General features: G+C 54.3%; 6 protein-coding genes and 1 long non-coding RNA gene across 23 annotated transcripts; 2 read left to right on the top strand and 5 right to left on the bottom strand.

The window, feature by feature from the left end:
- Positions 1-83: 83 nt before the first annotated feature.
- LOC140897076 (uncharacterized) lies at positions 84-6,819 on the bottom strand. 2 transcript variants are annotated; one of them, XM_073309358.1, is made up of 6 exons: positions 6,653-6,819; positions 6,302-6,504; positions 3,977-4,112; positions 3,402-3,494; positions 2,265-2,329; positions 84-1,638 (listed from the first exon to the last, which is right to left on the bottom strand). In XM_073309358.1, the coding sequence occupies exons 3-6, from the start codon at positions 4,020-4,022 to the stop codon at positions 1,054-1,056; spliced, it is 789 nt and encodes a 262-aa protein (XP_073165459.1). In that variant the 5' UTR covers positions 4,023-4,112; positions 6,302-6,504; positions 6,653-6,819; the 3' UTR covers positions 84-1,053. The 2 variants fall into 2 exon arrangements, with proteins under 2 accessions (XP_073165459.1, XP_073165458.1); XM_073309357.1 differs by lacking the exons at positions 3,402-3,494; positions 3,977-4,112; positions 6,302-6,504; positions 6,653-6,819 and having other exon boundaries at positions 2,265-2,710.
- A 12,135-nt stretch (positions 6,820-18,954) lies between these two features.
- LOC140896642 (rano class II histocompatibility antigen, A beta chain-like) lies at positions 18,955-30,625 on the bottom strand. Of its 2 annotated transcripts, XM_073308578.1 has the most exons (5): positions 30,219-30,625; positions 22,400-22,666; positions 21,431-21,718; positions 20,876-20,980; positions 18,955-20,535 (listed from the first exon to the last, which is right to left on the bottom strand). In XM_073308578.1, exons 1-5 carry the CDS (start codon positions 30,286-30,288, stop codon positions 20,408-20,410), a joined length of 858 nt encoding a protein of 285 aa, XP_073164679.1. In that variant the 5' UTR covers positions 30,289-30,625; the 3' UTR covers positions 18,955-20,407. The 2 variants fall into 2 exon arrangements, with proteins under 2 accessions (XP_073164679.1, XP_073164680.1); XM_073308579.1 differs by lacking the exon at positions 20,876-20,980.
- LOC140896641 (uncharacterized) lies at positions 30,345-65,082 on the top strand. 3 transcript variants are annotated; one of them, XM_073308576.1, is made up of 10 exons: positions 30,370-30,742; positions 32,360-32,441; positions 32,843-32,989; positions 45,064-46,773; positions 52,308-52,607; positions 53,526-53,653; positions 54,553-54,835; positions 60,208-60,342; positions 60,606-63,551; positions 63,962-65,082. In XM_073308576.1, exon 10 carries the CDS (start codon positions 63,977-63,979, stop codon positions 65,006-65,008), a length of 1,032 nt encoding a protein of 343 aa, XP_073164677.1. In that variant the 5' UTR covers positions 30,370-30,742; positions 32,360-32,441; positions 32,843-32,989; positions 45,064-46,773; positions 52,308-52,607; positions 53,526-53,653; positions 54,553-54,835; positions 60,208-60,342; positions 60,606-63,551; positions 63,962-63,976; the 3' UTR covers positions 65,009-65,082. The 3 variants fall into 3 exon arrangements, 2 of the variants coding, with proteins under 2 accessions (XP_073164677.1, XP_073164678.1); XR_012154601.1 differs by lacking the exons at positions 60,208-60,342; positions 60,606-63,551; positions 63,962-65,082 and adding an exon at positions 56,913-57,912 and having other exon boundaries at positions 30,345-30,742; positions 54,553-55,660; XM_073308577.1 differs by lacking the exons at positions 30,370-30,742; positions 32,360-32,441; positions 32,843-32,989; ... (2 more) ...; positions 53,526-53,653; positions 54,553-54,835 and adding an exon at positions 58,089-58,551.
- On the bottom strand, positions 39,645-46,532 carry LOC140896643 (uncharacterized). The gene is made up of 3 exons (XR_012154602.1): positions 45,383-46,532; positions 43,327-43,524; positions 39,645-42,836 (listed from the first exon to the last, which is right to left on the bottom strand). It is a non-coding gene; the product is annotated as an uncharacterized lncRNA (long non-coding RNA).
- On the bottom strand, positions 61,668-94,232 carry KHNYN (KH and NYN domain containing). Of its 10 annotated transcripts, none has more exons than XM_073308568.1 (11): positions 94,206-94,232; positions 89,217-89,261; positions 88,346-88,606; positions 75,475-77,045; positions 74,039-74,169; positions 73,637-73,733; positions 72,913-73,020; positions 72,464-72,565; positions 70,434-72,196; positions 64,439-65,424; positions 61,668-61,787 (listed from the first exon to the last, which is right to left on the bottom strand). In XM_073308568.1, exons 1-9 carry the CDS (start codon positions 94,215-94,217, stop codon positions 71,875-71,877), a joined length of 2,649 nt encoding a protein of 882 aa, XP_073164669.1. In that variant the 5' UTR covers positions 94,218-94,232; the 3' UTR covers positions 61,668-61,787; positions 64,439-65,424; positions 70,434-71,874. The 10 variants fall into 10 exon arrangements, with proteins under 10 accessions (XP_073164669.1, XP_073164668.1, XP_073164676.1 ...); XM_073308567.1 differs by having other exon boundaries at positions 89,217-89,264; XM_073308575.1 differs by having other exon boundaries at positions 88,346-88,610; positions 94,206-94,224.
- A 10,627-nt stretch (positions 94,233-104,859) lies between these two features.
- LOC140896644 (ubiquitin carboxyl-terminal hydrolase CYLD-like) lies at positions 104,860-118,724 on the bottom strand. 4 transcript variants are annotated; one of them, XM_073308581.1, is made up of 16 exons: positions 118,650-118,724; positions 115,375-115,432; positions 114,330-114,762; positions 113,677-114,009; positions 113,465-113,570; positions 112,683-113,002; positions 112,280-112,448; positions 111,944-112,085; positions 111,378-111,500; positions 110,586-110,677; positions 110,285-110,348; positions 109,784-109,925; positions 109,563-109,671; positions 108,963-109,081; positions 108,557-108,773; positions 104,860-107,433 (listed from the first exon to the last, which is right to left on the bottom strand). In XM_073308581.1, the coding sequence occupies exons 2-16, from the start codon at positions 115,386-115,388 to the stop codon at positions 107,249-107,251; spliced, it is 2,568 nt and encodes an 855-aa protein (XP_073164682.1). In that variant the 5' UTR covers positions 115,389-115,432; positions 118,650-118,724; the 3' UTR covers positions 104,860-107,248. The 4 variants fall into 4 exon arrangements, with proteins under 4 accessions (XP_073164682.1, XP_073164683.1, XP_073164684.1 ...); XM_073308582.1 differs by lacking the exon at positions 118,650-118,724 and having other exon boundaries at positions 114,411-114,762; positions 115,375-115,741; XM_073308583.1 differs by lacking the exons at positions 113,677-114,009; positions 118,650-118,724 and having other exon boundaries at positions 115,375-115,741.
- A 497-nt stretch (positions 118,725-119,221) lies between these two features.
- Positions 119,222-130,169, top strand: NFATC4 (nuclear factor of activated T cells 4). Its single transcript, XM_073308585.1, has 10 exons — positions 119,222-119,489; positions 121,813-122,743; positions 123,656-123,818; positions 125,533-125,732; positions 126,495-126,667; positions 127,049-127,189; positions 127,468-127,523; positions 127,798-127,924; positions 128,255-128,800; positions 129,267-130,169. The coding sequence occupies exons 1-10, from the start codon at positions 119,393-119,395 to the stop codon at positions 129,332-129,334; spliced, it is 2,502 nt and encodes an 833-aa protein (XP_073164686.1). The 5' UTR covers positions 119,222-119,392; the 3' UTR covers positions 129,335-130,169.
- Positions 130,170-138,496: the final 8,327 nt, after the last annotated feature.

The raw sequence follows: 138,496 nt of genomic DNA on the forward strand, positions 1-138,496 counted from the left end.
TAGATTTGAGGGAAAATTGGATTATATATATATATATATATATATATATATATATATATATATATATCACAGCAAGTGTTAGTTTCTGTCAAAAACTGACATTTTTTGGTCAGAAAACCTGAAAATGCTTGGCTACAAGTAAAAAAAAATTCAGTTTTCAGCAAATTTGTGTTTGTTTTGGCAGCTTTTTGCCAATAACTTTTCAGTTTTTGGCATGTTTTTGCAAATGTTTTCAGTTGTCAGCGCTTTTCTGCCCAATTTTCTGGGGTTTCAGCAGGTTTTAGTCAATTTTTTGTTTTTCAATAGAAAGTCTAAATTTTCCACAAGAAAATCAAACACCATTTTCTGACCAGCTGTAATAATAATAATAGGAAGGAAAGGAAGTTTAATTAAACCATCTTCATTGCAAACAAGATTTGGGTACAGCTGGGAACAGGAGGAAAACCAGGAGGAGAAACAGTCGGGATGGGATGGGAGAAATTTTGAGCAGCTCAGGGAAAGATCTGAAGGAGCAATAACAGGACAAAGAAACTCACATGCACACAACCAGATTAGCATCATGGTGCTGCATTCTCCATCCTCATGAGCACTTAGGGGACTGGAGGCAGCGGGATGCGGTCGGGTGGGTTGTTTTCTTTGGTGAACTGGAGGTCCCTGCAGAACAGGACGGGCTTCTGACCTATGCTGAGGCGGTACTGCCAGATGTACAGGTTCTTTTGGGGCTCCAGGGTCACCTGGATTGACTCCTCTTCTTCTTGGGCTTCGTTCCAGTCCTCCTGCTCTGTGCAGACGCTTCTCCCACCGTACTCGGCCCTGAGGGAGAACTGGACCTGGGTGATGAGCTTAGTGAGCTCTCTGGCCCCAATAGACATCTCAGTGGAGATGCTCCAGTTGTGCTCAATGCTGGACATCTTCTGCTTGGCGTAGCCCACCTTGCGGGTGACCTTGTCGGACCAGATGATGGGGGAGTCGGAGTCATTGTGCAGGGTCTTGATGCATTCCCAGCCACCAGTTGAGTGCCCTTGGTGAGCGTCAAGCCCCCAGGGAAGAAGTTCAGCACTTTGGGTGGATGGAGTAGAAGGAGTCCAGCTTGTCAAATCTCATGTCTGGGTACAGGAAGAACTGAGCCCCCCGCTTCTCATCCATCTTGATCAGGGTTAGGAAATGATCGATCCCGAAGTAGTAGAGCCCCTTGCAGTATTCAGGGGGCAGGACAACATTATTTTCACCTTCAGCTATCCTCAAATTTTTCACGCTGTGGATTACACCCTGGTTTTGGAAAATGATGAAGAAGGTCCAACAAACCCTCCCGTAGTGGTCCCCACCGCGGCACCTGGGATGCAGCTCAAAGACCTGAGCTCCCTTATCTGTACTTAGGTCCTGCACCACCCGGTAGGAACTGCCTTTGATGATGTAGATATTGGGGTCCTGCCTGCTGCCCACATAGTGATCCCCACCCAGGCACGCAGGGTGTAGGCCCTGGATCTTGATGTTGTGCCCCTTCTCAAGGAACTCAGTCATCTGCAGGTAGCATCCCAGGTCAGAACGGACGATGCAGTCTCCACTGAGGTTGCGAAAGATGTCTGTGCCCGGGGAGTCCTTCCGAGGGACCAATGATCCAGTGACTGGCCTGGAGCCCTGGGGTGGGGACAAAGTGGAGGGAAGGGAAGGGTGCAGTTGGCAAAAGGATCAAGGCAGCTTGAGAAGACCATGTGCACATGGGGTTGGACTGGGAGACGTCAGGAGACTTCTCTGTTTCTATCAAGGGAAAAACTTTTCAGTGACACCAGGAATGAATCCCTCAGGGCAACAATGACCCCTCTTCTCTCACCCCAGTGGAGCTACGGCTGACATACACCAGCGGGAGTATGGCCCATTGACGCCAGTGACACTATGGCCCGTTAAAGCCAGCTGGAGATCTGGCTCAGTGACACCAATGGAGCTACTGCCAATATACGCCAGCTGGGGTCTGGTCCACCGCTTCCAGTGGAGCTGCAGCCCTTTGACCTTAGCTCATCTGATCTTTTGTGAATGTTTGATGCTTGAAGACCCCCCCCCACAACCCTGGTTCCAAGAGCAACCAGGCACCTGGGACAGGAATTGGGCAGCCCTGGAAGTATCTGCAGTGAAGTCTCCTAAATGTGCCCTGGGCCTGCAACACTATCTTTGGGGGGCGGCGGGGAATTTTCTTGAGAGAGGAAGGGGAGGGGAAAGCCCAGGGTCCTGCCTTGGGAGAATCCTGCTTCACCTGGGTTCCCACTTACCACCGTTGATCTATCTGACTGGGCCATGTCTCCTCTGTCGCACCCAGTAAGTACAAAGGGCTGCCCTGCGTGGAGATAAAGAGGTGAGGAAACAAGAACAAGATCCTGACATATAACAACTCTGTGCCCAGCCAGGAGTCCATGAACAGAGCTCAAAAGAAAACAGTGCACCAAAGTTCCCTCAATCTCAACCCACAGCCCCCTGCTATCCCAGTCCTTGGCTCCCCTCTCCCCGCCAGCTCTGCCGGTGCCCCTCAGTTCCAACCTGCAGCCCCCTGCTAGCCCAGAATTGGGCTCAGTGTTTTCCCTGGGAATTGAAATTAGAGGGGCTGTTGAATTTACAGTGGGCTGAGGGCCAAGGGATAAGATCATGGGGGTGAAGATGGGCTGTATAGCACCACAGTAAAAGCAAAACAAAAATATTTTTAAAGTGTATTTAATTTAAATTTACTTTTGAAAAATTAATTTTAATATAATTTTTTTTAAAGTACAGAAACTCTTTGAGACAGTGATGGTGCAAGATAACAACCTTGGCAAATAAGGTTTTCTAAATATCTTGTCCTTCTAGGAAACATATATTTATACGTTTCCTAGTCACAAATCAAGCATTCTGGAGCAAAGTCACTAAAACATACTAATCTAGCTGTTGAAAGAATGAGAAATTATATTAATTCCTTCTATATATGCATAAGCTTTCACAAAATTTCAATCAAAAAAGGAGTTAAGCTTCCTGTGACTGCCTGGTTGCTACAAGCAAGTTCCTTAAGTTTTCATTGGCAAGGTGATTTGGCGCTAACTCTTGTCACCACCTTTTAACCATCAAAAAACACAAATAAACACCAGCATTTGAATGTATGATGATTTTTATATACATTTTATACATATAATATATATACATTTATAGATATATGGTTCAATTTCAATTCGAATTTCCAACCAACAACTGAATGGATTTTTTTCCAGTTAGAACAATTAGTTGGAAAAGGACTAAATTGGCAACTCTGCATGTAACTAGCTGACCACTGGGGGAGAAGGAGCTCCCCCCTCCTCCCACAACTCTGCCAGTACCCCTCAATCCCAAACCGCAGCCTCTGCTTTCCCAACCCTGGGCTGGCTGGTCATGAGGAAGATACTCACAGGTAGGAGTTGTGTTTGCAGTCACTGTCCCTGTCCCTGTCGGGGAGTCTCCCTCTAGGGTGGATGGAGCTGGGGGTTTCTGTTGAGGATCCTCTGCAACATGAGATGCTCACAAAGAGACCAGGTTATATCAGGCAGAGCTGGGCATTCCCGCCCCCTTCCCCTGACCTTCCTCTCTGGGCGTCACCAACACACCCTTTTCTTCCCTGGGTTCCCGGAGTGCAATTCCCCCTCCCCCCAGCCTGCAGGGAGCTGACACCCAGACAGTCTCTCTGGGGCAGGGACACAGTGTTTAATGAGCCACCAGCACCCAGGCAGTCCTGGGCCAGAGAGGGACCCAGACAACATTACCACCTCCCCAGCTGTGGCTGAGTCCTGACCCCACCCTAGGATGGGAGATTTGGGGTCTTGCTATCAAACCCCCTGCCCCATGTGTCCTTTTCCTTCCCCACCTCATTTCTTCTCTAGTCTAAGGGTATGTCTGCACTGCATCATGTGCCAGGTCCATGTACCCTGCCTGCCAGACCATGCTTTCCAAACTTGCCTACAAGCCTCCACTCTGCACTGGTACCCACCCTGTATCTGAGGCAGTGTGTCCACGCTGGTGATGTGCTCACACATCTCTGATGCTGTGGCTTCTGGGGCACAGTGACAGTGTGCGGCAAATTCTCATGGAACTTGGACCCGAACAAGTTCATGAATTTCCCTTTCCTAAGGATGGAAATAAAATGAAATTCTCTGCTCAGCATTACCAGAGGAAACTCATTAATGGGGAAGAAATTAATCAAAACTGGTTACAATATTCAGTGTCGAAGGACTCTGTGTTTTGCTTTTGCTGCAAGTTGTTTAGAAATCAAGCAATTGGTACATCACTTACTGAAAATGGTTCAAAGGACTGGAAAAACATATTTTCAATTCTCTCTTCACATAAACAAAGTACAGAACATTTGGAATATTTTCAAAATTGGAAAGAACTTGAATTACAATTGAAAAGAGGAAAAACTATCGATGAAGAAAATTTACGAGTGATCAAGGAAAAAGAAGAATATTGGCAACAAATATTAGAGCTTCTGATTGCTTTACTGAGAGTTCTCAGTGGGCAAAATTTAGCATTCCACAGCCACAGCAGAAATGAAAAATGACATACTCCAGGTAATGGAAACTTTTTAAAATTCATTGAATACCTCACTTTGTTTGATCCAGTCATGGAGGAGCATCTACATAAAATAACTGATTGTGAAACACAGGTTCATTACTTAGGAAAAAATATGCAGAATGAAGTGATTCAAATCCTAGCAAATGCCATTAAAAAGAAAATTGTAGACGCTGCCCATTCTGCAAAATGCTTTTCAATAACACTGGGCTGTACAACAGGTGCGAGTCGCATTGAACAAAGGAAGATGATCATTCGTTTTGTGGATATGGAAAAGTCTGCAGATGAAGATAATGTAGAAGTGCTCATAAAAGAACATTTTTGGGGTTTTGTACCGCTGAAGGAGATGACTGGAGCATTTATGACTGAAACAATGTCATTATCTGTTGAAAACTTACGTGGCCAAGGCTATGATAATGGGAGTAATCTGAAGGGTAAAGACAATGGTGTGCAAAGGAGAATGACGGAAATCAATCCTAGGGCCTTTTTCATTCCTTGCAGTGCGCATTCTCTGAATTTGGTTGTCAATGATGCTGCATGATGCTGTTTGGAGGCAAGCAGTTTCTTTGACCCGGTGCAACATGTTTATGTCTTTTTCTCAGGCTCAACACGCCGTTGGGAGATTCTGTCTCACCATGTGAATCCTCTAACTGTAAAACCACTTAGTCAGACAAGATGGGAGAGTCGCATTGATGCTTTGAAGCCTCTTCTCTATGAACTTGGGAAACATTTATGATGCCCTAATTAAAATTTCTGATGTTACTACCTTTACTGGATCATCTGGCAATACAGCACATTCAGATGCAGAAGTTCTTGCAAATGGCCTTTCCAAGTTCAAATTTGTGACTTCACTCATTTTGTGATATAATATCCTTTTCGAGATTAACCTCACTAGTAAGCAGCTTCAGGAAAAGAACTTGAACATACATTCTGCTATTCAAAAACTGCAGCAAACTAAAAATATTCTGGAGGAATTCAGAAGAGATGAAGGGTTCAAAAGAACACTGGTAGATTGAGCTTGCTGAAGAAATAGACTTTCCAACAGAATTTGAACCAGAGCCAGTTCGCATTCGGCAAAAGAAACAGCAGGTTTTGTATGAAGGATGAGACACACCCATTCAGAACTCAAAACAAAGGTTCAAAGTGAATTTCTACTTCGCAGTCCTTGATACTGCTATTCACTCAGTTGACGAAAGATTTCAACAGATGCAGCAGCTAGAGTCAGTATTTGGCTTTCTATATGATATCCACAGCTTGCAAAAGGAAACAGCAAAACAGATAAGAAACTTGTGTATAAAACTGGAGTCAGCATTGACTCATGAAAATTCAAAAGACATTGATGCTACAGATTTGTGGAGTGAGCTTCAGGCTTTTTCAAGACGACTTAAGAAACCTTCCAGTCCTGAAGAAGTACTGAAGTTTGTTTGTGAAAATAAACTCACAGACAGTTTTCCAAACATTTTTATAGCTCTGTGCATACTTTTAACTTTGACAGTTTCCGTAGCCCATCCCATACCCAAAGACAGAACCCAGGAATCCAGGCTCCCAGCCCTCTCCCCCACCAAGCCTAACCACTATATATCAGGGAAGTCGCTCCCTTCTGGTGTCCCCTCCCCCAGCTCCCTCCTACCTCCTTTGAGCCACCCACCCATCCCTTTTCCAAGCCAAGCTGAGTGCTGGGGGGGGAGCTGGAATTCACCTCCCACACCAGGGCCTGGTACTTGGTCTCCACCCAGGAGTCACTGACCAGGCAGAGAGCGCTGCATGCTCTCCAGAACTGCTGGCTGTCCTGGTTGCCCAGGGTGTAGCCATTACGGGGAGCCAGCCTGCCGGTGTTGTTGTCATAGGTTGAGAGCACCAAGTCATTCACCCTCATCACATGCAGGTGCTTGGGCAGACCGGGGGCCTTCTGCGGGGAGATGAGCTGGAAATAGGAGGCCTGGTGAACCCCTGGAGGAAGAAGAGAGACCAGGATGGGAATGGGATCCAGGCATCTGGAACAGCGATCCGATGGGGCCCTGTAGCACTCGGCCTTGTGGGGGAAAGACTGGGATAGGGAATGGGACCCAGGCTGTCCAGGAGAACACAGGTCACTTACCAGCCAAGGGGACAGAGAAGAGATACAGGAGCCAGAAGGTTTAGCCCAAGGAGCCATCACCCTGGGTAGGACAGGATGGCAGCTCTACAGGGTGAGGCCTGGGGCCAAGACCCAGAGAGCTGGAGAGGGCTCGGCCACCCCTCCCTGTGCTGAGCTCTCTGTTGCTCTGACAGGAAACATGAGAGGGGAAACCCAGACTCCCAGTCTAAGCAAAATTCAATAAAGACAAATCACACGTACCTTCCCCGCCCTGCTCAGTGTGTCACAGGAAGCCTCGATCCCCACTGGCACAATAAATACTGAATAACTCCCGTAGCTTGTTCCCAGTCGTCTCTGTTATAATGTGTGTTTCCTTTATGGGGAGGGTTTGTGTTAGTGCAGCAGAATAGTCCTCAGCGGCTCCAAATAGCAGCTGTTACCTCTAAGGAAGGAGATTCTACCACCTCCCTAGGTAACGCATTCCAGTGTTTCACCACCCTCTTAGTGAAAAAGTTTTTCCTAATATCCAATCTAAACCTCCCCCACTGCAACTTGAGACCATTACTCCTCGTTCTGTCATCTGCTACCATTGAGAACAGTCTAGAGCCATCCTCTTTGGAACCCCCTTTCAGGTAGTTGAAAGCAGCTATCAAATCCCCCCTCATTCTTCTCTTCTGCAGGCTAAACAAGCCCAGCTCCCTCAGCCTCTCCTCATAAGTCATGTGTTCCAGACCCCTAATCATTTTTGTTGCCCTTCGCTGGACTCTCTCCAATTTATCCACATCCTTCTTGTAGTGTGGGGCCCAAAACTGGACACAGTACTCCAGATGAGGCCTCACCAATGTCGAATAGAGGGGAACGATCACGTCCCTCGATCTGCTCGCTATGCCCCTACTTATACATCCCAAAATGCCATTGGCCTTCTTGGCAACAAGGGCACACTGCTGACTCATATCCAGCTTCTCGTCCACTGTCACCCCTAGGTCCTTTTCCGCAGAACTGCTGCCTAGCCATTCGGTCCCTAGTCTGTAGCTGTGCATTGGGTTCTTCCGTCCTAAGTGCAGGACCCTGCACTTATCCTTATTGAACCTCATCAGATTTCATCAGATTTCTTTTGGCCCAATCCTCCAATTTGTCTAGGTCCTTCTGTATCCTATCCCTCCCCTCAATTCGCACATTGAGCCAGCTCTGCAGAACGACTACCAGAGGTGGACGTTGGAAGAGCCATGCTACAGCAATTTACAACTCTCTTAGGCTTATTCCCAGGGTTCGTTGTCATAATAAAATGAGGAGTCCTTGTGGCACCTTAAAGACTAACAAATTTATTGGAGCATAAGCTTTCGTGGGCTCTGACCCACTTCTTCAGATGTATGCAGTGAAAATTACAGTAGGCAGTCGTAATAGGGACTACAGATTTACCCCAATTGTGAGTTTAACTCCAAAATGTTAGTGAAAGTTCATAAGATGTCACAATAACATATAACAGGTGGTTTCTGTGCTTGGTAATAGTGTGGAAGGTGTAATGATAGGGTATTTTTAAGTAAAAACAAAAAAGGTAAAAGATGAAGCATTTTAAATTGTTGAAGATTAAGTGGCTAAAACAACTTTCATTGAAATAACATCTTGGGTAACCCCCTCTTCTTAATAGAATACCATTTTAATTCAGGGATGTGACAGCATTGACTGTGAATTTAATCTCAGATCAACAGAACCAACACCCGAATTTTTGTGATAATGTCCAAAAATTTTTGTTGTTCTTCTCTGCGTGTAGGACAGCACAGTTCTAGGGTCACAGGTTGGATCCTATGACGGGCCAAGTTGTGACAAGAGGCCATGTTGTCTTCACAAATGTTGGTGGTAAACCAGGTGGTCAGGATCTGTCACGGACTAAAAATGTCTGGGATTATTGACCATCCTTGGGTGTTGCAGCTGGTTCAGGAAAGCAAAAGTGATTTCAAAAGAACATCATTTTGTGGCTTCTTTTTAAAGGTGGCAACACGCTTGAGGAAGAATGGCATTAAGACTAATTTTTCTCTCCCAGTGAGCAAGCTTATTCACTGGTGCATACAATGTTCAGGCTTTGTGTAAATGCCCCGCTTTCACTGTGTAAACAGTAAAAGAAGGGGGAAATTTTTCCATCTTTGGCCATTCTGGGCTTATAGCCAAGGCAATTATAAGAGCTGGCTTGTCCTTAAACATCTTACAACTATAAAACAGCAGCTATCACTTTCACTTTAGCTACAAACGAAGTGAGTTCTAAGTTCAAAAGCTGTGTTAATATCTGAAAGGTTTTACTGTCATTTTTTTATGATATTGGTGTCACGGAGTCCCCGGGCAATGCTCTGGAACTGCTCCCTACAAAGCCAGTCAGGACTCTGGGGGAGCCTCCTCTCTCGGAGCAGCCTGTCTCCAGGGCAAGAAGCTCACACAGCTTCGGCCTTCCTGAGTCTAACCTCGGAGCATTCAGCCTCCCCTGCCCCACCGTGCACTTCCCACAGCCAGTCTGCCCAGGCGAGGCTCCTGGGGAAGCCAGAGGGTCCTGCCCCACAACTCCGCAGTCAGACGTGACTCAGCCAGACGGTAAAACAGAAGGTTTATTAGTCGACAGGAACATGGCGTAGGACAGAACTTGTTAGCACAGAAATCAGTGACTTTCAGCCAAGTCCATCTTGGGGAATCCTGAGCCAGGCGGCCTGGACTCCCCCCTCCAGCCCCCCAAGCAGACTGCTAGCTTACAGAGACCCAACCTCCAACACCGCCATTGTTCCTCCTCCTTGTCTTTCTCTTGCTTCCCAGGCAAAGAGTCACCTGGTTGTCACCTGGTTGCATCCCTCTCCTAGGTCTCAGGTTACGAAGGGCACCGGTCATAGCAGACAGCTAGAACAGCCTCACCTGCCCCAGAGGTCTTAGCCAAAGTCACACATCCCTATTCCCACTGAGGTATTGGTGTAGCACACAGGGAAACTGAGGCACACATTATTCTTGCAAAACAATAAACATCACATAGGCTCAATAGTAAGACTCACATACAACGTAACAAGGTAAAATCCCCACTTCATCACAATTGGATTAAGTTAAGATTTGTAAATCCCAATTTAAGGACAAGGAATTTACCATGCTTAAAATAGAACTCCTTTCCTCTAAATGCTTAAACTGAAATCAGATTTTGGTTTTGTAACTGTGGTTTTATGAACAAATGTCTGATCCTAGGTGGAACGGGTTCATAAAAGAGCGGGACTGTGTTGCACTAACAGGGCCTGCAAATTTACCCTAATTTTGAGTTTAATTGTAAGAAGTGAGTGAAAGTTCATAAGATGTTGTAATGACCAATAATAGCAAATGTTGATGTGCAAGGCACAGGGAAACCAGACAGAAAAATTGGATCAGTCTAAACTAAAAAGGTTACTTTGATATAATCCAAGGACCATGCTGAGAAATCATACTTGTTAAAGCCAGATGACATGGAGCCGGAAGTTAAAACTGATGTGTTGAAATTTAGGCCTAATTGGTGAACAAAATAATAAGGGGATGGGCCATTCTGCCCAACGCTGCCCTTTTGGTGTCCTTGTAACCGTGCCTTAGTGGGTCACAATGGAGGATGCCAAATTCAGGACGAACTGCTGAGAAATAGGGCAAACGCAACCCAAAACTGGTGGTTATTCTTTTATAAGATAGACCAAACCAGCCACAAAAGTAAACTCCTGTTTCCCCACACTGGCTAACAAGAAAACATAAAGGCAGTTTCCTCAGGCATTCTAGTTTTTCTATCAACACCAAAACCACTGGATTCAGAGATGAGTGGTTCTTTACAACCAGACTCATCAAATAATAGGTTCTTCTGATCCCAAAGTACCAGCCATACACCCAGGTCAATCTATAACTTAGATCTTACCCAAAAAAATCACGCTGTTGCCAATCCTTTAGTATCTAAAATCTAAAGGTTTATTTATAAAAAAAGAAAGAAAGAAAGGTGAGAGTTAAAATTGGTTAAAGGAAAAATTACATCCAGTAATGGCAAAGTTCTTGGTTCAGGCTTGTAGCAGTGATGGACTAAACTGCTGGCCTAAGTCAAGTCTCTGGAGAACATCCACAGCTGGGATGGGTCATTCAGGCCTTTGTTCAGAGCTTAATTTTGTAGCAAGGTTCCTCCAGCGGTACGAAGCAGGGCTGAAGACAAAGTGGAGAAGATGCAGCTGCACTGTTTAGTCTCTTGCCATGCGGCCTCTGCTTCCTTTGTTTCCAACACAAGCTGCCCCGCACGTGGCTGGGAAGCCTCAGAGTTCTGTCCATAGGCATCTCCCTGCAGGCCTTGCTGAGTCACAAGGCGTGTCTGCCTTCTCTCAATGGGTCAGTTGTGTAGCTGATGGTCCTCAATGGACCATGAAGCAGGCTAGGCAGTGCTGATGCCAAACTGTCTGGGGGTGTCATAGCATAAGTTTGAAATACAGACATACCTACTTATCTATATCTCATAATACAAAGGTGATACAAACATATGAACAAGATTATCATATCTGGCAAATTCTAACATTTTTGCAGATATCTTACATGGCCTATTTGGCTGTGACCAGGATCACAGTGCTGGCTAGCTATGGTCACTAAATTAGGGTGAACTGCAAAGAATGGGTCAGACAATTACCATAAAGCTGGTGGATATTCAAATGCTTATAACTTCACATACAAAAATGATACATGCATACAGATAGCATAATCATAACCTATTCATAGACACCTCACTCAACAACCTTTGTACAATATGTTCTGCAAATATATAACGGTGGTTGCAACAATGATCTATATGGTCATATTTTAATCAGTCACAGTCCTTCAGGAAAGAGATTTGGTGAGAAAAATCTAAAGAAGAAAAAGAAGAACAGTAGAGAAAGAGCGAGCGTGGAGTACTGGGCCTGGTGCAAGGCCTGAGGCCTGAACCAGAGGCTGTGAACCAAAGTCAGGCCACGTACTAAGGCAGATGCTTACAAGTTCACTGTCCAGAACATGAACTTTGCAGAGTTGTTGCTAGCGTATTAAGCATTAGATATTTATGTAATTACATTTTAAGACTAGCCCAGATATATCCCCATCTAGCACAAGATAAGATGGTTTGAAAGAACAATGAATAGGGATGTTGTGTCCAAGATAACAGGAACAAGAAGAGGTAATAAAGAGATGTCATGAAACACGTCAGGTGGTACATAAATTGTACATCCCCGTTGTTTGTCTCAGTCTATAAATGTCGGGGTACCTCACCTTTACCCTTTGTGTGGCCTAGGGGACAGTAGAGACTCCCACTACTGACTGAGCCCCTCCTTGCCACTGAGCACTCATGTGTTAATGTCCCTGTAACCACAGAGCCAGGGCGCTAGGACTGTGCCTTGAGGGCAATACACCTGGCTGAGTGCCTTTGTCACCGAATGGTGCCTGTGGTCTTTCTTTATGAGTAACATCAAAGCCCACTGAATTTGCAGGCTGCCTGATCTGCTGTTAGTAGTGATAACTGGAGCTCCAAGGACAGAAGCACTGAGCATCCTGAACAGTGTTACCAGGTCTATGACCTTCTACTGTCAGTAGTTAGCAACAGGAGGCTGCTGGACTGAGCTTCACAATCATGGTTACAACCCCCGACCAAAATTCTATCCCAGGTGAACAAACAGACCTGTATAACAGCCACAAATTCCCAAATGGAGAAAAATGGAGGTGATGCCTGAGTGGGGACAGAGAATGGAAAATGGGGGGTGTTTGGGGGAGGGGGGAGCTATGGGTACAGTGGTGACTGGAGTGAGGGGAGGAGCATAGGATGGAGGTTCAGCAAAGGTACACCCTACAATGTACCTCAGGGATTTTGGCCTTATCCACGACCCCCCAGCACATCCCCTTTTCCAGGGATGCTCCATGTGGCTCCAGTCCGAGCTGATAGCCATTGCACGGACAGCTCCATGTCTGGTCACTCGGTGGCCGCCAGGTGCCATGAGAACCAGCAGCTTTGGTCGGCCTGGTACTGCAGCATGTCCTCCCCGTTGAGGTGATGGCATCGTCCTGCTCACAGGTCTTCAGGATCTGCATGTAGTAGGACTCTGGGGGCAGAATGGCTGCGTGAGGAACTGAGCAGCTGAGCACAGAGCTGCCACGAGGAGGAGAGGCAGGGCGAAGTTCTCCCATGTATAGAAACCAGGAGTCCTGGATTCCATCCCCTCTCCCCCACACTAAGTATTAGGGAAATCACTCCCCTCTGGTGTCCTCTCCCCCACCTCCCTCCAACCTAAATTCAAGTGCCCACCCATTCCCTTTCTGAGCCAAGCTGAGTGTTGGGGCTCAGGGACTCACCTGCCCTTGGGGAGCTGGTGTTCATCTTCCTCACCAGGCTCTGGTACTCGGTCTCCACCCAGGAGTCCCAGGCCTGGTACCAAGCTTTGCTCTCGCTCCAGAACTGGTCTCCCAGGTTGTACCCATTGCAGGGAGCCAGCCTGCCGGTGTTGCTGTCATAGGCTGAGAGCACCAAGTCATTCACCCTCATCACATGCAGCCGCTTGGGCAGACCAGGGGCCGCCCAGGGGGAGATGAGCTGGAAGCGGGAGACATGGTGAACCCCTGCAGGAAGGAGAGACACCGGGATGGGAATGGGACCCAGACAGGACAACAACCCAAGGGGCCCCTGCAGCACCCAGCCCTGGGGAAGAGAGACTGGGATGGGAATGGGACCCCAGCATCTGGAACAGCGACCCAAGGAGGCATCGTCCTGGAGGGGACAGGACGGCAGCTTTACAGGGTGAGACCGGAAGCCAGGACCCAGAGAGCTGGAGAGGCCCTCTGGTGTGTCCTCTCAGAGGAGCAGAGAGCACAGCTATCCCTGTGCTGACTGCTGAGCTCTCTGCTGCTCTGACAGGAAACATCAGAGGGCGAACCCAGACCCACAAGCTGAGCAAACTTCAATAAGCACAGATCAACTGTCCCTTCCCCCCGCTCACTGCGCCACAGGAAGTCCCGTTCCCCACCAGCACAATTAAGACTGAATAACTCCTGTTGATGTTTCCAAGTTGTCTCTATTATAACGTGGGGTCCTTTGTGTGTGTGTGTCGGGGGGGGGGGGGGAGGTTGCTCTCTGTGAGCACAGCAGGCTAGTCGTCAGAGGTGACCCAACACACAACTGTTGCAATCGGTCAGGACTGTGCCGGGACACATGACTTTGTGGGTGGTGTCCAGTGTAGAAGGCTGGCCTGTTGTTGCCTCACTAATGTTGTTCGGGCTGCTGGAGCTCTGCCAGCTGCTCGGTGGTTTTACCTCAGAAGCGCCGGTGTTATCAACACTGCCTAGGGTTATCAGCTGTCCCATATTACAAGGGACGTCCCTTACTGAAATAGAAAATAGCCTGTCCCATACTCGATTAGTCCTGGATGCTGTGACAGGCGGGGCCTTGATGGTCGAGTTGGGGCGCCCCTGTCAGCCCAGCTGTGACGCAGCAGGGAGTGGGGAGTATTGACCTGGGAATGTTGCAGGGGAGTTTTACTGGGACTGTCTGCATGGGGGATGGGAGACTTTCCTTGAGGGAAGATACCTGAGCATGTAACATGAGAGCCCAGGATGGGGATTGGGACCAGGTGACACCTTCTGCCCAGGAAACTGGACAGAGGCTGGAGGAGGAACGAGGCGGGGTGAGAGGGCTGGAGGGGGTTTCAGTTTGGAGCTGGCTGGGGAAACGGAGGGAGTGCCAGAACTGGGGTCTAAGCTCCCTGCCCCCCAGAAGGACTCGACTGAGGGGTCCCGGTTGTTCCTACAAGCTGTTTGGGACTGTGTTCCTGTCATCCAATAAACCTTCCATTTTACTGGTTGGCTGAGAGTCACGGGGAATCGCAGGAAGTGGGGGTGCAGGGCCCTGACTCCCCCACGCTCTGTGACACCAGTATGGGAGTGGCCCACTCCGCCACTCGGTCGTCAGGCTTCCCCGTTAAGTGGGTGATTTCTGCCAAGTGTGGCCCGGCCCCCAGCCGGGGGCACCTAAACAGATAACCCCTGGATTCTGAGAGGCAAAACAATCAAAGAGCCTGTGGCCCCGCAGCCTCCTGGCGGGGGCGGCAAAGCAATCAGTCTGGGAAATTAGCCCCCAGGTCAGGGCGAAGCAACAAGCAGGCTGCAGCCCCGGGGCGGGTTGAGGCAAGCGAACAATCAGTCTATAGGCCTAATGACTCTAGGGGCCGGGGTGTAGTTTCGGCAGCTTCCTCATCGCCAGCGGCTCGGCTTCCACGGTGGTCTCCGCAGTTGGCGGGTCGCCTGCCAGGCAGTCCAGGTCCCCGGGCTTTACCACCAGGGGCTCTGCAGGGGCCAACGGCGCACTCCCGCTCTCCCCTGGCCTGGGCTGCCTCCTTTTATAGGCGTTCTCCGCTTGGAGCACGTGCAGCAAGGGAGAGGGGGCGTGGCCTCCTGTGCCCACAGTGATTGGCCCGCCCCGGCTGGTACAGCCCTTATCCCGCATTTCAGCAGCAGAGAGCCAGTACCCATGGGTGCATCTTCCCAGTCCCCTCTGGACCCTTCAGGGCTGCGCAGGGAAAGCAGATGGGGCCATGTGCAAGCCTTTGAGTGCAGCCCCATGTGCTTTCCTGGCCCAGGTTCTTTCTGGCAGGAAAAGTGAACGGGGTCTGTGTGCCCTGGAGCTGCCCTGAAGGGCCAGGGTCAGGAAGGGGATCTGTCTGGCAGGGGGGTGGGTACTCCCAAGACCCAGCCTCCCCGCTCGCAGAGGCTCTGCCTACAACCCCAGCACAGGAGCATCACTGCTGGTTGGTGGCTGCCGCAGCTGCACCGTGGGGAGCCAGATAGGTACGGAGCCTGGTCCTGTCAACCAAGACCACCGTCAGTGCTGCAAAAAGCAGCAAGAAACACTCCTGGCAAATGTAGGTGAGTCCTGCTTAGTATTATTATTAATAATATCAGGAGGAGGGGTGGGATGGGGGGTGCTAAGAAAACAGTCCCTTATTTTTGAAAGACAATGTTGGCAACCCTAATAGCAGATAGTGCAGCCTGATCATTCAGCAGACTTCGCTGCTGCTCACACAGAAGGACCACAAGCGTGGTTTGGTGACAAAGGCACTCGGCCAGTGTATTGCCTTCAAGGCACAGTCCTAGCGTCCTGGCGACAGGTACATTTACATATGAGTGTCCAGTGGCAAGGAGCAGCTCAGTCAGCAGCAGGAGTCTTCTGTCCCCTAGGCCACACAAAAGGATAAGGCAAGATACCCTGACATTTATAGAGTGAGACAAACAACTGGGATGTACAATTACACACCACCCATTGGTTGCCTATAGAGGCAATATTTCCCCTTTTGCAAGAACAGAGTCTGAGTGTAGAAAAGAAACTTTTAATAAAAAGGGGGAAGATAACTCAGCATTAACTTGGGAAGATGCTGCAAGCAGGAGTTGTAAGCATAAAACCATGAGCAAAACACCCACCCTAGAGTATGTTGGGCAGTGTCCTTTTGCCTCCAGTTCATAAGTCCAGCAACCAAAAGTTCCTTTAACGTGTCCCTCTCTTCTTCCTCCACTGCACCCCACTCACAGTTGTTGTCCTCGGACAGTGAAGACCCAGAGTTCAGAGGTGCCTCTGCAGAGTCCTCCTCCTACCCTCGCGGTGGGGGGACCTTGCTTCCTCAGCTGTCCAGGGGCTCGCTCCAGTATTAACCACCCTGCTGGCTGCTCACTGCTCTGCTCCGCCGGCTCCCCTGCCATCCACTCACCTCTGTGCTCCACCAGCCAGCCTGCTGGTCGATCGCCACTGCACTCCACTCCGCCGTCCGCCCTGCCAGCCACTCACCACTTCGCCAGCTGCTGTGCTGGTCCCTCCCTCAGTTGTCCTGACAGCTACTCACCACTCTGCTTTGCTCTGCACCCTCTGGGATGTATTGATGTCCCACCACGTAACACAGCTCTCAGTGATTTCAGCTGTTAGTGGGGAAGTCTCATGGCTAGTGCAGGCTGAGAAGTCTCTTGCATCAGAGACACTGTCCCAAAGCAGGTCTAATGCTTAGGCCTGGTTATCAGTGATTTCAGCTCTATTGGTCTGCAACAAGACTCTCCCTTGAGTCTCAATCAGCTCTGTTATTACACAGTGGAAACAGGAAGGGTCAAATGACGTCTAGGACCCTTAGGGAGGACCCACACCACCAGGTACAAGTACTTGTCCACACCCTCTCTCAACTCCACTGAGCTTTGGCACCCATGTCCCCTGCCTACCGAGTGCAGTTTTGCTGAGATTGAGTCCTTAGTCAGGGTGTGACGGGGTCCCCGGGGTGCAGCCTGGACTGTGGGACTGCTGAGCCCTCCAAACCCACCAGCCTGGGCTGCCTCTCACACTGTGATGCTGATTTCAGGCTACAAGCCTCTGGCAGGCCCTGCACTTACACAGCCATCCACAGGCAGGGACACACCCAGCTGAGGTACATGAATGATCCCCAGCCATTCATGAACCATTAATAAAGAGGCTTCAGCCAGTTTCCCCCAGCTCACCTGTCCCAGAACTGTCCCATCTTGCATTGGTCAGAGGCCTGGCCAGGGTAAGTTCATTACCTAGTTCACCACTTCGTCAAAGGAAGTGGACATGCACCAGCCTTTGTAACCTGAGCTGAGATTTCCCCAGGCACTTTAATGAAAACACACTCTTTTAGTATCAGGGGGTAGCCGTGTTAGCCTGTATCCACAAAAACAACAAGGAGTCCGGTGGCACCTTAAAGACTAACAGATTTATTTGGGCATAAGCTTTCGTGGGTAAAAAACCCCCTTCTTCAGATGCATCACACGCAACCACACTTACACTTCAAAGCGCTGCTGCGGGAGTGCTCCCGCGACAGCGCTTTGAAGTTTCCAGTGTAGCCATGCCCTAATCAAGATTTGAACCAAGCACCCTAACAGATGGTACAAGCAGGTTACATTCCCTCAATACACAGGCTAGGACATCCTTCCAACCTGGGACCAAACTTCCCCAGTTCAAAGTCTTTGTCTTCCAGACATGCTTCCAGGTGCTGAGATGGGAGTGGAGGGAGAGAGAGAGGCCAAGTGATTATGTCATTCTCCCTCTTTTATACCTTCTTCCAGCTTGCTGGAAAGATCTTTTCTGTGATTTGGGTTAGTTCACCCCCATGGCATACATGCCTTCTCTGAGAAGACTCTGGGAGAGTGAATTGGGTGTTGATGAGCCATTAACACCCATCTGGCCGGTGATAGCTACTCCTTTGTTGTAACTGAAAGGCTGGCTGTGGGTGTTCCCAACCTCCAACATATTTCAGTGATAGCAATGCTTCATAACTCCACATACAATGATAGCACACACAATCCAACAAGATGTTAATGTTCAACAGATCAAGACTTTGGAAATGATACCTCACAAGGAATACTTTGTATGACACATATCATAATTATATGACAGTGTGAATATGGGGGTTCCATAGTACTTTGAGGTACAGAGTGTCACACAGGGAACGCCACGTACAGTTCTGCTGCCCTTGATTCACACAACAAGGATAACAACCCTTTAGTACCCCTGCGCCAATAACAAAGTGAATTGTGATCCAACACCAGCCAAAAGTCATCATATACCAAAAGCATCCCCATCATGCTGAGCACCTAGGCAGGGGGGTGTGTGCCCATCCAAACAAGGTTGGTTCCTGAAGTCCTCTTCGCCAGCTCATCTCTAGATGTCAGGGGACAGCTCATTCAGACCTTACATCGGCTAACGTGATTTTATGGCACATAAAGGGTAAGGGTTGCTTTACGGAAGGAAGGTGCATTCCCATGAAACATGGAGTGTGTATCGCAGTGGTCAAAACAACTGTCAATAAGACATACTATTTAATTAAAAACCCAAAGAGGCTCCAAAAAAGGAGCCACAATAGCTTGTGTTTTCTTTTTCACATGGCTGTGTGCTTTGGATGCAAAATCCAACCCGGCACCAAGACAGATCAGTGAATATAAGAAATAGAGCTTCACCATTAACATTCTTATCCAAAAGTTCTGTTTAGCCGTTGTGTCAAGTAAATGTCATTAGCAAGTAAAAACCTATATGGTAGTGTCAAGGTTCCTTCCCCACTCTGAACTCTAGGGTACAGATGTGGGGACCTGCATGAAAACCTCCTAAGCTTACTTTTACCAGCTTAGGTTAAAACTTCCCCAAGGTACAAACTATTTTACCTTTTGCCCTTGGACTTTATCGCTGCCACCACCAAACGTCTAACAGGTATATAATTCGGAAAGAGCCCGTTTGGAAATATCTTTCCCCCAAAATCCTCCCAAACCTTACACCCCCTTTCCTGGGGAAAGTTTGATAAAAATCCTCACCGATTTGCATAGGTGACCACAGACCCAAACCCTTGGATCTTAAGAACAATGAAAAAGCAATCAGGTTCTTAAAAGAAGGATTTTAATAGAAGAAAAAGTAAAAAGAATCACCTCTGTAAAATCAGGATGGTAAATACCTTACCGGGTAATTAGATTCAAAACATAGAGAATCCCTCTAGGCAAACCCTTAAGTTACAAAAAGACACAAAAACAGGAATCTACATTCCATTCAGCACAGCTTATTTTCTCAGCCATTTAAAGAAATCAGAATCTAACGCATATCTAGCTAGATTACTTACTAAGTTCTCAGACTCCATTCCTGTTCTGTCCCCGGCAAAAGCATCACACAGACAGAGAGCCCCTTTTTTTCTCCCCCCTGCCTCCAGCTTTGAAAGTATCTTGTCTCCTCATTGGTCATTGTGGTCAGGTGCCAGCGAGGTTATCCTAGCTTCTTAACCCTTTTCAGGTGAAAGGGTTTTTCCTCTGGCCAGGAGGGATTTTAAAGGTGTTTACCCTTCCCTTTATATTTATGACAGGTAGTGATATGAAAATGGAAAAAGAATAATTGTATTAAAACTAAGCAATTGTATAAAAGATTGAAATTCCCTTGATTAAAAACAAATCCAACAAGTAGCTTAGGGTTACAGCTATTGAAAATATTGTTTCACAATATTTAGTTGATTAACATGCCAAGTGTAAAATTTCACCAGTCTGCAGTGTCACGGAGTGTGCGGGAGTCCAGGCCCGGCACCCCTCTTCCTGGGATTCACTGAGACTCTCAGCCAGCCAGTAAAACAGAAGGTTTATTGGACAACAGGAACACAGTCCAAAACAGAGGTTGTGGGTACAACCAGGACCCCTCAGTCAAGTCCTTCTGGGGGAGCAGGGAGCTTAGACCCAAGCCCTGGGGTTCCCTGCGTTCCTCCACCCAGCACCAACAGAAACTAACTCCCACCCAGCAGGCTCCCTTCTGCAGCCTCTGTTTACATTCCTGGGCAGAGGTGTTACCTCCCCATCCCCCTCCTGGCTCAGGTTACAGGCTCTCAGGTCTCCCATCGCCAGGGCACATTCCCAGGTCAACACTCCCCCCTCTCTGCTGCGTCACATCGTCACATGCAGTCAGTGGGGTTTGGTCAAAAATGGTTACAAATTACTCAAAGGTTTTATGGTGGATAAAGAAGGAAACTTTTAAAATGCATGAGCCTGCCAAGGTGGAGTAGCAGTGAAACTGAAGGCAGCTTGGTGGAACCGGCAGGGGAGCCAAGATGGCTGGAACTGGTGTGTCGCTCAGGAAGCAAGCTGACAGAGAGATGCTGTGGGAACATGACTAAGCATTTGAACAGAAGCGAGCAGTAGAAGTACTTGATCCATTAAATGAGCGATATGTGATCCTTCACCAGGGATGCTCCATGTAGCTCCAGTCAAATCCGATGGCCCTGGCACAGCCGGCTCTGAGTCTGGTCACTCGGTGGCATCTGGGCAAGAAGATGCTGTGAACAAGGAGTTTCCTGCTGGCTTAGCTGTGGCTGGAGCAGAGTCGAGAGTCCCTGGCTGTGTCTGTGCCGGGCGATATGGCCCCTTCTGGGCCCCTGCAGGGGGAGCCAAAGCAGGAATTCACTCATCTTGAGACTCTGCCATCTGGGGCTTGGTCCTGACCCCCTGCAGCGAAGGTGTGTGAGGGGGGCAATGGGGATCACAGCTGGGGCAACTTCCCACAGCCATTACCCCTATGTCCATCCAGGGCTCAGCACAGAGCCCCTGCAATCTCATGCTAAGCAGGGCCAGGCTCATAGTGCAGGATGGGGACTCAGCAGGGGGCACCATCCCCTCCTGGTTCATGCTGGCCCCAGGGCAGTGCTAGGGGGAGCCTTGCTGCAGGGAGAGGGACAGGAGCTTAGAAGGGAGCACTGTGCAGGGGGCATCACTCACCTGGCCTCCTCATCAGGTACCAGCCCAGGGCCACGACTCCCAAGGCAGCGAGGATGCACCCAGCAATGATCGCCGGCACACCAGCCTGCCCTGTGACCTGGGGATCTGGAAATTCCCCGAGACAGACTGAGCCATGGCCCACCGAAGCCCCTGCACCCCTGCTCCCCACCCGCTCCCTGCCCAATAACCCTGGGCTAGCATCACCCCTCCCACAGCCAGTTTGCTCCACCAGTCACCACCCTCCTTGTGTCTGCCCTGCAACTAGATATCCTTCTTTCTGCCTCCCCCTCCCGGTCTGTTAGGCCCTCAGTATCCCTTCTCTTCTTCCCCTCCCCTCTGAGCCCCTCAAAAGACTTTTCTCTCCACCTCCCCTTAGTACCTCTCTCTGTCTACCCATCCCCTGGTGCCCCCCAAAACTCCCTCTTTGCATTTCCCACCCACCCCTCCCCCCTACCCTTTGTGTCCACCTTCCCCATTCCCCTTCCCTCAGTAGGAGGTGCCCCATTTCCAGCTTCTCCCCACTGTTCCCCATGCTCTGCCCCCCCCCATACTCACCCCAGGTCACCCTTAGCGGGTCGTGCCCCAGGCTGCTGTGTCTCACCACACACACATGTTCTGCAGGGCCAACCCCCTCCTGCCCCAGCTCGATGGACACCTGGATCTGGAAGGTTAGGTCCCCGTTGGGCAGGATGCCACTGGTCAGCTGCTCCCCATGGACCACCTGGCCCCCCCGCTCCCAGATCACCTCGATGTTGCGGGGATAGAACCCCGTCACGTGGCAGATGAGGCGGCACAGCCAGTCCTGGGTCCCTGGGACAAGGGCCACACGCACTGTGGGCTGGGCTGGGGGGAGAGTGAGAAAGGGTTATTATTCACAGGTAATAGGATAGCAGGGGACTGCGGACTGGGAGTGAGGAGCACTGGCAAAGCTGTCACCTGTCTTCTGAGCGATGAAAGGCAGAGTGGATTCGATAAAGAACCTGCAATGCGGGGGCTGGATGAGGTTCCACACAGTGAAAGTCTCCCCGTCACGGTTCCAGCGCTCCGCCACTCGCCAGGCTGCCGGGTGCTCCGAGAATCAGCGGTTGTGGTCGGACTGGTACCACAGCACGTCCTCCCCGTTGAGGGAATATCTCATGATGGCTTGGACAGCACCGGTGGCATCGTCCAGCTCACAAGTCTTCAGGACCTGCATGTGGTAGGGCTCTGGAGGCAGATTGGCTGCGTGAGCAACTGAGCACAGAGCTGACACCTGGGGCCAGAGTGGGGGAGAAGTTCTCATGCCTAGAACCCAGGAGTCCTGACTCCCAGCATGCCCTGCTCTAACCCACTAAACTCTGCTGCCTCCTACACTCAGGGAGAGAACCCAGGAGTCCAGAATCCAAGCCCCCTCCCCCACTCTAAACACTAGGTATCAGGGAAGTCACTCCTCTCTGGTGTACCCTTCCCCCAGCTCCCTCCTACCTCCTTTGAGCTGCCCGCCCATCCCTTTCCAAAGCCAAGCGCTGGGGCTCAGGGACTCACCTGCCTGTGGGGAACTGGTGTTCACCTCCTGCACCAGGGCCTGGTACTTGGGCTCTACCCAGGAGTCCCAGGCCATGCATGCAGCATGGCCTGCACTCCAGAACTCCTGGTTGGCCGGGGTGTAGCCACTGCGGGGAGCCAGCCTGCGGGTGTTGCTGTCATAGGCTGAGAGCGCCAGGTCATTCATCCTCACCACATGCAGCCGCTTGGGCAGACCAGGGGCCGCCCAGGGGGAGATGAGCTGGAAGCGGGAGACATGGTGAACCCCTGCAGGAAGGAGAGAGAGTTCAATGGGGATGGGACCCAGACATCTGGGACGGCGACCCAAGGGGCCCTGCAGCACCCAGCCCTGGGGACAGAGACTGGGATGGGGATGGGACCCAGACATCTGGGACAGCAACCCAAGGGGGCCCTGCAGCCCCCAGCCCTGGGGACAGAGACTGGGATGGGGGTGGGACCGCGGCATCTGGGACGGCGACCCAAGGGGGCCCTGCAGCCCCCTGCCCTGGGGACAGAGACTGGGATGGGGATGGGACCGCGGCATCTGGGACGGCAACCCAAGGGGGCCCTGCAGCCCCCTGCCCTGGGGACAGAGACTGGGATGGGGATGGGACCCAGACATCTGGGACGGCGACCCAAGGGGGCCCTGCAGCCCCCTGCCCTGGGGACAGAGACTGGGATGGGGATGGGACCCAGACATCTGGGACGGCGACCCAAGGGGGCCCTGCAGCCCCCTGCCCTGGGGACAGAGACTGGGATGGGGATGGGACCCAGACATCTGGGACAGCGACCCAAGGGGGCCCTGCAGCACCCAGCCCTGGGGACAGAGACTGGGATGGGGATGGGACCCCAGCATCTGGGACAGCGACCCAAGGGGGCCCTGCAGCCCCCAGCCCTGGGGAAAGAGACTGGGATGGGGATGGGACCCAGACATCTGGGACGGCGACCCAAGGGGGCCCTGCAGCCCCCAGCCCTGGGGACAGAGACTGGGATGGGGATGGGACCCAGACATCTGGGACGGCGACCCAAGGGGGCCCTGCAGCCCCCTGCCCTGGGGACAGAGACTGGGATGGGGATGGGACCCAGACATCTGGGACGGCGACCCAAGGGGGCCCTGCAGCACCCTGCCCTGGGGAAAGAGACCCGGATGGGGATGGGACCGCGGCATCTGGGACAGCGACCCAAGGGGGCTCTGCAGCCCCCAGCCCTGGGGAAAGAGACTGGGATGCGGATGGGACCCAGACATCTGGGACAGCGACCCAAGGGGGCCCTGCAGCCCCCTGCCCTGGGGACAGAAACCCGGATGGGGATGGGACCCAGACATCTGGGACGGCGACCCAAGGGGCCCCTGCAGCACCCTGCCCTGGGGACAGAGACTGGGATGGGGATGGGACCCAGACATCTGGGACGGCAACCCAAGGGGGCCCTGCAGCCCCCAGCCCTGGGGAAAGAGACCCGGATGGGGATGGGACCCAGACATCTGGGACGGCGACCCAAGGGGGCCCTGCAGCCCCCTGCCCTGGGGACAGAGACTGGGATGGGGATGGGACCCCGGCATCTGGGACAGCGACCCAAGGGGCCCCTGCAGCCCCCAGCCCTGGGGACAGAGACTGGGATGGGGATGGGACCCAGACATCTGGGACAGCGACCCAAGGGGGCCCTGCAGCCCCCAGCCCTGGGGAAAGAGACCCGGATGGGGATGGGACCCAGACATCTGGGACGGCAACCCAAGGGGGCCCTGCAGCCCCCAGCCCTGGGGAAAGAGACTGGGATGGGGATGGGACCCAGACATCTGGGACGGCGACCCAAGGGGGCCCTGCAGCCCCCAGCCCTGGGGAAAGAGACTGGGATGGGGATGGGACCCAGACATCTGGGACGGCGACCCAAGGGGGCCCTGCAGCCCCCTGCCCTGGGGACAGAGACTGGGATGGGGATGGGACCGCGGCATCTGGGACGGCGACCCAAGGGGGCCCTGCAGCCCCCTGCCCTGGGGACAGAGACTGGGATGGGGATGGGACCCAGACATCTGGGACGGCGACCCAAGGGGGCCCTGCAGCCCCCTGCCCTGGGGACAGAGACTGGGATGGGGATGGGACCGCGGCATCTGGGACAGCGACCCAAGGGGCCCTGCAGCCCCCAGCCCTGGGGAAAGAGACTGGGATGGGGATGGGACCCAGACATCTGGGACGGCGACCCAAGGGGCCCTGCAGCACCCAGCCCTGGGGACAGAGACTGGGATGGGGATGGGACCCAGACATCTGGGACGGCGACCCAAGGGGGCCCTGCAGCCCCCAGCCCTGGGGAAAGAGACTGGGATGGGGATGGGACCGCGGCATCTGGGACGGCGACCCAAGGGGGCCCTGCAGCCCCCAGCCCTGGGGACAGAGACCCGGATGGGGGTGGGACCGCGGCATCTGGGACAGCGACCCAAGGGGCCCTGCAGCCCCCAGCCCTGGGGACAGAGACTGGGATGGGGATGGGACCCAGACATCTGGGACGGCGACCCAAGGGGCCCTGCAGCACCCAGCCCTGGGGACAGAGACTGGGATGGGGATGGGACCCAGACATCTGGGACGGCGACCCAAGGGGGCCCTGCAGCCCCCAGCCCTGGGGAAAGAGACTGGGATGGGGATGGGACCGCGGCATCTGGGACGGCGACCCAAGGGGGCCCTGCAGCCCCCAGCCCTGGGGACAGAGACCCGGATGGGGGTGGGACCGCGGCATCTGGGACAGCGACCCAAGGGGCCCTGCAGCCCCCAGCCCTGGGGAAAGAGACTGGGATGGGGATGGGACCCAGACATCTGGGACGGCGACCCAAGGGGCCCCTGCAGCACCCAGCCCTGGGGACAGAGACTGGGATGGGGATGGGACCCAGACATCTGGGACGGCGACCCAAGGGGGCCCTGCAGCCCCCAGCCCTGGGGAAAGAGACTGGGATGGGGATGGGACCCAGACATCTGGGACGGCGACCCAAGGGGGCCCTGCAGCCCCCAGCCCTGGGGAAAGAGACTGGGATGGGGATGGGACCCAGACATCTGGGACGGCGACCCAAGGGGGCCCTGCAGCCCCCAGCCCTGGGGAAAGAGACTGGGATGCGGATGGGACCCAGACATCTGGGACGGCGACCCAAGGGGGCCCTGCAGCCCCCAGCCCTGGGGACAGAGACCCGGATGGGGATGGGACCCAGACATCTGGGACGGCGACCCAAGGGGGCCCTGCAGCACCCAGCCCTGGGGACAGAGACCCGGATGGGGATGGGACCCAGACATCTGGGACGGCGACCCAAGGGGGCCCTGCAGCCCCCAGCCCTGGGGACAGAGACCCGGATGGGGGTGGGACCGCGGCATCTGGGACAGCGACCCAAGGGGCCCTGCAGCCCCCAGCCCTGGGGAAAGAGACTGGGATGGGGATGGGACCCAGACATCTGGGACGGCGACCCAAGGGGCCCTGCAGCACCCAGCCCTGGGGACAGAGACTGGGATGGGGATGGGACCCAGACATCTGGGACGGCGACCAAAGGGGGCCCTGCAGCCCCCTGCCCTGGGGACAGAGACTGGGATGGGGATGGGACCCCAGCATCTGGGACGGCGACCCAAGGGGGCCCTGCAGCACCCTGCCCTGGGGAAAGAGACTGGGATGCGGATGGGACCCAGACATCTGGGACAGCGACCCAAGGGGGCCCTGCAGCCCCCTGCCCTGGGGACAGAGACTGGGATGGGGATGGGACCGCGGCATCTGGGACAGCGACCCAAGGGGGCCCTGCAGCCCCCTGCCCTGGGGACAGAGACTGGGATGGGGATGGGACCCAGACATCTGGGACAGCGACCCAAGGGGGCCCTGCAGCCCCCTGCCCTGGGGACAGAGACTGGGATGGGGATGGGACCCCAGACATCTGGGACGGCGACCCAAGGGGGCCCTGCAGCCCCCTGCCCTGGGGACAGAGACTGGGATGGGGATGGGACCCCAGCATCTGGGACGGCGACCCAAGGGGGCCCTGCAGCACCCTGCCCTGGGGAAAGAGACTGGGATGGGGATGGGACCCAGACATCTGGGACGGCGACCCAAGGGGCCCCTGCAGCCCCCTGCCCTGGGGACAGAGACCCGGATGGGGATGGGACCCAGACATCTGGGACGGCGACCCAAGGGGGCCCTGCAGCACCCTGCCCTGGGGACAGAGACTGGGATGGGGATGGGACCCAGACATCTGGGACGGCGACCCAAGGGGGCCCTGCAGCACCCTGCCCTGGGGACAGAGACTGGGATGGGGATGGGACCCAGACATCTGGGACAGCGACCCAAGGGGGCCCTGCAGCACCCAGCCCTGGGGACAGAGACTGGGATGGGGATGGGACCCCAGCATCTGGGACAGCGACCCAAGGGGGCCCTGCAGCCCCCAGCCCTGGGGAAAGAGACTGGGATGGGGATGGGACCCAGACATCTGGGACGGCGACCCAAGGGGGCCCTGCAGCCCCCAGCCCTGGGGACAGAGACTGGGATGGGGATGGGACCCAGACATCTGGGACGGCGACCCAAGGGGGCCCTGCAGCCCCCTGCCCTGGGGACAGAGACTGGGATGGGGATGGGACCCAGACATCTGGGACGGCGACCCAAGGGGGCCCTGCAGCACCCTGCCCTGGGGAAAGAGACCCGGATGGGGATGGGACCGCGGCATCTGGGACAGCGACCCAAGGGGGCCCTGCAGCCCCCAGCCCTGGGGAAAGAGACTGGGATGCGGATGGGACCCAGACATCTGGGACAGCGACCCAAGGGGGCCCTGCAGCCCCCTGCCCTGGGGACAGAAACCCGGATGGGGATGGGACCCAGACATCTGGGACGGCGACCCAAGGGGCCCCTGCAGCACCCTGCCCTGGGGACAGAGACTGGGATGGGGATGGGACCCAGACATCTGGGACGGCAACCCAAGGGGGCCCTGCAGCCCCCAGCCCTGGGGAAAGAGACCCGGATGGGGATGGGACCCAGACATCTGGGACAGCGACCCAAGGGGCCCTGCAGCCCCCAGCCCTGGGGACAGAGACTGGGATGGGGATGGGACCCAGACATCTGGGACGGCGACCCAAGGGGGCCCTGCAGCCCCCTGCCCTGGGGACAGAGACTGGGATGGGGATGGGACCCCGGCATCTGGGACAGCGACCCAAGGGGCCCCTGCAGCCCCCAGCCCTGGGGACAGAGACTGGGATGGGGATGGGACCCAGACATCTGGGACAGCGACCCAAGGGGGCCCTGCAGCCCCCAGCCCTGGGGAAAGAGACCCGGATGGGGATGGGACCCAGACATCTGGGACGGCAACCCAAGGGGGCCCTGCAGCCCCCAGCCCTGGGGAAAGAGACTGGGATGGGGATGGGACCCAGACATCTGGGACGGCGACCCAAGGGGGCCCTGCAGCCCCCAGCCCTGGGGAAAGAGACTGGGATGGGGATGGGACCCAGACATCTGGGACGGCGACCCAAGGGGGCCCTGCAGCACCCTGCCCTGGGGAAAGAGACCCGGATGGGGATGGGACCGCGGCATCTGGGACGGCAACCCAAGGGGGCCCTGCAGCACCCTGCCCTGGGGAAAGAGACTGGGATGGGGATGGGACCGCGGCATCTGGGACGGCAACCCAAGGGGGCCCTGCAGCACCCTGCCCTGGGGACAGAGACTGGGATGGGGATGGGACCCCAGCATCTGGGACGGCGACCCAAGGGGGCCCTGCAGCACCCTGCCCTGGGGAAAGAGACTGGGATGCGGATGGGACCCAGACATCTGGGACAGCGACCCAAGGGGGCCCTGCAGCCCCCAGCCCTGGGGACAGAGACTGGGATGGGGATGGGACCCAGACATCTGTGACGGCAACCCAAGGGGCCCCTGCAGCACCCTGCCCTGGGGAAAGAGACTGGGATGGGGATGGGACCGCGGCATCTGGGACAGCGACCCAAGGGGCCCCTGCAGCACCCTGCCCTGGGGACAGAGACTGGGATGGGGATGGGACCCCAGCATCTGGGACGGCGACCCAAGGGGCCCCTGCAGCCCCCAGCCCTGGGGACAGAGACTGGGATGGGGATGGGACCCAGACATCTGGGACGGCAACCCAAGGGGCCCCTGCAGCACCCTGCCCTGGGGACAGAGACTGGGATGGGGATGGGACCCAGACATCTGGGACGGCAACCCAAGGGGGCCCTGCAGCCCCCAGCCCTGGGGAAAGAGACCCGGATGGGGATGGGACCCAGACATCTGGGACGGCAACCCAAGGGGGCCCTGCAGCACCCTGCCCTGGGGAAAGAGACTGGGATGGGGATGGGACCCAGACATCTGGGACGGCGACCCAAGGGGGCCCTGCAGCACCCTGCCCTGGGGAAAGAGACTGGGATGGGGATGGGACCCAGACATCTGGGACGGCGACCCAAGGGGGCCCTGCAGCACCCTGCCCTGGGGAAAGAGACTGGGATGGGAATGGGACCCAGACATCTGGGACGGCAACCCAAGGGGGCCCTGCAGCCCCCAGCCCTGGGGAAAGAGACTGGGATGGGGATGGGACCGCGGCATCTGGGACGGCAACCCAAGGGGGCCCTGCAGCACCCTGCCCTGGGGAAAGAGACTGGGATGGGGATGGGACCGCGGCATCTGGGACAGCGACCCAAGGGGCCCCTGCAGCACCCTGCCCTGGGGACAGAGACTGGGATGGGGATGGGACCCCGGCATCTGGGACGGCAACCCAAGGGGGCCCTGCAGCACCCTGCCCTGGGGACAGAGACTGGGATGGGGATGGGACCGCGGCATCTGGGACAGCGACCCAAGGGGTCCCTGCAGCACCCTGCCCTGGGGAAAGAGACTGGGATGGGGATGGGACCCCAGCATCTGGGACAGCGACCCGAGGAGGCCCTGCAGCCCCCAGCCCTGGGGAAAGAGACCCGGATGGGGATGGGACCCAGACATCTGGGACGGCAACCCAAGGGGGCCCTGCAGCACCCTGCCCTGGGGAAAGAGACTGGGATGCGGATGGGACCCAGACATCTAAGACAGCGACCCAAGGGGCCCCTGCAGCCCCCAGCCCTGGGGAAAGAGACCCGGATGGGGATGGGACCCCAGCATCTGGGACAGCGACCCAAGGGGCCCCTGCAGCCCCCAGCCCTGGGGAAAGAGACTGGGATGCGGATGGGACCCAGACATCTAAGACAGCGACCCAAGGGGACCCTGCAGCCCCCAGCCCTGGGGAAAGAGACTGGGATGGGGATGGGACCCCAGCATCTGGGACAGCGACCCAAGGGGGCCCTGCAGCACCCTGCCCTGGGGAAAGAGACTGGGATGCGGATGGGACCCAGACATCTAAGACAGCGACCCAAGGGGCCCCTGCAGCCCCCAGCCCTGGGGAAAGAGACCCGGATGGGGATGGGACCCCAGCATCTGGGACAGCGACCCAAGGGGACCCTGCAGGCCCCAGCCCTGGGGACAGAGACTGGGATGGGGATGGGACCCCGGTATCTGGGTCAGCGACCCAAGGGGCCCCTGGAGCCCCCAGCCCTGGGGAAAGAGACTGGGATGGGGATGGGACCGCGGCATCTGGGACAGCGACCCAAGGGGACCCTGGAGCCCCCAGCCCTGGGGACAGAGACTGGGATGGGGATGGGACCCCGGTATCTGGGTCAGCGACCCAAGGGGCCCCTGCAGCCCCCAGCCCTGGGGAAAGAGACCCGGATGGGGATGGGACCGCGGCATCTGGGACAGCGACCCGAGGGGGCCCTGCAGCCCCCAGCCCTGGGGAAAGAGACCCGGATGGGGATAGGGATGGGACCCCGCATCTGGCAGAGCAGGAGTCACCTACCAGCCAAGGTGGCAGAGCAGAGAGACAGGATCCAGCAGGAGACCAAGGCAAGCCTGGCCCAAGGAGCCATCGTCCTGGAGGGGAGGCGACGGGCCGGCAGCTTCGCGGGGCGAGGCCGGGAGCCAGGGCCCAGAGAGCTGGAGCGGGCACGGCCGCGCCCTGCGCGGAGCTTCCGGCTGCTCTGCTGGAAACACCCGCGGGGAAACCCAGCGAAGTTCAGCAGCGACAACTCCCTTCCCCGCCGCCAGGGGCGTCACAGGCGCGGACCGGCGGTGCCCGAGCTCCAGCAAAACCAGGACCTGGGGGCCCGGCTACACCGACGTACGGGCCGGGTCCCCCCCCCGCGGCCCCGCCTGCCGCCCCCTGCAGCTCCGCGCTGCGCTCCCTGCCCGGCCGCCGGGGCAGGCGGAGGCGGGGGCTGCGCCTGCGGGGGAGAGGGGGAGGAGGCGCATGGCAGCCCCCCGCCCCCCGCACACACCTGGACCTGGCTGGACCTCCCTGAGCAGCAGTCTGGGGGGGCTTGGGTGAGTGTCGGGGGGGGGCCGGGGCGGAGCCCCCTCCCCTGGAGCTCGCTGCTGCCGGCGGCGAGAGGGCTGGGGGGAGGCCTCCTCTCTGGCCCCCTGCCCCAGCCCCGGGACATCCTGCCTGCTGCACCCCAAACTCCCCATCCCTGGCCCAGCTCCACACTCCCTCCCGCACCCCAACCCCCTGCCCCAGCCCAGAGCCTGCACCCAGCACCCAAACTCTGCCCCAGAGCCCGCACCCCTCCTGCACCCAAACTCCCTCCCAGAGCATTGCCAGGGGCAGGACTTGGACCCATTCTGGACACCACCAAAAATTATATAAACCTGCCATCCCTGAGCAGAGCCCCTGGGCGAGAGGCCGGCAGCCGGGATCCTGTGTGCACCGGGTGGCAGGACAGTCCCAGGTGCCGTGGCAGCTGGAACCCCAGGGACAGGCCGGCAGCCGGGATCCCCGAGCACGGGGCCAGCAGCCGGGATCCCAAGCACGCCAGGATGCCAGGTGGTAGTAGAGCCCCAGGCGTGGTGGTAACCAGAACCTCGCTCACAGGCTGGCAGCCAGGACCCGGGCAAGCAGGGATGCTGGATGGCAGCAGAGCGCCAGGTGCAGCAGTAGCCGGAACCCCAGGTGCGCCAGGATGCCTGCTGGCAGCAGAGCCTCTGCCATGGGGCTGACAGCAGGGACCCCGGACATGGGGGCACCCCCCCGTACCCTCCTGCACTCCTATGTCCCCGAGTTTAACCATGTAACCAACAGAATTTTGATGGGTAACACGGTTACTGTTTTTACACGATTTTTACATCCCTAGTTCAAAGTGTTTGTCTTCCAGATGTGCTTCCAGGTGTTGAGGGGATGGGGAGGGGGGAGAGGCCAAGTGATTATGTCACTCTCCCTCTTTGTAGACTTTCTTCCAGGTGTTAGAAAGATCCTTGCTTTGATGTGTGTTAGTCAGCACCCAGGGCACTGCCTTCTCTGAGAAGTCTCTGGCATAGTGGATTGGGTGTTGATTAGCTGTTAATGCCCGTTTGGCTATTGATGGCTACTCTTTTGTTGCAACTGAAAGTCTGGTTGTGGCTGTTCCGAACCCCACAACATATTTCAGTAACACATACAGCAATGATCAGAGGGGTAGCTGTGTTAGTCTGGATCTGTAAAAGCGGCAGAGTCCTGTGGCACCTTATAGACTGACAGATGTGTTGGAGCAGAAGCTTTCGTGGGTGAATCCCCACGTCATCAGATTCATGTAGTGGAAATTTCCAGAGGCAGGTATAAATATGCCAGCAAGAATCAGGCTAGGGATAACGAGGCTAGTGCAATCAGGGAGGATGAGGCCCTCTTCTAGCAGTGGAGGTGTGAACACCAAGGGAGGAGAAACTGCTTTTGTAGCTGGCGAGCCAGTCCCAGTCTGTGTTTAACCCTGAGCTGATGGTGTCCAATTTGCAAGTGAACTGAAGTTCACCAGTTTCTCGTTGAAGTCTGGTCCTGAAGTTTTTTTGCTGCAGAATGGCTGCCTTGAAATCTGCTACTGTGTGCCCAGGGAGGTTGAAGTGTTGTCTTACAGGGTTTTGTATATTGCCATTCCTAATATCTGATTTGTGTCCATTTATCCTTTTACGTAGGGACTGTCCAGTCTGGCCAACGAACATGGCAGAGGGGCATTGCTGGCACATGATGGCGTAGATGACATTGGTGGACGTGCAGGTGAATGCACCGGTGATGGTGTGGCTGATGGGGTTAGGTCCTGTGATGGTGTTGCTGGTGTAGATATGTGGGCAGAGTTGGCATCGAGGTTTGTTGCATGGATTGGTTCCTGAGTTAGAGTTACTATGGTGCGGTGTGTAGTTGCTGGCGAGAATATGCTTCAGGTTGGCGGGTTGTCTGTGGGGGAGGACTGGCCTGCCTCCCAAGGCCTGTGAAAGTGAGGGATCGTTGTCCAGGATGGGTGGTATATCACTGATGATGCGTTGGAGGGGTTTTAGCCGAGGACTGTATGTGATGGCCAGTGGAGTTCTGTTGGTTTCTTTCCTGGGCTTGTCTTGCAGCAGGAGGCTTGTGGGTACGCATCTGGCTCTGTTGATCTGTTTCCTTATTTCCTCGTGCAGGTATCATAGTTTTGAGAATGCTTGGTGAAGATCTTGAAGGTGATGGTCTCTGTCTGAGGGGCTGGAGCAAATATGGTTGTACCTCAGCGCTTAGCTGTAGACAATGGATCGTGTGGTGTGTCTGGGATGGAAGCTGGAGGCATGAAGGTACGTGTAGCGGTCGGTTGGTTTTTGGCATAGTGTTGCGAATTACACCTGATAGGTCACGTGCAGTTCGAGTCTAGGCTGAGGCACACGAACCAAAGTCCACAACTGCAGAGTTCCCAAAAACATTAAGTTTATTACGCTCGAGCGTGGTGCCCCCCTGCTAGTCAGAAGGGGACCCCGAATGCAGGTTATACAAAGATTTTTTACCTTTTAGCAAAGCACGTTGCCCTCGTGCATTGGAAACCTTAGCCAATAGACAAACCCTTTCCTTATCTACCTCCTATTCCTGCTAGGTAATTCCCCATGCTAAACCATTACTTCAGCTACACAACGTGGCCCTAAAGCCATGCATCAGTAACTTTTCTTATCAGGATGGAAGGCCCACAGCAAAAGGCCAGGAGGCAGGGAGTTAGGAACAGACAAAGAACAGAAACTGGGAGTCGAGGCAGGCTGGAGACAAGGGTGGGGTGGTTTCACAGGAATGCAGTATCTAAGGAACACTCCTCCTGGTGCATGATGTGCTTGCTCTTAGACAATGGTGGGCCCCAAACCAAAATGGAGTCACATATGCTAACTTTTCCTTAACAGTCCCCCCTTTTCTTTTCTATGTCAGTCAGCTATATCGGGGCTGAGTAACGCGATGCAGGGTTAGCAGTTGCCGACAGCATAGACTATAACATTGTAGGCATACAAACAATAACACAAAAGCAATAACAGCCAAAAGGATGAAATACAAAATACGCCGTCCCCAAGCCCCCACATCCGGTAGCCATGAGGTTAGCCAGTTACAGGCCTCCTGGAACCCAGTGCTGGTATTGTTGAGGCTGATGTGGTGGAATAGGGCTGCCTGCTGCATGAGGATGTGGATGTCAGTTTCCACCCTGTGGTGCTGATTTACAAATACACAACAGCTTGAGTTAACCAGAGCACAAACCCCGCCCTGGTTTGCAAGGAGATAGTCCAGGGCTAGGTGGTTTTGCAGTGTAGTTTGGGATAGCTGGGTGACTTCAATTTGAAGGGCAGCTAAGGCGTCTGCAGTGGCATTTGCCATTAATTCCAAAGCAGCTGGAATGTTAACGATGGCTTTTTCTAGCTCGCTTACTCCTAACCATGGCAGAAACCATCGCACAAAGGAGTGAAAACCTGTGGGCCGTTGAGAAAGGGGGTTTAAAGGAATACTTCGTCGGTCCCTCCATACTAGATTGTGGATCTCTCCCCGGGTCAGGGTCTGGTGTACTGTCACGGTGGGTACTATAGCCCCGAAGGTACATGGACCACACCATCCTGCTGGGAGAACCTTATAGGCTGTGTGATTGCATAACCAATACCAGCCAGACCCCTCGGGGACCGGCCACGGGGCTCCAGAGTAGGTGGAGGGGCCTGCCACACCAGAGCTCATCTGGGTGGTGTCCTTGCACCCCACAAAATTCCCCACAAAAACTGTATTTTCCCTGCCCTTACGTCGTGACACACACAAAGCATAATTACCTTGGGCCACCATATCAATCGACCATCTTTGGATTGTAACATTCCAGTTAAATGTAGTGTTTGCCCATAGCTTAGCTTGGAGTGTTCGATTAAGAGGGATAGGTACCCCTACCAACGGGACCCCCTGACCCAAATCTGTGGGGATATGAATACAAATCCAACACTGTGTTCGATTTACACCCTGTTTTATGGCGCGGGTTAAATTCAAAAAGCTATTGCCCTCTTATTCTTGTTCTGGACTTGGGAATAGGGAGAGGACCCCCCAGGTAAACCATACCAATGTCGGCATCCTCCTCTGTACCATACAAAAAACAACAGCACCAATGTAAGTCTAATAAACACGAACACAAGAAGTCCTGGTGGGCTGTAAAGGTCCCAATAGCTGGAAAGTTCAGTCCATGGGTTGGTCGTGGCGTTCATTCGTGAAGTGGCTCGTCCGATGGCTTGTCAGGGTCAGGTGGGGGTCCCAGCGCCAACTTAACGTAGCTATGATGGATCCAGGACCCTTTACCTTCAACCCTAAGGGTGCGGTTTGAAACAATTGAGCTTCAGACTGGTTGTCAGTCAGCTCCTTTTGCAGTCTGGCAACGTATCTGGCCAAAGTTTCATCTCCATCCAAGAGGCTAGCATGTGCAGGAACATAAGTTCCCGGGACTAAAGCTGGTCTTCCAAACAACACCTCAAACAGGGACAGGCCTAGGGGCATGCGTGGGGTTTGTCTTATGTGCCACAAGACTATAGGCAAGGCATCTGGCCACTTAAGTCGGGTCTCCCTACAAACTTTGCTACCATTGTCTTTATTGTTCAGTTCATGCGCTCCACCTGACCTGCAGACTGGGGGTGGTACGGAGTATGTAACTGTCGGATAATCCCCAAGCACCGGTACAATTCCTCCAAAATCTTTGCAATAAAGTGTGAGCCCCGATCTGAATTGATGACTTCAGGGACACCAAACCTGGGTACAATGTCTTTCATTAGAAACTTTACCACAGATCTTGCATCTGCCTTTCTGGTTGGTATTGCTTCAGGCCATCCGGAAAGTTGGTCCATTATAACAAGGAGGTGGTGAAACCCTGAGCTTTTAGGTATTTCTGCGTAGTCCATCTGCAAGCGTTGAAACAGGAAGTTTGCCCAGGGTCTCCCCCGCTTTGAATCGGCATCGAGCCAAGTCTTAGCAGAGAAGGCCAGGCAAGTAGGGCAGGAGCCGAGAGCCTGTTTCACCGCTGGATAAACATGGAGTGCCACCCAAGATTTTAGTATAGCAGCCGCCATACCCTGGATACCAGCGTGACCCAAGGAATGAAAATAATGAGCAGCTGGGAGTAGATAACGACGGGGGAGAATAGGTTTGTTCCCGATTCGCCAAACCTTGTCGGGGCCCTCAGATCCCTTCCAGCGTTTCCAGTCTCGAAGCTCCTCCGGGGATACGTCAGCAGACAACAGCGTCCAGTCAGCAGGCGGGAAGGGCGGATCCAGGGGGAGGGAAGCCAAAACCAGGAGGGGCTGTAGAGCTGCAGCCTTCACGGCTGAGTCAGCTAATGCTTGTCCTGGGATAAAACAGAGTTAGGCTGCCTTGCGCATAACCGTGAACCGCCGCCACCTGGCGAGGGGCCTGAATGGCTTCCAAAAGGACAGGGTCCAGCTGCACTGAGTAATAGGCTATGGGGCCTGGGCGATCCCCCAGATATTGCAAAAGGATGCCACTGGCCACCCCCTGGTGTTCATGAATGAGAAGAGAAAATGGTTTACCATAATCCGGGAATCCCAAGGCGGGCGCAGAGATCAGAGCCTTCTTGGTAGATTCAAAAGTGGCTTCCATTTCCAGGGTCCAGGAGACAGGATCGGGGGTCGATGTTGTGGTGGCCTGGACTAGGGGTTTGACCAGTTCCCCAAAGGCCACTATCCAGGATTGACAGAACCCAGCAGGCCCCAGGAAAGCCCGTAACTGCTTTTTTGTAACCGGGCGTGGGCAATCCCGGATTGCCTGCACCTTGTCAGGAGAGAGTAAATGCTCTCCGGGCCGAATCACAAAGCCTAAATAAATTACCTGATCTTTGCACAGCTGCAATTTGGATGGAGATGCACGATGACCCTTATTGGCTAGGGCAGTAAGCAAAACAACAGAGTCAATTAAACATGCATTATAATCAGAGGCAGCAATTCATAGATTCATAGATATTTAGGTCAGAAGGGACCATTATGATCATCTAGTCTGATGTCCTGCACAACGCAGGCCACAGAATTTCACCCACCACTTCTGTGAAAAACCTCTCACCTATGTCTGAGCTATTGAAGTCCTCAAATTGTGGTTTAAAGACTTCAAGGAGCAGAGAATCTTCCAGCAAGAGACCCATGCCCCATGTTACAGAGGAAGGCGAAAAACCTCCAGGGCCTCTTCCAATCTGCCCTGGAGGAAAATTCCTTCCCGACCCCAAATATGGCGATCAGCTAAACCCTGAGCATATGGGCAAGATTCACCAGCCAGATACTACAGAAAATTCTTTCCTGGGTAACTCAGATCCTACCACATCTAATATCCTATCACAGTCCATTGGGCCTATTTACCATGAATATTTAATTACCAAAACCATGTTATCCCATCATACCATCTCCTCCATAAATTTATCAAGTTTAATCTTAAAGCCAGATAGATCTTTTGCCCCCACTGCTTCCCTTTGAAGGCTATTCCAAAACTTCACTCCTCTAATGGTTAGAAACCTTCATCTAATTTCAAGTCTAAACTTCCTGGTGGCCAGTTTATATCCATTTGTTCTTGTGTCCACATTGGTACTGAGCTTAAATAATTCCTCTCCCTCTCTGGTATTTATCCCTCTGATATATTTATAGAGAGCAATCATATCTCCCCTCAACCTTCTTTTAGTTAGGCTAAACAAGCCAAGCTCCTTGAGTCTCCTTTCATAAGACAAGTTTTCCATTCCTCGGATCATTCTAGTAGCCCTTCTCTGTACCTGTTCCAGTTTGAATTCATCCTTCTTAAACATGGGAGACCAGAACTGCACACAATATTCCAGATGAGGTCTCACCAGTGCCTTGTATAACGGTATTAAAACCTCCTTATCCCTACTGGAAATACCTCTCCTGATGCATCCCAAGACCACATTAGCTTTTTTCACAGCCATATCACATTGGCGGCTCATAGTCATCCTATGATCAACCAATACTCCAAGGTCCTTCTCCTCCTCTGATACTTCTAATTGATGCGTCCCCAGCTTATAACTAAAATTCTTGTTATTAATCCCTAAATGCATGACCTTACACTTCTCACTATTAAATTTCATCCTATTACTATTACTCCAGTTTACAAGGTCATCCAGATCCTCCTGTAGGATATTCCTGTCCTTCTCTAAATTGGCAATACCTCCTAGCTTTGTGTCATCCGCAAACTTTACTAGCACACTCCCACTTTTTGTGCCAAGATCAGTAATAAAAAGATTAAATAAGATTGGTCCCAAAACCGATCCCTGAGGAACTCCACTGGTAACCTCCCTCCAGCCTAACAGTTCACCTTTCAGTAGGACCTCCTGTAGTCTCCCCTTTTACCAATTCCTTATCCACCTTTCAATTTTCCTGTTGATCCCCATCTTATCCAATTTAACTAATAATTCCCCATGTGGCACGGTATCAAACGCCTTACTGAAATCTAGGTAAATTAGATCCACTGCATTTCCTTTGTCTAAAAAATCTGTTACTTTCTCAAAGAAGGAGATCAGGTTGGTTTGGCACGATCTACCTTTTGTAAAACCATGTTGTATTTTGTCCCAGTTACCATTGACTTCAATGTCCTTAACTACCTTCTCCTTCAAATTTTTTTCCAAGACCTTGCATACTACAGATGTCAAACTAACAGGCCTATAGTTACCTGGATCACTTTTTTTCCCTTTCTTAAAAATAGGAACTATGTTAGCAATTCTCAAATAATCCACATATTGAACTAGGACAGATGAACTAGGCAAGACAATATCTTTTAAATCCTCTGTGAGAATCTGGGAAAAAATAGTGGGGGATCCTGAAAACCCTTGGGGAAGACGTGTCCACGTTAGCTGCTGGCCCTTCCAGGTGAATGCAAACAAATATTGAGAATCGGGGTGCCAAGGGGAACTGAAAAATGCTGCACACAAATCCACGACAGTAAAACAAGTGGCCGACTGAGGAATCAGTGTTAGAATGGTGCTTGGATCAGGGACAACTGGATGGGGGGCTATAACATAACCATTTATAGCTGTAGATCCTGAACAAATCGATATACTGGACGCCCGTCCGGTCCCTGTTTAGGCTTCCTTACAGGAAGAATGGGAGTATTACAGGGCGAACTGCAGGGGACTAGAACCCCCTGAGTCAAATAGCTGTCAATAAGAAGTGAAATGTCCTCTTCTGCCTCCCTCGGCAAGGGGTATTTTTTTTATGGAGGGAGGCGGTCCGTCCCTTGTTTCCAGACTAACTGGAACGGCTGATTTAAGAAGGCCTACCTCGGTTGAATTCATGCTCCACAAACTGTGTGGAACACTGGACAATTCAGAGGGGACATCAGGAACAGGGGTAACCGATGCCATAAGAGAAGCAACAGCCAAGTCCGGGACAGACACGTGGAGCCCCTCGGGGGGGCAATATATGTGCGCCCCCAGTTTGCTCAGCACATCCCGCCCGAGAAGGTTCACGGGGCCCTCTGGCATTACAACAAATCTATGTGACAACTTTAAAGAACCATGCTCAACAGGGATAGGGTAGGATAGGGGAGCCGGGCAGAGATTTGTCCTCTATACCCTGTACCCAAACTTTGGTATCGGAAAGAGAGCCCGGAACAAAAGTTAAAGTGGAGAGGGTGGCCCCGGTATCTACTAAAAAAGGCACAAGCTGTTCCCCAACTTTTAGATAAATTTGCGACTGTAACCCCAAATCCCATTCCAACTCTCCCAAGGTTCCCAAAATCTCCGCCCCTAGTCACTGGGGGTCAACAAGGTCCTGGGGAGCGTTAGGGGGATACCACTGAGGGGCCTGAGGGGAGAGGGAAGAGTCACTTCTTGGTTGACCCTGCCAAGGAGCCCCTCTTGGAAGCAGGGGGCACTCCCTTTTCCAGTGTCCTGGTTGTTTACAATAATTACAGTTCCCATTTTTCATTCCCCCCCCCAGCCTTCACCTCTTCCTGTCCTGCGTCCCCGCCCCCTTCCTCTCATACTGCCGCGCCCCTGCCAAGGTTGGTTTCCGAAGGGAACCTGCAATACGGCCACCAACATACTTACTTCCTCCTTCTTTTGCTTTCGTTTCTCTCTAGGTTTCTCCTTGTCCCTGCCATTAAACACAAAAGTGGCCAGCCGAACCACCTCATGCAGGGGTTTTCCTGGCCAGTCGGGAACATGCTTAGAAAAATATTTTTTTATGTCTGAGGTTGCCTGATCAACATAAAAGGAGACCATCATAGGCCGGTTTTCCTCTGCCTCAGGGTTTATACCACCCCCATAGACACGAACCTGTTTGGACAACGGGGCCAAAAAGGCAGAGAGGTGCTCATTGAGCTCCTGCTGGCATTCGCGAATTTTAGACCAATTAGCTGTTTTACTGCCAACTTTGCATATAGCCTCTAAAAGGCCATTTTTACCGCCACTTTAACTGGCCATCCCTTTATTGCTATTGGGATTCTAATCGGGATCCGTCAGGGGCCACGGAGTTCGGGTATTATCTTCTCTGTCCCAACGCCGATTGGCATCCAGGATGGAATATTTTTCATCGGGGTTAAAGAGAGAATTACCTGAACATCTCCCCATGTAGGATTGAACGCGGTAAATACAGACCGAATAGTTTGCAGAACCTTTTCCGAATCGTCACGAAGCCGGGGCATCTGCTGTTGCCAAGTAACCAAATCATTCGGGCTGAAAGGCCGGTGGACACGGGGGAAAATTATCTGCTCATTGCCAGCCTGATCATGGCTCACAAGAGGTTGCTTGACAAGGGGAGCCTGCAGAGCAACGGGTGGGTCAATAGCAGGCCTATACAGGTCGGGGGGTGGCAAACAAGGAGGCAACAGACACAAATCAGAAAGCCGAGCATAAGCAGGAGGAGGGGCAGAAGCAGGCATAGCACAGAGCAGGGCTGGAGACCCCTGAGACAAATAAGAGAAGGAGGAAGAAAGAGGACATCCTTCGGCACGCGCATAAGCCCAGTTGTCCCATACATACCAATAATCCATCTGGGCTGAAGCTTTGTCTTCCAGCCTTTTCCTAAGTGCTGTTAATTTTTCCCCAGCAAAGGACCCATCCGGTGGCCATTCGAGAAGTGTTTGAGTTGTTAGTGCTGGGCACTCAACCTTGCACAAGATTACAGCTTTCTTTTAACCTAAACCATGGGTACCAAAAATATTCCTCCAATTCTCGAGAATTTCAGCCAAAGGGGTCCCTTTACTTACACTCTGCCCAGAACCCATAATGGGCTACAAAAAAGGACACCAAATGTGCCACCTTATCACCTAAGTGACGGCTCACACTCCCACTCCTCGGAGTTCTCAAAGGTGAACTCACCCTGTGCCGGCTGGGGCTGTCCGAGAGGAGGAGCGCGGTCTCGCCCGTCGGGGCGAACCTAGAGTCCCATCTGGGTCGCCACGAACTGTTGCGAATTATACCTGATAGGTCACGCGCAGTTCGAGTCTAGGCTGAGGCACACGAACAAAGTCCACAACTGCAGAGTTCCCAAAGACATTAAGTTTATTACACTCGAGCGTGGTGCCCCCCTGCTAGTCAGAAGGGGACCCCGAATGCAGGTTATACAAAGATTTTTTACCTTTTAGCAAACCATGTTGCCCTCGTGCATCGGAAACCTTAGCCAATAGACAAACCCTTTCCTTATCTACCACCTATTCTTGCAAGGTACATTCCCCATGCTAAACCATTACTTCAACTACACAGCATGGCCCTAAAGCAATGCATCAGTAACTTTTCTTATCAGGATGGGAGGCCCACAGCAAAAGGCCAGGAGGCAGGGAGTTAGGAACAGACAAAGAACAGAAACTGGGAGTCGAGACAGGCTGGAGACAAGGGGGGGAGTTTCCCAGGAATGCAGTATCTAAGGAACACTCCTCCTGGTACATGATGTGCTTGCTCTTAGACAATGGTGGGCCCCAAACCAAAATGGAGTCACATATGCTAACTTTTCCTTAACAATAGGGTGCTGTTAACGTGACCATCATTAATTTGCACCATGGTGTCTAGGAAGTGGACCTCCCGTGTAGATTGGTCCAGGCTGAGGTTGATGGTGGGGTGGAAGCTGTTGAAATTGTGGTGGAATTCTTCCAGGGTTTCCTTCCCATGGGTCTAGATGATGAATAGGTCATCAATGTAATGTAGGTAGAGAAGGGGCGTGAGTGGACAAGAGCTGAGGAAGCATTGTTCCAGGTCAGCCATAAAAATGTTGGCATATTGTGGGGCCATGCGGGTGCCCATAGTGGGACCACTCGTCTGGAGGTATATATTGTCACCAAATTTGAAATAATTGTGCGTGAAGATAAAGTCACAGAGCTCAGCAACCAGTTGTGCTGTGGCATCATCAGGGATACTGTTCCTGACAGCTTGTATTCCATCTGTGTGTGGGATGTTTGTGTAGAGGGCCTCTACATCCATGGTGGCTAGGATGGTGTTTTCTGAAAGATCACCAGTGCATTGTAGTTTTCTCAGGAAATCAGTGGCGTCACAGAGATAGCTGGGAGTGCTGGTGGCGTAGGGTCTGAATAGAGGGTCCACATATCTGGGCAGTCCTTCAGTGAGAGTGCCAATGCCTGAGATAATGGGGCATCCAGGGTTTCTGAGTTTCTGGATCTTGGGTAGTAGATAGAATAACCCCGGTCGGGGCTCTAAGGGTATGTTGATTTGTTCCTGGGTTAGTGTAGGGAGTGTCCTGAGTAGATGGTGCAGTTTCTTAGTGTATTCCTCCGTGGGATCTGAGGAAAGTGGCCTGTAGAATTTGGTATTGGAGAGTTGTCTGGCAGCCTCCTTTTGGTAGTCAGACCTGTTCATGATGACAACAGCACCGCCTTTATCAGCCTCATTGATTATAATGTCAGGGTTGTTTCTGAGGCTGTGGATGGCGTTGCGTTCTGCACGACTTGGATTATGAGGCAAGTGATGGTTTTTTCCACAATTTCTGCCTGTGCACGTCAGCGGAAGCACTCTATGTATAGGTCCAGACATGGACTCCACATGGACTCCTCCTGAGGGTCGAAATGACAGTCTGGACCTATACATAGAATGCTTCTGCCGACGGCAGTTCATTCACCTGCACGTCCACCAATGTCATCTACGCCATCATGTGCCAGCAATGCCCCTCTGCCATGTTAGTTGGCCAGACTGGACAGTCCCTACGTAAAAGGATAAATGGACACAAATCAGATGTTAGGAATGGCAATATACAGAAACCTGTAGGAGAACACTTCAACCTCCCTGGGCACACAGTAGCAGATTTCAAGGCAGCCATCCTGTAGCAAAAAAACTTCAGGACCAGACTTCAACGAGAAACTGCTGAACTTCAGTTCACTTGCAAATTGGACACCATCAGCCCAGGGTTAAACACAGACTGGGACTGGCTCGCCAACTGCAAAAGCAGTTTCTCCTCCCTTGGTGTTCACACCTCCACTGCTAGAAGAGGGCCTCATCCTCCCTGATTGCACTAACCTAGTTATCCCTAGCCTGATTCTTGCTGGCATATTTATACCTGCCTCTGGAAATTTCCACTACATGCATCTGACGACGTGGGGATTCACCCACCAACGCTTCTGCTCCAACACGTCTGTTAGTCTATAAGGTGCCACAGGACTCTTGGCCACATATAGCAATATTTCATAACCTCACATTTTCTTTGTTCGGTCTGTCCTGTAGTAGGTGACTTCTGGGTACTCTTCTGGCTCTGTCAATCTGTTTCTTCACTTCAGCAGGTGGGTATTGTAGTTGTAAGAATGCTCGTTCACCTGCACATCTACCAATGTGATAGATGCCATCATGTGCCAGCAATGCCCCTCTGCCATGTACATTGGTCAAACTGGACAGTCTCTATGTAAAAGAATAAATGGACACAAATCAGATGTCAAGAATTATAACATTCATAAACCAGTCGGAGAACACTTCAGTCTCTCTGGTCACTCGATTTCTGATCTAAAAGTGGCAATTCTTCAACAAAAAAACTTCGAAAACAGACTCCAACGAGAGACTGCTGAATTGGAATTAATTTGCAAATTGGATACAATTAACTTAGGCTTGAATAGAGACTGGGAGTGGTTGAGTCATTATACAAAGTAAAACTATTTCCCCTTGTTTATTCCTCCCCCCCTCCCCCCGTTCCTCAGAGGTTCTTGTTAACTCCTGGAAATGTGCTGGAAATGGCCCACCTTGATTATCACTTCAAAAGGTTTTCTCTCCCCCCACCCCACTCTCCTGCTGGTAATAGCTCATCTTAAGTGATCACTCTCCTTACAATGTGTATGATAAACACCCATTTTTTCATGGTCTGTGTGTATATAAATCTCCTCACTGTATTTTCCGCTTTATGCATCCGATGAAGTGAGCTGTAGCTCACGAAAGCTCATGCTCAAATAAATTGGTTAGTCTCTAAGGTGCCACAAGTCCTCCTTTTCTTTTTGCGAATACAGACTAACACGGCTGTTACTCTGAAAAGTGTGAATATGGGGGTTCCATAGTGCTACTTTGAGGTACAGAGTGTCACACAGGATACAAGTACAGCTCTGCTGCCCTTGATTAGTACAACAAGGATAACAACCCTCTCGTACCCCTGCCCCCAATAACAAAGTGACTTGTGATCCAGCACCAGCCAAAAGTCATCATTTGGGCAAAGCAGCTCCCTCATGCTGAGCACATAGGCAGGGTAGGTGTGTTCATGCAAACAAAGTTGGCTCCTGAAGTCCTCTTCCCCAGCTCACCACTAGATGTCAGGGGAGAGCTCATTCAGACCTTACATCGGCTAACGTGATTTTATGGCACATAAAGGGTAAGGGTTGCTTTATGGAAGGAAGGTGCCTTCCCATGAAACATGGAGTGTTTATAGCAATGGACAAAACAACTGTCGATAAGACATGGTATTTAATTAAAAACCCAAAGAGGCTCCAACAAGGACCCACAATAGCTTGTGTTTTCTTTTTCACATGTGTGCTTTGGATGCAAAATCCAACCGGGCACCAGGACAGATCAGTGAATATATAAATGGAGCTTCACCATTAACATTCTTAAGGTGCCACAAGTACTCCTATTCTTATCCAAAAGTTCTGTCTAGCTGTGGTGCGAAGTAAATGTTGTTAGCAAGTAAAAACCGATATGGTAGTGATATGAAAATGGGAAAAGAATAATTGTATTAAAACTAAGCAATTTGTATAAAAGATTGACATGCCCTTGATTAAAAACAAATCCAACAAATAGCTTAGGGTTACAGCTATTGAAAATGTTGTTTCACAATATTTAGTTGATTAACATGCCAAGTGTAAAATTTCACGAGTCTGCAGTCAGTGGGATTTGGTCAAAAATGGTTACAAGCTATTGAGAGCCATTATGGACAAATAAGGAAACTTTTAAAATTCACAGGCCTGCCAAGGTGGAGCAGCAATGAAACCGAAGGCAGCTGGGAGGAGTCGGCTCGGGAGCAGAGATTTTTGGACTGGTGGGTCGCTCTGAAAGCAAGGTGACCGAGAGACGCTGTGGGAACATGACCAAGCATTTCAACAGATACTAGCAGCAGAACTGCTTGCTCCATTACATGAACAAGGCTTTCAGCCAGAATTAGCATCCTAAGTATCATATTTTGTAAAGCAACAGATCAAAATACTATTAATAAAGAGCTTTTAAAGGTAGTGCCCCTCCCCCCCATCCACCCAGTTACCTCCTTCAGCACCGATCTCCTTACATGTTTTGATGGACAGGCTTGGGTTGTTCTGGATCCTGCTTCCCACTCAGCAGGACGTAACTTTTGTATTTTCTTCCCCTTTGAATTTATGTGGCAGGGCCTCCTCCCCCGTCACTACTTCCTGGCTGCATCACCCGGGCAGCTTGGGAGAAAAATTCTAAGCACAGGATAATCCCCACTTACTTGCCTGATAGTTGGACACGCCCCAGAAATAACACAAACACACACAATACATTCAACATAGTATATTAAACAAGAGATAAATATAACATTAGAGGGTAAAGCAGTATTCTCAGGGTCACCAGTACCCACGCTGATAAGACCCATAAATTTCCCATCACATGACCTGACATAGCAAATGTAAAATTAGTGTCCCGTGGCTATGCACACTTTGCAGGGGCCCTTGATGCCCTGTGACCACGATATCTTAAATGCACCAGCTGATGGGGTTCAGTAAAGCCCAAAAGACTCACAAGTAGGATAAGGTGATAAGTCCCTCCACAGGTTTAATAAGCAGCAGGTAATAAACCCCCAACCCCCTGAGTTGAAGACACAGTTCCGGGACTAGGGGTCCCCAAACAATTTCCCTGAAGGTGAAAATTGTATTTATGGGTCAAGCATCATAAAGTGCCGCAACTTCCCAAACGCAGAATGATTGAGATGCCGCCCGGTGGGGTGGGAGGGAAGAGAATGGAAACTGGGGGATCTTGTAGAGGGGGCTGGGAGCTCTGAGGGACAGGGGTGATTGGAGGGTGGGGAACAGCACAGGGTGGAAGTTCAACAGAGGTGCCCCCCACCCTGTAAACTCAGTTATTTTGCCCTTATCCACAGCCAATCCCCACCCCCAGCACCTCCTCTTCACCAGGGGTGTTCCATGTGGTCTCAGCCCAAACTGATGGCCGTGGTACAGCCAGCTCTGCATCTGGTCACTCTGCATCTGGGAGAGAAAGTGCCGTGGTCGAGGTGTTTCCTGCTTAGCTGTGGCTGAAGCAGAGTCGAGGGTCTGTGGCTATGTCTGCACTGGGCGATACGGCCCCATATGGCCCCCTGCAGGGGAAGCCCGAGCAGGAATGGATTCATCTGGAGACCCTGGCTCACTCCTGCCCCCCTGCAGTGAGGGTGTGTGTGCATGTGGGGTGGGGAGGAGGATCTGATATACAAACCCCACACTGGGACAGAAGGGTTAAAAGACTATATTGGGCCCAGCTAGGCCCGCCCCTCCAGCGCAGCAGAGCAAGCTGCAACTGGAGGAAGGGTTGAAAAGGGAGCAGCCCAGCTCAGAAGGGGGAGGTTGGGGAGGAGCAGACCTACCCTGCAGGCTCCTGCAAAAGGAGTCAGAGAAGCCTGGCTGAGACACCGGGGACTGTGTGTTGAGCCCGGTTGGGGCTGAGGTTTGGTTTCCCTTTTATATTGTCTTTTTCCTTGTCCGGGGCTGGAAGTGGAGAGAGCAGTGATGGGAAGTGATGCAGGGAGGGTAATGCAGAGGGTCCACAACCCCCACCCTGCCCAAGGGGTCAATGCTGCTGACTCTCTAAAGGCCCTGGGTTGGAGCCTGGAGGATTGAGTGGGTTGGGGCTCAACTAGCATGACTCTCCGTGATGGGTGGGGTCACAGAAACCCCCTTGGGGCTGCCAACTGATGTGCCAAGACTACGTCTGCCCCTGCTTTCCCTGCCAGCTGGGACTCCAGCACCCTGTCTCGCTGAGCCAGACACTCCCGTCTGCTCCAGCACAGACCCAGGGTCTGAACCACGAGCCCCAAAGCTGCAGGCTTAACTGAAAGCAATTTAAGAAGTGTTCCTGGCTTTAACACTCAGATGCCCAACTCCCAATGGGGTGTAAACCCAAATAAATCCGGGTAAACTCATATATTCTTCACCCTCTATAACACTGATAGAGAGATATGCACAGCTGTTCCCCCCCTCCAAGTATTAATACATACTCTGGGTTAATTAATAAGTTAAAAATGATTTTATTAAATACAGAAAGTAGGGATTTAAGTGGTTTCAAGTAGTAACAGACAGAACAAAGTGAATTGCCAAGCAAAATAAAATAGAACACGCAAATCTAAGCCTAATACAGTAATAAAACTGAAAACAGATAAAATCTCACCCTCAGAGATGTTTCAATAGGTTTCTTTCACAGACTGGACGCCTTCCTAGTCTGGGCACCATCCTTTCCCCTGGTACAGCCTTTGTTCCAGCTCAGGTGGTAGCTAGGGGATTCCTCATGATGGCTGCTTCCTTTGTTCTGTTCCACCCACTTATATAGCTTTTGCATAAGGCAGGAACCCTTTGTCCCTCTGGGTTCCCACCCCTCCTTCTCAGTGGAAAAACACCAGGTTAAAGATGGGTTCAAGTTCAGGTGACATGGTCACATGTCCTGTGAGACCCCCAGCCTTCCTTCCTCCCAGCCAGACTCACAGCAAGGCCTGCCTGCAACCAGAGCCATCCACAGTCAGTTGTCCTGGTTGATGGGAGCCAGCAAGATTCCAAGCCACCATTAATAATTACAATAGGCCATCAGAGTTATATTTCATATTTCTAGTTTCAGATACAAAAGTGATACCTTTATACAAACAGGATGACCACACTCAGTAGATTATAAGCTTTGTAACAATACCTCACAAGAGACCTTTTGCATGAAGCATATTTTAGTTACAATATATTCACACTCATCAACATACTTTCATAAAACAATATAGAGTGCAACATCACATTCTCCCCCAGGTGACTGGATGCTAACCATTCGGCCACCCAGCCCACCAAGGACCCTACTACAGGGGGCAGTGGGGATCACATCGGTGGGTGGCTTCCCACCGCCACAACCCCTGTGTCCCTCCAGGGCTCAGCATGGAGCCCCTGGGATCTCATGCTAAGCAGGGCCAGGCTGGTTTGGGACTTGGCTGGGAGACCAAGTGCTGCAGGGTGGGGGCTCACCAGGGGTCTCTCTCCCCTGCCTGTTAATGTTGTCACCAGGGACCCAGCGCAGTGCTAGGGGGCTCTGTGCTGCAGGGAGCCCGGTGGGGACTCAAGAGGGGGAGTCGTGCTGCACCACTCACCTGGCCTCATCCTCAGGAACCAGCCCAGAGCCCCGACTCCCAGCACAGTGAGGATGCAGCTGTTAGGATATAGATATTCAGGCCTGTTGGTAAAGGCCTGTACTCGAAGAATTTAGGTGTATTCTTATCACTTGGCTAGTTAGAGGTATAAAAGAAAGAATCAAAATCACTGTCTGCCAGTGTAAGGTCCTTCTCTTACTGTGACAGTCTAAGGCCCTGTGCTTAGGCTAAGGCCTTTGGCTAAGCAGCAGAGGCAGCCATAAGCTGGGAAGCGACTGGTCACCTCCTCACATTCCAAACTAGTCACACTGAAAGAAGGTGCTATTGGGCTGTTAGGATACAATCCTGTCCTGATAGTGCCCATCGCCTCCAGAGAAAGGGAAGTGCCTAGAAAATGACAGGTTTCAGAGGAACAGCCGTGTTAGTCCGTATTCGCAAAAAGAAAAGGAGGACTTGTGGCACCTTAGAGACTAACCAATTTATTTGAGCATAAGCATGAAGTGAGCTGTAGCTCACGAAAGCTTATGCTCAAATAAATTGGTTAGTCTCTAAGGTGCCACAAGTCCTCCTTTTCTTTTTGCCTAGAAAATGTAAAAGGAAACTTAGTTTGATAGCATCCTGTCTGACAAGAACTCACTTATCAGTAGCTGGGATGTGAAATCCTCATTTCTGTGTTTGTTGTATCACTGTAGTCCCCATTTCCCTATTGTTTGTCTGTATAATCTCTGTCTGGTTCTGTGATTGTTCCTGTCTGCTGTATAATTAATTTTGCTGGGTGTAAACTAATTAAGGTGGTGGGATATAATTGGTTACATAATCATGTTACAATATGTTAGGATTGGTTAGTTAAATTTCAGAAAAATGATTGGTTAAGGTATAGCTAAGCTGAACTCAAGATTTACTATATAGTCTGCAGTCAATCAGAAAGTGAGGGGGTGAGTGTGTGGGTGGGGGAGATGGGAACAGGGAATGGGGGTGGGGAATTGGAATCGTGTTTTGCTAAAGGGGGAAATGGGAACAGGGAATGGGGGTAAGGAAGTTGGAATCATGTTCGGCTAAGGGCAGGAATGGGAACAGGGACACAGGTGTAAGGCTCTGTGGTGTCAGAGCTGGGAAGGGGGACACTAAGGAAGGAAACTAGAATCATGCTTGCTGGAAGTTCACTCCAATAAACATCGAATTGTTTGCACCTTTGGACTTCAGGGATTGTTGCTCTCTGTTCATGCAAGAAGGACCAGGGAAGTAAGTGGGTGAAGGAATAAGCCCCCTAACAGCAGCCAGCAACAATCGCCAGGATAGCAGCCTGGCCTATGGCTTGGGAATCTAGAAGTGCCCCGAGAGAGACGAAGCCCTGGGTCACCCGAAGCCCTTGTGCCCTTCACCTCTCCTGGGGCCTCCCGGCTCCCCCTCCTGCTCTCTGCCCAATAAACCTGAGCTAGCATCCTGCCTCCCGCAGCCCGTCTGCCCCTCCCAGCCACCCCCTGTGGGTCTTCCCTGCAGCTAGACACCCGCTTCTCTGCCTCCCTTCCCTGTCTGAGCCCCCACAAAACCCCTCTCTGTTTCCCGTCTCCTCTGAGCCCCCAGAACCCCTGCTCTCTGGTTTCCCCTCCCCTCTGAGCCCCCAGTATGCCCCTCTGCCTGCCCCTCTCCTCTGAGCCAGCCAAAACACATCTCCACCTCCTCTTGCCCCCTAGTACCTCTCTCTGTCTACTAAACCCTGGTGCCCCTCAAAACTGCCCCTCTGCATTTCCCAACTCCCTCTTCCCCCCACCCCTTGTGTCCATCTCCTCCATATCTCTCCCCTCAGTGTGAGGCCCCCCATTCCCAGTATCTTCCCACTGCTCCTCCCTGCTCTGCGCCCCCAGTACTCACCCCAGGTCACCCTCAGAGGGGCATCCCCCAGGCTGCTGTGTCTCACCACAAACACGTGCTCCGCAGGACCAACCCCCTCCTGCCCCTGCTCAATGGACACCTGGATTTGGAAGGTGCGGTCCTCATTCAGCTGGATGCTGCTGGTCAACTGCTTCCCTAGGGTCACCTGGTCCCGCTGCTCCCAGGTCACAGTGATGGAGCAGGGAAAGAACCCCGTCACGTGGCGGATGAGCTGATCGGTCCCAAGTCCCTGGGACGAGGGCCAGATGCACTGTGGACTGGGCTCAGGGGACGGTGAGAAAGGGTTATTAGTCACAGGGAATGGGACAGCTCGGGGGTGTGGGTTGGGATTGAGAGGCACCAGCAGATCTGGGAGGTAGCCCAGGCCTGGGACTGCAGGGGGCTGCGGGTTGGGATTAAGGGGCATAGGCACACCTTTGGGATTGGGAGAGAGGCCAGGGCTGGGAAAGCAGGGAGTTGTGGGTCAGGTCTGAGTGCCACAAGCAGAGCTGGGGAGGGAGCCCACGGCTGGGATAGCAGGGGCTATAGGCCAGGAGTAAGGTGCACCGGCAGAACTGTCCCAGTGCCCCACCCCCTCCGCAATCCTCCAGACCCCACTCCTCTCCCAGAGCTGGGGAAAGAACTGAGGAGATCTTCCTCCCAGCCCCCCTGCTCCAACCCACCAGATCCCACTCCCCTCCTACAGCCAGAGATAGAACCCAAGAGTCCTGGATCCAAACTCCACTTTTAACCGCTATGTATCCCCCCTGGTGTACCCTCCCGCAGCTCCCTCCTACCCAGTCACCTGCTCATCACCTTCCTGAGCCAATCTGAGTGCTGGGGTCTGGGGACTCACCTGCCTTTGGGGAGCTGGCATTTATCTCTCACTCCAGGCCCTGGTCCTCGGTCTCCAACCAGGAGTCCCAGGCCAGGCACTCAAAGCTACCTGCTCTCCAGAACTGGTGGGTCTCCTGGTCATGCAGGATGTCACAAGTTCAGGGAGCCAGCCTGCCAGTGTTGTTGTCATAGGCTGAGTGCACCAGGTCATTCGCCCTCATCACATGAAGCCATCTGGGAAGGCCGCTTGTGGGGAGATGAGTTGGAGATAGGACACACAGTGAACCCCTGTAGGAAAAAGAGACTGGGATGGGAGTGAGATCCAGACATCTGGGACAGCGACCCGAGGGGGCCCTGCAGCACCCAGCCCTGGGGAAAGACACTGGGATGGGGAATGGGACCCAGGTGTCCAGGAAAACTGGGGTCACTTACCAGCCATGGTGACAGGGGAGAGAGATAGGAGCCAGAAGGAGACCAAGGCAGGTGTGGCCCAAAGAGCCATTTCCCTGGAGGGGAGAGAATGGCAGCTCTATGGAGTGGGGTCTGGGGCTAGGACCCAGAGAGCTGAAGAGGGCACAGCTGCCCCTCCCTGCACTGAGCTCTCTGCTGCTCTGACAGGTGACACCTGAGAGGAAACCCAGCCAGACCCACAAGCTTAGCAAAGTTCAATAAAGACAAATCAGCTGTCCCTTTCCAGTCCTGCTCACTGCTTCCCAGGAAGCCTCGCTCCCCACCAGCACAATAAAGCGAGCTGTAGCTCACGAAAGCTTATGCTCAAATAAATTCTCTAAGATGCCACCAGTACTCCTTTTCTTTTTGCGAATACAGACTAACACGGCTGCTCCTCTGAAACCAATAAAGATTGAATAACTCCTGTAGCTTGTTCCAATTGACTCTGTTACAACATGTGATTATTTTATGGGGAAGTTTTCTGTGAGCACAGAAAACCACTCCTCAGCCATTCCCCACAACAGCTGTTATAATTGGTAGGGACTATCCAGAGACATGGGACTTTGGGGGTGGTTGGGGACGGAGAGGATGGAGGGCACAGATATAGGGAGAAGGGTTGTGGCTGTGGATGGGGGTCACCAATGAGGACAGGGGGTTGGGAAGCCTTGGATCGGTTATGTGTGAAACTCTGTGTTTTACTCGGCAGGTGGAAGAACCTACGTCCTGATCTCGAGGCACATTGATGCAGTGCTTCCAAAGCCGCACAATGTGGAGGTCTGGAGCTGAGAATGCACGCACCTTGACTGCTGTGGGGAAAGAAATGCGTGCGCTGATTAGGGTAGCTAATGTGTATTGTGGCCAATTCCTGGGTCACGAGGTAGCAGAAGCTTGCAGGAGAGGGAGGATTGGCTCATGAAAGGGGGATTCCTGACAACAGGCTGATCTGCGTGGACCAAGCTGGCCTGCTTTGGCATCATGTTTTGCTTGCCCTGCAGCATCTTAAACTGTGAGTTAAGAGGCTGTGATCTATCAGACACTGTGGTGTTATCCAGGAGCGCTGGAAGCTTCCTAAAACCGGGGAGTCCACTAGTGCCTGAACCGTGGCCCTGCCCCCGTGTCAGCCCTTCCCCCCCGAGGCCCTGCCCCTGCGCCACTCTTTTTAAAAGTGATGGGGCTATGCTCCCTGGCTCCCCCGTTCTGGCATTGCTGGTGTGATCTCGGCCTAATTCCTGGTACTCACCTCACAGAATGTGAGAGCAGATGCGGACGGCGTCAGGGATCGGGGTCCAGGAACTGGGATAGTTTTCCCTGATTTGTCTGAGCCTCTCAATCACTGCAACAGTGACAACACGAAAGCTGTTAATCAGTGTTGGAAGAACGTTAATCAGGAAATCAAAGTGTTCATGGCTGACCACTTGCTGCACAGAACTAAGAAGAGCTCTGACACACCCCTGTTGCTTGGAGATGGAGTATGTCTATTGGGCAGGGATCTTTCTCCCAAACATAAAACTCTCTGTGTTTTGGAACAAACCCGGTCTCTGATTTCTCTTGCCACCCCTGCCACAAACTCCACCCATTGTGACACATGACCAGGAACACCAGGCCACTGTCACACAGTTGTCCTTCACTTCAGGCAATGCGAGTGAGTCAGGTTATAGGAGTGGGGAAGATTTCGGGGAGAAGCATTCCCTGAATGCGCTGATGGGTGGGGAGCTGGGTACAGTAGTAGCAAGGGGGCCAGGTTACAGTGAAAAGATCAGGGGCATGGCTGGGGAGGTATGCAGAAACAGGGCTTGTGGGGCCCAGCTGATGTATGTGGGGATGGCTGGCTCAGTATGCAAATTGCAAGGCATGATATGTACAACAGTTTAGTTGATCGCTAACTCCTACCAACAAGATCTCTTCTCCTGTTCAAAAAAACTAGGATGTTCAATGGCAAAACAAAACAAAAATGTTAATGCCAAATGAAGGTCACTTGGTGGTATTGTCGTCGACTTCCAGAATGGTGAGATGAGCAAAACTCAAACATCTGGAAACCAGGAAAGGCCCAAGGTATGGTTGCACCACGCCACCGTCCCTCTATCCTCTTTGTGCAATGCCTCAATACACACAAACACAATACTCTCACTGGCCTTGGAACTAACAGATCCAGGAGGTTTAAGATCCTGGCTTTCATTCACACGTTTAGCTAATTCCCAGAACGAATACCACATGTGGGCAATTGAAGAATGATGTCACAACCTTTTACATAGAGAATTAGTAAGATCAAACTCTGTAGGCTTCTTCACACACTGCAGGATGCCCCATGTAGATGCAAAGACTGGATTTTTCCTTAAGAGTGTCAGTAGCCTCTTAAAATATGAAAAAGAAGAGAGGGAACCAAATGGCATAGCTAAGCTTTTTTCCACCTCAAACAAGGTCGGTGGGTACCCCAAGCTAATGGGGGGATAGCTCAGTGCTTTGAGCATTGGCCTGCTAAACCCAGGGTTGTGAGTTCAGTCCTTGAGGGGGCAATTTAAGGATCTGGGGCAAAAATTGGGGATTGGTCCTGCTCTGAGCAGGGGGTTGGACTAGATGACCTCTAGAAGTCCCTTCCAACCCTGAGATTCTATGATTCTAAGGCACTGTGATAAAAATGGTAAACGGGGGTGCATCATTCTTTTGGGTGCCAAAGGACTGAGATTTCTCTGGGGATCCCATTATCAGGGACTGGTGGTGGTAGGCAGCTGCTAAGCAGCTAGTACAAGCAAGAGCCCTTCTCTCTGGAGGCAAAGGGTAACAGAGTAACTAGGTGATACACCTTGCTTAGTACCCTGAGAACCATCATACCCTTCTGGCCTTATGACGCACAAATATTTTCCCCCTTTGTCTCCACAGAAACCCCAACTCCCAGGCCTTTCCTGGCTCCCTCCTGATTTCCTTCTTTTGTTTCCATTTTTACCCATCTGTAGATCCCAGATCAAGGAGAAAACCAAGAAAGTTCAATACCAACAACTTGATGAACAGTGAAAATTTTATTCTTTATTCAGGCTCGACAAATTCTCTGCATTCTGGCAGCAGATTCAATCCCCCAGAAAATCCCAAAGCAGAACTGAGGCTGCAGGTCATAACGAGAGAAGACTCAGAGAAGATGTAATAAAGTCCTCTGCTTTGGTAACGAGATTTGGAGAGAAGCTGGGGAACGGGAAGCACATGAGCCGGTTTTGCAAGCTGGGAGGAGGGCACTGAGAAGTGGTAAGCATGGGTTGGAAGGGACTGAATTGATCCCACTGATTTTCAGGAGACCAATGCAAGACTCAACCCAAGAAGCTCTCACTCCTGCAGACACCCACGATGTTCATGAAAAACCCAGTTTGCACCTTCAGGCACCTAAATACCTTGACAAAGCTGGCCCCATGTCCACTACATTTAGAGGAACTATACAAGATTGTGTCTGGGTTTTTTGACACTGATTGTTGCCCCCAGAAGTGATAGGGTTTGTCTGGCAGAAGAAGGAAAATTAATATGTGTGTGACTTGGAAACATTAAAATAAATTGTTTTTAAAAAGGAGGGGACACAATTAATAGGCCGGGTTAATGCAAAAATACAAGGTTTGGAATTTTCAGAGTGACAGCCGTGTTAGTCTGTATTCGCAAAAAGAAAAGGAGGACTTGGGGCACCTTAGAGACTAACCAATTTATTTGAGCATGAGCTTTCGTGGGCTACAGCTCACTTCATCCGAAGTGTTTGGAATGACTAACACATTAAGAGCCTCAGATAAGCAAAGAATGACAGAATGTTCATGCACCAGCGCCATCTACTGGATAGTGCTGGAAGCAGCAGAGAAAGTAATAGACGAAATCCGGGAGCTGTTGGCAAGTAATCCTCTTATTCTCTATTGGACCTTAGACACCATCCTCCAACAAACAGGGTATATCAACTGGCATCAGCATGCTGGACCTCAGAGTTTTGCTGAGCCTACCAGTGAAGCTGGAGAACTTAGAAGTGCTGCCAGACACTTGGACAAACCATGTGTCCTGCTCTCGCCTATCCCGGGCTTATCAGGCTGAGAAAAGACGGTGAGACTTCCTTTCAGAGACTGTGTTTCTTTAATCCCAGTATCTGGAAGTTCCCCTGTTGCACCTGCACTTTCTAGCAAGACCTCAAGGAAAAACATCTTGGATTTTTCATAGACTCATAGGACCATAGGGTGAGAAGGGACCACAAGGGTCAGGTAGTCTAACCCCCTGCAAGATACAGGATTTTTTGTATCTAAACCATTTTAACTAAGCAATGTCATATGCCTGTTTCTCCTTTATCCATCCAACTCAATAGCATAAGAGAACCTCTAACAATAACTTTAAGCAACTGCTTTTGATAGTTTAAACTCTTTCAAACCTCCACATTAGAAAGAGCAGGGACCAGGTTAGTAGGATGCCTTCAGACAAAGTGCATCAGAGAATTACTTAAAGTGTGACAAATGTAGTTGAGATATTGAAGAACTGATTGTTATAAATAAATGTAGTAAGAAATCTGACTGTGTGATTTGTATGGTACAGGTGATAGGCCTCAACACTGGTCTATCTACATCCATTGAGTGCCAGACTGCGTGTGTAATCTGGGTTCAGTACATTCCTAGGACATTTTCTGTATCTAATCTTTGATCTATAAAGTTGATGATTATATGCCTTGTTGACTGCAGCAGTACTGTCCAGGGTAAAAGCAGACCTGAGTAGAGCTTAGCATTAAAATGAGAAAGCTCACACTCCCTGGACTCAATAATAAGGAGTTATCCTAATTAAATTTCCTAAAAACAAGGATGGAAAATCCAGTTTGATAGATTTCAGCTTTCAGATCTACTCTGGCACCTTGGCAAATCCATACTCTTTACCCCCCACCCGCCCCCTTCTCACTTAAAAGAGTGCACAGGGTTCTCTTGTTTCTACTGACATGGGGGAAGCCCAAAGCAAATTCAAGGCTGTGAGTAATAGTAATAGTAGGAGAGAGAAGACGCCATTCAATCACCTACACTACCGATGAGATTTGGAAGGAAGTTTGGGAACTGCTGCGAAGGAGGTGGATGAAGGAGAATGGAAAAAGCAGAAGTGGCTGGGGGAGAAGTTTGGTCCGGCCGTGTGTCCTCATCATTAAAGCCATTAGAAACATTGTTATTGAGAGGAAATTGGATTCTTTTTTCGCAAAAGGAAAATATTCCCAGAAAGCATCTTCTTCCCTCGAAAACTGTCAAATTTTTCTTTACAAAACCTGAAAATGTTTGACTAGCAATAAACCAGTTTTGTTTTCAGGAAATATTTTTGTTTGTTTTGGCAGCTACCGACAGACAGAGGATCTAAAAAGGGGGATGGTATCAAGTTCCAGGGACTGCACCCCGCATGCCAGGGTGGGGATCACTACATGAGTGACAAGATGAACCCCCCCACCCCAACATCTACATCATCGAGGGCGAATCCTACCGGGTTGTGAAGGACTTGAGCACAGATGCTGAGTCCAAGGTCTGTGAGCGGGGACCACTACATGCACTATGATTTCTTTTTCTGCATCATCTTCCTAGAGCGGGGGGTTATGTGCCATGTCTTTGACATGAGCACAGATGAAAATGGGTTCGACACTCCCCTTCGGCCTGAATGCTGCAAGGGGCTCTATTACTTTGACTTCAGCGTCTTCCCAACCCTGACCAAGGTGTTCAGAAATGGGGGGACTCAGTTCCACCAGTACAATGACATGAGCTCCACCGATTCAGTCTCCTTCTCCATCCACCCCAACGTGCTGAACTTCTTGCCCAGGGGGGGCTGACTCTCACAACAGGCATCTCAACCGGTGCCTGGAAGTGCATCAAGAACCGAAGGACTCCGAATCTCCCATCACCTGGTCAGACAAGGTCACCCGCAAGGTGGGCTATGCCAAGCACCATATGTCCCGCATCAAGCACAGCTGGAGGATCTCTGCTGAGATGTCCCTCAGGGCTCAAGCTCAGCACCCAGGTCCAGTTCTCCTTCAAGCCCGAGTACAGTGGAAGAAGCGTCTGCATGGAGCAGGAGGACTGGAATGAAGCCCAGGAAGAAGAGGAGTCAGCCCAGGTGACCCTGGAGCCCAAAAAGAACCTGTACATCCGGCAGTACCGCCTCAGCATAGGGCACAAGCCCATCTTGTTCTGCAGGGTTGTCCAGTTCACAGAAGAAAACCATCGGCTCCAGTCCCCTAAACGTCCGGGAGGATGGAGAATGCCCTCACTCACTTTCACCAGGCACTGGAAGGGGGTTGGAGTGCAGGAAGGGGTGCAGGCTCTGGACTGGGGCCGAGGGTTTTGGAATGGAGGAGGGGGCTCTGGGCTGAGCCTGGGGCAGGGGGTTGGGATGCAGGAGGGGGTGCGGGGTGCAGGCTCTGGGAGGGAGTTTGGGTGCCGGAGGGGGCTCAGGGCTAGGGCAGGGCGTCGGGGTGCAGCAAGGGGTTTGGAGTGCTGGTTCCAGGACAGGGCTGGGGCAAGGGGGTGGGGTGTGCCTTAGGAGATAGGGAGACTGCCTTAGCTCTGCTGTGCTGCTGGACTTTTAGCAGCCCAAAATCTCCCGGTTTGGCTTCAGTACCCTCCGGGAGATAGAGCCCGATCCCAGGAGACTCCTGACAAAACCGGGAGGATTGGCAACCCTGCACCTGCCCCATACTGAAGAGAAAGATGACCCTCTACCTCAGATACCTGCCAATCTGACGTGCGGGGGGGATTCCTTCCCCACCTCGATTCTGATGATCAATTGGATCCTGAGCATGCCAGCCCAAGCACCAACCAGGCAGCTCAGAGCTGTGACCCACTCTGTCCTGTCTCCAGGTGTGGACTATCTCTGATCACTACACTTCAGAGGAAAGTGAAAAAAAATCCCAGGGAGCCAATGGGGTATCGAGGTAACCCGTCCTGCCTGACCCCTGCAGGGGAAGCCCGGAAGCATGAGATTAGATGGTAATAATAGTCTTTATACAGGGCTGCAAGTGTTATGAGCATGTTGAGCTGCACTGGTTTAGTTCCTTACCTTCAATCCCCCCAGTTCATCAAGAGGGCAAAGGCCTCCTGTCCCATTCCCACCTCCCTGAGTCACCCATCCCCCTGCACTGGGGCTGGATCGGAGCCAGATCCCCCTCGAGGAGAAAGGCCCCATGACACAGTCACTGACCCTCTCCCAGATGGCAGAACCTTCAGCCCTAATCGGTTATGTCCTGTTTTCCTCCCTGGAAACACACAAAGTGTTGCAAGCACAGGACGGCCTGATAGCAGGTGGCTGCAATACAGGCCATGCAGATAAGAGTCTGGCAGGGATCCCACCCTCTGGTGAAGCAGCCATGGCCCCTATCAGAGAGCAGGGCTTGGGGGAACAGAATTGGGGACCCCTTAACACGGAGAAGGGGCTCGATTGGCCCACAGGGGCAGGGTGAGGGGGTGGAAGCCAGAGTGGGAGATGGGGAGGGAACACTCAGGGGAAAAGGGAGGCATAGTATGAGGGAGGAAGGATGAGCCTGGTGAGAAGGCGGAGTCAGTGGAAAGGGGGAGGAGCCACTGGAGAGGAAGCAAACAGATGTTATACTTACAAGAAGCACACGGGATTTTTATAGGGGAGAAGGCAGCACGCCGCATTTATTGAGAATACGACAGTTAGCAGATGCTTTTTAATTACATACACATACATATTAGGCATACAGCCCCGCCAGTCTAGAGTCTGGATCAATCTAGTGGCCAGCCAGATAGATCACAGAGGGGAGCCGGGCTCTGTCGGTTGCAATTCGATGCTTTTGGAGTGGCGGCAAGACAAACCCAAAGTCCCATGGCCAAGCAGCCTGCTCTTATGGAGTCTTCTTTTGCCGTTGAAGTTTAAGAATTTTGCTGTGTCAGTTTCTGACCGGTTACTTTTTAATTGGTGTTATTTTTTGATGTTAACATTCCAAAACACCTTGGAGGGGGTTATTTTGGTTTGGTTTTGATGCAGTTAATTGTTTTGTTTCTAGTGGTGCCAGCCTTTACCTCAGGGTATTAATTTGCCCTTCTTTCATTATGGATGTGGGCTGATGGCGTTGGGAAGGGTTTTTTTTTTTTTTTGATTATTTGGCTATAACAACGGCCTTTACACCTTTCTTTTTGATGCATACATTTTTTATTTACATAAACCATTTTTTACAGAGACCTTTAAAGGTATCCAGTAGTTTGTAAATTAAACCTGACTACATTTTGTGATTAAAACAGTTCACATTGTGGCCTGGGCTTTTCAAAAAAAATTATTTTTTTTAACGTAGACACAATACAAGATTCTGTTTTTTACTTACTAAACCTTAAAACAAAGAAATGTATATTTAACGAGAGTGGCTAATTTATATAATACACATAGGAAACCAAAGTAGACATTACAACTTATTTTAAAACAAAAGGGCGACCATAATTAGTTATAAGGATTGTTTTGGTCGGTTTTTGCCTTAACATTAGTACAGACACTGGCAGTCTGTCAGATGCGTTTTTAACCAGTGTTCCAGAGGGTCTTTCCTTTCTGCTGTTCAAAAAGGGTGGCTGGCAGGATGATTAAACTATACATTAATTCTTATAGTACAAATATAAAATTTTACTTCTACACAGACCCCGTCAGCGTTTACATCCAGAGAATTGCAGGGCTGGTTTTGCTCTTCTCTAAGGTCCCATCCATCTCGGTACAGCCCAGGAACTCGCTCCTGGCCCCAAGCGGAGCTGTCATCAGCTGAGAGGAACTACCAGGTGGGAGTGTCAGCTGGAACTTTGGGGCGGGGGGACCCCAGGGCTGGGCTAGCAGGGGGCTGTGTGTTGGGACTGAGGGGCAACGGCAGAGCTGGTGGCGAGGACTGAGCCCAGGGCTAGGATAGCTGGGGGGTTGCGGGTCGGGAGTGAGGGAACTTTGGTGCGTTGTTTTCCTCTGAGCTCCATTCAGGGACTCCTGGCTGGGCACAGAGTTAGTCCTTGGGATCCTGTCGATATTTCCTCCCCTCTTTATCTCCACGCAGGGCAGCCCTTTGCACTTATGGGGTGAGATGGAGGAGACATGGCCCAGATGGATAGATCCATGGTGGAAAGTGGGAGCCCGTGTGAGGTGGGATCCTCATGGGGCAGGACGCTGGGCTTTCCCCTTCCTCAGGATTGCGCCACCCCCTGGAGATTGGTCTGCAGGGCACATCTAGGAGACTTCATTGCAGACAGGTGCCTGGTTGCTCTTGGACCTGGGGATCTTCAAGCATCAAAGGTTCACAAAGGATGAGATGAGCTATCATCCTGCCCTCACTTCTCCTCGTCTCAGGGCTGGACACCTGCGATGGACCATTGGTCCCTCACAATGACGCCCCAGGCACCGACATCTTCGATAATCAAAAGGGCTTCTTTATCATCTGCTCCGACCTGGATTGCTACCTGCGGACAGACAATCAAAAGAGCGGGACTGGTATAGAGATCGGGAGACTGCACCCTGCGTGACAGGATGGGGATCTCTACGGGAGTGACAAGACGATTCCCCCCAACATCTACATCATCAAGGGCGACTCCTACCAGGTGGTAAAGGACTTCAGCACAGATGCTGAGGCCAAGGTCCATAAGCTGCATCCCAACTGCTGTGGCGGGGACCATGCACTGTGCTTCCGGGTTCCACATCATCTTCCGAGAGCTGCGTGTCGTGTGCTCTGCCCTTGACGTGGGCACAGATGAACATGGGATGGATGCTCCCCTACCACTTCTTTCCAACAGTACTGAAGGTGGATGAGAAATGGTGGGTGGAGCTCATGTTCATATACATGTACTACTGAGCCCACCAACAGATCTCCTTCTCCATCCACCCCAACGTGCTGACCTTCTTCCCCGGGGGGCTGACCCTCCCCAAGGGCACCTCAACCAGCAGCTGGGAGTGTATCAATGGGATCAAATCAGCCCCTTCAAATCCATACTTATCGCTTCCCAGTGCCCTCCTCCCAGCTCGCAAACCCTGCTCATCCACTTCCCCTCCCCCAGCTTCTCTGCAAATCGCGTCACCAGGGCAGATGATTTCATTTCATGAGTCTTCTCTCATTATAACCCGCAGCCTGAATTCTGCTTTGGGATAATTCCAGGGTCGAATCTGCTGCAGAAGCACAAAGAATTTGTCCAGCATTCACCAGGCTGTTGGGGTTGACTTTCCTTGGTCTTCTCCTTGGTTTGGGGGTCTGTAGAAGGGTAAAAAACAAGAAAGCATGAGGGAGCCGGGATGGTAATAATTGTCTTCATATGGGGCTGCAAGTGCTAGGAGCATGTTGAGCTGCATCCCTGACCCATTCATGTAGAGGGGAAAGGCCCCGTGTCCCGTTCTCGCCTCCCTGAGTCCCCAACCCCCCAGCCCTGGGGCTGGATGGGAACCAGCGGCCCTAGAGGGGAAAGGCCCTGTGACACTTTCACTGACCCTCGCACAAACTGGAGAATCTTCAGCCTCAACTAGTTACGTCCTGCTCCACCTGAACTGGCCCCTAGCAGGCGTGACTGGCCCTTTTTATCCTGCCTGTTGGACCCTGATTGACTTCTGCCTACTCCCGGTCCTTCTAGCCACTGTGGGACCAAGTGGGGGCTTTCTAGAGGGTCCAAACTTGCTGCTCTTTCCCCCCCAGACAGGCCAGCTTCTTGGGGCCTGGTGCCCCCACATGGCTGAGCCCCCAGCAGGGGGCAACAAATGCCTGGCACACCCTATAAAGGGGGGTAGGGCAAGGGACACAAGGCACAGGTAAGGGGGAGGTGCCCAGGCAGAGAACCCATCTTAGTCCCCGGAGAGCCTTCTGCATCCCCTCCACCTCATGTCTGCCCTGCCTTCTCCATCCTGAGCCCCCAGCATGTAGCTAGAAGGGTGTCATCACGAGACAGCACTGGTGGGGGAGGGGGCAGCAGGAATGGGACCCTGAGAGCCATAGGGAATGGAACAGCCTGTGGAACTCACCACCACATGAATTTAACAGAGGCTGAACGGCCAATCAGAGGTTCTTGGATCACTCCCTGCAAGCCAGAGGAGCCACGCCCTGAGGTGAGGGGGCAGGAGGAAAGTCTGCAATTGAGGGCATGGCCCAGCAATAGGGGGAGCAGGAGGAAGTGGCTTCCCTGGGCAGGTTATTCCACAATTGTCCACAAGGGGGTGCCGCTCTCAAAGGCCAAGCTAGGTGGGCTCCCTGGGCTGAGGGGCCCTAGGGATCCTTCAGCAACAGCACAGATTTAGGGCAAGCATGGCAGACTCTGGGCCAGTTACCTCCCAGCTTCATTCCAGCTCCAGCAACCCACCAAGGGGGAGGGATCCATATACAGATGGGGAGAGCTAGGACTGAAACCCCAAAAGCCTTACCTCCCAGACCCCTGACCTCCCTGCTCTCACCATTAGACGCCCCCCTCCCACCTCTGAGCAGCAGAAAGAACCCAGGATTCCCGGTCTCAAAGGCCCCCCATACACACACACTCCAACCACAAGACCCCACTCCCCTCCCAGAGCCAGGGAGAGAACCCAGGCGTCCTGACCTCCCTTTAACTACTAAACTCTTCATCCCATCTCCAAGCAGGGAAAAGAACCCAAGAGTCCTGCCACCCCCTCCCAACTATTAGACACGCCCCCATCTCCGAGCAGAGGATAGAACCCAGGCATCCTAGCCACCAGCCTCCTCTGTTCTAACCACTGACTAGCCCATCCCCTCCCCCAGCCTAGGAGAGAACCCAGGCGTCCCGTCCCCCCCCCCCCACCCCTTTAATGGCTGTGCAGTTGGGAGGAGCCGGCCAGCGACTTCCCCTCCCCTTTAGCTACGACTTCCCGTTTGGGGGCGGGCCAGGCGGATCTCAGCCCGGGCAAGGCTGCGGGTTACCATCGCCGGCTGGAGGCGCAGCGCCTTGGAGAGGGGCGCACGGCCCCGGGAGCGCAGCGCCTTGGAGAGGGGCGCACGGCCCCGTCTCCACTCCGAGCGCCGGTGAGATGCGGGGAGCATCCCCGCCCCATTCCGGGCTGCCCCATCGCCCCTTCCCGGGGGGCTCTGCAAGTGGGGCCTCTCCAGGGGGGTCCCCCCTTCTGGGATAGGGGGAGCAGAGGCCGCGCTGGGCTGCTGGTTACCCGTGGTGCCCGGTGCAGAGCCAGCTTCCACCCGGGACCCAGGCCTCCTTCCCCCTCCCACACACACCCAGGGCCTGGCCCTTCTTGGTGTGACTCCCCCACAGACTCCCCCAACCTCCCTTTCAGGGACCAAGCTGATTCTCCCCCCACCCTGTGCCCTGGGCGGTGGTGCCCTTCCTGCCCTCCACACCGCCAGGGTCTGGCTGGTCTCGGCCTAGCCCATTTCAATATGGACCCCCCCCCTCACTCTCCCCCTCTGGTGTCCCCCAGGAGCTCAGCCCCCCCATGGCCGGGATCGCCCCACGGGCACGCTCCCCTGGCACCGATGTCTTCACCACCCCTCATGGCTTCTTCATCGTCCGCTCCGACGTGGGCTGCTTCCTCCAGGCGCCCGAGTGCCACTCCCCAGAGGCCGTGGAGATCCGGGGCCTGCACCCTGCCTGCCAGGGTGGGGAACACTATGTGGGCGACACCACCGGCTCCTGTGTCTGCATCCTCCGGGGGGACGCGTTCCACCGAACCACAGACCTGAGCGCCGCCCCCAGCCCCGACGCCCTCCCCCTGCACCCCACATGCCGCGGAGGCGACCACTATGCCTCGTGGGGCAGCCGCTTCTCCCTCATCTTCCTGGCCCGGGGCGTGGTTCTGTCTGTGGCTGACCTGACCACGGGGGCCGAAGCAGAGGAGATGCCCCTGGAGCCCGCGTCCCGCCACGGACTCTACTACTACGCTCTTGACGCTACCCACCTGGCTTTCCTGGGTGTGGACGAGCAGCGGGGGCTATACAGCCAGGTCTTCTCTAGCTCGGGGCACCAGGAGGTCCTCCCCGTCCACGCGGACGTGGCCAGCTTCCTCCCGGGTGGATTGTCCCTGGTCCACAGGGGCACCTTTGGGGCATGGGAATGTGTCAAGCTGATCCAGAACGAGACGGACGGGCCGCTCCCCGGCAGCCATGAGATAACCCGGAAGGTGGGACGTGTGGAAGAGAAATTGGCCAACTGGACCTTCTCCACGGCCGGTTCCCCGGCACCTGCAGACCTTTCTGTGGCCTTGCTCCAGGCCCAGTTCTCCCTGCCCCCCATGTATGGGGGGCTGGGGCTCAGGACGGAGCAGGAGGAGTGGGAGGCCGTGGCTGAAGAGGGAGAGGAGCTGCGGGTCATTCTTCAGCCCCGGCAGAAGCTCTACTGGTGGCAGTATCACCTGGGCTTGGGGCACCGGCCTGTTCTCTTCTGCCGCTGCCTCAAGGTGACCCGTAGCCCCGCCTCACCTGCCAGCCTCCCACTGCCCCGGTCGGACGCAGGAGACGCTGGCATCTGACTGGGGAATGGAGGCTGGCGGTAGAGGAAAGGTTAACGTTGTCGCTGAATAAATGATGTTCTATTGCACTGTCAGCGGCTGTCTGTGGATGGCTTTGGGACCCCACCCCACTCCTCCCAAGGTGGAGAAATTGAGGCATAGAATGTATCAGGGTAGGACACGGAGTTGTGGCTCCCAGCACCCTGCTCTAACCACTAGACCCCACTCCCATCCCGGAGCTGGGGATAGAACCCCGGAGTCCTGACTCCTAGCCCCACCCCCCAACCACTTGACTCGACTCACCCTCCAGAGCCAGGGAGAGAACGCAGGAGTCCTGAAGGCCAGCAACACGGTTTTCTTTCTTCAAGCTTCCCTCATGTCCCAAGCAGGTATTGCACCCCTGGGACAGGCACTGCACTATCCGGGTCGCAGGGGGTCTGGGAATACAGGGGAAAAATGGGGTTTGGCCCAACAGGGACCCCCCACCTTCCAGATCCAGGTGATAACTGCACTGCAGGACCCCATGGAAACGGTGTTTATGGGGGGGGCAGCCTGGAGGAGACCAGGGATCAGTTTGGGGGGCGGGGTCATGGCAGTGGGAGCTTGGGGGGCGAGGGACACATGGGATCGGGGGAAGGCTCTTTAGGGGAAGTCGTGCTGCTGTTCCTATGACCTCGTTCAGCACCAGAGCCAGTTACAAACCTTCAACACACTTGGGAATGTTCTTCTCTCTGACTTGGTTTCCCTGGCTGTGAAATGGGGTGAGGATCCTACCTATTGTCTAGTGAGACTAAGATCGTTGGGGCAAGGACTGTTTCTCACAAAGGGTCTGTGCAGTGCCTGGCATGGCAGGGGCCCTGATCTCAGTCCGGGTATTCTAGGATCTACCCCAACACAAATAATTTGCCTCTCTCTCCCTCCATCTCCATTCTCACTTCTCCATCCATCCCATATCGCCCAGCCATTTAGCTCCCTTACCCCCACCCTATGTTCAGGCATCTCCATCCCATCTAAGCAGGGCCCATGAGGAGGGTGTGGGTTGGGAACCATGTACCAAGGGGGCATGGGGAGCTCTTACTCGCTGGCTCTCTCCAGGGACACAGAGAATGTCCTATCTGTGACCGGGGCACTGGGTTTGTCTCCTGAGGAGGGGAGGGGCTCAAACTGAGACCCCCTAGGTGCCCTATCCTGGTATGGTTTCAGCTCCCTCAGGGTCAATCCAGAGTCACTCCCAACTGCATTGGGATAAGGGCTGGATTCTGATCTCAGGGCCCCTCCGGCATCCATCTGGAATTGACTGTAATGGTGTTGCTCCAGATTTACAATGGAGTAGAAGTATCCAGGACATGTGGGTGGTCTGACATTTGCAGTGCTGGATTAGGAGTCAGGACTCCTGGATTCTATCCCCAGCTCTGGGAGGGGAGCGATAAGCAGTGGTTACCCTGAATTCTATCCCACTACCTCTTGGAGTCTCTGAATTTTGGGGTGACAAAAATGCAGTTTTATCAGATGGGCCCTGCCATTTATTTATCATCATTATCAAAAAACATATTTACATAAATAGCCACTGAATGTATAAAGGTCGATAAGGCTGGGTAATGACCTGCCACGCCCTCAGCTTTGGTGGGATAGAGACAAGACAAGAAAGATGGAGAACACAAGGCTTAGGGGACGGGAATGCAGGAGACATGGCTGGAAGAGTGCCATTGGATTTCAGGAAAATGAAGGATGTGCCAAGCGGGTCAGATCATCTCCACGCATGGAGCTGAGGGAACTGGGACTCCAGAAAAGATGGGTAGAGCAAAGAAGGGGACTCTCTCTTGAGCGAGACTTTTGGCCTGGCTGAGGGCAAGAGGTAGGAGACAGAAGAAGGCTGGAGCTGACCGAGGTCAGAAGGAGACAGGCGAGCAAGGAGGAAGTACGGTAGCCAAAGCTTGCAGAGAAGCTCTAGCAAGGAGATGTTGAACCTCCTACAGCCAGGGCGTCTTTGAGCTCAGGCCATAGTGACTCAAACCAGCAGACCGTGAAGTCTGCTGCTTGCCGGGGGCTAAGATTCGCAATGTGACGGAGAGACTGCCGAGACTCATCAAGCCCTCGGATCGCTACCCCTTCCTGCTTCTCCACGTGGGCACCAATGATACTGCCAAGAATGACCTTGAGCAGATCACTGCGTACTACGTGGCTCTGGGAAGAAGGATAAAGGAGTTTGAGGCGCAAGTGGTGTTCTCGTCCATCCTCCCCGTGGAAGGAAAAGGCCTGGGTAGAGATCGTTGAATCGTGGAAGTCAACGAATGGCTACGCAGGTGGTGTCGGAGAGAAGGCTTTGGATTCTTTGACCATGGGATGGTGTTCCATGAAGGAGGAGTGCTGGGCAGAGACGGGCTCCACCTTACAAAGAGAGGGAAGAGCATCTTTGCAAGCAGGCTGGCTAACCTAGTGAGGAGGGCTTTAAACTAGGTTCACCGGGGGAAGGAGACCAAAGCCCTGAGGTAAGTGGAAAAGCGGGATACCGCGAGGAAGCACAGGTAGGAATGTCTGTGAGGGGAGGGCTCCTGCCTCATACTGAGAATGAGAGGCGATCAGCAGGTTATCTCAAGTGCTTATATACGAATGCACAAAGCCTTGGAAACAAGCAGGGAGAACTGGAGGTCCTGGTGATGTCAAGGAATTATGACGTGATTGGAATAACAGAGACTTGGTGGGATAACTCACATGACTGGAGTACTGTCATGGATGGTTATAAACTGTTCAGGAAGGACAGGCAGGGCAGAAAAGGTCAGGGAGTAGCACTGTATGTAAGGGAGCAGTATGACTGCTCAGAGCTCCGGTACGAAACTGCAGAAAAACCTGAGTGTCTCTGGATTAAGTTTAGAAGTGTGAGCAACAAGAGTGATGTAATGGTGGGAGTCTGCTATAGACCACCGGACCAGGTGGATGAGGCTTTCTTCCGTCAGCTCGTAGAAGCTACTAGATCGCACGCCCTGGTTCTCATGGGTGACTTTAATTTTCCGGACATCTGCTGGGAGAGCAATACAGCCGTGCACAGACAATCCAGGAAGTTTTTGGAAAGCGTAGGGGACAATTTCCTGGTGCAAGTGCTACAGGAGCCAACTAGGGGGGGAGCTTTTCTTGACCTGCTGCTCACAAACCGGGAAGAATTAGTAGGGGAAGCAAAAGTGGATGGGAATCTAGGAGGCAGTGACCATGAGTTGGTTGAGTTCAGGATCCTGACACAGGGAAGAAAGGTAAGCAGCAGGATACAGACCCTGGACTTCACGAAAGCAGACTTCGACTCCCTCAGGGAACGGATGGGTAGGATCCCCTGAGGGACTAACATGAAGGGGAAAGGAGTCCAGGAGAGCTGGCTGTATTTCAAGGAATCCCTGTTGAGGTTACAGGGACAAACCATCCCGATGAGTCGAAAGAATAGTAAATATGGCAGGCAACCAGCTTGGCTTAACGGTGAAATCCTAGCGGATCTTAAACATAAAAAAGAAGCTTACAAGAAGTGGAAGGTTGGACATATGACCAGGGAAGAGTATAAAAATATTGCTCGGGCATGTAGGAATGAAATCAGGAGGGCCAAATCGCACCTGGAGCTGCAGCAAGCGAGAGATGTCAAGAGTAACAAGAAGGGTTTCTTCAGGTATGTTGGCAACAAGAAGAAAGCCAAGGAAAGTGTGGGCCCCTTAATGAATGAGGGAGGCAACCTAGTGACAGAGGATGTGGAAAAAGCTAATGTACTCAATGCCTCTGTCTTCGCTAACAAGGTCAGCTCCCAGACTGCTGCGTTGGGCATAACAACATGGGGAATAGATGGCCAGCCCTCTGTGGAGAAAGAGGTGGTTAGGGACTATTTAGAAAAGCTGGACGTGCACAAGTCCATGGAGCCGGACGAGTTGCATCCGAGAGTGCTAAAGGAATTGGCGGCTGTGATTGCTGAGCCATTCGCCATTATCTTTGAAAACTCGTGGCGAACGGGGAAAGTCCCAGATGACTGGAAAAAGGCTAATGTAGTGCCCATCTTTAAAAAAGGGAAGAAGGAGGATCCTGGGAACTACAGGCCAGTCAGCCTCACCTCAGTCCCTGGAAAAATCATGGAGCAGGTCCTCAAAGAATCAATCCTGAAGCACTTACATGAGAGGAAAGTGATCAGGAACAGTCAGCATGGATTCACCAAGGGAAGGTCATGCCTGACTAATCTAATCGCCTTCTATGATGAGATTACTGGTTCTGTGGATGAAGGGAAAGCAGAGGATGTATTGTTTCTTGACTTTAGCAAAGCTTTTGACACGGTCTCCCACAGTATTCTTGTCAGCAAGTTAAAGAAGTATGGGCTGGATAAATGGACTATAAGGTGGATAGAAAGTTGGCTAGATTGTCGGGCTCAACGGGTAGTGATCAATGGCTCCATGTCTAGCTGGCAGCCAGTGTCAAGTGGAGTGCCCCAGGGGTCGGTCCTGGGGCCGGTTTTGTTCAATATCTTCATAAATGATCTGGAGGATGGTGTGGATTGCACTCTCAGCAAATTTGCGGATGGTACTAAACTGGGAGGAGTGGTAGATATGCTGGAGGGCAGGGATAGGATACAGAGGGACCTAGACAAATTGGAGGATTGGGCCAAAAGAAATCTGATGAGGTTCAATAAGGATAAGTGCAGGGTCCTGCACTTAGGACGGAAGAACCCAATGCACCGCTACAGACTAGGGACCAAATGGCTAGGCAGCAGTTCTGCGGAAAAGGACCTAGGGGTGACAGTGGACGAGAAGCTGGATATGAGTCAGCAGTGTGCCCTTGTTGCCAAGAAGGCCAATGGCATTTTGGGATGTATAAGTAGGGGCATAGCGAGCAGATTGAGGGACGTGATCATCCCCCTCTATTCGACATTGGTGAGGCCTCATCTGGAGTCCTGTGTCCAGTTTTGGGCCCCACACTACAAGAAGGATGTGGATAAATTGGAGAGAGTCCAGCGAAGGGCAACAAAAATGATTAGGGGTCTGGAACACATGACTTATGAGGAGAGGCTGAGGGAACTGGGATTGTTTAGTCTGCAGAAGAGAAGAATGAGGGGGGATTTGCTAGCTGCTTTCAACTACCTGAGAAGTGGTTCCAGAGAGGATGGTTCTAGACTATTCTCTGTGGTAGAAGAGGACAGGACAAGGAGTAATGGTCTCAAGTTGCAGTGGGGAAGGTTTAGGTTGGATATTAGGAAAAACTTTTTCACTAGGAGGGTGGTGAAACACTGGAATGCGTTACCTAGGGAGGTGGTAGAATCTCCTTCCTTAGAAGTTTTTAAGGTCAGGCTTGACAAAGCCCTGGCTGGGATGATTTAATTGGGGATTGGTCCTGCTTTGAGCAGGGGGTTGGACTAGATGACCTCCTGAGGTCCCTTCCAACCCTGATATTCTATGATTCTATGACTCATGCTTTAAGGTCCACAACGCACCCATCGCTTGGAGGCACTCGGAACAGATTCTGCTTCGTTGACACCGGAGCCAGGCAGAGGTATATCTAGGGTGTAGGGTGACTTGGAGAAGCATCCATGTGTCGTGGGTTTACAGCACAGACCAGAGGGGAAGGCCAGAGCCATGGACTTCCTGCCGGCCCCTGGAATAGGACATCTCTATACAGCAGCAAGAGGACATTATTGCCAGCATCCTATGATGGCTGGAAGTAGCCTTGTAGAGCTCCTTGGGCTGGCACAGTGGAACGGACTCTGGGTGGGGAAGTGACATGCCCGCTGGGTCTGAGGGGGCAGAAGCCAAGGTGAGAGGAGGAGAAGTGGGGTGGAGAAGTATGGACCCAACCTTGGGCTCCTCCAATCTTTCTTTCCTCGCCGACACCCTCTTCCCCCTTGTCCATCAACAGCAACGAAGGATGAAGACCATGCCTGCTTGCATTCCATCTGCCTGGCTCTGAGCCTCCAGCTTGGCTGGGTTTGGAGGCCGTTGCCTGGTTTTCCTGTGAACTTCAAGCAGCCATTGCCACCACAGACAGTTGGCTTGGAAAAGGACCAGCCAATGCTTCTCCCATGGGTGGCTTCGGTCGTACCTTCCAGGTATAGCGGTCAGTTTTCCAAAATAAATACGCCATGGTCTGTCCCTTCTCCATGACGGTTGATGAGGCAAGTTCGGGTGGGTTCTCCCACAGGTGCAGCAATCTCTCTCCCCAGGCCAGAGAAGGGCTGCTGGATGTCTCTCTCTGAGAAGGCACCCTAGATGAGCTATAAATGGTCCTTCAGCATTTGCTGAAGTCCTAACTGTGAGGCACCTGGATCAGATGCCAGGCCCAACTTCAGAGGGATGAGTAGAGAGAGACGTAGTGGGGAACCCACCTGCAACATGTGTGGTCCGCAGAACAGGATAACAACCTACTACTGCTACTAAACAATGAGAGTTACACCTGCAGCTCCATCTGTGATGTTGGCACTTAAGGTTGTGGCTTCAATCCCAGCTGGTGACCCAGCTGCTATATAACATGATGGTTCACACAGGATAACAACCTGCTACTGCTACCAGCTAATGGGCTTACTCCTGCAGCTCAGTTGGCTGTGTTCAATTATTATTAGCACTGACAGCTGTGGGTTCAAGCCCTGCTGATAACTTGGGGGGGAGCTTGTTTACATGAGAGGATAACAGCTTTCTACTGCTACCACACAGTGGAGTTACGTGGGGCAAAGTCCATGATTTTGGTCCTGAAGGTCATTGGTTCAGTCCCTTGTTCATGATGCACCATGGGAGGTTGTCACGTAAAGAGCTAGTCCAGGTGGGAGGTTAATAGCTTACTGCTGCTAATGAAGTTCATCTGGGATTTTGGTGGGTGCAATCCCTGCTGGTGGGAGGATAAGGGTAGACCCCAGGGGGTCAGCAATGGCTGACATGGGCGTCTCAGAAGTTGAGGCTCAGCAGGTTTTCAGAGAGCTTGTTCAGATCCCGGCTACAGGGCTCTCTGTGCAGGACGAAGTCCACCTTCTGGTCCTGACCCGTGAAGATCGTCAAGAGCTCCTGCCGAAGCCGCTCAGTCTCCCGCGGCTTCCGTACCACCTCCGCCTCCTCTCCCTTTTCCTCCTGCGGCTGTCTCCTCTGCCGCCGCTCCCCGGGGGGCTTCCTGTCCCGCAGCTGCAGCACCTCTGTCTGGGAGGCTGGCCGGCTGGGGGCGGGAAAGGGAGCCCCATGCCCCGCGAAGGAGTGGCAAGTGGGAGGCTTCTGCCTGCAGTGAGGAGCATTGAGGCAAAGTTAGCATCAGCTCCCAGCCACCCCCAGCCCCAAGCCTGACCCCCCAGATGGTTGGCAGTGGGACATGGATGCAGTTCCCAAGTCTGACCAGCAGGGCGCAGGCAGGCATTTGGCAGTCAAAAATGCCAGCATTCAAGGGGAGGAATCAGCATCTCCTTAAAGGGATTTTGGCACATGGGGCATTTCTTCTCAGCTGAAGGAGGTTTGGCTGAGAGGGGTGGTTCCCCACATGACTAGGTACCTGAGGGGTTTCTGCAGGAATTCGTCCAAGGTGGGACCCTCTCGGCCCAGCGGGTCATCTGGAACCATGAAGATGTTCCCCACGAAGGTGAACTGCAGCAGTCTGAGAGGGAAGAAGAAGTTTAGAATCCCATTCGGGATTAGAGCCAGCACCCCATAGAGAGGAAAAGGCCTCGTGTCCCCTTCTCTGTCCCCCTGAGCCGGCTAGTTTCCTGCTCTGGGGCCAGGTTGGAGCTGGAGGGGAAAGGCCTAAGATCCCATTCCCACCCTGCTGAGCTAGCCAGTTCCCCTACCCTGGGCCTGGATCAGACTTGATGCCCCCCTAGAGGGGAAAGGCCCTGTGTCCCATTCCCCACCCCCTGAGCCAGCCAGTCTCTGCCCAGGAGCTGGGTGGGAACCAGCACCCCCTAGAGGGGAAAGGCCCCATGTCCCATTCCCTGGCCCCCTCACCTCTCTTTGATGATTCTGGTCCATTTCTTGGACTCCTGCATGAGGTCCCGGAGCTGGTCATTGGTGACGATGACTCCGTTAGTCTCCTCTGCCAGCCTGAGCATGAACCTAACCCAAAGGGGGCAGAGTGAGACCCCAGCACTCCAGGCCCTGCTCTGGGTTCCAGGACAAGGCTAACAGCTGGGTCCCAGGTGCTGGCTGTACCCAACACTGACCACAAGGTGGCGGCAGCACCACAGGAGTAGAACCATAGTCCCCTATAGGGAAGCAGTGTGATAATGAGGTGATGGGCATAAGGGGGTCCCTGTCTGCCTGCTCTAAGCAGGCTGCAGGTCTGGAGTGAGGGGCACCACGGAGCTGGGGGGTGGATGCCAGAGCTGGGATGGCAGGGATCCCTGGGTAAGGATTGAGAGGCCGCACAGAGCTATTTCATCCCCACCTCTGGAGCTCAGCCTTCAATTAACCCCCAGCTGCAGGGACTTTCTGCTTCACAGCCACCCCCTCGTTCCTCATGTGACCAGATAGGGGTGTAGCAGCCCCTCGCAGCTTGGAAAGCCCAGTGGGGGTGGACCTCCGAGGCCTGGCCCCTCAGCTCTCTGCCAGCTGGGCTCAGACAGCACCACATCGGTGGCTCCACTGAGTCCTCTGCTCCTGCAGGGGCAGCGTAGAGTGTGGGAGGGCTCCCCACATCAGGAGGGGGGCGGAGAGGGAGCCCCAGGTTTACCTGTCATCGTAGGATGTGATGCGCTTCCCAGCCACTTGGCGTGAGGGTGTCAGTGACAGCAAGCTCAGGTCCTGCAGCTGGGTCAGGAAATGTCTCTCTGGGGGAGGAGGGGAGATGGAGTCAGCAAGCATGGGGCTGGAGGACAGGGTGGGGCTTTAGGAAGTGGGATCTATGAGGGTGAGCATCAAGCCCTAGGGGGCAGGGTGGTATGGGGTAACAAGAGGCCCCGGGGGGCAAGCTCATGGCAGAGTAGCGAGGGGCCCCAGGGGGCAAGCTCATGGCAGGGTAGCAAGGGGCCCCAGGGGGCCAGCCTGGTGGGGTGGTGAAGGGCCCCAGGTGGCAGGCCCGGGCAATGTCATGCAGGGCGATAAAGCTCCATCATCACCCCACCTCCCTTCTTACCTTCCACCCTGGCAACCTTCTCCATCCTCCACTGTGGCACGAAGACCGTCACCTCCCGGTGCCCACGGTCCCAGAAATACTGCACAGCCAGAGCGATGCCCCGGCAGGAGAAGAACTGGTGTAAGCCGTGCCTACAGGAGGGACGGAAGGCGATGTTGAGGCATGGAGGTGCTGGCACTGGGTTCCCCTGGCACAGCGTTGGGCAAATAGGGGAAGAGGGGCCAATGCAATAGGACAGTCCTAGAATTCTGAGCTCTACGCCAGGTGTGGGAGAGGAATTGCAAGAACAAGGAGTAATGGTCTCAAGTTGCAGTGGGGAAGGTTTAGGTTGGATATTAGGAAAAACTTTTTCACTAGGAGGATGGTGAAGTACTGGAATGGGTTACCTAGGGAAGTGGTGGAATCTCCTTCCTTAGAGGTTTTTAAGGTCAGGCTTGGCAAAGCCCTGGCTGGGATGATTTCATTGGGGACTGGTCCTGCTTTGAGCAGGGGGTTGGACTAGATGACCTCCTGAGGTCCCTTCCAACCCTGATATTCCATGATTCTATGAATTGGGGCTGGTTTGGTCCTGAAGCCAAATGATGCCTATGGACTAGTCAAGTATAGGGCCTTAGGAGACCTCAAATCCAGATGAAGCCCCAAGATCAAAGGCTTGATGTTCCGATAGGCTCCAAGACTAGACTAGGCTCCAGAAACCTGAGACTGGATTGTGCATAGGCCTCAAGACTACACTATCCCTCAGGACTCTAAGCTTGTGGTGACCTCAAGACATTCCTGTGGTGACCTCAAGAGTAGACTAGGCCCTAAGGCCTACAGACAAGTCAAGCCTATGGTCTTGGGGCCTAGGTTGGTCTTGAGGGCAGGAAAATCTAACATAGAATCCTGCGGCCTAAATTGATTTTGAGGTCTATGGTCAAGACAAACATAGAGTCTTGAGGCCTACAGGAATGCCAAGTCTAGGATCTTAGTCTGATCTTGGGACCTATGGGGCAGATCAAACATAGAGATCTGGGGCCTGATCTGATCTTGAGGCCTGTAGGAAAGTGAAGCCTAGAGTCTTGGGGCCTGTTTGGGTTTTGAGGCCTAGTGAGGCCTACAGGAAAGTCAAGCCTACAGTCTTGAAGCTTAGCTGCTCTTAAGGCATATTGATGCTTAAAGGTACATCAAGCCTAGATTCTCCAGGCCTACTCTGGTCCTGAAGTCAATGGACAAGTCAACCATAAAATGCTGGGGCCTAGTCTGGTCTTGAGGCCTACAAGAAAGAAAAGGCCTTGAAGCCTAGTTAAGGTGTATTGAGGCCTGCAGGCAAGTTGCAAGACCTAAGTCAATAGGGTTAAGAGGTATTCAGCTGACCAAGCATCCTGGTTTCTTAGCTGGGCTCACCACGCACCATGCCCTAGGTCTCGGAGCAAGACGCAGCAACACAGGCTACTTACACCATGGCTACATTGCTGCCATCGATAATGACCCTCCTTAGGTTCTTTTTCCCTGGCGTGTTGGCCAAGATGAGCTTGAAGGGTGTCCGGATGGCTTCCTTAAACCGCTGGGCTCCGGTCACCATTGGCACTGGGCCTGCTGGCACTGGGTACACATCCTCAGCTGGCTGGCTCTCCTCAGCAGCCCATGCAGGGGAAGCTACAGGGGTCACATCCATGGGGAAATCAGAGCCTTCTGGGAGGGGAGGTGGGCCACGGACTCCTCTGTGGACAGGAGACCCTCCTTTCCTCCCCGGTTCACAGTGATGTTGACCCTGGGGATACTCCTTGCCATTCGAGAGGGCCGGCTCTCCATCTCTGCAGCTGCCTCTATCCTCCAGCCTAGTTTTAACCCCAGCCTCCTCTTGGTGGTTGGCTTTCTCATTGAGCCTTCTCAGTAGGCCGGCCAAGGGGGCCCCTGTCCAGATCTCAGCCGGGATCTCGCTGGGTGAGTGGCCACAGTTGGCCGCTGCTGACTTGATGACCTCCAGCAGGTATTCGTGTTCATCTTGGGTCGTCTCTGGGGGCGGAGGAGGAGGAGAAGACGTCTCCCTTGCCCTGGACTCCTGAAAGGGCGCAGGGTCATGCCCCTGCTGGGAGGAGGAGGCCTGTTCCATCTGGACCCTGTCCAGGATTTTTGAGGGGGCTTCCCGCACACCACATTCCAATAGCACCTTCTTCACCACCCGCTCCTCGTAGCCCATGGTCTTGAAGAAGTTCAGCATGATCTTGAACTCCTTCTCCGTCCATGATGACAGGGCCCCAGCCGACTGTTCCTCCTCCTCCTCCTGGCTGCTCTCCTCCGGCCCCCTTTCCTCCACTTCTCTCATCCAGTCCTGGGTGCCGGGGAACATCAAGTCTTCTTGAGCCTGCTGGCTGCCGTCCAAACCTGGGATGGGTTTCGATGACCTCTTGTAAAGCACTGGCCTCTCGGAGGCCTCCTCCGCCAGCTTCTCCTGGTCCTGAGGACAGCCTGGGATGCCAGACCTGGAGCCCTGATGCCTGGTCTGGTCTGGAGGTCTACTGAGGTCAAAGAAGCCCTGGGGCCTAGCCCCACCTGTCGCTTTCGCTTCCCACCACTGCAGCTGGTCCCAATTGATACCTGGTGGCACCCATGCTCTATTTCTTGGTGTCCATTCCCCGACTTCCTCCTGGATGTCCCGCACTAGGCTGAGCAGCTCCTCCTTGAGTGGGGTGGGCAGGATAAGAAGGTCTATGGCATGCTTGTCATCGTGGGACTCCACCAGCTCCCGGAAGGCCTTCTTCACCAGAGCCTCCTGCTCCTCCGGCAGCCGTGGTGCCTTCTGGTATTTCTCCACAAACTCCTGGATGCGGCTCTGGGCCATCACGAAGGCTTCGGCTAGGCCTGAGACCAGCAGGGAGCCGGGGCTGAGCAGGACCAGGTTGGCAGAGGTCCCCTTAGTGAGACAGTCCAGGAAGAGACCTTGAGCTCCCACAAAGACGCACTGCATGTCCTTAGGGTAGCAGACTTTCTCGCTCAACTCCGGGCTGCAGAGCCCCTTGATATACTCCTGGAGGACACAACACAGGGACAGGGTTAGAACGGGCTATTGCGGGACACCGGCTTCCAAGAATGTGTCTTCTGCTGGCTGGAATGAGAACTTCTCACTGTGTATCATGAGCCCTGTACTACTCAGCGCTGGGCTGGGGCTTTATTTGAGGCAAAGATTGTCTGTGCAACACCTTGCACAACAAGGCCCTGATCTCGGTCGGAGTCTGTGGAGCGCCTGGCACAATACGGCCCTGATCTCAGTTGGGGTCTGTGGAGTGCCCAGAACAGTGGGGCCCTGATACATAATTATATGTTTGTATACAAACAAAATCTGCATTTAAATGAATATTTTTTAAGACGCAAAACCCAGCACTCAAAAGTTAGGAAATGCCAGAATAGCAGATGTCTGGGTAATCTTAACTCTGCCCCCTCCCACGCATACATCACCACACAGGTTTTAATTACACCATCACAGGTATCTATCTATCCTCATACAGACCCCCACTCTCTCTCTATCACTGTGTCCAGACAATCTCTACCATCTATCCATCCATGCATCCATACGCTCCCTATCTATCTATCCATCTATCTATCTCCATACACCCCACTAGTTGCCCTTATCACAATTAATAATGGCTACAAAGGGTGTGTGATGATGCCCCTCAACCCCTACCCACAGCCCCCTGCTGTCCGGAACTTAACTTGGCTGCCCCTGGTTGTGTCTAGTTGTACAAGATGGCAGGGTAATCGGGGTACAGTTGTGTAAAAGAGTAATCACAGTGCAAGAAATGTTAGGCAAAAGAGAATTTTGTGTGGTAAAAGGAAAAGGGGAGGAATGATGGGAACACTGAGCCTTGGGGTGGCTCTGGGGGATTAGATTGTTGCTTTGGTGGGTGTGCATGAAAACTCTGTGGGCATGGGGGAGGCAGTTACACCTTGTGTAAAATTAATTTGGCTAATATGATGTTATGGAGGTTAAACTATATGGAAGGAATGTGCATTTTCCCAGGACGTGTGGAGTGTCTATTGGAGAAGGGGTAAAAGAAATGCAAATAAAACATGGTACTTCATTAAAATCCTAATAGGGCTCCAAAAGGAGCCACAATAGGTTGTGCTTTCTTTTTCAGATCTGTGTGTTTTGGAGCAGGAGATGAAAGTGGAAAGTAATCAGAACTCTAGTGGAAGTGGAATGTTTCCCTTTTAAGACACTCTCTAAACTGCTAACAGCTTTGGATCCAAAAGCAAGCTAGTAAGCCTCTGTGTGTAAATGCAAATTACCTAGCTGATGGGCACAAAGGAGCTGCAAATAACAAATACATCTGGTCAGCAAACAAGCTACTAGAAGACTCAGATTATGGCCCTTCAGGAAAGGGAGGTGAAAAAAACAAGTCAAGTCTGAAAATAAGGGGGACAGGTTAACCTTAAGGGGTGTGTGTGTGTGTGTGTACAGTGCTAAAATCTGAAGCTGTGTCTCAGCTATTACCTGAGAATAAACTTAAAGCTTGGTACAGCAGAGAAACTATTGCAAACTTGGTCTGTTGTACAAGAGGGGAAACTGAGGTACACCATCTCATGAATTTCATAAATGATCAGTGAGTGAGGTAATTCACTAGCCTGACTATAGAACAAAATAAGGACAGCCTAGGGGTAATTCTTCTGTTTTTCCTGCAATTAGCAAGGAAATTTGTAAAAGAAAGTGGTATTATTATTAAGCAATAATCTGTCCCCACCAGGGGGGTGGAAATTGTTTCTTTTGTTTTTCAGACACTCTACAAGCAAGCTGGCGCCAGCGGAAGAATAACTCAGAATCTATGGATCTATGTTTTGTGTTGTTTGTCTGTGGTGTTTGTCTTGTTGCTAGCATTGTTGTGTTTTAATGAACAGAAAATCTCATGATGTGGGTGGGGGATGGCTTCAAAAGGCTGACCTTGGGGGGGCAGATGTGTATGGGAATGCAAAATGCTCAACTAGGAGGCCAGCATCTGTGTAATAGCTGCCGTGGTACCTGGAAATGGAATGGCAACTAAGGTGGCCCCCACAAGCCCTATGGAAATAATGAGAAGGGGAGGAGCTCACTGGGAATCAATGGAGGGGTGTGTAAAATAGTGTAAATCAACAGAAGATGTTTGGATGTGCCCCTCTCCTGCGACTATAGAGGAGCAGAATCAATGGCCTATGCAAGGGGTGGACAATTGGGTGTACTGTGTATAAGGTGTTTTGCTGGGAATGTACATATTACTGGGGGCACAATTACACCAGCCCATAACCAAACTACACCCATCTACATGCTGCTATATGGACTTTGGTGCACAAATGGATCTGTGAATCTTATTGCTGTGAATAAGCCAGGGCTTACTGCCTGATTCCATACCAAGTGGTCAAGCTGGTTTGGACAATATCCCATTTCTCTGTGAACATTCAGTGGACTTATGATATGGACAAAAGCAAGCAAAACCTCCAGGGGCAGCTTGTTGCATCTGCCAGCAACTGGACACAAGATCGTGACCCCATCGAAGGAGGAGAGGCAGTGTTTTGGGGGTGTCTCGGATGTTGGACCATACTGCAGTGGTCAGGACTCGGTGTTGCTGTGGATTTTGTATTGTTAACTGTACTTGTGTTACGCTGCATAGGGATATAACCTATAAGTAATGTAATAAGCCCTCCAAACCCTGCAGTGTACTAGACAACCCGGACCCAACCTTCTCAGGCCCACTCTAATGGGAAGTCTGGAACACTAATTGGAATAGGTGTGGTATGCCCGTACGAGAGAAGGTGCAGGGCTCTATACTACACAAGGGGCAGTGGGACAAATGGAATATCGACACCTTCCACCTTGATGCGTGGCCCTATCAGGAAATGTGTCGCCATATGTCCTATGCTTTTCCAGGGATACCTGGGCAGGAGGATCCCAAAAGAAAAAAAAGGGGTGGAGTGTTAGGATATAGATATTCAGGCCTGTCTGTAAAGGCCTATACTCTAAGAATTTAGGTGTATTCTTATCACTTGGCTGGTGATAGAGGTATAAAAGAAAGAATCAAAATCACTGTCTGCTGGTGTAAGGGCCTTCTCTTACTGTGACAGTCTGAGGCCCTGTTCTTAGGCTAAGGCCTTTGGCTAAGCAGCAGAGGCAGCCATAAGCTGGGAAGCGAACGGTCACATCCTCACATTCCAATCTAGTCACATTGAAATAAGGTGCTATTGGGCTGTTAGGCACTATCAGGACAGGATTGTATTCCTATCACCTCCAGAGAAAGGGAAGTGCCTAGAAAATGTAAAAGGAAACTTAGTTTGATAGCATCCTGTCTGGCAAGAACTCACTTATCGATAGCTGGGATGTGAAATCCTCACTTCTGTATTGTCTTGTCATTATAGTTCCCACTTTGCTATTGTTTGTCTGTATAATCTCTGTCTGGTTCTGTGATTGTTCCTGTCTGCTGTATAATTAATTTTGCTGGGTGTAAACTAATTAAGGTGGTGGGATATAATTGGTTACATAATCATGTTACAATATGTTAGGATTGGTTAGTTAAATTTCAGGAAAATGATTGGTTAAGGTATAGCTAAGCAGAACTCAAGTTTTACTATATAGTCTGTAGTCAATGAGGAAGTGGGTGGGTGTGGGAGATGGGAACAGGGAATGGGGGTAAGAAAATTGGAATCATGTTTTGCTAAAGGGGGAAATGGGAACAGGGAATGGGAGTAAGGAAGTTGGAATCATGTTCGGCTAAGGGCAGGAATGGGAACAGGGACACAGGTGTAAGGCTCTGTGGTGTCAGAGCTGGGAAGGGGGACACTAAGGAAGGAAACTGGAATCATGCTTGCTGGAAGTTCACCCCAATAAACATTGAATTGTTTGCACCTTTGGACTTCGGGTATTGTTGCTCTCTCTTCATGCGAGAAGGACCAGGGAAGTAAGTGGGTGAAGGAATAAGCCCCCTAACAGCCCCCACCCCCAGCTCTGCAGGTGCCCCTCACTCCTGACCTGGAGCCCCCTGCTAGCCCAGCCCTGGGCTTCCCCAGCTGCGTGTACTTCCTAAACCACTGTGTGCAAGCTGATCAGCACGTGGGCGTGACTGTGGGGAGGGAGGGAGAGAAGATGGTTATTTTGGCTGCAATTTCCCCCCCTGTCGGTTTCACGCCCGCAGCAGCAGAAGAAAAATTCCCTGCCGCTTTGGGTGGAATCGAAAGCAAAATCAGTCAGGGGTGTGTCCTGAAATACAATCACTTCCTAGGGTGCCGGAGAGTTATGGCAGGTCAGCTCCCTGTTGGGCAGGGTTCTCAAACTTTTGTACTGGTGACCACTTTCACACAAGACACCTCTGAGTGCGACCCCCCTTATCAATTAAAAGCACTTTTTCATATATTTAACACCATTATAAATGCTGGATGCAAAGCAGGGTTTGGGGTGGAGGCTGACAGCTCGCGACCCCCATGTAATCACTTCACGACCCCCTGAGGGGTCCCAACCCCCAGTTTGAGACCCCCTGCTGTAGGGGCTCCCACCTTTCAGAACAAACCAGAGAGAGTGACACTGGCAGACCAGGTGCCAGCTCGTGCCAAGGTCCCCAGGCCTCAACTGAACACTGACAAATAGAGGGCGGGCACCCATCTGGCTCCCCTGTGCATTAGTGTTGGTGATAAATTTGCTAGCCTGCCAGGATTGTCCTGGAGTTTCCAGGAATTAAAGATTAATCTTTAGTGAAAGGTTATGTTATGTGATGAAACCTCCAGGAATACGTCCAACCGAAATTGGCAACCCTACCTGGTGAAATCAGTATGAGGGTTCTAGGAATGTATGGAGACTTTAGGGGATGCTTGTGAGCCGCGGCCTGTGTTAATCTCACTTATAACACCAGTATCCCTGTTTGGGAGATCATATCTGCCCTGTAAATCACCAGGACAGGGACATGAATGGCTGTAAAATGCAGGAGGGCAGGGGCGAGACATGAACTAGGGCAAAATGCTGGGCTCCAACAGCAACCTCCTGTCCCGGCGTTGCCAGACAATCGTGGGACGTTAAAGAGACTGCAAGACTTTGCCCTTTGCTCTCCCCGCCTTATGAAGCAAGCCAGTGCCTCCTGTCAGCTGAGTTTCCAGCTCAGAGCAGAAGAGGGGGAAGGGAAGAAAAAGCCCTAAAAAGGAGGAGCTGTATCTTTATGCTGCTTAGACATGGTGGGGTGAGGATTACTAAGCACAAGCAAAAGATCCCCAGTGCTTGGCCTGGGCTAGCCCTGGAGGACATATAGAGCTGGCTTCTTATCGAAATGTCTATTACTTTTTGATACCTAGCCTGGAACTCATTGGTGTGCATGTGTCTACCTGCTTTACCCTTGTTTCCTTTTCCTATGTAATAAAACTGGATATAGTCTATTATAGGATTGACTACAAGGGTTGTCTTTGGCATGAGTTCTAAGATGCGATTGACCTAGGATAAGTGACCAGTTCTTTGCAGCTGGGAGGAAGCTGAATATTGCTGTGATTCTTGGGGTAAGGGACCATCTGTCACAAAGGCAGGCTCCCCGGGTGCTGAGACAGATTGGGGTACCCTAGGGGAACTCTCTGTGACTCCATGCTAAGGGTGTGATCGTGCCTGAGGAGTTCACACTTGAGAATCGATTGGTGACATCTAAGCACAGAACTCCCAGCCAGTCTGGGCTCTGTGCCTGGTTCCTAAGTTTGCTCTGAGGTTGCTACCACACTCTTGAACCGTTGAAGGACAAAGGGATATAAACACAGGACCAAATCCCCAATGGGCTGTGAATCAGTGTCACTCGACTGGGGATCTGCTCACACCAACTTCAATAGAGCGACGGCTTATTGACCCCAGCTGGGATCTGGCCCCATTGACTCCAATGGACATACGACCCATTGACTCCAGCTGGGATCTGGCCCCATTGACTATGGTGGGGTCCAGACTGCATAAATACTGGTTAAAAATTCATCAATCGATTTCAGAGGCAAGGAATGGTGGGAAGAGGCAGAAACTCAATGTTAGAACAACTGGTGCAGAACCCAGGGAGTGAGTGACAATCTTGAAGATGCAGGGTGTATCGAAATTCACTCAGGGCAGAGACAGGTGTGGGGAGGTTTAGATGATATGAGTTAGCTACCAAATGTAAACACAGAGAGAAGCAAAGTCATGAGGTTGAACTACACACGGGATGTTGGTGGAGCTACACCCAGAGTTGTCATACACACAAGATGGTGTGAAACCTACTCACAAGGTGTTGGGACACACACACACACACTGGGGACGGGGGCGTTAAATTCCTTAGGGAGTGAATCCCTTTGGAATTGTAACACACCCGCATGCAAGGTTGTGATACAAGGGGGGTGGGGGCTGTATGTGTATTAAACCCCTTTAGTGTTATCTCACACTCACGGTTGTGATACATCCCACACACACACACATCGTGCTGTGCTCTGCACCCCTGCTGGTTTGTGATCAGTATCGACGGCCATGGTTGGTTAGTATCCACATGTGATATATTTACACAGGCGGGGTTGGGACACATGCACACGCACGGTGAGTGTGTTACGGTTATACGCACACTCACTGGTTGCTACTGTACACAGTCTGAAGGTGGATTTATGTTTCTGCACAAAAGCCAGAAAAGGTTGGCCATTTTACAAAGAGCTTAGAAATAGTGGAGAGGAGTTTTGGCTGGACAGACAGATGGATGGATGGACAGGGTGTGTGGAAGGGTGGGTGGATGGATGGGTGGAGCACCATGGATGGATGGACAGAGTAGGTGGAGGGCCGTGGATGGATGGATGGACAGGGTTTGTGGAAGGGTGGGTGGAGGGCCAAGGATGGATGGATGGATGGATGGATGGACAGGGTGGGTGGGTGGAGGGCCATGGATGGATGGATGGGTGGATGGATGGACAGATGGATGGACAGGGTGGGTGAATGGGTGGGTGGAGGGCCGTGGATGGATGGATGCATGGACAGGGTGGAGGGTTGTGGATGGATGGATGGATGGATGGATGGATAGATGGATGGACAGGGTGGAGGGCTGTGGAAGGATGGATGGATGGATGGATAGATGGATGGACAGGGTGGGTGGATGGGTAGGTGGAGGGCTGTGGATAGATGGATGGATGGACAGGGTGGAGGGCTGTGGATGGATGGATGGATAGATGGATGGACAGGGTGGGTGGATGGGTAGGTGGAGGGCCGTGGATAGATGGATGGATGGATGGATGGAGACAGTGGAGGGCCGTGGATGGATGGATGGATAGATGGATGGAGACAGTGGAGGGCCGTGGATGGATGGATGGATAGATGGATGGACTGGGTGGGTGGAGGGCCGTGGATGGATGGATTGATGGATGGACAGGGTGGAGGGCCATGGATGGATGGATGGACCCAGTGGGGGGCTGTGGATGGATGGATGGGTGGATGGATGGACCCGGTGCAGGGCCATGGATGGATGGATAGATGGATGGACCCAGTGGGTGGGTGGAGGGCCGTGGATGGATGGATGAATGGATGGATGGATGGACAGGGTGGAGGGCCGTGGATGGATGGATGGGGGGATAGATTGATGGACGGGGGGGTGGATGGAAGGGTGGAGGGATGGATAGATGGATGAAGGGGTGAATGAAAGGTGGACGGATGGAGAGGTGTATGGGGGATAGAAAAATATATATCTAGCTAGAAGGGTGTGTATGGTGATAGATAATTAGAGGAGGGATAGAGGGCATGGGCAATGGGGGTGTGGGAGGATGTGTGTGTGTGTTGGGAGCGTGGGGAAGTGTCTGAGGATGGGTGTGCGTTTATGGGGATGGGGAGATGGGGGTGTATGTCGGGGGTTGGGGGAATGGATGAGGGTGTCAGGGGATGGGTAAGTGTTTCGGGGGATGTGAGACAGGAGCATGGGGGAATGGAGGCATGGGGGGGTTGAGGAGATGGATGGAGGTCTGCGGGGGTGTGAGGGGATGGGGAGGTGTGGGGGGGGTGGATTAGGAGTGGAGGACAAGGGGTGTATTGGGGGATGGGAGTGTGGGGATATCAGGTGTCATAAATATAAAGGGAAGCGTAAACACCTTTAAAATCCCTCCTGGCCAGAGGAAAAATCCTCTCACCTGTAAAGGGTTAAGAAGCTAAAGATAACCTCGCTGGCACCTGACCACAATGACCAATGAGGAGACAAGATACTTTCAAAGCTGAAGGTGGGGAAAAACAAAGGGTCTGGGTCTGTCTGGGTGATGCTTTTGCCAGGGACAGAACAGGAATGGAGTCTTAGAACTTAGTAAGTAATCTAGCTAGAGATGTGTTAGATTATGATTTCTTTAAATGGCTGAGAAAATTTTGCTCTGCTCTAACCGGATACCTATGTTCTCTGATAGTGATTGTCAGCCTACAGAAAAATCCTTTAAAAAAAAAACCTAACACCTTTGTCTCCAGGTAAACAGACAGAAAACCCCTCTAGTTGCTCTTAGGTTAAAAAAAAAAAAAAAAAAAAAAAAAAAAAACTTCTTCCAGTCTCTGAAGACTAGTGAATTTCCCTGCAGAAGATTAACTACCCTGCCTTTAAAAGAAAAGGAGTACTTGTGGCACCTTAGAGACTAACCAATTTATTTGAGCATGAGCTTTCGTGAGCTACAGCTCACTTCATCAGATGTTTACCGTGGAAACTGCAGCAGACTTTATATACACACAGAAATCATGAAACAATACCTCCTCCCACCCCACTGTCCTGCTGGTAATAGCTTATCTAAAGTGATCAACAGGTGGGCCATTTCCAGCACAAATCCAGGTTTTCTCACCCTCCACCCCCCCACACAAATTCACTCTCCTGCTGGTGCTAGCCCATCCAAAGTGACAACTCTTTACATAATCAAGTCGGGCTATTTCCTGCATAGATCAAGGTTTTCTCACATCCCCCCCACCCCCATACACACACAAACTCACTCTCCTGCTGGTAATAGCTCATCTAAACTGACCATTCTCCAGGTTTAAATCCAAGTTAAACCAGAACATCTGGGGGGGTGGGGGGGTAGGAAAAAACAAGAGGAAACAGGCTAGGTAGAGAAAACTCCAGCTCACCCAAGACAATCCCCTGTTGTCTCTGCTCTGGCCCCCAAGCAGAGACAAAAAAACCTCTAACTGCTTTCAGCTGAAAACCTGCTTTCCAGCAGCCCAAAGGGAAAAAAAAATATTTCCTTTTCAAATCTGTGCTTCTGATTCAAAAAATCTCAAATTGATCTCAAAATGATTTCAAGGTAATCCCACCACTCTGCCACCATGTCAAGGTTCCTTCCCCACTCTGAACTCTAGGGTACAGATGTGGGGACCTGCATGAAAACCCCCTAAGCTTATTCTTACCAGCTTAGGTTAAAACTTCCCCAAGATACAAACTATTTTACCTTTTGCCCTTGGACTTTATCGCTGCCACCACCAAACATCTAATAAATATATAACCGGGAAAGAGCCCGCTTGGAAACATCTTTCCCCCCAAAATCCTCCCAAATCTTACACCCCCTTTCCTGGGGAAGGTTTGATAAAAATCCTCACCAATTTGCACAGGTGACCACAGACCCAAACCCTTGGATCTTAAGAACAAGGAAAAAGCAATCCGGTTCTTAAGAAGAATTTTAATGGAAGTAAAAGAATCACCTCTGTAAAATCAGGATGGTGAATACCTTACAAGGTAATTAGATTCAAAACACAGAGAATCCCTCTAGGCAAAACCTTAAGTTACAAAAAGACACAAAAACAGGAATATCAATTCCATTCAGCACAGCTATTTTCTCAGCCATTTAAAGAAATCATAATCTAATGCATCTCTAGCTAGATTACTTACTAAGTTCTCAGACTCTATTCCTGTTCTGTCCCCGGCAAAAGCATCACCCAGACAGACCCAAACCCTTTGTCCTCCCCCCCCCCAGCTTTGAAAGTCTCTTTAGTCTCTAAGGTGCCACAAGTACTCCTTTTCTTTTTGTCTCCTCATTGGTCATTGTGGTCAGGTGCCAGCGAGGTTATCCTAGCTTCTTAACGCTTTACAGGTGAAAGGGTTTTTCCTCTGGCCAGGAGGGATTTTAAAGGGGTTTACCCTTCCCTTTATATTTATGACAGCGGGCGTGGGGGGAGATGGACGTATGTCGGGGGATGGGAGTGTGGGGGTGGCAGGGGTGGGGGGCTGTCGGGGGATTGGGGATGGGAGTGTGGGGGTGGAGGAAGATGGGGGGTGTCGGGGGATGGGGAGATGGGGGTGTGTCTGGGGATGGGAGTGGGGGGTGGCGGGCGTGGGGGTATGTCGGGGGACGTGGGGGTGGGGGGAGATGGGGGATGGGAGTCGGGGGTGGGGGAGATGGGGGTGTGTGAGAGGGGATGGCGGACGGGAGAGTGGGGGTAGTGGGCATCGGGGGTATGTCGGGGGACGTGGGGGGAGATGGGGGTGTGTCTGGGGATGGGGGATAGGAGTGGGGGGTGGGGGAGATGTGGGTGTGTGAGGGGGGATGGCGGATGGGAGAGTGGGCGTAGTGGGCATCGGGGGTATGTCGGGGGACGTGGGGTGGGGGGAGATGGGGGACGGGAGTGTGGGGGTAGCGGGCATGCGGGGAGATGGGGATATGTCGGGGGATGTGGGGGTGGGGGGAGATGGGTCTGGAATAAGGGATGGGGGACGGGAGTGTGGGGGTAGCGGGCATCAGAGGTATGTCGGGGGACGTGGGGGTGGGGGGAGATGGGGGATGGGAGTCGGGGGTGGGGGAGATGGGGGTGTGTGAGAGGGGATGGCGGACGGGAGAGTGGGGGTAGTGGGCATCGGGGGTATGTCGGGGGACGTGGGGGGAGATGGGGGTGTGTCTGGGGATGGGGGATAGGAGTGGGGGGTGGGGGAGATGTGGGTGTGTGAGGGGGGATGGCGGATGGGAGAGTGGGCGTAGTGGGCATCGGGGGTATGTCGGGGGACGTGGGGTGGGGGGAGATGGGGGACGGGAGTGTGGGGGTAGCGGGCATGCGGGGAGATGGGGATATGTCGGGGGATGTGGGGGTGGGGGGAGATGGGTCTGGAATAAGGGATGGGGGACGGAAGTGTGGGGGTAGCGGGCATCAGGGGTATGTCGGGGGACGTGGGGGTGGGGGGAGATGGGGCTGGAATGGGGGATGGGGGACGGGAGTGTGGGGGTAGCGAGCATGCGGGGAGATGGGGGTATGTCGGTGGACATGGCGGTGGGGGGAGATGGGGCTGGAATGGGGGACGGGAGTGTGGGGGTAGCGGGCACGCAAGGAGATGGAGGTATGTCGGGGGACAGGGGCATGGGGAGAGGCGGGGGTGTGTCGGGGAGAACCCAGCAGCCCCCCGTTACCTTTGCTCTCTGCAGGTCCTGCTGGGGGCCCTGCAGCTGCAGCCAGCTCTGCCTGGCGCTCATGGGGGCGCAGGGGGGGGCCTGCCTGGCGTCCAGCACCCCCAGCACGTTGAGCTCCACGCCGAAGAGCCGCTCGATGCGGGGCCACTGCTCTGTGACAGCTGCCTGGGCCTCCTCGGGGACTGCGAACTCGTCCAGCGCCCCCATCGCCGCGGCGCCCATCTCCATGGTGCCGCCTGGCGCCACGGCGCCCACCTCGGCCTGCCTGGGCCACAGGGGGGAGGGGTTAATTACAGGTCATCGTTAATTCACGGGGGTGCGGGTGGTGGGCAATGCGGGCGCTGGGCAGGCAGGGGAGGGGTGAGAGGCAGGTGAAGAGACTTGGCTGGCCAGGGGCGGAGGGGGGGGCTTAGATTTTGCATTGGGGACGCAGGCTACCCCCTAGTCTTGCAGTGCCTCCCCATAATGCCCCAAGAGGGCTCCCACAATGCACTGGGAGCAGCTTGGCACAGCGCAAAGGACCGTGGGAAACAGGGACAAAGACTCTGGCTCCCACAGTGCACTGGGCTAAGGCAAGCGCCAACCGCTGGGCTCTCTCCGCCATGACGATGTACCCCCGCTGAGCTACCGCCCACCTTGTCTGAATACCAAAGAGCGCCAGACCCGAGCATCACAACCAACTCTTCCCAGACAGGAAGGGGAATAAACTCTGGATCAAGCTCTAAACCAGCCCAGCGACTCCAGTGTAAACGCTCTGATCTTCGTTTCATGCTCCGGATGGTTCCCAGCTCACCCAGATCAGCCATTCTGGGAGCCAGCTAAAGGCGTGGGTTTAACCCGGGTCAGAATCACTGTGCACGCGTGTTCCTACCTGAGTTTCAAACGTTTCTGTAGTGCTGGCTTGGGTCTTTGGGCGCTGCTAACAAAGATATATATAATAATTAATAGATGAGATATTACACGTTAATAATACTGCAAGATAACACTAAATTATGAATTCCAAATTATACATAATTGATCATAAATACCCAATAATCATAATAGTTAACATACAGTATGTAACGATGAATTATAAATAGTAACTAATGAATTGTAAATAATCAGTGATAATCACAATAATTAATCTACAGCACATAATACCAATGAATTACAAATAATATATAGGTTTCAGAGTAGCAGCCGTGTTCGTCTATATTCGTAAAAAGAAAAGGAGGACTCGTGGCACCTTAGAGACTAACCAATTTATTTGAGCATAAGCTTTCGTGAGCTACAGCTCACTTCATCGGATGCATTCTGTGGAAAATACAGGGGGGAGATTTATATACATAGAGAACATGAAACAATGGGTGTTACCATACACACTGTAAGGAGAGTGATCACTTAAGGTGAGCTATTACCAGCAGGAGAGCGCGGGAGGGGAGGGGGGAACTTTTGTAGTGATAATCAAGGTGGGCCATTTCCAGCAGTTGACAAGAACATCTGAGGGACAGTGGGGGTTGGAGGGGGGGAAATAAACATGGGGAAATAGTTTTACTTTGTGTAATGACCCATCCACTCCCAGTCTCTATTCAAGCCTAAATTAATTGTGTCCAGTTTGCAAATGAATTCCAATTCAGCAGTCTCTCCTTGGAGTCTGTTTTTGAAGTTTTTTTTGTTGAAGAATTGCAACTTTTAGGTCGAAAGAGATTGAAGTGTTCTCCGACTGGTTTTTGAATGTTATAATTCTTGACGTCTGATTTGTGTCCATTTATTCTTTTACGTAGAGACTGTCCAGTTTGACCAATGTACATGGCAGAGGGACATTGCTGGCACATGATGGCATATATCACATTGGTAGATGTGCAGGTGAACGAGCCTCTGATAGTGTGGCTGATGTGATTAGGCCCTATGATGGTATCCCCTGAATAGATACGTGGACACAGTTGGCAACGGGCTTTGTTGCAAGGATAGGTTCCTGGGTTAGTGGTTCTGTTGTGTGGTGTGTGGTTGCCGGTGAGTATTTGCTTCACGTTGTGGGGCTGTCTGTAAGCAAGGACTGGCCTGTCTCCCAAGATCTGTGAGAGTGATGGGTTGTCTTCAGGATAGGTTGTAGATCCTTGATGAGGCGCTGGAGAGGTTTTAGTTGGGGGCTGAAGGTGAGGGCTAGTGGCATTCTGTTCCTTTGTTTGTTGGGCCTGTCCTGTAGTAGATGACTTCTGGGTACTCTTCTGGCTCTGTCAATCTGTTTCTTCACTTCAGCAGGTGAGTATTGTAGTTGTAAGAGTGTAAGGGGACACCATCATAGGGCCTAATCAAATCAGCCACACTATCAGAGGCTTGTTCACCTGCACATCTACCAATGTGATAGATGCCATCATGTGCCAGCAATGCCCCTCTGCCATGTACATTGGTCAAACTGGACAGTCTCTACGTAAAAGAATAAATGGATATAAATCAGACGTCAAGAATTATAACATTCAAAAACCAGTTGGAGAACACTTCAATCTCTTTGGTCACTCGATTACGGACCTAAAAGTTGCAATTCTTCAACAAAAAAACTTCAAAAACAGACTCCAAGGAGAGACTGCTGAATTGGAATTCATTTGCAAATTGGACACAATTAATTTAGGCTTGAATAGAGACTGGGAGTGGATGGGTCATTACACAAAGTAAAACTATTTCCCCATGTTTATTCCCCCCCTCCACCCCACACTGTTCCTCAGATGTTCTTGTCAACTGCTGGAAATGGCCCACCTTGATTATCACTACAAAAGGTTCCCCCCCCCCCGCCCCCGCCTGCTCTCCTGCTGGTAATAGCTCACCTTAAGTGATCACTCTCCTTACAGTGTGTATGGTAACACCCATTGTTTCATGGTCTCTATGTATATAAATCTCCCCCCTGTATTTTCCACAGAATGCATCCGATGAAGTGAGCTGTAGCTCACGAAAGCTTATGCTCAAATAAATTGGTTAGTCTCTAAGGTGCCACGAGTCCTCCTTTTCTTTTTGCAAATAATATATAATAAATCTAAAATAAATAATAATCATATTAATATACAATGCATTATAGAGAGTAATTAATGAACTACAAAATATATGCTCATTCTTAATTAATAATAATTAATATACAATACACAATAACGATGCATTAGAAATAGTAATTAATGACATAAATAATTGCTCATAATAAACACATTATAATATTCACAATAAATATACAGTCCATAATAATGTTGAATTAGAAATGGTAACTAATGATATATAACCAGTCTGACTAAATAAATGGAATAATCACAATGATTAAATTATTATACAAGGCATAATAGCCATTATAAATAGCTACTAGTGAATTATAAATAAGATAATATGGCTCATAATGAATGATACCAGAGCGCATGAAGGGGGTACAAGTTTGGTGTGTGACCCGTAATCCCTGGCTCTTCCAAGAGGGTCAGGATTGTCTTCCCCATTGTACAGATGGGAAAATGTAGTCACCCAAGGGGAAGGGATTTGCCCAAGGTGAGCCAGCAGGCCCGTAGCAGAACCAGGAATAGAACCCAGGAGTCCTGGTTCCCAGCGCTCTATCCCCTAGACCCCACTCCCCTCCCCGCGCCAGGGACAGAACCCAGGAGTCCTGACTCCCAGCCCCCTTCCCCCATTCTACCCCCTAGACTCCACTTCCCTCCCAGACCTGGGGATAGAGCCCAGGGGTCCTGCCTCCCGTCCCCATCCCCATCTCCATCCGCTCCCCCCACTCCCTCCCCGCGCCAGGGACAGAACCCAGGAGTCCTGACTCCCAGCCCCCTCCCCCCATTCTACCCCCTAGACTCCACTTCCCTCCCAGAGGCGCGGATAGAACCCAGGAGTCCTGCCTCCCATCCCCCCATCCGCTCCCCCCCCCACTCCCCTCCCGGAGCCGCGGATAGAACCCAGGAGTCCTGACTCCCAGACCCCCCCCCAGGATCGCACTCACCAGAGCCCGGGTCCGGGCTGCCCCGAGCAGGCTGCGGGCGACGCAGCCAGGCGGAAGCGCTGACGGCGGCTCCACCCCGCGGGGCCCCGAGCGGGCGGGGGAGGCTCCAGCTGCTGCGAAGTTTCACTTCCCCCGGCCCTTGTGTCTGCCGGCCCCTGCCCCTGACCTGCCCCCGCCCGGTGCCCCCCTCCACCGGCCCCTGCCCCTGCCCCCGCCCGGTGCCCCCCTCCACCGGCCCCTGCCCCTGACCTGCCCCCGCCCGGTGCCCCCCTCCACCGGCCCCTGCCCCTGACCTGCCCCCGCCCGGTTTCCCCCTCCACCGGCCCCTGCCTCTGCCCCTGCCCCCGCCCGGTGCCCCCCTCCACCGGCCCCTGCCCCCGCCCGGTTTCCCCCTCCACCGGCCCCTGCCTCTGCCCCTGCTCCCGCCCGGTGCCCCCCTCCACCGGCCCCTGCCTCTGCCCAGTGCCATGTGCCCACCTCCACCAGCCTCTGCCCTGCCTGGTGCCCCCCTTGGCCAGCCCCTGCCCCTGCCCGGTGCCAGGCGCCCCCCCCTCCAATCGGCCTCCGCCCTGCCAAGTGCCATGAGCCCCCCTTTGTCTACTTCTGCCCTGCCTGGTGCCCTGTGCCCCCTCCACTGGCCTCTGCACCCTGGCCCCATGGCTAGCTGTGCCCATACAGCCTCTGCCTGCCTGTTCATCCATCCACAAACCCATTCCTCCATCCATCCCCCTAGCTCTCCATCCATATGCTCCTTTATCCTTTCATCCATCCACCCTGCTATCCATCCATCCACCACTTTATCTGTCCATCCATCCACCCTTATGTATCTATCCATCCACCCGCCCGTCCCCATCTATCCATCCCCAAGCCCTCTATCTCTCTATCCCATCCATCCATCCATCCATCCATCCACCGCTTTATCTGTCCATCCATCCACCCTTTATGTATCTATCCATCCATCCGCCCCGTCTATCCATCCCCAAGCCCTCTATCTCTCTATCCCATCCATCCACCGCTTTATCTGTCCATCCATCCACCCTTTATGTATCTATCCATCCATCCCCAAGCCCTCTATCTCTCTATCCCATCCATCCATCCATCCATCCACCGCTTTATCTGTCCATCCATCCACCCTTATGTATCTATCCATCCATCCCCAAGCCCTCTATCTCTCTATCCCATCCATCCATCCATCCATCCATCCATCCATCCATCCATCCATCCACCGCTTTATCTGTCCATCCATCCACCCTTTATGTATCTATCCATCCATCCGTCCCCGTCTATCCATCCCCAAGCCCTCTATCTCTCCATCCATCCATCCACCGCTTTATCTGTCCATCCATCCACCCTTTATGTATCTATTCATCCATCCGCCCCCCTGTCTATCCATCCCCAAGCCCTCTATCTCTCTTTCCATCCATCCATCTCCACAAACACCCATCCATCTGCCCCAGTTTCTGTCTGTCCCATGCAGCCCATCTATCTGGCCCCACACACTCTCTCTGGCTGTCACTGCTCTCCCCACCCCCCTAGAGGCCCCCTCCCGCCACTGCCCGGCCCAGCTGGGAAATTCCAGGTTGTGACACGGGGCGAGGCAGGGGCGGGGACCGGCTCTGGCCGGGGAAGTGGGTTTGTGCGGCTGGCTCTTTGTATGAATGGGAGGAAAGTCTGAGGCTTCCAGCCTCCCCCCTGCCAGGTGTGGCTGACTCATATCTTCTGAGCCCCTCCGCAGAGATCAGGCCCCCCTTTGTGCCCGGTGCTGCACGGACCCCAACTGAGATCAGCCCCCTCCCCCCCACGTTGTGCCCGGTGCTGCACGGACACAGTCCCTGTCCCGAAGAGCTCAAAGTCTGAACAGACACAGGGTGAAAGGGGAAACTGAGATAGAGAGGGGACAGGACTTACCCCAGGTCTCATAGCAATTCCGTGGCAGAGCTGTGTGCTGAGTCCCAATCACCTGTCCTATGCACCTGATCCAGCCAGTGGCTTCCAGCTTCCTGAGGGCGGGGCCAGGCTATGAACTTCCATTCATCCCTCCCGCAGCCCTGCCCTCTCTTAACCCTTTGTGAACTGCCCCAAAGGGGCCTTAGTGAGATGGACACGTTTCTACTGTCGGGCTTTGTAGACTATCTGCAAGGAAGTGTTCACCCACCCACTGAAATGCAGCCAGCTCTGGGGTGGGGCAGTTGGGGAACAGCTCATTAAATCTCACTCTCCTCCCAGAGCTGGCATGGAACCCAGGAGTCCTGACTCCCAGACTTGCTGCTCTAACACTAAACTCCACTCCTCTCCCAGAGCTGGGGAAAGAATCGAAGAGTCCTGGCTCCTGACCCTGCTGCTCTAACCGCTAGACCCAATTCCTTTCCCAGAGCTGGGGATAGAACCAGGAGTCCAGACCCTCAGTCCAGTCCTCTACCTACCACACCTCACTGCTAATCCCTTTAGTTTCCTCTTTCATTCCCAATTCTTACCCTTAAAAAAAAATCCACACAAAATCATATAACGGGGGGGGAGGGGCGGTGCAATACCAAACAACACTTTGTTAATGTGCAAAGTTCCTTTATTCACAGCTGACAAATTGCTGACATTTCTCCGGTGAATTTGGAAGTTAAAGGCCCATATGCAGGTTTCAGGTAGCGGGAAACCATAAAGGTGCTTATATTCATGGATTTAAAGGGACCATTAAATCAGCTAGTGCAGACCTCAGATAACCCAGTTATCCAATACTTAGCCAGTCACTTGTATGAATCACGTTAGTATCTGAATGTCTCACAGTTTGGGTTACATCCTGTTAGAAGTATGCCTAGAATATGTGGCTAATAATAATTAGTTCCTCTCGGTCCTCAAGGGCAGAAAAGCTATTCCCCTCTGATCCCCCCAAAATAGGCTAGTTCTGAACCCCTGCTGGAAACTAGAGACCATAAGAAAACAACCATTAGCCTTGTGACACCTCAGCCCAGCTAAAGTTGAAAGACTGTCCTGGAAGAGCAGGATGGCTGAATCTAGGAAAAATATCCCATGGATAATCTGTTTGCTCCTCCGTTATCTTTCACCCCCAATTAGGAGCTGTGCGTTGGTCTGCATCAGATCAAAGGGTACGAAAGGAAAGATATTAGAACTAGCCAAAAGCCCACTATGTTTCGGGGAACTATAATGGATTGTGTTTGCTTTCAGAAGGACTTTTGCACCCTAGACATAAGAGGGTTCGTTGGGTGCGAGAAGGAAAAAGAACTGAAATCAACGAAGCATCAACAGACAATGCTTAAAAGAGGGGGGAGGATCCCAACTCATAGCTGGGGTGAATACAGGGAAATACGGTCACTGAAATGAAAACAACTTAAAAACCCTCTAAGGAAAGAATCGAAGATACTTGTTGGACACCATCACCATCTACTGGACGTAGATGGAAGCAGCAGAAGGAATCAGCTAAAGGCTGAGAGAGGGAGAGACAAGGTGGGTGAGTTGATACCTTTTTTGGACCAGCTTCTGTCGATGAGGGAGACAAGCTTTCGAGCTCCACAGAGCTGGTGCAGAAGCTGAAACTTCTCTTTCATCAAAAGAAGTTGGTCCAATAAAAGGCGTTATCTGACCCACCTCGTCTTTCACATGTCCTGGGACCAAACATGACCTGTTCTGTTCATTCCCTCTGAAGCACCTGGCTTTGGCCACTGTTGGAAGAAAGGATACCAGGCTAGACAGACCATTGGTCTGATCCAGTGTGGCCATTCTTATGTTCTTATCTACACTGCAAACAACCAAAGTCTGATGGTTATGAAGCAAGTGTCCAGTAGAAATCAGAAGCCGGTTGGTTTCCAATGGCCCTTAAATCAGGATGTATAAAATTGAGGATGCCCTGTGGGATCCCAGAGATAGCTCACCCTCCATTGGTCCTACTCGCCCTTCCTCCAAGGTTATAGGGCTTCAACAGAAGAATCCACAAAGGCAGCTGCAGAAGTGCTACCAACATTTAGACCAGCCGTGTGGAAAGATGCCCTCTACTGTAGAGTTCCCAGGGCTGAGAAGGCGCAATGAGATTTCATTTCAGAGATTGGGTTCCTCTTGTTGTGGCCTTTAAAAACCGGCACCTGCAAATTCCCTGATGAGCCCAGCCTCTTCCTGCTGACAGACCCAAGAATTGGTTGTTTAGATTTTTACCAGTGATATGTGGATAAACCTTTACAAAGCCAAGTCAATTGGCCAGAGGAAACTTAATAATATCAAGCAATTGCTTTTGATCACTTAAATTAGTCCCTTTCCAACCCAGCCTTTCCAAGAGCAGGGATTCCAAGCCAGATGGGACCAATGTGATCACAAAGCCTGAACACAGGCCAAAAACTGACCCCCAAAACACCCCTTTTGAACTAGAGCAGAGCTTTGAAAAATTCCTCAAAGTCCCTTAAGACAAGAGTCACTGTACTCCTGGGAGGGTGATAAACATAGCAGAAATACTATAGAATTGACGACTGATGATGAGAAGTAAATGTCGGAAGAAATCTTATGGATAAGTCTATAACAGCTGGGCCCAATGCTAGTCTGTTTCACTTGATTGCACGTGTATTTTGCGTTCAGTCCCTACTGGGTATCTGACCGAGATTTCTAAATCTAAGGGATTTACCATGACCTGTGTGGCCCTTGGTGAATTAATAAGCGTGTTGATTGGTTAAGAATAAGCAAGTGCCCTGATTTGGGAAATAGCAGAACCTAGCATTTGAATACTTAAGCTGCCTGGACTCAACAAAATGGGCTTTATCCTCAATTCAATTGCTATGGAATATATTCATCCAACTGGCAAATCTACTTTGCTAGATTTAAAATCTAACAGGCACTGCGGCGAATTCATAAAATGGATGCCCAGTCATGCCTACAATTCTCACTATGCCTTGTGCAGTACAGAAATGCTACTGGCCCCATTGTCCAGATGGGGAAACAGGGTCAAATTGTTCAAAGTGATTCAGGGGCCAAACCCCATTTTTTAGCAGTGACTTGGTCACATGGAAGCTTTTAGTGGGACTGAGGTGCCTAAATCACTTTCACCCTTAAATCACTTGATACCTCAGTTTCCCGAATTTGACCCACCCAAAGACTCATGGAAGACAGTTGCTCCTAGCCGGGGATTGAATCCAGCCCCACTCCAGTGGCCTGACTAACACAACAGCCTTCCTATTACTAGCAAATACCATTGGACTCCCCAGCCACATCGCTGATTTCCAGACATTAACACAAGAGCAAGTCAAAGAAGCTCAATCCGTGTAACCACCATGCCCCTCGGGGAGTTATTGGCATCAGGGATTGAACCTTGGGATCTTAGTGCGTGAGCTAAAAGACCCACCTTGGGTAGCTGTGCCTAGCTGTGACCCAATAACCAGGAAGATGATGATGTACCACATGGATGCACAAGAATGTCCTGGCCAATGCTGGTTGGTCCACCTCAAGATAGTCTTAAAATTGGGGCAGTGGGATGGTGGCAGGCGGGGTGGGGTCTTTGGTGAACTTGATGTCCCGGCAAAACAAGATGGGCTCCTGGCCCAGGCCAAGGCGGTACTGCCACACGTAGAGGCTCTGTTTGGGCTCCAGGGTAGCCTGGAAGGTCTCCTCTTCCTCCCGGGCTTCAGTCCAGTCCTCCTTCTCCGTCTTGACACTGCTCCCACCGTACTCGGCCGAGAGTGAGAACTGGGCCTTGACAACAGCTGCTGTCAGCTCCCCGGCCCCGAGTGAGGCGGAAGTGCCCACCTTCCAGTTGCGCCCGACGCTGGCCACCTTCTCCTTGGCGAAGCCCACCTTCCGGGCCACAGCGTGAGTCCAGGTGATAGGGGTGTCCGAATCATTGGAGAGGGTCTTGATGCACTGCCAGCCTCCAAAGGAGGGGCCCCTGGTCAGGGCCAGCCCCCCAGGAAGGAAACTCACCAGGTCAGGGTGGATGGAGTAGACTGCAGCCAAGTTGGCGTTGATAAAACTCTTGTAGAGGTAGAACTGAGCTCCCCATCTTTGGTCCACAGTGACCATCGCCCAGTAGCTCCCGATGCCAAAGTAGTAGAGCCCCAGGCAGCTTTGGGGATGTAGGGGGATGTCTTCACCCCTGGAGTCTGTGCTTAAATCGCACACACCACGCACGACCCCCTGGCCAAAGAAGAGGATGAAGAAGAAGTCGGCGCGTTTCATGTAGTGGTCCCCGCGGCGGCAATTGGGATGCAGCTGGTAGACCTGAGCACCTTCATCTGTGCTCAGGTCCTGTACCACCCGGTAGGAGTCGCCCTTGATGATGTAGATGTCAGGGTCCCTCTCGGAGCCCAGGTAATGATCCCCGCCCTGGCATGAGGGGTGCAGACCCCGGATCTCGATGCTGCGTCCGGTCTCCAGACGCTCTGTCCGCAAGTAGCAGCCCAGGTCGGAGCGGACCATGAAGTCTCTGTGTCTCTTCCGGAAGATGCCGGTGCCAGGAGCATCTTTCCGTGGAACGATCCTGGCCATCGAGCCTCAGACCCTGAGGGAGACAGCAAGGAGAGGTCGGGGGTGGGGGGCGGAAGAATTGTAAGACAATGGCCAGGCACTGCCCCAACTGGCTGGTCCCTGCGTGAGACGGCTCAGCACTGGCAAGATGTTCCTTTCCTGCTCTCCTGCCATACGTCAGGGAGAATTTACAACCAGAAACTTGTGGATCTGCCAGGAAATATCGAGAGCCTCAGAGAGATAAAGACCCAGAAGCCCAGCAGGGTTCGGAGACACGGCCGCTGCTCCAGCAGGCGTCTCTAGCATAACCCTCCCTGGGCCAGGAAGTGGTGGAGGCAACGCCACAGATGTTGCAAGACCGGCAGGGCAGAAGAAAGGAATTGTGTAAACACAGTGTCCTGGGGCTGGGCTTGGAGATTGGGGTGGGTGGGGTGTGAGAAAGGCAGAGTTTGTAGGATACAGGCCCCACGTAGGGCTGACGAGAGGGGGACAAATGGGAAGCAATTGTACCAGGCCCCAAACTCAGGGGGTCCCCAAAAGATCTGTAACTGGGGCAAAATGTGGGAGGTGGGGCCCAGTGAACATAGTGCACCATGGCCCCCAATTTCTCTCCAGGGGCCTGCGGTGTTGTCTAGTGGGTAGAGCTCTGGGCTGGCAATCAGGACACCCGGGTTCTAGCCCTGGCTCTGCTGCCAGGCAAGGTCTTGGGCAAGTCACTTCCCCTGTGTGTGACTCAGTTTCCCCTCTGGCTGGTCTACATAGACTGTGAGCTCTTTGGGAGGGATAGCTCAGTGGTTTGAGCATTGGCCTGCTAAACCCAGGGTTGTGATGCTTGAGGGTGCCGTCTGGGGAGTTGGGGATTGGCCCTGCTTCGAGCAGGGGGTTGGACTAGATGACCTCTTGAGGTCCCTTCCACCCCTGATATTCTGTGACAGGGCCTTTCTCTCACAACGTGTATGTACGGCACTTAGCACAGTGGGGCTGTGATCTTGCCTGGGGACTCCTGCTGTAGAAATAATGAACCGCTACCACATTATTCTTCGCTCCAGGCCGTGGAGACAAGGCCAGAATAGCTCCATCACCAGAGACCCTGACCCTTCTCTTCCTCCCAACTCTTGAGCCAGAAAGCCCATGGAGATGCCCTCGGCCCTGTGCCCAGTCTCTTCCTCCCCATCCCCACTGGGGCTAGTCCTCTCCAAAACAGACATTTTCCCCTGAAAACATCATGAAACAAGTGGTCTATGGGACTATAAATGGCCTTGAGGCCTGTGAAGAACCTGAGGGTCCATGCAGCCTACGAGGGGCCTGAGAGACCCAAGACGTCCTTCAGGACAGTAGTGGGCCTGTTTGGACCATGAGGTCTGTCCGCAGCCCTTCATGGCAGTGACTCCTAGGAGGTCCGTCTGCCCCCCACCAAGGCTTGACTAACCCACAATGACCATGATGCAGAAAGACCTATAAAGGTGCCAAATGTCCAGAAGGATGGTGAGGACTCTATGGCTTTGGGGGGAGGGGGGGCCTCTGAAGCGCCTTCAGTAGCTCTTCGGGAATCTGCGATTTCAGGGGGTCTCTGAGGCCCACGACCACCCTTGGTCCCACACAACCTGTTGCCCTGGTTCATTTCTCAGGGTTACTTGGTCTTGTTTTGTGCCTTACTAGGTTGGTCTGGTCACCTTAGTCCCATGGTGGGAGCTTCACTATTTGACCAGCTCTGCCCCACTACCCCTATTTCCCCCTCTAGGGAGAACCCTGATGCATTGTGGGTCCCTTCTGCTTTACTTTTGCAGCTGCTGGGGTTGGGGAGCTCAGAGCAACTTTCGATCTGGCCTTTGTCCAAAGCCCAGGGGGAGTCATTCCGGATTCCCCTCTGGCGCTACTGAGGTGTCCCTCCAGCCCTAGGCCAGGGGGGCCCACCCCCACCCCCATCTCTATGGGGCCATGGGGTTCCTCCTCCTCAGACCGGCTCCGTCCCCTTGCTGGCTCTGCCTCCCCGACCTCTTCTGTGTCTGCCTCAGGCCCAAGCACCCCAAGGCCAGGCTGGTCCCTAAGAAGGACCACCTCAGCTGCTACCTCACCACCAACTGCCTCAACGAAGGGCAGTAGATCCAGCTTCACAGCCTGCACCCCTTGCACCGGCTCAGCGAGCGCTACCTGGGCTCTCAGACAGACTCCAAGGTCTACATCAGCTGGGGCAACTCCTTCTTTGAAAACTCGTGGCGAACCGGGGAAGTCCCGGATGACTGGAAAAAGGCTAATGTAGTGCCAATCTTTAAAAAGGGAAGAAGGAGGATCCTGGGAACTACAGGCCAGTCAGCCTCACTTCAGTCCCTGGAAAAATCATGGAGCAGGTCCTCAAAGAATCAATCCTGAAGCACTTGCATGAGAGGAAAGTGATCAGGAACAGCCAGCATGGATTCACCAAGGGAAGGTCATGCCTGACTAATCTAATCGCCTTTTATGATGAGATTACTGGTTCTGTGGATGAAGGGAAAGCAGTGGATGTACTGTTTCTTGACTTTAGCAAAGCTTTTGACACGGTCCTCCCACAGTATTCTTGTCAGCAAGTTAAGGAAGTATGGGCTGGATGAATGCACTACAAGGTGGGTAGAAAGCTGGCTAGATTGTCGGGCTCAACGGGTAGTGATCAATGGCTCCTTGTCTAGTTGGCAGCCGGTATCAAGTGGAGTATCCCAAGGGTCGGTCCTGGGGCCAGTTTTGTTCAATATCTTCATAAATGATCTGGAGGATGGTGTGGATTGCACTCTCAGCAAATTTGCGGATGATACTAAACTGGGAGGAGTGGTAGATACGCTGGAGGGGAGGGATAGGATACAGAAGGACCTAGACAAATTGGAGGATTGGGCCAAAAGAAATCTGATGAGGTTCAATAAGGATAAGTGCAGGGTCCTGCACTTAGGACGGAAGAACCCAATGCACAGCTACAGACTAGGGACCGAATGGCTAGGCAGCAGTTCTGCGGAAAAGGACCTAGGGGTGACAGTGGATGAGAAGCTGGATATGAGTCAGCAGTGTGCCCTTGTTGCCAAGAAGGCCAATGGCATTTTGGGATGTATAAGAAGGGGCATAGCGAGCAGATCGAGGGGTGTGATCGTTCCCCTCTATTCGACATTGGTGAGGCCTCATCTGGAGTACTGTGTCCAGTTTTGGGCCCCACACTTCAAGAAGGATGTGGATAAATTGGAGAGAGTCCAGCGAAGGGCAACAAAAATGATTAGGGGACTGGAACACATGACTTATGAGGAGAGGCTGAGGGAGCTGGGATTGTTTAGCCTGCAGAAGAGAAGAATGAGGGGGGATTTGATAGCTGCTTTCAACTACCTGAAAGGGGGTTCCAAAGAGGATGGCTCTAGACTGTTCTCAATGGTAGCAGATGACAGAACGAGGAGTAATGGTCTCAAGTTGCAGTGGGGGAGGTTTAGATTGGATATTAGGAAAAACTTTTTCACTAAGAGGGTGGTGAAATACTGGAATGCGTTACCTAGGGAGGTGGTAGAATCTCCTTCCTTAGAGGTTTTTAAGGTCAGGCTTGACAAAGCCCTGGCTGGGATGATTTAACTGGGAATTGGTCCTGCTTTGAGCAGGGGGTTGGACTAGATGACCTTCTGGGGTCCCTTCCAACCCTGATATTCTATGATTCTATGATTCTATGATTCTTCCGGGTGGTGGAGGACCTGCGCACAGACCAGGGTGCGTCTGTTGGGACGCTGCACTGCTAGGGAGACCACTTCATACACTGCCACACAGCACCTTCTATGTCTGCTGTCTGGAGCAGGGCGTCATCCTGCCCAAGAAGGACCTGAGCCAGCCCCACCAGCTCTCCCCCTACCCCATTCACCCCCAAGCACCACCAGGGCCTCTGCTACCTCCGCATGGACTCCCACAAGGCGCTGGTCATGGTGGACGAGAAGTGGGGAGCCAATGTGAGGACTGACCCAAGCCTTACAAGAGGAATCTTCTCCACCCACCCCAACCTGTTCAGCTTCCTGACCAGGGCTCCTGACCCTCACCAGGGGCATCTCCATCCGCAGCTGCGACTGCATCAAGACAACGTGGCTGATGTGTCCATCACCTGGACCGAGAAGATGACCTGCAAGGGGGGTTCCACCAAGCAGGAGCTGTCCAGCATTGGGGGCAGCTGGGATGTGGCCACCAGCAGCTCTTTCGAGACAGGCACCATCACTGGGCTCATCACTTAGGCTCAGTTCTCCCTGTCAGCCCAGTACGGCAGGAGCGGATCCCAGATGAAGCAGGAGGAGGACTGGACTGAAGCCCAGGAGAACGAGGAGATGCTGCAGGTGACTGTGAGACCCAAACAGAGCTGCTTTGTATGGCAGTAACCATCTCAGCCTGGGCCAGGAGCCCGTCCTCTTGTGCCTTGACCCCACCTGACCCTCCTCCCTCCCTCTGCCTTCATCCTCCTGAGCCTCTTGGAGACAAAGCCCACTGACGATGCCGTGACCATCCCATGGGCGACAGCCAAGCCAGAGCCTCTTGGATTGAGTGTCGCGTTGGCTTCCTAGAAATTTGTGGGATCAAATCAATCCTCGAAATCCGTGCCTTCCTCCCCGCCTTCCCACCCAGCTCATCTGCCTCTCCTAAGCGGCTCTCCCACGATCCTTAGCAACACAGATAATTTAATTAATTCTCCTCTCGGTCTTTTATAGTTACGGCTAGGTGTGGCAGAATTTGATTTTTGCCTTTTTTTTTTAATTTCAACAGGTATGATCAATGTTTGTTTATAAACATTTTCTTCCATTTTGATCAATTTAAATTTTCAGTTGTGCAAAATTATGGCCTTTAACCTTTTTTAAAAAAAAATATGTATTTACATTTTCACAGTTGTGGGAAATTGAGTGGGATCAGACAGTGGAGGAGGACAGAAAATAATTATTTAATGACAGTGGACATTGAGATTCAAAAAGTTAAAGCTTTATAGCTGGTAAAACACAAATTGTCAACAGCACATGGCCAAATATATGGTGTAAACGGCCTTTAATCAAAGTCTAGTAATTACTCCAATAGCATTTTGCTTACCTTGCCTAGCTGTTGATTTTGATTATTATCGTGCAATCAACATTTACCGACATTTAACGATAAAAATTGAATCCTCCTGCAGCCTGAATTCTGCTTTGGGATCATTTTGGGGTCGAATCTGCTGCAGAAACACAATGCATTTGTCAATCCTGAATAAAGCATCGATTTTTTTTTGGCGTTCACCAAGTTGTTGGCATTGAATTTCCTTGCTTTACTCCTTTGTTTCTCTTTGGGGGCTATAAAAGGAGGGAAATGGCTCTTTGTCTCTTTGCCCTTAGACCCAGCTCACACCCTCCCACCCCAGCCGCCTGACACCTTCTCCCCTTTGTTCCCCAGCTCAGTCCCCACATCCGCCTGCCGGGGTTTCCAGCGACTGGATGTCGATCGTTCAGTCCTTGGGGGAATCTTGCTCCCCCTCTGGAAGCTGGGTCGGTTCCAAGCTGTTCTTTGCTGACCCCCAGAGAGTGAGGAGACACCCCCCGCCCGCACTTCCTGTGCCAGGAGCAGCGTTAGCCGGTGTGCACCCACCAGGCAGCAAGGCAATGTGCAGGGGGAAACTGAGGCACACACCTGCTTCATAAAAATGGCACAGAAAGTGGTCACTTCATCCCACCCACCCCCACTGCCCTGAGTGCCCGCTGCTGGCTGGTCTATATATACCTGCTCCCCACACCACCCTCCACCCCAAGCCCTACCTACCTCCCCACTCTGGGCTCTCCTGATCCCTCCCCAGCGGCAGCAGCCCCTTGTTCCCCACAACCCTTCCCGAGCTCCTGCCCCCCCTCCAATCCTATCAGCTCCCCACTGCTCCTGCAAGTCTTCTCAGGGCAGACAGGGCAGATGGTTACACAGCCCCATCCCCCTCTGCAGTCTTCTTGGGGTGATCAGCTGGTCTGTGCCCCATCTTTCCTCTGGGTGGGGCCACTGCTCCCCTCCAATCCGATGAGGTGCCGCTAGCATCGGGGAGGAGACCTTCCTCACATATTGGGCTGGCACAGCCGGGTCCCACCCTTGCCACCTGAAACCCCACTCCTACTCTGAGATAGCGCGTGAAGGATTTCCCAGGGGCTTGGCTCTAGGAGAGCAGCAGGCTCAGGGGTGAGGTTCTGCAGGGGTGGCTGACACCTCCATGCCACGGGCACCCTTCCCTGGAAGATCACCACCACAGGAAGTACCGCCTCAGAGGGCCGGACTGCGTGACAGCTTCCTCCTGGTCCCTGATTGGCCCAGATGCCCTATTTGAACCCAGGAGGCATTCCAGAAAGTGACTGTGCAAGGAGGCCAGCCAGAGATGGACCCGTCTCTCGGTTCAGTCTGCCGACCCCAGCCCGGGCCTGGAAGGGCGACTCCAGTCCCAACCCCTAGCATCGGTACTTGGGCCTTGCCACCAGCTTTGCCCCTGGCATCAGCACTGGGACCCTGATCCTGGTCCCCAGCTCAGGATATCGCTCTTAGATCCCAGCCTAAGGTCTGGGCTCTCTCTGGCACCAGCCCTGACGTCCCAAACCCTCGGCGTGACACAGAGACAGTAGCAGGCCCACACAAAGTGAAGGTCTTTTGGGGCGTGGCAGGATCAATGTGGCAGGGGGTAGTGAAACTTGCTACCACTCCTCGTGACCTTCCTTATCACTAAGGGCTGGTCTACACCGGGGAAGCTAGTAGTTCTGGGGGGTGAATCACATTCCACTCTGGGAACAGAATCGGCACAAAGTCGGTCGCTCTTCGGGCTTGCCTACCCAGAGTGGGAGTTTAATCCAATTAGTGTCCAATGCCAACACTCACCCCATGGAATCCAGCTAATCTTGGCAAGTTATCTGCACCCACATGCTGCAGAGGGAGGCAACCCGCCCAGGTCCCTGCCAAACTGCGCTGGGGGAAAATTGCTTGCCTGCCCCACATACGGCGACCAGCGAGACTCTGGGCCCAGGAGCAAGAACCAGCCAGAGCACCTGAGAGAGAGGATGCTTGGAGACCTCAGACCTCTGCCCTCCCTGTCCAATGGCCCCTCTCCAGAAGTGGACATCCCTGGGGCTTCCGAGGAAGGTGATTCAAAAATAACTTCCCAGCATACACCGGGTGGGGAATCCCTTCCTGACCCCTGCCAGTGGCCGTCTGGAACACTGAAGCATGACCATTAGGAACAGAGGACGATTGGCTCCAAGGCTCCCTCCCTGTCATACAATTGCATTAATCCATTTCCCCAGCTCAACCTTAAATCTACTTGATTATTTGCCCCCACACCCCCTATTGGAGGTCATTCCAGCCCCTCACCCCTCTGGTGCTGAGAAACCTCCTCCTCCTTTCCAGCTGGAGTTGGTTGATGGCCTGTTTGCAGCCATTTGTTCTCATGCCAACATTGTCCTTTAGCTTCAATAGCTCTTCACCCTCCCTGGTATTTAGCCCGCCCCCGGCCTGGTGTATTTATAGCCGGCAGACAGATCTCCTCTCGGCTGGCTTTTTGGTAGACTAAACAAGCCCAGCTCTTTCACTCCCCTCGCGTCAGCCCGACTCTCCGTTCCCCTGGTCGTCCCTTCTCAGTGCCTGCTCCAGTTTAAATCCCTCCTTCTGGAACGGTTGGGGCCCAGAATTGCACCCCGGATTCCAGCAGAGCCCTGGCCTTGTCCAGGGATGTCCTCACTGCCCCCCGTCTCTCCTGGAAGCCCTCCAGGATGTCTGCAGCGGCTGCTCGGTGCGGCAAGCCTCTACAGCACAGTGGCATCACAGCCCAGCTGCTGAGATAAAGATCGGGTAGGTCCAGTTCTTCTCGGCGCCGTAATCCTATACGTCACCAGTTTACTCAGGCAGGTTTGCAAAGGATGAGTCTTAAATCTGGTTTGGTTCAGGCCTGCGGCAATGGGATTTTTCAGTCCTGTCCGCTTTTAATGGAGGTGTCACAATGGGGCCATCACCACCTACAGGCCACGGGGAGCGGGGCAGGGGGAAGCAGCAGAAGAAGTGGGGACCAGGTTCAGGCCCTCTTGTCCCCCCAGCAGGGTGTAGAAAAACTCAGAGCTCGTGTGCTTGCTCTTGCTCCAGAAATTAGACCACCTGCATGGAGGTGGGTGAATAGGGGGGCTCCCATCTGGACCCAGGATGTGGGACTGGCTGGCTCAGGGGGTGGGGAACGGGACATGGAGCCTTTCCCCTCTAGGGGGCGCCAGCTCCCATCTTGCCCCAGGATGGAGGACCGGCTGGCTCGGAGGGAGGGGAATGGGACACAGGGCCTTTCCCCTTTAGGGGGCGTCAGCTCTGATCCAGCCCCTTTAAGGGGCATAAGGATACCAAGGTTGAGCTATAGGTCCAAGTAGTTCCCAGCCGCTTCTTAAAGGCACAGGTGTCCCATTCATGGTGCAAATAAAGTCCCCTCACTGGGCTGCAGTCCTGGGGCTGATGGAGTCTCGTTGCCCTCTCCCCAGTCACCGTATCCCTCCACCCCAGGGGAGAGACTATTTGTAGAGCCCAAGGGTGGGGCTGTGGTAGAGGCACATGTAGGCATCACAGAGCAGGCGTCGGGCGCAGGGGGGCAGGGACTTGGGGTCCAGCACCTGGAGCTCCTCCGGGCTCATCTCCAGGTAGTCGGCCACCTCCGGGCAAGGTGTGACCCGTGGGATGTTGAAGCCATTCTGGCCACCTGGAAAGGAAGAAGGGGGAAGGAAGGGGTTAAAAAGGAGAGAGGGAAAGAGAGAAGGAGGAAAAGGAGAGAAAAAGAATGAATAAAATAGAGGCGGGAGGGAGGGAGGGAAGGTATGGAAAGGGGGAGAAGATGGGAACAAGAAAATGGAGAGAGGAAGAAGGGAATGAGAAAATGAAGCAAAAAAGGGAATGAGAAAATTAACAGAGAAAGAGGGACAAGAGGAATGGATAAAGAAAATGGGAAGAGGAGAATGGAGAAATGGAGAGAGAAGATGAGAATAAGAAAAAGGAGAGAGAGGAAAAACAAAATTGGAAACAAAAGAGGGAGAAATAAGGAGTGACAAAAGCTAGAAAGAGAGAGAAGGAAAAAGTGGAGAGAAGGATGGATATAAAGGAGGAGAAATTGGGGGGAAGAAAAAGGAGTGGAAAAAGGGGAAAGTGAAGGGGAAAGACAAGTGCAAAACAGAAAAAGGAGAAAGTGGAGAGAATATAGAAAAGGAAAGAATGGGAAAGAGAAAATGGAGAGAGAGAAGAATATAAAGGGGAGAGAGGGGGAATGGGAAAGAGAAGAGAAAATGGAGAGAGACTCATAAAGGGGAAAGGGGAAGAAATGAGACAGAAAAGAAAAAAGAGACAAAAGGAAAAAGGAAAAAATGGAGAGAGAGGAGGAAAGGGAAATGAGAGAAAGAAAAAAGAAAAGGAAGGAGAAGTTGAAAAGAGAAGGAGCAAATGGAGAGAAAGAGGGAAGGAGAAGAGAGCAAAGAAATAGGTGGAGGAAAGCAGGAAGGAGAAAAGGGAGAGAAGGAAAAAACAGATGGAAATAGAGAAGGAAAAGGGGAAAGAATGGTGAGAATCGAAGAAAAGAAGGAAGGAGAAAATGAGAGAAGGAAAAGAGGGAAGAGCTGGAGGAAAATGGAGGTAAGGACAGAAAGGAGAGAAAAGAAAAAAGAGGGAAGGAGAAAAGGGAGAGAGAGAAAATGGATGGAAAGAAGGAAGGAAGACGGGAGTCTCCCTGCTGCAATTCCTGGGGTGCCCACCAGGGGCAGCCCCCAGCCACGCCCCCTGCAGCGACACCGCCCCCCTGCCCCCCGCCGCCCTTAAAGGGCCGGCGCACAGCTCACCCTGGCGGTCGGCCATGCTGTCAAAGAAGAGCCATTGGCCGCGGTGCGGACCGTGGCGGGCGAAGGCCACATAGTGGCTGGTCTGGATGCAGAGGGCGGCGTAGAGCTGCATAGTCTGGCGGGGCAGGGGGCCTGGTGGGGGTGGCAGGTGCTCCAGCTCTGGGGGTAGGCGCAGGGCGCGGGGGTGGTGGGAGCGCCGGGCACGGTGACGGTGAACCTGGGTGGGGGGAGGGGGTGATTACAGGGAACAGCATGTCCCAGAACCCCCCCCACCTCCCCCAGACACCCACCTCTGCCTCCCCCACCCCCCAATACTCCCTGCATCCTCCATCCCCTTCTCCCCTCTGGCCCCCAACGCCCCCCACCCCCATCGCCGTGTCTCCCCCTGGTGGCCAGTGGGCAGTACCTGCTGCCAGCAGACAGTGCAGTACTGACGGGTGCTCCCTGTCCCGATGCTGGGGTCCCCGTAGCACTCGGGGCATTCGCTCCGTGCCAGATCCTGACAGATACAGCACTCCCGGGGGGCTGTCAAAGCAGAGGGGGGTGGTCAGTCACAGCACCAGCACCCCAGGGCCAAACCCCCTCCGCACTGCTTCCCCTCCCCCGCCACCTCCCTGCACCCTGCCCCCTCCCGCTACCCCCTCCCCAACACCCCCATCGGCTGCCTGCCCCTCCTCCACCATCTCCTCCCACACCCCCTCCTTCTGACCCCTCCACTCCCCCCACCTCCCTGTGACCCTTCCGCACCACCTCTTTCTGCCCCTGCCCCTCCGTCCATCTTTCTGTGCCCCTCCCCCATTACCTTCTTCTGACCCCAACCCTCTCGCACCCCCCGCCACCCTCCTCCTTGCTGACCCCTCCCCTTCCCCGCAAACCTCCCCCTTCCTCACTGCCCCCCATCCACCCCCGTCTTGCCACATTCCTCACATCTCCTGCCCACCTCCTGGCTGTCCCCTCCTTCTCTCACTACCCACCGCCCCCCAGCCCTCCCCTGCCCCCCCCTTACTGTCCTCCAGCAGGTCAGTGAGGTCCAGCTCCAGGCTGGGCAGGATGGTGGCGAAGGCCTTGTAGTCCTTGCCATTGCGGGGCATCTGCAGGATGAGGCAGGAGGGGGCCTGACGGGGGTAGGGGCAAGAAGGGGTTAGTGTGGGGGGGCAGGAAGGGGGGATAGGGGCTCCAGTCCCCCCCCCCAGCACCCAGCTCCTCCCCTTGTCCCCCACCTCTCACCTCAGTGAACTTGAGGTCACCGGCGACCAGTGACCCCTCCAGCAGCTGCTGCACTGTGGGGACCCCCCGGCCTGCCCCCCCTGCACCACCCTCCATGAAGATCTGGTAGAAGATGCAGCCCTGGGGGTCCTTGTCCGCTGACCTGGGTGGGGGGAGAGAGAGATGGGGTTAGTGGGGGGCAGAGAGCGGGGGGAGTGGAGGGGGAAAGGGGGGAGCTGGGGGGTGTTAGGAGGAGTAGAAGGGGAATGTGTAGCGGGGAGATGGAGAGGGTGTGAGGAAGGGGGGTTGGGAGGGGGACTTTGGAGGGAATTGTAGGGGGGGATAAGCGGGGTAGTGGGGTAGCGGGTGTTTGGCAGACAGTGGTGGGGGGGGGTGGAAGCTTGGTGGGGGGGGGCAGCAGAAGGGGGAGGGGGTGGAGGGAGGGGAGACCCTGCCAGTCAGGCAGATGGGGAGGGGGAGGAGCTGGCCAGACAGGGGAATGAGGGGCTGGGGGAGTCTTACCGGATCTTAAAGAGGGGCTCCATCTTCAGCACCCGGAACAGCAGGGTGAGGAACTCCTCGGGGTCTGGGGGGGGGAATGCATGGGTGAGAGCGGGGACCCCCTGCTTCCCCAGCCCCCCTCCCCCAGCCCCTCCACCCCTTTCCCCTGCACCCCCAAACCTCCCGTGGCCCCTTCCCCACATCCCCTCCCTCTGCACCCCAACCTCTTTGCCCCATATACCCTGCCCCTCCCCCCGCCACTCTCCCCCACCCCCTTCCCTGCACCCCGGCTCCTCCTGTCCCATTCCCCTCCCCACCCCACCTTTCTCCTCGCTGGTGAAGCCTGGGGAGTGTCCAGCTGCCTCCAGGACCCGCCGCAGGGACATCACCTTGGTGGCGCAGACGTAGCCGTGTCTGGGGGTGGGGGGTTGGGGGTGGGGGGTTACCCCACTGGCAATCTGCCTACATACCTCCCCCTCAGTCCCCTCCCGCTGGGACTCCCTCCCCCTGGACAGAACCTGCCACACCCCCAGCCTCTCCCAGAGACACCCCCTCCCTTCCTCCCTCCTCCAAACACCTCCTCACCCACAGAGACCCCCCTTACCCCCTGGAGAGACCCCCCACATCCCCCAGAGACCCCCTCACCCCTTCATAGACCCCCACCCCCAGAGAGCTCCTGCCCCCTGGAGAGACCCCCCTCATCCCCCAGAGACCCCCCAACCTCTCCACAGACCTTTCACCCCCAGAGACCCCTCCTGCACCCTGGAGAGACCCCCTTCATCTCCAGAGACCCCCACACACCCTTCCATAGACCTGTCTCCCCCATAGACTCCCCTGCACCCTGGAGAGACCCCCCTTCATCCCCAGAGACCCCCCTCACCCTTCCACAAACCCTTCACCCCCAGAGACCCCCCTGCCCTTGGAAAGACCCCTGTTCACCCCCAGAGACTCCCCCTGGATCCTGGAGAGACCCCCCTTCAACCCCAGAGACCCCTCCTCACCCCTCCATAGACCCCTCACCCCCAGAGACCCACCTGCCTCCTGGAGAGACCCCCCCTCACCCCTCCATGGACCCCTCACCCCCTGGAGAGACACCCGCCCCCCATGCTCGCACTTGCGCAGGGGGTTAACGATCTCAGTTCTCAGCAGGTCCCGGGTCTCCTCGTAAGACGCCCCATCGTTCTTGTCCGCGGGGCGCAGCAGCAGCGAGTCCAGCACGGAGCTGAAGGCAAACATGCTGTGGGGGCAAGGAAGGTCAGGACTCCTGAGTTCTCTCTTTGGCTCTGGGAGGGGAGTGGGGGCTAGTGGTTAGAGCAGGGGGCTGGGAGCCAGGACTCCTGGGGTCTCTCCACAGTGCGGGGAGGGGAATGGGGGCTAGTGGTTAGAGGGCGGGGGAGGTGGGAGCCAGGACTCTTGGGTTCTATTCCTGGCTCTGGGAGGGGAGGGGAGGGAAGGGAAGGGGGCCCAGTGGTTAGAGCGGCCAATGAACAGGCAGGCAGGTGGGTGGGGGCTGGGAGCCAGGACTCTTGGGTTCTCTCCTTGGCTCTGGGAGGGGAGTGGGGGCTAGGGAATAAAGCCGGGGCGGGGACTGGGAGCCAGGACTCCTGGGTTCTCTCCCTGGCTCTGGGAGGGGAGTGGGGCTTAGTGGTTAGGGCGGGGGGTGGGGGGGAAGTCACTCACCAGAAGAGGGTGGCATCGAGGTAGCAGGAGTTGCAATGGCCCTGGATCCCTTTCTTCCAGCCCATCAGGCGCTGCCCCCCCTCTTCACCCAGCCCTGGGGGGGTGTCCTCTGGCACCCGCTCGCTGGCATAGACCCTGAAAGCTGTGGGAGGGGAGGCAGACCTGGACTGGGATTGCTATCACTAGCCCGCCCCTCCCATCCCTATAGGGAGACACCCCCCTCAGCTCTGTCCCCACCCCCTGGGGCATTGTCCCCCACCCCCTCCAATGCCCGCCCCCCGCAGTGGCGTGCCCCCCACCTTCCATCTCTCCCCTGCCAGGCCCCCAGGGACTTACCCAGTGAGTTGCAGCGCAGCACGGGGTTCTCAGGGGGCTGGGGAGCCCCGAAGCGGGCATCGGGCCGGCAGTGGCGTAGCTTGACAAAGAGGGCCTTGCCGGGTGGGCACTGGAAGTACCGCATCCCTCGGTAGATCCCGTCCGTGCAGCCTGAGGGCAGCGGCTCCTCCTGGAGAGAGGGGCAGGGACTGTGTCAAGGGGGCCAGGAGTCCCATTGCTCCCCATGGGATGACCCCAGGAGGGAGGCAGCTGGGGGGCCCTATAATCCTCCCATGGATTGACCCTACTAAAGATGGGATGAGAGTCCCATACCCTGCCCCATGGGGGTGACCCCACTCAGGACAGGGTTGGGGTCCCATAAACCCCCATGTCTGTCCCCTGCAGATGTCTGCCATTGTCTCACCAGCTCCAGCCCTGCAATGGTCTCCCCCACATCCGGCGGCGCCCCAATCCAGCGGATCACCCCGTAGATGGGGGGGTCGTGCACCTCCACCATTGAGTTGATTTCCAGCAGAGGAAAAGCCAGCTCCTCCTCCTCTCCTTCCTCCTCCTCCCCTTCCCCCTGCTCCTCAGTGCCCCCCATCAACAGGGAGGAGGGAGAGCCATGAGGGGACCCCCATTCCGGCCTGGGTGGATACCGAATGGAGGAGGGGGATGGGGGGTCATTGAGGAGCCTTAGGGAGGGGTCATCACTCAAGGCCTTGGGGCCTTCATCAGCCTTTTCTGTAGGGAAAGGAACCAAAACAACATGGCAGACATTAAGCAGATGGGGCCTGTTGGATGGCCATCTTGGCCATCAGGTATTGACCACCACTGGGATGGCCATCTTGGCTGTCAGGCTTTGACCACCCCTGAGGAGGCCAGCTTGGCCAGTGATCACTGACTGGCACTGGGGTGACCATCTTGGCCAACAGGCATTGACCGCTACAGGGGGGTGGCCATTTTGGCTGGCAGAAAGTGACCACCATTAGGGTAGCCATCTTGGACAGCTAGTCGGAAGGTCTGGAAGGGATGTCATTATGTCCCATTGCATGCCTGGGAGAGAGGCCATGAGGGCAGCCATCTTGTTGGCCAAGAAATGCTGTTGTATCTCAGCGACCGCATGACATGGGCAGGGCCAACGCCCCGTACAATGAAGCCGAGCCCAGAGGGCCTCCCGCCCCTGCTGTTTACTGTAGGTCCTACCTTTATGGACTTTGGTGATTGGCAGGAGGATCCCGTGCTCCGGAGAGGGGAAGTGGCAGAGCGATTGGCCACTGAATTTGCCATCCCATGAGCCAACAGGCTGATCCTGGAAAATAAGGGGATTCAGGAAAGGGGCCCCCAATTATGATCCTCTCAATAAGGATCTTGCTGTCTGATCCCACCCTGGAAGTTGGGGGTCAACGCCCTCTCACCAGGCAGATCCCCACGAAGACCCCAGCCATCTCCTTCTTGGGCAGATAGTCGCAGAAAAACACAGTGCCCCCAGGGGCACTGTCACCCATCTTGAAGAAGACCCGATCTCCGAGCTCCAGGGGTGGAGGAGATTTGAGGGGGTCCCCTGTGGCCAGCTGGAGCCTGGTGCATGCCCGGCGGCTGCCCCGGGGAGCTATCAGGGGGCTGCACTCGGCCCCCTCATCCGGCTCAATCCGGCTCACAGGCACAAAAACCCCGCAGTTCTCCCGGCATGAGAAGAACTTCTGGCCTCTGAAGGAGCCGTCGGTGAAACCCTTCCCAGCCGCTGATCCCTGGAGAGGAACAGAATAGGGGGGTTGACATGGATGCCTGATACAGTCCCCTACCATGAGGCCAGATTGGAGCTGGTGCGCCCTAGAGGGGAAAGGCCCCATGTCCTGTTCCCTGACCCTTGAGCCAGCCAGTTCCAGATTGGAGCTGGTGCGCCCTCGAGGGGAAAGGCCCCATGTCCTATCCCCCACCCCCTTTAGCCCACCAGGCCCGGGTCAGAGCTGGTGCCCCCTAGGGGGGTAAGACATCATGTTCCATTCCCCCCAGTCCAGCCAATCCTTGACTGGAGCTGGTGCCCCCTAGAGGCTCCCCCTTCACTCACCACCAGCTCCACCCCAAAGATGACTCCAGCCTGCTCCTTGCTGTCTCCCATGGGTCCCCGGTAGCGCAGGACACCCCGGACCTTTTCCCCGGAGGCCGAGGTGATCTGGACCCGGACCCGGTCCCCTGGGCGCAGGGCCCCCCGCCTGCGCAGCAGCCCCTCCTGTCTGAAGAGCCCCAGTCGCTCGTCCCCATTGGTCACGGCCTGCAGCATCCCAGCTTGCTCTTTGCTCAGCTCCCGTGCAGCCCGAGCCGGCAGCTGCACCATGGCCTCCGTGTCCAGCAGCTTGGCCCAGAAGGGGCAGTCCAAAGCGGGGGGCTCGCCCGCCTGGCTCAGGAGGCTGCCCCGGGGCACCTGCCCCCCACCTTCCCCAGAGAAATCCTGCACCAAGATGAAGAACCGGCGTGGCCGCATGGTGATGGGGGGGTGAGACCTGGAGGTGGGAGAGAGGAGATCAGAGAGGGGCTGACTGCTGCGTGAGGAGAGCGGGGGAGACTGGGCTGAGGGGCACACCCAGGAGAGAGGGATAGCAGGTTAGGGGGGCATTAGGAGGGGATGGGGGACACCAAGCTGGGGAGCTGATCCGGAGAAACCAGTATCCTGGAGGGGAGGGGGGAGACCAAGCAGGCGGGGGATATCAGTGGGGGAGACCAGGTTTAGGGGATAATTGGGGGCAGCCAGGGCTGAGGGGTCAATCCCATCTGGGAGGCAGGGGAAAACAGACTGTGGGGGGAGGTCGATGGGTGGGGGGAGAGACCAGGCTGAGCAGCCCGTGGATAGGAACAGGAGTGGGGGAACCAGGCGGGCGGGGGGGGGGCGAGGTTGATCTAGGAGACGGGGAGTGGGAGAGACCAGGCAGGCTGAGGGGAACATTGGGATGGGGGAAACTCAGGACCCCAACACCAAGGGAGTCTATGATCCTGCTAGGGGGACGGGCTGCGGGGACCCATCCTGCTCTGGGGGCAAGGGCCATGGGGGCCCGGGCCACGGGGGCCCATCCTGCTCTGGGGGAAAGGATGTCCCTGGGTACCCGACGGAGACTCGCCTGTCGCCCGTCATCCCCGTCCGGATGTCATCAGTCGTGGTGGGGTTTCCCCGACGAGCTGGAGCACAAGGGATGGAGGAAGAGAGAGAGAGAGATAGTGAGAGAGAGAGAGAAAAGAAAGTTCAGAAAGAGAGGGAAGGAGACAGAGTCAGCCGGGTGGGAAGAACCTCAAGCCCGCAACTGCCCTCCCCCTCCTTCGCCACTCGTCCTCCAGGAAGTCTTCTTCGTTCCCCCGCTCCCTGCCTTGCCAGAACAGGGGCTGTGGGGCCAGGGAGAGTGGGCGAGGAGCGTCCCAGCTCTCCCCCACCCCTTGGGGGACTCGTGTGGGAACCCTGAAAACAACAAAAGAGGAAGTGGCAGAGGCTGGGGGTGGGGCTGGAGAGAAAGGGGGTGTGAATCAAAGGGGTGTGATGAAGGGGAGAGGAGCCAATGAGGGTGGAGAGGGGTGGGGAAAGAAAGAAAGAAAGAAAGAGCAGGCTGGCTTTATGGCAGTGGGGTCTAGTGTTTGACACTACAAAAAGGGGGTTTCTGTCTGTCTGTTCCACCCACTTCTGGGGGGCAGCAGCCCTGCTCTGTGTATGACAGAAGGCAGGGGGTGGGTCTGGCTCAAGTGGATGGACCATGTACAGTCTCTGACCCACACGCCTGTGCCCCACTGACGTGGAGCTGCACTGGGTGGTCCTGCGGGGGATGCAGACTATCCCATGGCAGCCACAACTCCCGTTCCCAATCCCAGTATCACCCCTGTCCCTGTCGCCCAGCCACAGGGCTGCACTGTACTCTGCCAGGCACCCGTCTCCTGGGAGTGACCCCTTCACTGGGCCGGGGCCCCAGCAGGACCCCCATGTCTCTGCAGAGGCAGTCCCCCCGGCCTCTGAGACAGGAACTTTAGTACCAGCCACCCCTCTCCTCTGCGGGGCTCAGCTCAGCTGATCCAGCCCAGATGAACCACGGCTGGGATCCTTGTGAGCCCAGGACACCCAGGGGGTACCGGCAGCGATGGCAGACATACTCCCTGCTTCGCGTGGCACGCTTTGTCGGCCTGACCTTGGGTCCCCCACAAAGGCCAGGGTTGAGATAAAGGCTCCTGGGAGCCACGTGGACCCTGAAGTCCCCTTGGCTGGCCCTGGCTCTGTCCCTCTCCCCTTAGTGCCAGTGGTCCAGGTCTCCAAATGCCCCGGTCTTCACCCCGCCACACAACCCTTTGGTCTCCAGCTGGAAGCTTTGTCCTGGGGCAGCAGAGGTTGGGGGCGGGGAAGGGGCGGCTGTACTGTATAATGGGCACTAGGGGGCAGCAGAGGGTGGGGGCGGGGAAGGGGCGGCTATACTGTATAATGGCCACTAGGGGCAGCAGAGGGTGGGGGCGGGGAAGGGGCGGCTATACTGTGTAATGGGCACTAGGGGGCAGCAGAGGGTGGGGGCGGGGAAGGGGCGGCTATACTGTGTAATGGGCACTAGGGGGCAGCAGAGGGTGGGGGCGGGGAAGGGGCGGCTATACTGTATAATGGCCACTAGGGGCAGCAGAGGGTGGGGGCGGGGAAGGGGCGGCTATACTGTGTAATGGGCACTAGGGGGCAGCAGAGGGTGGGGGCGGGGAAGGGGCGGCTATACTGTATAATGGCCACTAGGGGCAGCAGAGGGTGGGGGCGGGGAAGGGGCGGCTGTACTGTGTAATGGGCACTAGGGGGCAGCAGAGGGTGGGGGCGGCTGTACAGTACAATGGGCACTGTGGAGGGGCAGGTGCTGATAATTCCATGCAGGCTTGTGGCGGGGGGGAGGGGGGGCTGGGGAGAGTTTGTCACTCTGCCCCCTGCTGGACATGGGGGACCTAAGTTGGCAGGTGACATTCTGAGGCTGAGATTTGTCCTTTCTGGTCCTTTCCCCTTTTCTTTCTTTCTCCGACACACTTTGGGGAAGCGGACGGATCGGCGCGGGCGGGCTGCGAAATCTCCGCAGTCTCGGGTCAGAGTCCAGCTCTCAGGGGCGTGATTTCTACTGGAGAGCGGAGCCAGACCCACGTCAATGGGACACACAGACATGGGGGAAGGGCTGGGGGAGTGCGAATCATCTGGGGGGGGTCGGGGGTGGTGGTAAAGGAACTGGGGGAGGAGTAAGGAGGGAGAGTTCGGGGCGCGGAAGGGAGGGGGGGTCTGCAGGGAAATGGGTGAGGGTGTTGGGGCCACTGGATTAGAGAGGGTTAGTCAGATGGGGGAAGAGCTGCGGTGGGGGGGGGTAGAGGAGAAGTGGGGGCAGGAGGGGAGCCTGGAAGGGAAGCTGGAGGGGAAGTGAAGGAGCACGTGGGGGGTTGGAGAGTAGGGAGTTGGGGGAGGGGTCTGAAAGGAAATGGGGGGTCGAGGCACCTGTACTAGAAGGGGTGGTGAGATGGGGAGAGAGGCTCAGGCCGGGGCTATAAGGGAGGGGAGGCTGGGGGACAGAGCTGGAGCGGAAAGGGGGCATGGTGGGGGCAGAGTGGGAAGTAGGGGAGAGGCTCAGGTCGGGTTCTGGAAGGACAGTGTGGGGCTGGAGGGCCAGGGTTTGGCAAGACGGAGGGGGGCTGCAGGGTTGGGGTGCAGAGAGGCCAGGGGAGGGGTTGGGGATCTCTGAGATGCAGGGCTGGTGAAGGGTGGGGTTCAAGGGCAGCACTGCCCACCCAGCTCGGGGGCGAGGCCTTTGATCCCCCCCAGGGGCCCCAGCCGGCCCAGACGCTGGGATATCGATTCAGGCTGGGCCAGGCCCGACGTTTGGCCCCGATCCCAGCCCCCCAAGCTTGGCCTGGTTTCCATTAGTTTAATGAGAACGAGGGAGACCAGGGCTGTTCTGGATTTTCTTAACCACGTCATTTACTCGCTGGTCATGGCAAAGGGAACCTGAAAACATTAACCCCTCCGGGGCTGAGCTCGCAGGGGCTGCGGGTCAGGAGTGAGGGGCACCAGGAGATCTGGGTGTGGACCCTCCTAGACCAGAGGTCTTCCATCCCACTGGCTATTTCCAGGGGCAAAGGGAGGGGGCTGCAGCAAGCCCATTCCAGTTGCAACGGGGAAGTTGCTCCCGGTTTTCCAAGCAGCCCACCCCGAGGTCTGCACAGGCGACGGGGTGCGGGGGGGACTTGGCCACCACCCCTCTTTGGACAGCTTCACCCAGCCACAGGTCAGAGCAGAAACCAGAGCGGATCCCCCGACTGAACGGGAAAAGGGTTGCAGAGACTTCAGCCGCCTGCTGACCCTGGGCCGGCTCGGAGCTGGCGCCCCCTAGAGGGGAAAGGACCCATTACTCACCCCCTTAGCCAGCCAGTCACCAGCGCCCCCCAGAGGGGAAAGGCCCCATGCTCTATTCCTCATCCCCTGGAACCAGCTAGTCCCCGCCCTGGGGCCGGCACGGAGCTGGCGCCCCCTATAGGGGAAAGGACCCATTCCCCACCCCCCTGAGCCAGCCGGTCCCCGCCCTGGGGCCGGAACGGAGCCGGCGCCCCCTAGAGGGGAAAGGTTTCCATCGCACTTGGCTTCTCCTTCCCTTTTCAAAATCAGACTCTGTCTCTTTAAATCTCCAGATGGGGGAGACCCGACCCAAATGCATTCTACTGGGGAGGGCGGGGCTCCGCGGGCAGCCATCCAATCGGCACGGGGCGGGTTGTTCCATCCGGAGGGAGACGGGGTGGAGGGACGACAGGAATGGATTTATTATTTTTCCAGCTTTAATAGGTTTGTGGGCGAGGCCTTAAATATGACAGGCTGAGGGGGCGGGGCTGGGACCAATCACAGGAAGGCGGGAGTGGGGGGCGGGGCTTGGAGGGGGGAATGTGGGCGGGGCTTGGGGAAAAGTTTGGGACAACTTTTTTTTTTTTGGGGACGTTATAATAAAGGTCGAAAATTGAGGCGAGGGAAGAAGGGAGAGAAGGAAGATCTTGCCCCCCCCGGTGGAATAAGGGGGTGAAGGTTTATTGGGGCGCCCCCTAGGACCTCCCATATATCCCACCCTATTGGGGGACGCTCCCCTCCCCCCAGTCGACCCAGCCTCTCCCATGGGGGCGGCCAGCTGCGAAGATGAGGATCTGGAATTCAAGCTGATCTTTGGAGAAGAGGAGAAGGACCCCCCGGGAATGGGGGTGTCTCTGGAAGGTGAGGGATGTGGGGTTTGGGGGGGGGCTGCTCTTAAAGGGCCAGCGTGGGCTGGGAGAGAGTATTAAAGGGCCAGCAGGATTTCTGCTCTTCCCTGGCTGGAAGAGCATGGAAAGTTTTGTCCTATTAAGGATGAGGGGGAGGGGGGGGCTCGGTTTACACACACACACACACACACACACACCCCTTCTGGTTTCTCACGTTATGGGAAGAGCAGCTCCCTGGGATGGATGCTAAGAGCCTGGCAAGGGCTACGGGTGGCCTCTCTGCCGGCCCCAGCCCCGGACCGTTCTGCCAGGGCACTGCTCTGGGGAAGCTTGCAGCCCCAGAGTACCCCCCCCCCCCATGCACGTCCCATCCAGCTGGGGCACTGCTCTGGGGAAGCTCGCAGCCCCGGAACAGCCCAGCCATGGGGGGTGGGAAGAGAATTCCCTCGGGTGTCTGTCCATCAGGTCCCATGCTCTCCAACCCTGTCCTGCAACATACACACACACAGATCCCCCCAGGCTGTGAGGAACATGGTGGTCTGTCTGTGTGTCCTGCCCCGCCATCCGTCTGTCTGACACACAGTTTTAACTAGCGCCCTCAGACTCGTACTCCCCCCGCCCCCATTCCTGGCCCTGTGCCCCACGTTCCCATGGCGACCCAGGCCTTGCCAGTGGAGGCGAGTGCGCCTTTAATTGGGTTCATGTGTCGGCCCCCTCCCATCCCAGGCCAGGCTGCCCCACTCCACAGGGTGGGGGAGAGTCTCAGGTCCCAGAGCTGGTGCCCAGTTTATCAAGTTTCCAGACCCCGATCATTGGGGGGGGGGGTCTGCAGCCCCCTGACCCCAGCCCCTTCCAGCAGGGAGTGATGTGAGGAGTGGGAGGGGCTCCTGGCTACTCCAGTCCCAGCAGGGGGCACTGTGGGGAGCGGGGCAGGAGGGCTGGCTTTGGGGGGGAGCTCCTAGCTACTCCAGCCCCAGCAGGGGGCGCTGTGGGGAGTGGGGCAGGAGGGCTGGCTTTGGGGGGGAGCTCCTAGCTACTCCAGCCCCAGCAGGGGGCGCTGTGGGGAGTGGGGCAGGAGGGCTGGCTTTGGGGGGGAGCTCCTAGCTACTCCAGCCCCAGCAGGGGGCGCTGTGGGGAGTGGGGCAGGAGGGCTGGCTTTGGGGGGGAGCTCCTAGCTACTCCAGCCCCAGCAGGGGGCGCTGTGGGTGCAGGGGAGGTCCCAGGCAGCCCAGCCTCAGGGCTCTTGGGGTTCCCGTGTTGCTGGACACATGGCTGGGGCGAAGGTGTCTGACATCACAGCCCCAGAACCCCTCCCCCGGCCAAGGGCCCACCCGAGGAAAGGGGCAGAGATGGGGCCTTAAATGAGAAGCAGGTGTGTGTCGGAGCTGGCAATTGGGTTGAGATCACGTTGCTTTGTGTCTCTCCAACTCTTTGTGTTTTCGTGGGAAGGCGGCTTTCCTGCCGGTGGTTTTCAGCACAGACGTTTCTGCCCGCAAGATTCCTGGCCCTCTTGTCTGGGGCCCCATGGAAATGCCACGGCCCTGGGCCGGACGGGAACCTGGCGTCCTCCAGGGTGCAGCCTTGTCAAGGGGGGAACAGGGGTCACTGCCGCTGCGCTAGGGCTTTTGTGGTGTGATAAACTATGTTGCTGCTGCCCTCTACTGGAGAGAGAGAGAGAGACAGACCCCAGCCTACTACTGCTGGTTTGTGTGGGTGTGTTAGAGAGAGAGAGAACAATTTACTACTGCTGTGTGTGTGTCCCTGCTGCCCCCTGGTGGAGAGGATGAGCCCTGCTGTGTGTGTGTCCCTGCTGCCCCCCTGGTGGAGAGGATGAGCCCTGCCGTGTGTGCGTCCCTGCTGCCCCCCTGGTGGAGAGGATGAGCCCTGCTGTTTGCGCGTCCCTGCTGCCCCCCTGGTGGAGAGGATGAGCCCTGCTGTGTGTGTGTGTCTGCTGCCCCCTGGTGGAGAGGATGAGCCCTGCTGTGTGTGTGTCTGCTGCCCCCCTGGTGGAGAGGATGAGCCCTGCTGTGTGTGTGTGTCTGCTGCCCCCTGGTGGAGAGGATGAGCCCTGCTGTGTGTGTGTCTGCTGCCCCCCTGGTGGAGAGGATGAGCCCTGCTTTGTGCGCGTCCCTGCTGCCCCCTGGTGGAGAGGATGAGCCCTGCTGTTTGCGTGTCCCTGCTGCCCCCTGGTGGAGAGGATGAGCCCTGCTGTGTGTGTGTCTGCTGCCCCCTGGTGGAGAGGATTAGCCCTGTGTGTGTGTGTCTGCTGCCCCCTGGTGGACAGGAGGAGCCCTGCCACCATCCCTGTCCATCTCTCCTCCTCTCTCCCCCCACAGACCTTGATGCTGAAGACCTCCCTCCGTGTTGCACCCTGGCCTTGGGTGACCCACCGGCCTATGCCTCCCCCCTGGGCATCCCCTGCCCGCCCCGCCTGGTCGGGGGCCCCCGGGCCGGCATGCACTCCCCCCCGCCCCGCCCGGCACGGGATGACACCTTCGAGAGCCAGCCGGCGCGGTGGGTGCGCCTGGGGGCTGACGCCCGCGTCCTGGAGTGCCCCAGCATCCAGATCACCACCATTTCGCCCAGCGCCGAGTGGGACTGCTCCCCACGCGACTACCTGCCCCTGGAAGCCCACGGCAGCTACCGGGAGGCCCCACCGGCCTCCGGCTTCTTCACCCCCAGCCCCGCCAGCAGTGGCAGCGCCTCCCCCTGGAGCTTCTTCTCGGACGATGACGGGGCAGGCGGTGACGACGTGGAGCGGGAGCTGAACGAAGCTGCTGCCCGCTTTGCCCTCAGCTCCCCCTGTGGCTCGCCCAAGCCCTGGGCCGGGCTGGAGGAGCCCTGGGGCCTGTACCCTGCCGGGCGGGGGGCTGAGGATGGCTGGGTGGCCCTGGCACCCCGCCCGGCCTCGCCCTGCGGCAAGCGGCGCTACTCCAGCTCGGAGACCCACTCCTCGGCCTCGCCCTGCCTCTCCCGACGCGGCAGCCTGGGCGACGAGGGGGGCGGGGAGGGGGCAGAGGGGGCAGGTGGGGAGGGGCCGCCCTACGAGGCTACTGGGCAGCACCCCCCAGCTGAGAGCATCCCGCAGAAGGCCCGCAAGACCTCCACTGAGCAGACGGTGGCGCTGACGCGGAAGGAGGAGGGATGCTGCAATGGTGACGACGGGGGGTTTGGGGCGGCCCGCAAGGAAGGGATGGACTATCTGGCCGTGCCCTCCCCACTGGGCTGGTCCAAGGCCAGGATCGGGGGCCACAGCCCCATCTTCAGGTACCAGCTACTAAAGGACCCCGCCCACTGCAGTGCGGCCAGTGCCCCCTAGAGGAGAAAGGCCCCACTCGCCTGCCCCAGCCAGTCCCCACCCTCAGGCAGGATCCCAGCCGGCGCCCCCTACAGGGGAAAGGCCCCATTCCCCACCCCGCTGCGCCAGCCAGTCCCATTTTGCCAGCTGCTCCCTGGGCTGCAGCTGCGGCTGGCAGCGGTTCCATTGTATAATAACAAGCTGTCAAGCTGGCCCCGCGGCAGACGGGCCCATGTCTCCTGTTATAGATCCCAGAGCCCGGCTCAGCACGCCCGGTGGCAGCTGCCGTAAACACGGCTCCTGGCGGCACCGCACCTTCCCTCTTAAGGTAAACCCCAGGATGCTGCAGCCTGGGCTGCGTAGGGAGCGCCCCCTAGGGAGCCCCTGTGGCATAGCACCCCCTCGCACTGTGCGGGGAGGGGAGAGCGCCCGCTACGGAGCCCCCGGCCTCATTCCCTGCAGCACAATGTCCCCTGCTGAGCCACCCTAGACCTACCCCCCGCCCCTACAACACAGCCCGCCCCCTCGCCCTGGCAGTGAGAGGAGGGTGCCCCCTACTGAGTCCCCAACCCTATTCTTTGCAGTGCAATGTCCCCTGCCCCACCCCTAGCAACACGGCACCCCCTAGCGCTGCATTGGGGCCAGCATTGACAGTGAGGGGAGCGCACCCCCTTATTGAGCCCCTGCAGCACTGGGGCCAGCACTTAATGGGGGGGGAGCCCCAACCCCTATTCTCTGTGGCACAGCGCCCCCTAGTGCCAGCACTGATGGCCAGGGCAGAGGCCCCCTGCTGAGCCCCCCACCACACACACTTCCTGCAGCACGGCGCCTCCTAGAGGCCAAGGTGCCATCCAGGACACCTGTCTTCTTCTCTGCCCTAGGTCATCCGCTCTGCCTCCCTTAGACTGGCCCCTGCCCAGCCAGTATGAACAATACGAGCTGAAGATCGAAGTCCAGCCCCGGACCCACCACCGGGCCCATTACGAGACCGAGGGCAGCCGGGGTGCCGTGAAGGCCGCCCCAGGAGGTCACCCTGTGGTGAAGGTACCTGAGCTTCCTTGGAGGCATCCCTGGATTTCACCCCATTAGCCCCATCTCCAGGCGTCCCCAGTGGCCCCTGGGCTGGGGTGGGGGGTGACAGGGATTGGATCCCCCAAGCTGGGACCCCAAGTTTCTCATGACTATGGATGGTGGCGTGGGTGGTTACGGAGCAATGGGTTCCATGGCAGGTGGGTCCCAGGGATGGGGGGAGCAGGATGGGGGTGACAGAGACAGGATGGGTGGGGACAGCGGCCTCCTCGGCCACTAGCACCCTTCTCCGCTTGCTCTGCGCCCTTCGCCTTTTCGTTTCCTTCTGCTCCGCTCCTTCACTGTCCTGGCTCTGCTCCGGCTGGGTCCCACCAGACCGGCCTGCTTGTGAGGGGCTCTGTGTGACAGTGGATCTGCAGGGGCGGGGAGAGCTGGAGGGGGTCACATCCCCCTCTCATTGCAGGCCGCCCTCCCCCCCAGCCTGCCGGCTGGAGCTGCGGGGGTGGGGTGGGAGTGCACATGCAAGGGTGCCCTTTCCCACGCTCCAGACCAGGGACAGGCCGCGCATGCGTGTGTGGGTACACAGACACACACTCACACCCTGCAGGGCTCAGCCCTTCCAGCAGGGGGCAGCAGGTGTGCGCGCGCACCCACACCTACACCCACAAAGATCAGTCTTAATTTGTGAAAGGCAGAGTATGCAAAAGAGAAACAGAGTGTGGGGGAGGGGTTGGGGAGGATGGAGGGGTTGAGGGTGGGGGCGTGTGGGGGAGCGGCTCTGGGGATGGAAGGGAAGGGTTTTTAGAGGAGGGGCTCTGGGGTTTGAAGAAGTTGGAGGGGAGTGGTTTTGTGGGGGGGCTTTAGGGGTGGGGGCTGGAGGAGGTAGGGTGGTAGGGGAGTGGAGGGGGTGTTGGGGGGAGGGGAGTGGTTTTGTGGGGGGGCTTTAGGGGTGGGGGCTGAAGGAGGTAGGGTGGTAGGGGAGTGGAGGGGGTGTTGGGGGCTGGAGGCAAGGGAGATCCCCTGTATCCTGGAACCTCACCCCAGTTAGCACCTCCCATCTCGGACTCGTGCAGGGGAGCTTGCCCCATGAGTCCTTCCCCCCCCCCCCGAACATTCCATTTCACCCAGGTCTGGGGGGGAAAGGATTTTCCCCCCTTGTTTCTGTTCCAACCCAAATCGAGTCCAGCTGTGCATCCCGTCTGCTGATTGGAAACAGCTGGGCCCGCCCTGGGGGAGACCACCAAACCGCTGGCGTCGCCCCACCCTGGCTGGGCTGGTGTCCAGACTCCGAGAGCTGTGGGGGGGACGAGGCACACGATGGGGCTCTGAGAGAACCCAAGCTCCCTCAGGGGTGGGAAACTGAGTCATGGGGTGGGGGCATTTGCCTGGGATCCAGTCCAGGCATGGTCCTTGGCAGGAAAGCCAAATCCCTGTCTCGACAGCAAAAGGAATCCGGTCTGGGTTCCCCCAGACTCCTTCCCTATTCCCCATGGAGGGGGCACCTGGTGTGTGTTTCCCCCACCCTCTCTCCCCATTCCCTGGGGGGTTAATCCAGTCCAGGTTTCCCCAGCCCCCCTCTCTATTCTGCATGGACGGATCCAGGCCAGGATTTTCATGTCACCCTCCCATACTTCTCCTTGGGAAATCCTGGCTGGTGGATCACAGGCTGAGCAGATCGGGCCCCTGATTCCTGACTGTCCTTCCCCTTCTCCCCCTCCCTCCTGGCAAGCTCCTGGGCTATGACGAGAAGCCACTGACCCTGCAGATGTTCATCGGCACAGCCGATGAGCGCAACCTGCGGCCTCATGCCTTCTACCAGGTGCACCGCATCACCGGCAAGATGGTGGCCACCGCCAGCTACGAGACCATCCTCAGCAGCACCAAGGTGCTGGAGATGTCCCTGCTGCCCGAGAACAACATGGCGGCCAAGTGAGTTCCCTGGGGAGCTGCTTCAAGATTTTCTCCCCATCCCAGGGCGGTGCCACCCAGAGTCCATTCCACAAGGAGCAGAGATCCGCTTCTGGATTTTTTTTCCCCATCCCAGGGCAGTGCCACTTCTAGACTCCACCCAGAATCCATGCCAATGGCAAAGGAGTCCAATTCTGGTGTCCCCCACCCCACCCTGCCCCAGGAAGATTGGACCAGGAGTCCACTGCAGGAACGCAGGGGATCTGGTTCGAGATCTTCCCCTCATTCCCAGGGGAGGCAGCATCCCAAAGTCTAATCCAGGGGATGCAGAGATCCAGGCCCAGGTCTTCTCGTCCTCCAGGGCGTGGGAGGTGCCTCCAGAGATCATTCCAGGGTATAAAGGGATCCTGCTCCCAATCTTCCTATCTCCACAGGGGCTACACAGCAGAACCCATTCGGATGGGCACAGAGATCCACTTCCAGGTCTTTCCCTTCCCCAGAGGCTGTGGCCCAGAGTCCAGTCCTGGGAGGCAGGGGGTGGGGTGGGGAATCCAGCAGCTGCACCCCAGAGGCCAATCCAGGGAGCTCTGGGATCCAGCTCTGGGTTTTCTCCCTCTCCTGGTTGACCTGCACCCCAGAGGCCAATCCAAACAACTCAGGGACCCGGTTCTAGGTTTTCCAGACCCAAGGGCGGGGGCTGAAGTGGTACCAAGGGCCCCATTCCAGGGTCTGACCTGCCCCCCACACTCCAGGGGGGCCCCTAACCCTGCCTCCCTTCCCCAGCATTGATTGCGCGGGGATCCTGAAGCTGCGGAACTCGGACATCGAGCTGCGGAAGGGCGAGACCGATATAGGGCGCAAGAACACCCGGGTCCGGCTCGTGTTCAGGGTCCACGTCCCCCAGGGCAATGGGAAAGTCGTCTCCATCCAAGCTGCCTCTGTGCCCATCGAGTGCTGTGAGTGCCCAGGTGCCAAGGGGTGCTGTGGGCTAGCCCAGGGCTATGGGGTTGGTGCCGCCTATGGGCCCCACTGGGGGCTGTGGTGGGTCAGCCCAGGGCTATGGGGTTGGTGCCACCTATGGGCCCCACTGGGGGCCGTGGTGGGTCAGCCCAGGGCTATGGGGTTGGTGCCACCTATGGGCCCCACTGGGGGCCATGGTGGGTCAGCCCCGGGCAATTGGTTGGTGCCACCTATGGGCCCCGCTGGGGGCTGTGGTGGGTCGAACTAGGACTATGCGGTCCATGCCCACTACAGGCCCCACTAGAGGTCACGGGGTGGGGTGGGGGGTGTCTGTCCATGGGGCTGGGCACTCACCATTGACCCTCTGCTGCCCCCAGCCCAGCGCTCGGCGCAGGAGCTCCCCCTGGTGGAGAGATGCAGCCTCAGCACGGGGTCGGGGCGTGGGGGCGAGGAGATGGTGCTATCTGGCGCCAACTTCCTGCCTGACTCCAAGGTCGTCTTCATTGAGAGGGGTCCCGGTAAGTGTGAGCCCCACCCCCACCATCTCCTCCCTGCCCCCTGCACTTGGGAAGCCCCCTGGGAGCCACAATTCCTCCCCCCACCCCACTGGTACCCTCCCAATCCCCTCTTCTCCACTGTCCCTTCTGTGCACCCTTATGCGCAGGAGACGCTTGGACCTACAATGCCTCCGCTCCCTGCACTTGGAGAGATCCCCCCAGGACCTTCCCTACCCCCCTCCCTTCCCCCTTGCTCCACTCCTCCATGGCCTCTTCTCCAATAACCTCTCTCCTTTCAGATGGGAAGCTCCAATGGGAGGAGGAGGCCTGTATCAACCGGCTCAAGAGCAACGAGGTGAGAAAATCCCAGAGGGGATCCACCCTGGGGGAACAGGGTGGGGGACAGGGGAAGTCCTGGAGCTGATCACCCATGTGGAAGCGGGGTGGGGAATGGGGGAAATCCTGGAGTGGATCGACCCTGGGGGAGTGGAGTGGGGGTGCAGTAAATCCAGGAGTGGATCGACCCTGGATCTGGATTCCTGGAACAGATTGCAAATTCCAGCCCCACCCAGGATGAGGGAATTTTGATGCTCCCCCTCACCCGAATTCCCTCTCCCCCCCCCCTCCAGACCACGCTGACCCTCACAGTCCCAGAATACAGCAACCCACAGGTGGCCCGGCCTGTCCAAGTCTATTTCTACGTCTCCAATGGGCGGCGGAAACGGAGCCCAACGCAGACCTTTAAATACCTGCCTGGTGAGTGGGGTGGGGGGAGGAGTCGTGTAAATGGGGAGAGGGGCACGAGATGCGGGAGGAGGAAGGAGAAGAGGTTGGGGAGGCAGCGATTGGGGGCGTGATTCCCACCTGGCCTCATGGTTAGTGGGGGGAGGGGGGAGGGGCAAAGATGGCAAATAGACAAGGAGCGGGAGGGAGAGAGCAGGAGAAGAGGGGAGGGATGCTGTTTGATGGGAAGGATTTGGGGCAGTTCCCTCCCCCCGCAGTCTCTGACTCTCTCTCTCTCTCTCTCTCTCTCTCTCTCTCTCTCTCTCTCCCTCCCTCTTTCCCTCCCCCCCCCCGTCCCCACAGTGATCTTCAAGGAGGAGCCACCCCCCTCCTCCCCACTCCGCAGCTTCCCCCCTGGCCCCTCCTCCCCGGTGCCCCCTTGCAGTCCCCCCTATCCCCCCAAGGGCCCTGGGGACATGGACATTTCTCCCAGTCGCCCTCACTTCCCCTGCTACCCTGATGACTCCCCCTACAGGGCTGGCTACTCTCCCTCCCCTGCGGCCTTTGGGAGCCCCTCCCCATACCCTGATGGGCCCCCACTGCTTCCTTTGACACCCCCTTATCACCGCTGCCTGGCCACTGATCCCTCCCACCACTACCCACACACGGAGCAGTATGGGGGGGCTGGGCTGACGGTGCCCTCCCACTTCCATCCGTTGGGCTACCGGCCCCCACACTTCCAAGCCTCTGCCCAGCTCACCCCCCCACCACTGTCAGAGGGAGCCGGGCCCCCCAACTGGGGGGATCCAGAGTCGGGGGAGACTGAGGAGGTGGAGAAACCCAGGGGCAGCGGATACCGGGCGGCTTTCCGTGACAGCCTGCCTGTCCAGGGGATCACGCTGGAGGAAGGTAATGGGACTTTTCCCCTCTAGGGGGCGCTGGCTCCCACCCGGCTCTAAAGCAGGGGACTGAATCATAGAATACCAGGGTTGGAAGGGACCTCAGGAGGTCATCTAGTCCAACCCCCTGCTCAGAGCAAGACAAATCCCCAATTTTTGCCCTGATCCCAAATGGCCCCCTCAACGATTGAACTCACAACCCCGGGTTTAGCAGGCCAATGCTCAAACCACTGAGCTATCCCTCCCCTGGCTTGATCACAGGATGTAGAATGGGAATCAGGGTCTTTCCCCTCTATGGGGCGCTGGCCCCGATCCTACCCCAGGGCGAGGGACAGCCTGGCTCATGGGCTAGGGAATGGGACACGGGGCCTTTCCCCTCCAGGGTGCACTGGCTCTGATCCAGCCCCAGGGCGAGGGTCTGTCTGGCTCAGGGTCTGTCTGGCCCTCACTCTGGTTTCCCCTCTCTTTTCTCCTAGTGACCGAGATCATTGGCCGGGACCTGAGTGACTTCCCGGAGCCGCTCTGTGAGGGCAGAGGGAGCTGAGACCCTGGCTGCTCCTGGGTCCTTCCTGGCCTATCCAAGCTCTGTCCATCTCATTTCTGTTCATCCATCTGTCCAAACTCTCTGTCCGTCCGTCTGTCTGTCCAAGCTCTATGTCCATCAGTCACACCTCCAATCATCCATCCATCCAAGTTCTCTGTCCGTCTGTCCAAGCTCTCTGTCTGTCGATCACAGCTCCGTCCATCCATCCTAGCTCTCTGACCGCCTGTCCTAGTTCTCTTTCTTTCTACATCCAGGAAGGATGACTCTGAAGTCCCCACTCCTACCCCCTGATCTCCTCCCCCAAATGCCCCTACCATCTGGGCTTCACAGCATATGCCAGATGCAGGGTGAGGGGGCCCCTGGCCTCTAACATCCCCGTTCTCCGCCTCCCTCCTGGAGCTATTTTCCTATCAGGCAAAAATACCCAACCAGGGGAAGGGGATATTCCTATCCCCTCTGTGTGAGCCCAGCCCCATCAATTCAGCAATGGGGGTGGGGGGCAGATGTAGCTAATGGTGGGGAAGTGGGGGGGAGTTTGAGCCATCAGATTTTGCAGGGTATACGAAACACACACACACCCCCCATGGGGTAAAGTAACTCTCCAATAGAGTGGGGGAGGAGGTTCCACCCCATGGTGTCACATGGAAGCCCCTTCCCTAAATTTCCCTCCCTCACCCCATGGGGACAGGAAGGCATTAATGACTACAGTGGTATTGTTGGGGGGCACGGGGAGAGGGGTATCTGTGATAATATCCAGTTTTATACCATTTATTTTTTCTCCTTTTCTTTGAATCTTGGTTTGTTTTGTAATGAAATGAATTGATTAAAAAAACAACAGCTCAATACAATAAAAGCGTGTCTGATTCGGAGGGGGCGGGAGTAAAGGCACAGGCTGGGCAAGTGGGGATGGGAGGGAGAGGGAAAGGGGGGAAGGGGGATGGAAGGTGGAGTGGGGTGACAATACTGCCCCTAGTGGCCATTATACAGTACAGCCGCCCCTTCCCCGCCCCCACCCTCTGCTGCCCCCTAGTGCCCCTTATACAGTACAGCCGCCCCTTCCCCGCCCCCACCCTCTGCTGCCCCCCAGTGCCCCTTACACAGTACAGCCACCCCTTCCCCTTCCCTACCCTCTACTGCCCCAGTGCCCATTATACGGAATAACAGTCACGGGATAATTACTGCTGGCCTGTTTGGGGTTAGCTGCTGTGGGTCGCTCTGGACGCGGGGCGGTGCGATACAGGAGCAGAGAGACCCTCCTGGCGCCTGGTGGAAGAAGTAATTTATCACCGACACACGACGACGTGTGTGCAAGGGTGACAGGGGCTCAGGGTCTGAGCAGGGCTCCTGGCTGATCTGTCTGGGTGGGTGACTAATGTGTGCAACTAGGATCCCAGACTGGGAACAGAGTCGGGGGGCAGGACAAATGGGGTGGGGGCAAGTTAGAAGGAAGGACCGGAGACAGGGAGAAGGAAAGAATATCAATTGATTGATCAAATTCGTCTCTCTGCACCCATGCACAGCACATTTATCTGCCTGTGTCCCTACACACCTTCCTTCCCTCCCTCCCAATCACTACCTGTGTGTCCCAACACACCTTCCTTCACTCCCAATCTCTACCTGTCTGTCCCTACACACCTTCCCTCCCTCCCAATCTTTGCCTGTCTGTCCCTACACACCTTCCTTCCCTCCCAATCTCTACCTGTCTGTCCCTACACACCTTCCTTCCCTCCCAATCTCTACCTGTCTGTCCCTACACACCTTCCCTCCGTCCCAATCTCTGCCTGTCTGCCCCTACACACCTTCCCTTCTTCCTTCCCTCCCAATCTCTACCTGTTTGCCCCTACACACCTTCCTTCACTCCCAATCTCTACCTGTCTGTCCCTACACACCTTCCTTCCCTCCCAATCTCTGCCTGTCTGTCCCTACACACCTTCCCTCCCTCCCAATCTCTACCTGTCTGTCCCTACACACCTTCCTTCCCTCCCAATCTCTGCCTGTCTGTCCCTACACACCTTCCTTCCCTCCCAATCTCTACCTGTCTGTCCCTACACACCTTCCCTTCTTCCTTCCCTCCCAATCTCTACCTGTCTGTCCCTACACACCTTCCTTCCCTCCCAATCTCTGCCTGTCTGTCCCTACACACCTTCCCTTCTTCCTTCCCTCCCAATCTCTGCCTGTCTGTCCCTACACACCTTCCTTCCCTCCCAATCTCTACCTGTCTGTCCCTACACACCTTCCTTCCCTCCCAATCTCTACCTGTCTGTCCCTACACACCTTCCTTCCCTCCCAATCTCTACCTGTCTGTCCCTACACACCTTCCTTCCCTCCCAATCTCTACCTGTCTGTCCCTACACACCTTCCCTCCCTCCCAATCTCTACCTGTCTGTCCCTAAACACCTTCCTTCCCTCCCAATCTCTGCCTGTCTGCCCCTACACACCTTCCCTTCTTCCTTCCCTCCCAATCTCTGCCTGTCTGTCCCTACACACCTTCCTTCCCTCCCAATCTCTGCCTGTCTGTCCCTACACACCTTCCTTCCCTCCCAATCTCTGCCTGTCTGTCCCTACACACCTTCCCTCCCTCCCAATCTCTACCTGTCTGTCCCTACACACCTTCCTTCCCTCCCAATCTCTGCCTGTCTGTCCCTACACACCTTCCTTCCCTCCCAATCTCTGCCTGTCTGTCCCTACACACCTTCCCTTCTTCCTTCCCTCCCAATCTCTACCTGTCTGTCCCTACACACCTTCCTTCCCTCCCAATCTCTGCCTGTCTGTCCCTACACACCTTCCCTCCCTCCCAATCTCTGCCTGTCTGTCCCTACACACCTTCCCTCCCTCCCAATCTCTACCTGTCTGTCCCTACACACCTTCCCTCCCTCCCAATCTCTACCTGTCTGTCCCTACACACCTTCCCTCCCTCCCAATCTCTACCTGTCTGTCCCTACACACCTTCCCTCCCTCCCAATCTCTACCTGTCTGTTCCTACACACCTTCCTTCCCTCCCAATCTCTGCCTGTCTGTCCCTACACACCTTCCTTCCCTCCCAATCTCTGCCTGTCTGTCCCTACACACCTTCCCTCCCTCCCAATCTCTACCTGTCTGTCCCTACACACCTTCCTTCCCTCCCAATCTCTGCCTGTCTGTCCCTACACACCTTCCCTTCTTCCTTCCCTCCCAATCTCTACCTGTCTGTCCCTACACACCTTCCTTCCCTCCCAATCTCTACCTGTCTGTCCCTACACACCTTCCTTCCCTCCCAATCTCTACCTGTCTGTCCCTACACACCTTCCCTCCCTCCCAATCTCTACCTGTCTGTCCCTAAACACCTTCCTTCCCTCCCAATCTCTGCCTGTCTGCCCCTACACACCTTCCCTTCTTCCTTCCCTCCCAATCTCTGCCTGTCTGTCCCTACACACCTTCCTTCCCTCCCAATCTCTGCCTGTCTGTCCCTACACACCTTCCTTCCCTCCCAATCTCTGCCTGTCTGCCCCTACACACCTTCCCTCCCTCCCAATCTCTACCTGTCTGTCCCTACACACCTTCCTTCCCTCCCAATCTCTACCTGTCTGTCCCTACACACCTTCCTTCCCTCCCAATCTCTACCTGTCTGTCCCTACACACCTTCCCTCCCTCCCAATCTCTGCCTGTCTGCCCCTACACACCTTCCCTTCTTCCTTCCCTCCCAATCTCTACCTGTCTGTCCCTACACACCTTCCCTCCCTCCCAATCTCTACCTGTCTGTCCCTACACACCTTCCCTTCTTCCTTCCCTCCCAATCTCTGCCTGTCTGCCCCTACACACCTTCCCTCCCTCCCAATCTCTACCTGTCTGTCCCTACACACCTTCCCTCCCTCCCAATCTCTGCCTGTCTGTCCCTACACACCTTCCCTCCCTCCCAATCATAGAATCATAGAATATCAGGGTTGGAAGGGACCCCAGAAGGTCATCTAGTCCAACCCCCTGCTCAAAGCAGGACCAATTCCCAGTTAAATCATCCCAGCCAGGGCTTTGTCAAGCCTGACCTTAAAAACCTCTAAGGAAGGAGATTCTACCACCTCCCTAGGTAACGCATTCCAGTGTTTCACCACCCTCTTAGTGAAAAAGTTTTTCCTAATATCCAATCTAAACCTCCCCCACTGCAACTTGAGACCATTACTCCTCGTTCTGTCATCTGCTACCATTGAGAACAGTCTAGAGCCATCCTCTTTGGAACCCCCTTTCAGGTAGTTGAAAGCAGCTATCAAATCCCCCCTCATTCTTCTCTTCTGCAGGCTAAACAATCCCAGCTCCCTCAGCCTCTCCTCATAACTCATGTGTTCCAGTCCCCTAATCATTTTTGTTGCCCTTCGCTGGACTCTCTCCAATTTATCCACATCCTTCTTGAAGTGTGGGGCCCAAAACTGGACACAGTACTCCAGATGAGGCCTCACCAATGTCGAATAGAGGGGAACGATCACGTCCCTCGATCTGCTCGCTATGCCCCTACTTATACATCCCAAAATGCCATTGGCCTTCTTGGCAACAAGGGCACACTGCTGACTCATATCCAGCTTCTCGTCCACTGTCACCCCTAGGTCCTTTTCTGCAGAACTGCTGCCTAGCCATTCGGTCCCTAGTCTGTAGCTGTGCATTGGGTTCTTCCGTCCTAAGTGCAGGACCCTGCACTTATCCTTATTGAACCTCATCAGATTCCTTTTGGCCCAATCTTCCAATTGGTCTAGGTCCTTCTGTATCCTATCCCTCCCCTCCAGCGTATCTACCACTCCTCCCAGTTTAGTATCATCCGCAAATTTGCTGAGAGTGCAATCCACACCATCCTCCAGATCATTTATGAAGATATTGAACAAAACCGGCCCCAGGACCGACCCTTGGGGCACTCCACTTGATACCGGCTGCCAACTAGACATGGAGCCATTGATCACTACCCGTTGAGCCCGACAATCTAGCCAGCTTTCTACCCACCTTATAGTGCATTCATCCAGCCCATACTTCCTTAACTTGCTGACAAGAATACTATGGGAGACCGTGTCAAAAGCTTTGCTAAAGTCAAGAAACAATACATCCACTGCTTTCCCTTCATCCACAGAACCAGTAATCTCATCATAAAAGGCGATTAGATTAGTCAGGCATGACCTTCCCTTGGTGAATCCATGCTGGCTGTTCCTGATCACTTTCCTCTCATGCAAGTGCTTCAGGATTGATTCTTTGAGGACCTGCTCCATGATTTTTCCAGGGACTGAGGTGAGGCTGACTGGCCTGTAGTTCCCAGGATCTTCCTTCTTCCCTTTTTTAAAGATTGGCACTACATTAGCCTTTTTCCAGTCATCCGGGACTTCCCCGGTTCGCCACGAGTTTTCAAAGATAATGGCCAGTGGCTCTGCAATCACAGCCGCCAATTCCTTTAGCACTCTCGGATGCAACTCGTCCGGCCCCATGGACTTGTGCACGTCCAGCTTTTCTAAATAGTCCCTAACCGCCTCTATCTCCACAGAGGGCTGGCCATCTCTTCCGCATTTTGTGATGCCCAGCGCAGCAGTCTGGGAGCTGACCTTGTTAGTGAAAACAGAGGCAAAAAAAGCATTGAGTACATTAGCTTTTTCCACATCCTCTGTCACTAGGTTGCCTCCCTCATTCAGTAAGGGGCCCACACATTCCTTGGCTTTCTTCTTGTTGCCAACATACCTGAAGAAACCCTTCTTGTTACTCTTGACATCTCTGGCTAGCTGCAGCTCCAGGTGCGATTTGGCCCTCCTGATTTCATTCCTACATGCCCGAGCAATATTTTTATACTCTTCCCTGGTCATATGTCCAACCTTCCACTTCTTGTAAGCTTCTTTTTTATGTTTAAGATCCGCTAGGATTTCACCATTAAGCCAAGTTGGTCGCCTGCCATATTTACTATTCTTTCGACTCATCGGGATGGTTTGTCCCTGTAACCTCAACAGGGATTCCTTGAAATACAGCCAGCTCTCCTGGACTCCTTTCCCCTTCAAGTTAGTCCCCCAGGGGATCCTGGCCATCCGTTCCCTGAGGGAGTCGAAGTCTGCTTTCCTGAAGTCCAGGGTCCGTATCCTGCTGCTTACCTTTGTTCCCTGCGTCAGGATCCTGAACTCAACCAACTCATGGTCACTGCCTCCCAGATTCCCATCCACTTTTGTTTCCCCCACTAATTCTACCCGGTTTGTGAGCAGCAGGTCAAGAAAAGCACCCCCCCTAGTTGGCTCCTCTAGCACTTGCGCCAGGAAATTGTCCCCTACGCTTTCCAAAAACTTCCTGGATTGTCTATGCACCGCTGTATTGCTCTCCCAGCAGATATCAGGAAAATTAAAGTCACCCATGAGAATCAGGGCATGCGATCTAGTAGCTTCCGTGAGCTGCCGGAAGAAAGCCTCATCCACCTCATCCCCCTGGTCCGGTGGTCTATAGCAGACTCCCACCACTACATCACTCTTGTTGCACACACTTCTAAACTTAATCCAGAGACACTCAGGTTTTTCTGCAGTTTCGTACCGGAGCTCTGAGCAGTCATACTGCTCCCTTACATACAGTGCTACTCCCCCACCTTTTCTGCCCTGCCTGTCCTTCCTGAACAGTTTATAACCATCCATGACAGTACTCCAGTCATATGAGTTATCCCACCAAGTCTCTGTTATTCCGTTAATCTGTTAATCTCTGTTAATCTCTACCAGTCTGTCCCTACACACCTTCCCTCCCTCCCAATCTCTACCTGTCTGTCCCTACACACCTTCCCTTCTTCCTTCCCTCCCAATCTCTGCCTGTCTGTCCCTACACACCTTCCTTCCCTCCCAATCTCTGCCTGTCTGTCCCTACACGCCTTCCTTCCCTCCCAATCTCTGCCTGTCTGTCCCTACACACCTTCCCTCCCTCCCAATCTCTACCTGTCTGTCCCTACACACCTTCCTTCCCTCCCAATCTCTGCCTGTCTGTCCCTACACACCTTCCTTCCCTCCCAATCTCTGCCTGTCTGTCCCTACACACCTTCCCTTCTTCCTTCCCTCCCAATCTCTACCTGTCTGTCCCTACACACCTTCCTTCACTCCCAATCTCTGCCTGTCTGTCCCTACACACCTTCCCTTCTTCCTTCCCTCCCAATCTCTACCTGTCTGTCCCTACACACCTTCCTTCCCTCCCAATCTCTACCTGTCTGTCCCTACACACCTTCCTTCCCTCCCAATCTCTGCCTGTCTGTCCCAACACACCTTCCTTCCCTCCCAATCTCTACCTGTCTGTCCCTACACACCTTCCTTCCCTCCCAATCTCTGCCTGTCTGTCCCTACACACCTTCCCTCCCTCCCAATCTCTACCTGTCTGTCCCTACACACCTTCCTTCCCTCCCAATCTCTGCCTGTCTGCCCCTACACACCTTCCCTTCTTCCTTCCCTCCCAATCTCTACCTGTCTGTCCCTACAGACCTTCCCTCCCTCCCAATCTCTGCCTGTCTGTCCCTACACACCTTCCCTCCCTCCCAATCTCTACCTGTCTGTCCCTACACACCTTCCCTCCCTCCCAATCTCTACCTGTCTGTCCCTACACACCTTCCCTCCCTCCCAATCTCTACCTGTCTGTCCCTACACACCTTCCCTTCTTCCTTCCATCCCAATCTCTGCCTGTCTGTCCCTACACACCTTCCTTCCATCCCAATCTCTGCCTGTCTGTCCCTACACACCTTCCCTCCCTCCCAATCTCTACCTGTCTGTCCCTACACACCTTCCCTCCCTCCCAATCTCTACCTGTCTGTCCCTACACACCTTCCCTTCTTCCTTCCCTCCCAATCTCTGCCTGTCTGTCCCTACACACCTTCCTTCCCTCCCAATCTCTGCCTGTCTGTCCCTACACACCTTCCTTCCCTCCCAATCTCTGCCTGTCTGTCCCTACACACCTTCCTTCCCTCCCAATCTCTGCCTGTCTGTCCCTACACACCTTCCCTCCCTCCCAATCTCTACCTGTCTGTCCCTACACACCTTCCTTCCCTCCCAATCTCTGCCTGTCTGTCCCTACACACCTTCCTTCCCTCCCAATCTCTACCTGTCTGTCCCTACACACCTTCCTTCCCTCCCAATCTCTGCCTGTCTGTCCCTACACACCTTCCCTTCTTCCTTCCCTCCCAATCTCTACCTGTCTGTCCCTACACACCTTCCTTCCCTCCCAATCTCTACCTGTCTGTCCCTACACACCTTCCCTCCCTCCCAATCTCTACCTGTCTGTCCCTACACACCTTCCTTCCCTCCCAATCTCTGCCTGTCTGTCCCTACACACCTTCCCTCCCTCCCAATCTCTACCTGTCTGTCCCTACACACCTTCCTTCCCTCCCAATCTCTGCCTGTCTGTCCCTACACACCTTCCCTTCTTCCTTCCCTCCCAATCTCTGCCTGTCTGCCCCTACACACCTTCCTTCCCTCCCAATGTCTGCCTGTCTGTCCCTACACACCTTCCCTCCCTTCCAATCTCTACCTGTCTGTCCCTACACACCTTCCTTCCCTCCCAATCTCTGCCTGTCTGTCCCTACACACCTTCCCTCCCTCCCAATCTCTACCTGTCTGTCCCTACACACCTTCCTTCCCTCCCAATTTCTGCCTGTCTGCCCCTACACACCTTCCCTTCTTCCTTCCCTCCCAATCTCTGCCTGTCTGCCCCTACACACCTTCCTTCCCTCCCAATCTCTGCCTGTCTGTCCCTACACACCTTCCCTCCCTCCCAATCTCTACCTGTCTGTCCCTACACACCTTCCTTCCCTCCCAATCTCTGCCTGTCTGTCCCTACACACCTTCCCTCCCTCCCAATCTCTACCTGTCTGTCCCTACACACCTTCCCTTCTTCCTTCCCTCCCAATCTCTGCCTGTCTGCCCCTACACACCTTCCCTTCTTCCTTCCCTCCCAATCTCTACCTGTCTGTCCCTACACACCTTCCTTCCCTCCCAATCTCTACCTGTCTGTCCCTACACACCTTCCTTCCCTCCCAATCTCTACCTGTCTGTCCCTACACACCTTCCTTCCCTCCCAATTTCTGCCTGTCTGCCCCTACACACCTTCCCTTCTTCCTTCCCTCCCAATCTCTGCCTGTCTGCCCCTACACACCTTCCTTCCCTCCCAATCTCTGCCTGTCTGTCCCTACACACCTTCCCTCCCTCCCAATCTCTACCTGTC

This window comes from Lepidochelys kempii, chromosome 13 (assembly GCF_965140265.1).
Source record: "Lepidochelys kempii isolate rLepKem1 chromosome 13, rLepKem1.hap2, whole genome shotgun sequence".
In the NCBI taxonomy this organism is placed as follows: Eukaryota; Metazoa; Chordata; order Testudines; family Cheloniidae; genus Lepidochelys; species Lepidochelys kempii.

What these genes read in the sequence shown, in the direction of transcription:
- NFATC4 (XM_073308585.1), top strand. Translation starts at nt 119,393, where the DNA reads ATGGGGGCGGCCAGCTGCGAAGATGAGGATCTGGAATTCAAGCTGATC. An exon ending in ACCGGCTCAAGAGCAACGAG is followed by an intron (nt 127,524 to 127,797) that starts GTGAGAAAATCC and finishes CCCCCCCTCCAG; the next exon opens with ACCACGCTGACCCTCACAGT. An exon ending in GGGGATCACGCTGGAGGAAG is followed by an intron (nt 128,801 to 129,266) that starts GTAATGGGACTT and finishes CTTTTCTCCTAG; the next exon opens with TGACCGAGATCATTGGCCGG.
- KHNYN (XM_073308565.1), bottom strand. Translation starts at nt 91,794, where the DNA reads ATGGGGAAGACAATCCTGACCCTCTTGGAAGAGCCAGGGATTACGGGT. An exon ending in ATCACATCCTACGATGACAG is followed by an intron (nt 73,021 to 73,636) that starts GTAAACCTGGGG and finishes CCTTTGGGTTAG; the next exon opens with GTTCATGCTCAGGCTGGCAG. An exon ending in TTCCTGCAGAAACCCCTCAG is followed by an intron (nt 72,197 to 72,463) that starts GTACCTAGTCAT and finishes TCCTCACTGCAG; the next exon opens with GCAGAAGCCTCCCACTTGCC.
- LOC140896641 (XM_073308576.1), top strand. Translation starts at nt 63,977, where the DNA reads ATGGCCGGGATCGCCCCACGGGCACGCTCCCCTGGCACCGATGTCTTC.
- LOC140896644 (XM_073308581.1), bottom strand. An exon ending in CTTCACCAGCGAGGAGAAAG is followed by an intron (nt 110,349 to 110,585) that starts GTGGGGTGGGGA and finishes TCCCCCCCCCAG; the next exon opens with ACCCCGAGGAGTTCCTCACC. An exon ending in CAGCATGGCCGACCGCCAGG is followed by an intron (nt 107,434 to 108,556) that starts GTGAGCTGTGCG and finishes CTTCCTTTCCAG; the next exon opens with GTGGCCAGAATGGCTTCAAC.
- LOC140897076 (XM_073309357.1), bottom strand. Translation starts at nt 2,636, where the DNA reads ATGATCTTATCCCTTGGCCCTCAGCCCACTGTAAATTCAACAGCCCCT. An exon ending in AGTCAGATAGATCAACGGTG is followed by an intron (nt 1,639 to 2,264) that starts GTAAGTGGGAAC and finishes TCCCCACCCCAG; the next exon opens with GGCTCCAGGCCAGTCACTGG.
- LOC140896642 (XM_073308578.1), bottom strand. Translation starts at nt 30,288, where the DNA reads ATGGCTCCTTGGGCCAGGCTTGCCTTGGTCTCCTGCTGGATCCTGTCT. An exon ending in CTGCTCTGCCACCTTGGCTG is followed by an intron (nt 22,667 to 30,218) that starts GTAGGTGACTCC and finishes TCCTTCCTGCAG; the next exon opens with GGGTTCACCATGTCTCCCGC. An exon ending in CACCAGTTCCCCACAGGCAG is followed by an intron (nt 21,719 to 22,399) that starts GTGAGTCCCTGA and finishes CTCTCCCCCCAG; the next exon opens with CCCAGCCCACAGTGCGTGTG.